The 144,179-nt window shown below is 33.3% G+C and overlaps 7 protein-coding genes, 1 long non-coding RNA gene and 5 pseudogenes across 10 annotated transcripts in view; 6 read left to right on the top strand and 7 right to left on the bottom strand.

Annotated features, from left to right (window-relative positions):
• The window catches only part of LOC125827028 (F-box/FBD/LRR-repeat protein At1g13570-like), a 35,631-nt gene extending 11,666 nt beyond the window's left edge, over window positions 1-23,965 (bottom strand). Inside the window, exons 1-4 of the mRNA XM_049506383.1 lie at window positions 23,100-23,965; window positions 22,856-23,017; window positions 22,374-22,757; window positions 16,938-16,952 (exon numbers count right to left, since the gene is read on the bottom strand). Of these exons, the coding sequence (XP_049362340.1) occupies window positions 22,422-22,757; window positions 22,856-23,017; window positions 23,100-23,897 (1,296 nt within the window). The 5' untranslated portion in view covers window positions 23,898-23,965 and the 3' untranslated portion in view covers window positions 16,938-16,952; window positions 22,374-22,421. The remainder of the gene's footprint in view (window positions 1-16,937; window positions 16,953-22,373; window positions 22,758-22,855; window positions 23,018-23,099) is intronic.
• On the bottom strand, window positions 2,702-6,269 carry LOC125826308 (uncharacterized; annotated as a pseudogene).
• LOC125826307 (F-box/FBD/LRR-repeat protein At1g13570-like) lies at window positions 7,365-9,933 on the bottom strand (annotated as a pseudogene).
• On the bottom strand, window positions 16,995-28,881 carry LOC125826306 (F-box/FBD/LRR-repeat protein At1g13570-like; annotated as a pseudogene).
• Window positions 28,882-29,881: 1,000 nt separating this feature from the next.
• LOC125826587 (uncharacterized) lies at window positions 29,882-32,133 on the bottom strand (annotated as a pseudogene). The gene is made up of 2 exons (XR_007442945.1): window positions 31,685-32,133; window positions 29,882-30,583 (listed from the first exon to the last, which is right to left on the bottom strand). The product of XR_007442945.1 is annotated as an uncharacterized LOC125826587 (transcript).
• Window positions 32,134-37,872: 5,739 nt separating this feature from the next.
• Window positions 37,873-46,195, top strand: LOC125826873 (SH3 domain-containing protein 1-like). Its single transcript, XM_049506214.1, has 10 exons — window positions 37,873-38,349; window positions 41,091-41,204; window positions 41,886-41,955; window positions 42,041-42,189; window positions 43,031-43,132; window positions 43,370-43,564; window positions 44,933-44,995; window positions 45,160-45,294; window positions 45,411-45,485; window positions 45,906-46,195. Exons 1-10 carry the CDS (start codon window positions 38,290-38,292, stop codon window positions 46,029-46,031), a joined length of 1,089 nt encoding a protein of 362 aa, XP_049362171.1. The 5' UTR covers window positions 37,873-38,289; the 3' UTR covers window positions 46,032-46,195.
• A 4,871-nt stretch (window positions 46,196-51,066) lies between these two features.
• LOC125826872 (uncharacterized) lies at window positions 51,067-53,493 on the top strand (annotated as a pseudogene).
• A 674-nt stretch (window positions 53,494-54,167) lies between these two features.
• Window positions 54,168-68,885, bottom strand: LOC125826523 (LRR receptor-like serine/threonine-protein kinase FEI 2). Of its 2 annotated transcripts, none has more exons than XM_049505875.1 (14): window positions 68,813-68,885; window positions 64,638-64,864; window positions 64,078-64,213; window positions 63,448-63,519; window positions 63,293-63,364; window positions 62,470-62,541; window positions 61,158-61,229; window positions 60,971-61,042; window positions 60,306-60,394; window positions 59,268-59,423; window positions 58,821-59,153; window positions 56,829-57,074; window positions 56,149-56,282; window positions 54,168-54,854 (listed from the first exon to the last, which is right to left on the bottom strand). In XM_049505875.1, the coding sequence occupies exons 2-14, from the start codon at window positions 64,735-64,737 to the stop codon at window positions 54,636-54,638; spliced, it is 1,773 nt and encodes a 590-aa protein (XP_049361832.1). In that variant the 5' UTR covers window positions 64,738-64,864; window positions 68,813-68,885; the 3' UTR covers window positions 54,168-54,635. The 2 variants fall into 2 exon arrangements, with proteins under 2 accessions (XP_049361832.1, XP_049361833.1); XM_049505876.1 differs by having other exon boundaries at window positions 63,448-63,516; window positions 68,813-68,879.
• Window positions 68,886-85,445: 16,560 nt separating this feature from the next.
• On the top strand, window positions 85,446-86,756 carry LOC125826532 (uncharacterized). Its single transcript, XM_049505886.1, has 3 exons — window positions 85,446-85,745; window positions 86,019-86,207; window positions 86,313-86,756. The coding sequence occupies exons 1-3, from the start codon at window positions 85,446-85,448 to the stop codon at window positions 86,754-86,756; spliced, it is 933 nt and encodes a 310-aa protein (XP_049361843.1).
• Window positions 86,757-91,316: 4,560 nt separating this feature from the next.
• Window positions 91,317-92,627, top strand: LOC125826531 (uncharacterized). The gene is made up of 3 exons (XM_049505884.1): window positions 91,317-91,616; window positions 91,890-92,078; window positions 92,184-92,627. Exons 1-3 carry the CDS (start codon window positions 91,317-91,319, stop codon window positions 92,625-92,627), a joined length of 933 nt encoding a protein of 310 aa, XP_049361841.1.
• Window positions 92,628-101,390: 8,763 nt separating this feature from the next.
• On the top strand, window positions 101,391-106,667 carry LOC125826534 (uncharacterized). The gene is made up of 2 exons (XR_007442943.1): window positions 101,391-101,633; window positions 106,396-106,667. It is a non-coding gene; the product is annotated as an uncharacterized LOC125826534 (long non-coding RNA).
• A 5,404-nt stretch (window positions 106,668-112,071) lies between these two features.
• On the top strand, window positions 112,072-136,209 carry LOC125826516 (poly [ADP-ribose] polymerase 2). The gene is given in 20 exon segments (XM_049505868.1): window positions 112,072-112,299; window positions 112,386-112,656; window positions 113,993-114,105; window positions 114,224-114,305; window positions 114,636-114,802; window positions 114,804-114,872; window positions 115,136-115,262; window positions 115,354-115,409; window positions 115,944-116,017; window positions 116,176-116,222; window positions 116,412-116,461; window positions 116,857-116,919; window positions 117,221-117,301; window positions 117,524-117,634; window positions 117,743-117,818; window positions 117,911-118,053; window positions 118,239-118,312; window positions 118,461-118,563; window positions 118,756-118,842; window positions 136,183-136,209. Coding segments are annotated over 20 exon segments (1,890 nt in total). The 5' UTR covers window positions 112,072-112,209; the 3' UTR covers window positions 136,189-136,209.
• A 142-nt stretch (window positions 136,210-136,351) lies between these two features.
• LOC125826305 (uncharacterized) lies at window positions 136,352-136,778 on the bottom strand. Its single transcript, XM_049505624.1, has 2 exons — window positions 136,476-136,778; window positions 136,352-136,378 (listed from the first exon to the last, which is right to left on the bottom strand). The coding sequence occupies exons 1-2, from the start codon at window positions 136,776-136,778 to the stop codon at window positions 136,352-136,354; spliced, it is 330 nt and encodes a 109-aa protein (XP_049361581.1).
• Window positions 136,779-144,179: the final 7,401 nt, after the last annotated feature.

The raw sequence follows: 144,179 nt of genomic DNA, 5'->3' as shown, positions 1-144,179 counted from the left end.
GGAAAAAGGTGAATAACTCTGTTATCATCAAAAAGAGGGAAAATGTAACTTTAGAGCTGATGTTAAGTTTTGATGATTTAACAAACTTAGAGATCTAACAAGGGACCAGATCTAGGAAAGGGTTTTCTGGTATTGGGACTGATGAAAGGGGAAATAAATGAATAAACTCAACACGAGGAATATTTGTGTGTCTTCATCAAAAAGGGAGAAAATGTTATATTCTAGTGTTTTGATGATCCTCACAATGCAGGGACCTGGTCCTTGGCAGAGTATTCAAAGTGGTGCACAATTGTAAAGTTATCTTTACAATTGTCTTGTCAGGTTGGTTAGTGAGATGTGCAGCGTACTTCACCAATAGGAAGGGTGGACGAAGTTGTTTGTTTAGGTGGTCAAAACCCTTTTTGGTAACTGATATATACAACAATAAACAAACAATAGTATTCATTCAAGAAGAGAGAGAGCTAGCAAGTCTTTTTCAAGAACTCAAGCATCAAAGAACGCAGCAAAGGACCTGGTCCCGGTAAGTTTGCGTATGAGAAAAGGACGAAAAGACAGTTGTCAAAAGGCTGCCAACTCTGATGTAGTTGGTGCACAACCTTTGAGAACAACATGCTTTCAGCCAATCGCCTTGTCCCAAGGGTTTGAGTCCATCTTGATAATAGTCTCTTCTCTAAATACAAACCCAAGATTTGGCAAACAAAAACTTGGATTTTCTCTGAAAATTCATAAGCTTGAAAAGAAGGTCATCTTCAAGGAAGAACATTGCCCAACTCAACAAAGGGACCTGATAGAGTGCTGAAGAGTCTTTGTTGTATTTTGAGCTTTGTTTCTTATGTGCTTACATTGTAATCTATTCCTGTGTTATAAAAGAATTAGATCTTTGTTATGTTCATCTAAGGTCTAAGTCGGTTAAGGTTAACTGATTTAGTGGGCAGTGTTGTATCTGCTTAGTCAAATTCTAAGTCATCTAGGAGCTAGCTGATTTAGTGGGCAGTGTTGTATCTGCTTAGTTAAAGTCTAAGTTATCTAGGGTGGGATGACTTTGTGGGTAGTGTGGTATCTGCTTAGGCTCAGTAAGGAGTAGGCGTATTACTTAGTGTTGAGATTAAGTGTTTAATCTCTTGGTGGTTGTAATCACTTTTTCTTGAGAAGATTAGTGAAAACAGTTGAAAATTTTGTGCGACAAGTCTAGGTTTTACTCCCTTGAGCAAGGAGGTTTCCACGTAAAATCATTGTTCCCTATTTACATTGTGCCATTTATTTTCTCTCGTTTTAATTCAGTTGCAGTTCTTGCTGAGTCAACGGACCTGGTCCGTTGACTCATAGTGGACGCATATATTCCAACATAAGCACATGGTGGTTATTAGCTGATAAACTGAGATTGTTTTTTCCTAAATTCACGACTAGAGATAAAAGCAAGCAAATATTTCGATACAGACCTGAATTTCAAGAGGGATTTCACGGGAACCCTCAAAAGGATTTCAGTGAAGAGTTCAGGTGGCAGGATTTCAGTCAAGTTCGAATCTTTCATTGGATTTGATGGAAATTGAGCTCTTTTTCTGCGATTGTAGGCTTTAGAAGCCATTTTTGTTGCAGAAATTTTAAGTTGTGAATACCTAATTAGACTGATATTATTTTAATTAAGGGAGGTTTTGGTAAGAAGGATGTTTTTGGTAGAGTTATAATTAGTAAAACATTTGGGATTGTTTGTTCATGTACTTTATTTATCATCATTGTAAAGTTTAGCCAAACAGGAAATTGTTTACGAATATCAGACTTAGTTAATTTGTGAAGTCCACATTAATTATTTAATCCAAATAAGTTCAAGACTTGATCCAAATTTAGTATGGACTAGACCCAATATATTTTTTATGTGTTTACAACGTTCTCTTGAGATCTTGTCCAAAAAATATCTCATAAATCGTTGAGAGTACTTGTCTAAATATATTTCATTATGTTGTAAATAGTAATAAATGTCATCAATTCATGATATTCCCTTGACATCAATTCATGATATTTATGATATTCACATAAATACATCAGGATTGATTGTTAAAACTCTTGCAATTAGGAAGATGATGATCTTAGCCATTTCATAAAATTTAAAATTTTAAGAAATAAATCTTATGTAATTCGCATCTTGTCTAAACACATTTCATTATTAGTAAATGGTAATAAATGTCATCGATTCATTGTTTTATAAAATTATGATATTCACATCAAATGCTTGGATTCAAATGGGACACAAAATAATTTGAATTACAACTACTTGAAATTTAATACTACTTCCATATTACAAGGTAGAATATACATCACTTGCAAATACTATAAAGCCTCAACTAGCACACGAGAGATGTAAATTAAATGATGACCTAGAAATTGCAGTACCTGAATTAGTATATAAATTCTACAACATTCCTCTATCATCTTCATTCTTATCAAGTTTGCTGAATGAGTCCTCTATAATTGAGAGTTCTTCCATTAAATAGAAAGAATTCTGATTTACATACTTCAAAATCTGCTATTAACATCACTAAATATCTGCTATTCCTAATTATAATATCACTAAAATTATGTTACATTAATCCCTCATATCTCCTATATATGGAAAGCAATTGACACCATCAATACATAAATATTTAGAACTATTACATAGATATCTACAACTCTTTAGAATATGTCCAACATGCTAACATCCCCCTCAAATTGATGCCGTTGATTCAAAAATCATCAATTTGCCTACCAAAAACTGATGACGGTGTCGTGCTTTTGTAAATACGTCAGCTATTTGAAGATCGTTGGGTACACCTGGAAGAGTAATGATTTTATAATCTACAACTTCTGTAACAGAATGACAATCCACTTCTATGTGTTTGGTCCTTTCATGATAAACAGGATTGGTAGCAATCTGAATGACACTTGTGTTGTCAGCATGGAGAGGAGTGGGACTAGATTGAGGAAATCCAATTTCTGCAAGTAAACCACGAAGCCAAACAATCTCTGAGCAAGCAGTAGACATTGCGCGATATTCAGATTCTGTTGAAGATTTTGAAACACGGTCTTGCTTGGATGATGATAACTTCATATGGAGATGGTCTAGGCAATTCAACAGTACAATTGCAGTCACCTGCGAATACAGTTTTCTATTGAAATAAAATTTTGTTGTAAACAAGACAAGTAACTCTTTTGCTGAGTTCATAAAATTAAAGCCTGAAAATTATTACAACAGAGTTATACTATTCTAATAGAGTATCCTCATTTCCGCAACATATATCTTCTCAACATGAGAGTTCTTTACAGAAAATACTAGAAATATTTATTCAAGAGAGACAAACTTCCCCTAATAAACAAGAGGAAGTGATTACTTACAAGACAAACTTGAACTGTGTTTATTCCTTTTTTTTTTTAACTTGGGACTATGCCTCATTTTCTTTCCCAAGAATAATTTTCCTATTGATGAAGGAAGTAATTATTTGAAAAATTAGTCCAAGTTATCGACACATTGATAAGTTCTGTTGCCTTCTAATTAAATTTGTTGTTTCCCAAGGAAGTTTGTTGGTCTTTTAATTACATATTTACTCAACAAGTGAATTGTCATGAATATTTTTTTCAATTTTCCAATAAAACTATTTTTTCTGCTTTATTTTTTAAAATGAATAAGTTCAACTTTGTTCTCTTTTGAAGCATGACCTAAGCAATTGAAAACTGAAAAAAGTTCAAATATACTCTAACAATTAAAAAGATCAAGTATACTCTTATTTGGCACTTCCGCTACCGTTAGTGTGAAGGGCATATTTGGACCTTTTTAATTGATTGAGATATATTAAGGACAACATGTACTGTCCTTCAAATGTACTAGGGGCTGGCAAACTGAAATTGTTTTAAAATCTCTCTACTCGAGTTTAGCAAAGAGAAAATTGAAAAATAAAAGAAAAAGAAACTGGCTCCAAAACTTCTTCACAAGCAATATTGTTCAATCAATAACAATTTAAAATAATTACAATGTTCAAGAGAGCGCAAGGCTACAGACACGGAAAAAATAAGGATGATATTGTTCTTGGAGCAGTCCATTCAACTCTAAGGATGAGATTGTGATAACAATAACCATTGACCTTGTTTATGGCCCTCTCAGCATCTTCTCTGTTCACAAAGTTGACAAAACCAAATCCTCTGCTCATTCCTGTATTTTGATCAATCGCAATATACACTCAGCTGACATGACCAAAGGGACGGAACAGCTCCAACAAATCAGCCTCACGAGTGTTCTCAGAAAGGTTGGTGACCCTAACAGAGTTTTCACATTTCTTCTTCTCATCTCAGTTCCCTCACCACTTCCGCTCGCTGAAGCACCACCTCTCATGATCGGAGGAACGTAAGCACTCTTTTGAGAACCAGCAGCAGGCGCTTCCCTTGACGTTGGAGGAGCCACTGCTTGTGGTTTCCTCAGAATGGGCTTGATCACTAAATGAGGCGATTGTGATTCTTGTGGCCTCGCCATATAAGGCGGAGCACCAAACATCCAAGGAGACCTGATTGGGTGATGTAGATTCATCCCAGGGGGTGGTGGTATCTGGGAAGGCACACCAGTGCTGCCCATCTGTGCTTTAAAGTCGCATTCTCCAATGTTAAATGTGATATCATACGATTCAACTCTTGGATTGTTGAATGCATTATCCTCACATTATCCTCTAAATCCTCAACGTAATGTTTTTTCCTTTTCCTATATAGAGCTGACAATTTACCCTACCCCTCTCCAATTTTGATTTCTTCTTTTCATCTTTTTCACTACTAACATTTCTAACATTGCTACCGTCAACCACAAAATCAGATTTTTCGTATTTGAATACATTGTTTGAATCATCACTGATCACATTAATCCCTACTACTTTAAGTTGCAACAACATGAACACCCACAGTATTCACAACTAGGGATGTACATAAGTCGGTTTGGTTTGGTTTTTTATTAAAAAAACCTAGATCAATTATGTCGGTTTATTAAATCTAAAAAACAAATCAAACCACATAAAGTCGGATTTTTTTTATTTCGGCTTTAGTCGGTTCTTTTGATTTTTTTCTGTTTTTTACAACTATACAGTGTTTGAAAAACAGATCAAATTACCTGTGTGATAAGCCAAACTTTAAAAATGTTAAATGAATAGAAATCTTCGAAAAGACGGTAAAATTCACATGAGTACAAAATACTTTTATTGAAATCAACGTTTATTATGTTAAATTAATAAGATTAAAGGTTATAGTCAAACTGAATACAAAACAAAATATTTACAAAGTAAATTGTTAACTTCAAATTCGAAAAAACTATAACAATATAATAGTAACTTCCAATCTTAATACAAAATAAAATATTTACAAAATTTTACAAGCCCAAATTTGAAATAATATATCTAAACATTGAAAACTATATACTAACTAAAAATATATAAACAAAGTAGATTATAAATAATATATATATATATCGGTTTGGTTTGGGTTCGGTTTGACTTTTTTTTCTTTTAATACCAAACCAAATGAAGAATGGTCGATTTTTTTCAACGCCAAACCAAACCATAAATCATTTTTTTCCGATTTGATTTTGATTTGTCGATTCGATTTGACTTTACGATTTGGCTTGTACACCCATATTCACAACAATAAACATAACTTGCTAACACATAAAGATTAACAACTATTATACACAAAAAGGGGAACATTTATAGAAAAATCAAACTGCAAATTAAAATGACAAAGCAACATTTTAATTATAAATCACGAATCTAATAACTGAATCCATATGTTTAACGGAGAAAGATCAGAAGGTACCTCAACTTTAGATAATTATGGATCCGACCTTTACATCCGCACCAGTATCGTACATCTGCACCAGTATCGGACACCCGCACCAGAGTCTAAGCAACTTAGCTTGAATTTGTAAATTATTCACAACCTCTACTAAAAATGAATCGGCTAGATTTATGGAAAGGCTAGACTTACATGTCTAGTTGGATCCATAACAATCACCAAATGTACCTGTATCCGTACTTGGATACCCGCACTAGAGCCTATACCTAGATCTGTACCCCAAAATCTTAAATTTAGATACTTAAGGATCCGACCTCTAGATCTGCACCTGTATCGGACATCTGCACAGGAGTCCGAGCAATCATATCTTGTGTTTGTCGATCATTCACAACTTCTTTTGAAAATGGATCGACTAGATTTATGGAAAGGCTAGACTTACCTGTCTTGTTGGATACATAACGATCACCACCCATAACTGTATCCATACTTGGATACCCACACAAGAGTCTGTACCCTCAAATTTTAAAATTTAGATCATTAAGGATCCTACCTCTTGATCCACATCTATATCTTACACCCGCACCGAAGTCCGAGCAACTTAGCTTACTTGTAAATTATCCACAACCTAGACTGCAAATGAATCGGCTAGATCTATGGAAAGGCCAGACTTACCTGTCCTGGGGGATCAATAACAATCGCCTTATCTTTTATCGATAGGAAAATATATGAAAGTAACCATATACAATTAGATCTCTTAGAAACTAATAATTAAAAGACTAATCTTATTTGCAAAAAAGACTGATGCAATATCCATTGCTTAAAAATGTTGGTACATCTGTAAACTTTAACTGAGAGAATTAGAAAGACAACTCAAGTTTTCTTGTTTTGTTTCATTCTTTTTCTATAGAAGCAATGTCGTTTTATCATGTTTGTATCTCTATATATTCTAAACCTTTTGCTTGTAATCGGCCAATACACGTTATTTTGAACACTTGGCAGCTTTTGATTCGTTCTTGTTTTGACTCGGAGTCCAAAAAAATATCTCATAAATCTCTAAGAGTACTTGTCTAAATATATTTCATTATGTACATAGTAAATGGTAATAAATGTCATCAATACATGATATTTATGATATTCACATAAATACATCAGGATTGATGGCTAAAACTTTGTAATTAGGAAGATGATGATCTTAGCCATTTCAAAATTTAAAAAATTTAAGAAATAAATCTTATGTAATTGGCATCCTGTCTAAATACATTTCATTATTAGTAAATGGTAATAAATGTCATTGATTCATTGTTTTATAAAATTATGATATTCACATCAAATGCTTTGATTCAAACGGATGTTAGAGGCAAGGTTCATAACCCTGTAACCAGTGTTATCCTCAAATGGCTTTCTATTGTCTCCTCTTAGACCTTATTTCATTCACTATATATTACCAAATCCTAAACGTTGTTAGCGCCAAACACTAATTATGAATGTACTTGTACCCATTTGTACCTCCACTCCCTTGGCAAAATATTTGTTCTTATTGTGTCGCGCAAAGGCAAGGATCCTAGACTCTAATCACCAACATTGTGAGGCAAATTGCTAATTCTATCTGCAGCAGACCTCCCCATCTGATATGATCCTCTGTCCGACTCATCATAGTACTGTCATCCCCAATTCAGAATGATTTTCATCCCGAATCAAAGGAATCGCGACTCTGCTCTTTGACACAGAGCAAGTGACAACAATCAAGAGAACAACTTTTTCGGTCACCTGAGCTAAGAGAATTGAAAATGCAAGCTAGCTAAAACTCACCGGGAATGTTACAAGTGTAATCAAAATCTTCTACTTTTAATACATCGTCTGAATTAGTCATAGGATCCACAACATTGCACAGTGATTAACGTTAGGCGAGTTAAGCTGAAGAAACCATATTCAATCACCCTTTTAATTTGAGCAACATATAATCAAGTAAACAGTTAAGATCATCAATGTTTTTGAATAACATTTGAAACTACCATGGCAATTAAGTTGTTTGAAATATCAGTTGGTTATGATATGTACCAATGTGAATCTGCAATACGCTTCCGTTCAAAGGAGCCTAATGATATGAAACCAAATGCCAATTCCGAGGGGCAACAAAAATAATTTGAATTGCACGACTTGAAATATTAAATACTAAAATATACATTACTTGCACTGCCATGGAAAAAAAACAAGGTTCATAAAAGCTATATTACAAGGAGCAAATATGAACTTTGAATAAGCAATAAGCTAAGTCATGGAAATTCTGGATCTGCATAAGCTTCTTCAAATATGAATCTAACATCGGGTGATACTCGCGAAAATTGTTTCATCTCATCCATCATCTTTGTACCCCGATGAATATAATGTGTCATATTCCAAACGATCTCCTCTAGTACAGGTGCAGATGCCAATATAATCTTCATAAATTCCATGTCCATCTCAAAACCAGTAAAACCCTGCATCTCCACTCTCTGAAGCATCTTCATAATGCTAGGGCCGTCTTAACCCCTAGGTCACTAAAGCCATCACTTGGGGCCGCATATTTTTGGGGGCCTCTATTTTTTAGAAAAAAATTATATGTACTATGGGTGCTATGATTTCTACTAAGGAAATTGCATATGAGTTGAATATATAGGGTAGATCAAGCTATTTTTTCACTTCAAAATAAATTTGAACCAATTGAAGCATATGATTTTTTTTTATGATTTCTTATTTAGTAGTAACTTGAGATCACTAGATGATGAGAATTCAAAAAAATATTGTCTTGACCCTGAACTTTCTCTAACCCATAATAGTTATCCTGATATTGATGGTTTTGATTTATTTTTTGAATTAAAAGTGTTAATAGAAATAATACAAGTAGAAGATATTGATCTAATGAAAATATTCAATCAAATAAAAAGACTTGATTCTTTTCAAAATACACACATTGCTTATAGAATAGTGTTAATAGTTCATGTAACTTGCCTCACCCGAAAGAAATTTTGGTAAACAGTTAGGCGGGTTCTGATGAAGAAACCATATTCAATCAGGTTAATGAGAAAATACAAGAGTGCTTACACATTCAATTCTAAGCTCCTGTAATTTAGGGCAGCTTGTAATCAAATAAACAACACTAGAAAACTCCTTGACATTTCGTAAACACATGTCCAAAATACAGTGAAATTTGACATTGTTTAGAGCAGTCGGAGGACTCTCTGGTATACCTCCCATGATCAAGTACTAGAAGCAAGTCAAAAATTGGTTAAAGATACAACATTTGGTTATGATATGTACCAACTATAATTAATATTATCACAAGTAGTGTACATTACCTCTAATGTTGAACCACATAGTTCGAGTTCCTGCAGGGAAGGCATGTAATGGAAGAACTTTGTAACATTAGAACAAACAGGTGATGGATCAGTCAAAACTTGTGGATCGAGATACATATTAACGTTTCTAAGCATAGGGGCATTCTTGAAGCAAATGGACTTCGACGTTCCATAAAATTCGAACCATTTGAGATTAGCAGCATCAATTTCAAGAATGTCAGAGTCTGTGCAGCAATACAGCCTCAAATCTTTCAAGCAATGGGCATTTGGAAATGAGATTCTTAAATATTGCTAGATCGAAAATGACACTATGAAAATCAAGATTGATAAGCTTCTCGTACCCTTTGAAATCAGGTGGAGGGTGGAAAAAGCACGTATCAAGTTCCAGATGTCTTAGTTGTTGAAATGTAAAAAACTGAGAAGGTAAATGATATTTGATGAATGTGCATATGTGAAGGCTGAATTCCTCGACATTTTTCTTTGACAAGAAGAGTATCCAGTGATTAATATCAGGACAACCCTTCACTTTAGGGCCATGGAGTGTAAACTTCAATATTGGTCCTTTATGGAGTAGTAGGATTTGATAAATGATTGACTTGGCTACTTGATGGTCTTCGAAACACGCGAAAAACTCACCATTAAAATCAAGTTTTGCACGTGTTACCCATTTGTACCTCTAATCTTTTGACAAGATACTGGTCTTCACTGCGTTTTTACAAGGCAAGCATCCTAGAATTTCATCGAGAACATTATAGGGCACATTGCTAATTATATCTGCGACAAATCTCCTATCACTCCTCATTATCAAATACTTACGAGTTGCAGACACTTCTGAAATTTCACATAAAAATTACTTCAAAATGTCAAATTTGAAGCATGAGAGATCCAAAACTGCCGTTTTCATGGAAGTTTGGGGGTAAACACCATAATACACAACAGATGGGTAACTGTTAGGCATAATACATATATTTGACCCTAAACTTGGCTTCAAATTTTAACTTTGACCTCCAACTTTCAAAGTGCACAAACAGACACTTTAACTATTCAACTTTTAAATAAATAAACACACAATTTTTGCAGCCAAAGAGCGTGAAATGCAAACGCTCCAACATGTATTAGTGAGCCACTCAATGGCTGCCAACTAATTAAATATTTTACACGTCATTTTAGAACTAAAAAAAATCAAAATTAATTTTAATTTATATACAAGAATCAAAATTAATTCCTCCTAATGGTTTTTAGAGCTTGGAGCTCATTGTTTGATAGAGCTTAGAGGTTTGTTGATGACTGGCTTCTTGGTTTAGGTGTTTGTGGTTGTTGGGTCTGTTTTCATGGGGTTTGGGGGGTCATTTGAATTCTCGCCAGAGATGGCGGATCTGATGGGTTTGGGGTCGGGTATTTGGTGGGTTTAGCGACCTTTTTTGCTTCATGGGTTGTGCTCCGATGTGAGAAAGAAGGAGAACAGCTGGGTATTTGGTGGCGTTTTGCCTGAAAAAGAAGAAAATGAACGGAGGTTTTGGGTTGCCGGAGATTGGCCGAAATCCAGGGGGTAGAGTTGTCATTTCAGCATTTTTTTACTGTTGTGGGACTTGAAAACTACTCTTCACTCGCGCAGAATACGTGCACATCACGCGTTTTGCCAAGTAGGATTCGCGTGTTTATTTATTAAAAGGTTGGATAGTTAAAGTGCTTGTTTGTGCACTATGAAAGTTGGAGGTCAAAATTAAAATTTGAAGCCAAGTTTAGAGTATGCCTTATTAAGGCAAAAAAAAACTGCCTTCGACAATAGACAACTTTGCCCTCCATTTCCAAATATATCCTTATTCTTATCCAAGAGTTTCTTTTCTTTTTCAAGTAAAAGTGACTTTTATTATACTCCCAATTTTTTTTAATAAAATAAAAAATGAAAGTGTGTGTATGTTTTGTTTGAAATTTTTAAGTCTAGAATATAAACTACGAAAACGTTCTCTTATAATTTTTTTAAAAAATACATCTTAATGTTTTAATATTTTTAAAGTCTTCTAAGAAGTATCGAATTGATGTAATAAGAAATAAAATAAAACTAATCATGAATATAAATTATAATTGTAATATTGATTTAAGCTTCATTTGTTTACACTTAATAATGTTTTAACCTTAATTATTCAGGTTTCAACCATTAAAATATATTTATTTTAAAGATGTGAATTATTAAAATCTATAACGAAGTCTTTCCCTTTACACCTATAACTTTTGTAATCACGTAATGGGTATTTTAAAATATGTATGATTGTAAATACGTTTAATTATGTTACATACGTTTATTTTTTATTTTACAATCACTTAAATTGGAATAATTAAAATCTATAACACATAAATATATAAAGTACTCTTAAAACACATCTTTTTTTTCAGTTCATACCAATAGAATTATCACATTATTAAGGATTGTTTTAAACTATAAATTTTAAAAGTCTTTTTATTTATTTATTTATTTAACAACATGCCTAAGTTAAATAATGCACATAAATAAGACAAAAGAAAATGATAAATCTAGTTAGAAATCACAAAATAAATTTTATCATAACATTAAATTCAATGATCAATCTTCGATTTAGCTTATTGGTTTTGGACCCACTTTTGCGTGCGGCTTGAATGTGTGTGTGAGAGACAGAAATGGAAGTTTTTTTATTAAAAAAAAAGTCAGGGTGGGAAAGGGACAACAGGAGAGAAAATTACTGAGTAATCGAACCTCTCACTAAGAAGTTAGAAGTTTAGATAAATAACCGATTAAATAATTAAAATCCCCGGAAAGAAATGGAAGTGTGTGATAGTGTGGAGATTTTTTTAACTTATTATATAGGAAAGATTATGTGTAATTTGAATTTTCAAATATACATTGTTTTTTCTGTTTTTTTTTTTAAAAAAAAATCTATTCCATTTAATATCTTTCCAATTTTAAAAAAATATTTACCATGTTTAGTGATTTAACTTAAACATGAAATTTTGAAGCTTAAAATATTTTCTAAAAACAAACTTAAAATTATTTTTGGGGGTGGGGGGCTGGTGGGGAGGGATTGAGGTAGGGGTGAAAAAAGAAATTTTGAAGTTGAAAATATTTTTTAAAAACAAATTTTAAAAAAAAAAAATTGGGGGTGGGGGGTGAGGGGGGAGGTCGAGGGTAGGGGCGAAAAAATGAAATTTTGAAGTTGAAAATATTTTTTAAAAACAAACTTAAATTATTTTTTTTGGGGGAGCTGATAGGGTAGGTGGATGGGTGGGGGGTCGAAAGAGAGTTTTGGAAAATGTTTCCTTAAGTTTTGAAGGGAAGTCATTTTCCTTAAATTTGAGAAAAATAGGTTGATTTAGAAAACATTTTCCAAATTATTTTACCCAATTAAACATGAAAAAATTAGAAAATATTTTCCTTCATACCAAACACACCCATAAAATTAATTTATTTCTTTTGGCTTAGTATATCACACAGTTCCAACTCTTCTAAAATTTGGTCTCGTCTGTGCACATCCTTCCGGTACGTGTTTTTGTGGGATGCCTACTTGATTAGTTTCTAACGAATGCTAAATATTCTATATAATAAAATATATTTCTTTTTCCTAATTTATGTGATATATTTTGAATTTTGGGATTTAAACAAGTTTGTTTTTACCGTATTTTTTTCATATATCTTTTAAATATTTTGAATTGTCAATTATTGTGATTTATAATACTTTTTATGTAATTTACAAAAATATAAATTTTATTTTAAAAAACTTTAAGTTTCTATGAGTAAATTTTTTATCTAACTTAAATTATTTTACTCGCAAAATAAAATGTATCACATAAATCGAAACAAATCGAGTAAAAAATAAACGGTGTGTGATGTGGCGTGAAAAATGAAAGACACTTTTGTAGAAAGAGGAACTATTTTTCCATGCAAGATTGGGCCCCACTTTGAAATTTAAGCCTACCCTTTTAGAAAGAAAGGAACCTCCCTAATTGACGCCTTTAATCTCTTCTATTATGTTATAAACAATTATATATCAACACTCCATGTTCACACCAAATTAGGTATGAATTTATTATAATTAAATCATAAAATTAAATAATATTAAAATATATGTTAACTAATTATGATTTATCATAAAGCATATATGCAAGAACATATAGCATAAGTTCATTGATTTAATGCAACATGAAGCATTAGGTTTATGATCAACACAATATAAACTTATGAATTAAAAATTTATCAATATTTGAATAAACAGTAGATCTGAATCATTGTTTAAAGATAAAATGAGTTCAATACTGATATTTATGTATTAAAATTGAAAGAAATAGTAGATCTGAATCATAGTTTAAAAGATATAATGAACACAATATTAGTAACCTAGAAAATTAAAGTTAAATCCATAAAATTTAAATCATAAATACGTCTTTAGCCATCACGGGAAAAATAAAAATCAGTAGATCTTTATCTTCTATAGTTGATTTGTGATTAGGGATAAAGGAAACAATTTGACAGTCTATTTGTTTCATCAATTTTCTTCTTCTTTACAAATTTGCAACTTTAACATTATGAATATTGCATCATATGTTTCTTGCAAACAAGATCAACCTCTTACTAGTTTTTGAGAGAATCTAACTATGGATTCCTTCGTACATTCCCTGTCTGATCAAAGGATAAGGCGGTGATAGTTATGGGTGCAACGGGCATTAAAAAATCTAAATTTTTTGTAGATTTAGCCAATTATTTTTCAGTAGAGGTTGTAAGTAGCGACAGAATACAAGTGTACAAAGGTCTTGATCTAGTCACAATAAAAATCTAGTCACACATATCTACGGGTATGACTATTTCAAAACTTTTGTACACCTGTATTTATCAATTATTCATAACCTCTACTGAAAAATGAATCGACCAGATCTATGGGTAGATCTATAGCTATAAATCAAAACCCATATTTAGATCTCTCAAAAACTAAGAATAAGAGACTGATATTATTCTCAAGAAAATGATGATGCAAGATTCATTAAGTAAAAGTCTTACCAAAAATGTAAAGAAGAATAAATGATGGAGAGAACAAAATATACCGTAAGTTTTTCAATGTAGAAATATGCTGTTGGTTGGTGCTGTATATATATTAGTTAAAATAATTGGTGCCATGAACTTAGACATCTACACTCCCTCTGTTCCATCTTAATTGATTACTTTTTATTTTGTACGATGCTTAAAAAATTATAAATAAAAAGATAATTTATTAATTTACTCTTTAAAAAACTTATTGAAATTGCAAACAAATGTAAATACTTTAAAATAAATTAATAGCATCTAATGTAATTAATATTTTCTTGATTTAGTAAGGTGATCAACTAATATAAGACAACTATTTTTTAATATAATAATCAACTAATATGAAACGGACAATATATGTAACATGAACATGAATACATGATTATTAATACAACTAATTTGTAGTAAAACTTTTACGTAATTACGGGTTCCACCTAATGTAACTCAGTGACACAATTAATTCATGCCATCGGTCCAGTGGTAGGTAACAAAATTAGAATTAAATCCCACTTTAACATTCAACGCCTTGCTTGGATGGTTGTTGTCGTTGTATGGTATCGTCAGTTTAAATATTATGTATTTTGGTTGTTATTTAAATTTTATTGAAATGTATCCATTAAATTCATTGTCAAAATAATGATAAAAAATTTTATTTTATGTAACGATTGATTGCGTCAGTATTTTAATTTTTTTTCTCATTATTTAATTATTTTATTTTATTTCTTATCTTACCTTTTTTCGTTGTTTTTTTTCCTCCGATATTTGGCAAAATGATTTGAAGTTTGATTAAATTTAGATTTGTATCAGAAAGTTTGACATATTGGAATAAAAATATTTTTTAATAAAGATGATTTTATACCTAAAGGTCGAATGCTTACCACTCCACCTTAATCATCATTGATAAAATTGATTTATATGTTATTGAAGTCGATGAAAAAGATTTTTAAATTATTTATTTGTCTTCACAAGTTATATAAAAGTAGGTACTTAATGATAAAGCAAACAAATTAGCGAGTTTTCTATCTGTAAATTAAAGTTTATTGTTCAGATAGTCAATCAATTAGTATTAGATTAAATTTATATACTAAAGTCTCGTTTTCATCCTTTTTCTTTACGAAAAAAAAAAACACTTATGTATACTCATATTTTACTTACTAGCCAGATTTGTTCAAGTTTGGACTAAACAATAATATAACATTTTATATTAGGTCACGGTAGAAAAAACTAAAATAACCCCACCTAGTTATGACGCTATCTAATTTTGATCTTTTTAATATTCAACCAATAAACACATTACCTTTTAGTTAATCTAATATAATCCTTATGTGTATATTTGGTTCTTAAAAATGACTGAAGTTAAGTGCTTACCAAAATTATCATAAAATAGAGAAAAAAACAAAAAGAATCTCGAATTATTGAAAATGAAACAAAATATCCTTCATTGAGTCTTTGGCCCAACAATACCTTTGAACTATTAAAAAATGGACAAAAATTAATGCCCTTGATGTTACAAAACTGATTCAATTATCCCTATTCAGACCTCCAAGTCTCATGTATCCACTTTGTAAACCTTTTTATTACTCCATTAATTTAGATGGACTCCACCTTGACAAAAGATTACCCCATCTATTCAGTTTTATAGACAAACCAGAAAGAAAGCACGGGCCCAATTATCATTATCTGAAATTCGTAATGTTTATTGAAGAACTTTCACATATAGTCACTCAAAAATAGTCTAATTACTCTCCATAGCTATAGTTTGATAATTACAATTCATAGCTACATGTTAGGAAGAAGAGAGGTGAGCGAGACTGGGAAAGAGAGGAGAGAGGCAAGCGAGAGAGGGCAAAAAGTGGGAGAGAGGTGAATTGTATATGTATATCGGTTAGATAATTGTATATTATACATATGCATTTGTATATATGGCAAGCAAGATTGGGAGAGGGAGGAGAGAGGTGAGCGAGAGAGGGTAGAGAGTGGGAGAGAGGTGAATTGTATATGTATATCGGTTAGATAATTGTGTATTATACATATGTATTTGTATATTCTGGCAAATTATATATATACAAACGTGGCTAATTATACAAACTCGAAATCAGCCCACGTAATTAATGTATAATGTTAGTCGCGAGTACTATAACTATGATGAATAATTAAATAGTATAAATTTGCTTAACCGCGTAATTTTCCCATTATTTGTGGTATTTCACCGATAGAATTTCAAGAATTGACTATAATAAAATTAAAAATAATTGATAAAAAAATGATAAATATAAAATATAAATGATGCCCATAAATATTTTCATGACTCCATCTTATGAAGGATCTTAAGAAAGTAAGTTTACAATTGAAATTTTAAATGAATTTTCACATTTTTTTCATTGGATGAAGAAGACAATTTTCTTTTTCCATTTTCATTGGATGAAGAAGTGGCAGCATGTAACAGCCTTTTTTTTTTAATTTAATAAAGAGCATATATCAGTTGACTAAATGATGAAGAGGCAGCCAAGGGGAATAAGCAGGTAACACAAGCAGACGTGTTGACAGTTTGCTGCCTGCTATTCCCCTTTATTAGATAGTAAAATAATAAATACTACACATTTAAGCTAATTAAAGATTAAATATGCATAATTGTATAACACAGGGGCCAAAAATGGGAATAACATAATAATACAGTGACCATTACAAGTAGAGTCACAGTTCTTGAAATAGTTCTTACTTAGCCAAGCACATATATACATACTACATAATATTAGACAAACAGGGCATAACAGGCAAACTAATTAAGTGCTACAAAACAAAATATGTTAGCAAAATCATGGCACTTCCGTGACTTCTTCATGTTCATATGATCCACCTTCCATATCAAATGTGAATTCAACATTGGGTGATGCTCTGCGGAATTCCTTCATCTCATCGATCATTTGTTTACATGAACGAAAAAGGAAACACATACAATTCCAAATGAAGATCTCCTCAAGTAAAGGTGCAGATGCCAATATAAACTTCATAAACGCCATTTCCATCTCGAGACCAGTAAACATGTTCACTCGAACTCTTTGAAGCTTCACAACACCATATGAGGATGATTGGGCTCGTAGCAACTGTACAGCAGGTTCAACAATATCCCCCACAGGGTACTAAAGAATTTTTGAGGAACGGTTAATTAGGCGAGTTCAGATGAATAAGAAACCATATCCAATCTCCTTAATGAAAAAAAATTAAGAGAGTGCTTACAAAGTCAATTGTAAGATCTTGTAATTTAGGACAACTTGTAATCAAGTAAACGGCACTTGAAACCACCTCGGCGTTTATTAGAGACATGGACGATATAATGAGAGATTTGATATTGTTCAGAGCAATTGGGGGACTCTCTGGTAAACCTCCCTTGATCAAGTACTACAAGAAAGTCAAAAATTACTTCAAGACACCAATCAGATTCATCATTTCGTTATGATAGTAATATAACAAATGTACATTACCTCTAATGTTGTACCACATATATCCAGTTCCAGTAGTGAAGGCATGTAATGGAAGAACTTTGGGAAATTAGAGCAAACAGGAGATGTATCAGTCAAAAGTCGTCGTCCAAGGAAACCCACGGTAACTTTTTCAAGCATAGGAGCGTTCTTGAAGGAAATGGATTTTGTTTTTCCAATAAACTCAAAGAATTTGAGATTAGCAGCATCAATTTCAAGGATGTCAAAGCTTGTGATGGAACGCAACCTCAACCGTTCAAGCAACGGGCTTTTAGAGATGAGATTTGTTAATATTGATGGATCAAAATTGACGTCCATAAGATCGAGATTAATAAGCTTCTCAAACCCTTTGAAACCGATTGGAGGGTGGAAAAAGCAATCTTGAAGTTCCAAAAACCTTAGTTGCTGGAATGTAAAAAGGTGATGAGGTAAATGATTTCCTGATCTTACATGAAGGGTGAATTCCTGGACATTTTTCTTCGATAAGAAGTGCATCCAATGATCAATATCAGGACAACTTGTAATCCTATGGAGTCTAAACTTCAGTATTGGTCCTTTATGGACTAATAGGACTTGGTAAATAATTCTCTTGGCTTCTTCATCTTGTTTGAAAGACTTGAAAAACTCATCATTGAAATCAAGTTCTTGACGTGTTACCCATTTGTACCTCCAGTCTTTTGACAAGATACTGGTCTTCACTGCATCTTTCCCAAGGCAAGCACCCAAGAATAGCATCCAGAACATTACAATGCAAATTGCTAATTGTATCTACACCAGATGTCGAAGCATTCCTCATGGTCCAACAAAATAAGTTTGTCAACAACTCTGAAAATTAAAATCAGGGTTAAAGGCAATATCCAAATACATTTCAGCAATGTATTGAAAATAACTAGTGGTTCAACGTCTGCAACTGCATAAATTTTATCATTTACCAATTATATCATAGAGAGAAAATAATGATACGTGATTGAGCGCCACAAAAGAAGATAGATTTGAAGACTAGTGGTGAAGGCAAGATTTTCATCAAGGGAATGTTCTCTTGTATGCAGAGGATTCAACAAGTATATATGTACACATAAAATAATATTTAACCTAGCTACATACACAATACAATCTGGTATTTAGTTGAACCCCCTTCAATAAATATGGCGGAAGGATAGGATGACAGCGAACCAGGGCTGGCTCTATGCTTTCAAAAATAAGGCCTTTGCCTTAGGCCCCCAAATTCCGGGGGCCCCAAATTTTTGTCAAGAATAAATTATGTATTAAATTTTTTATAGAAAAATTAGTTATTTATGATAAAAAGTATAATTTTTTTTAAAATAAATTATTTTATCCACTTTAACATCTTTTGTACTTTGTTAAAAATAAGAATTAACAGTGAAAAATGTTGAACAAAGTGAATTACAAATTCTTTTTTATTTCTTTTTAAATTTTAGTTTCAAGCATTACTCTAAGCATATTAAAATGAGGTATACTAAGTCATCAACTTTTTGAGTCAAATTCTATGATTCTAAACTTCTAACTCTTATCTTTATTTAATAATTATCAACGTATTACTTATATCATTATGTTAACAATACATATAATAACTGTCTCACTTAAAGGATGTTTTTCAATGTTGAGTTGATAAAATCTTACCTAAAACTAGTAACTCAAAAAACAATATTAAGTACTAATAATTTTCATCTTAATAGTGTAATTTTTTTTTTTGAATAAATACGTATATGAAGTGTATTTATATTTTAGGCCGCAAATTGAAATTTCGCTTTAGGCCCCCAATTACGTTGAGCCGCCCCTGCAGCGAACTTAAACACATTTGGTTGATGGATATTCCTCCCATCTAATTTATTGAAAACTTATATATGGATTTTCCTCCTTGCATTAGCCAAGGTTAAACTGGCAGGCAGAGACATGATTATCAATAAAAAAAAAAATCCCCAAACAAAACCTAGCTTGATGGGTTGATGATAAGTTGATTATTCAACAAATAACTAAAATTTGAGAGCAAATAATCAATGATTATAGAAGACGCTTACTTACCAGTACTGAGAGTCTCAGACAGATCGAAAGCCGGAGACAGTAAGATTTTACCCAAAATGCAGGACAGAGAGGTTGAAATTAATTTATATTTTCTTATTTGTACAAATATACCCCTAATGTTTGTGATTTAACATCTTTGTTTTTGGTCATTAAATTCAAATTGTGGGTATATTTGTCATTTAATTAGTTCTAAGCTTCTTAATATTACGTGGTTTTTCCTTCAATTGCCAATACATTAACTACGTGGTTTAATTGACTATAGCCACCTCAGTCCTCATATTAGATGGATATATAAGACTTCTTTTTCTTTTCTCTTATTTTTTCTAGTACTGTTTTTTTTTTTGTTTCACACGCTCTTTCTCAGTTTGATCTCATAAATTTTGAGGTTAGCAATTCTTTCAAATTTAGAAAAATCTTCTTATTTTTATTTTTTCATTATCGTTTTGTTTACAAATTTTATAAATCTGATAGGATAAACAATGCTTGCAGTTGATGTGAAGAAATTAATCAAGATTATGGCCCATGTTTTATGAAAAACTCTTTTACTTGTCATTTTTATTTCATTTATTGTATCTTTTGAAACAAATTTCACTACAATAGAATGTCATTACATCTGTTGAAACGAATTTCGCTAGAACAACACGTGTTGGCCCGTGCAAGTTGGCCCGTGTACGGGTGTATGTATCGATCGGTTCAGTTCAGTTTTAAGTATTATCGATTCGATTTATCGATTTTTGATTTTTTTTAATTATGCTAAACCAACAATCAAAATAATAAGATATATATATTTGTTATTAGTTTGTGGTCTTTAACGGTTCGGTTTTAATTTAACCAGTAAGAAAATGCTTTCAAAACAAATATATAATTTGTCCAATAATTTGACACGAAATAAAAAAGAGAGAAATCAAATTACTCTGTGAGTACAAAAATTATGGTTAGTGTAGTAAAAGTACTATAGCAAAATACTCGCAATTCACCACCCTAGTCGTTGCCTAATCCTTGTTGTCATCGTCGTTGCAAACGCTAGCCCAACGTTGTTTTTAGTTCTTTAGATTTTGACATTGTGAACCTAAAGACTAAAGTAATGCTAAAACCTAAAGGGTAAATACATAGAGTAGAATTAAGTAGTGTTAACTGTGTAGGGTCCTTATAGTTATAGTCTAATACAGTGATTATATTAATATTTTTTGTTTGATATTTATCAGTGATTAAAAATTAAAATAGTAAATTAGTATATTCTTAATGGGTTATCGGTTAATCCAACAACCTAATATTAAAAAACCAATATCGAACCAATAACCCAATAATTTTTTTTATAAGATCATTAAATAACTGTTAACCCAATAACAATAAACTAATAACATTTTTTTCAGTTCAATTTTTGCACACCCCTAGACCCGTGCTTGCACAAGATAATTCTATCTAGTGTTAATTAGGCATTTGAGTTTATAACTCATGTAGGGTGTCAAAAGAATATGAAAAATTGACTAAACCAATTGAACCTAACCGTACCGAATCGATTTATATCATTTTTCAATAAAATCGTGATTTTTTGTTTAAGTGTGTAACCATTCCGAACAATTGGAATGGCCCTTTTAATTTATAAAAGAAAATAAAAAAAATGTCTAACCGAACTGAATATTCTAACATGTATGTAAATATATTTTATAAATTAACAATATATTAAATTTAATATATAAATATAATTTATAACATTTTTCAAATATAAATATAACCTTATGACAAAATATATGAAAAGCACTTCTATTACATGTTTAAGATCAAACAATATAACCAGAAGGTTTCACATTCTTAATTTTTTGATAAAAAATTGAAGTGCTTCTTCAAAAGAACGTGTACTTCCAAAAGAAATATTTATTCAATTGAGACGAACTTTTAAATAGTTTAGGGGTATACTTAAGATAAAAGATAACGTTGGGTGCGTCAATTGAGGAAAGGCGTATATAATACAAATCACGAATGTTAAACCATTTTCCTTTGTGTGCAATTGGGCTGAATCATCAGCACTTCAGTTTATTACACCACGTAAGATGCAAATTGTCACATAGGATGTCATATAGGACGTATGTGTCTATTTGTTTAATTTTATACAAGTTACATCCAAAGTTTGAGGGAATAAACATAAAATGAGATCAAGTTAAAGGTTCTACTGATGTATTATGCCTTTAACTTTATGTGTATACTGAAGTTAAGTGCTAAACAAAATTATCATAAAATCAAAAAAAAAAAAAAACAATGGCCAAAAAGAATCCCGAACTATTGAAATGAAACAAAGATATCCTTCATTTAATATTTGTCCCAAAAATACCCTTGAACTATTAAAAATAGGACAAATTTGTCCTTGATGTTAGCAAACTGATCCGATTATCCCTATTCGAACCTCCTAAGTTTCATGTATCCACTTTGAAAACGTTTTTTTATTACTCCTTATTTAGACAAAAGGTTACCCCATTTATTCAGTTTTATAGACAAAAACTACACATTTAAGTTAATTAAAGATTAAATATGCATAATTGTATAACACGGGCCAAAATAGGAATAACATAGTAATACAGTGACCATTACAAGTAGAGTCATAGTTCATCAAACTGTTATAACTTACTTAGCCAAGCACATATATACATACGGCATAATATTAGACAGACAAGACAGGGCATAACAGGCAAACTAAGTGCTACAAAACAAAATATGTTAGCAAAATCATGGCACTTCCATGACTTCTTCATGTTCATATCCACCTTCCATATCGATTTCTTCAAATGTGAATTCAACATTGGGTGATGCTCTGCGGAATTCTTTCATCTCATCGATCATTTGTTTACAGGAACGAAAAAGGCAATGTGTACAATTCCAAATGAAGATCTCCTCAAGTACAGGTGCAGATGCCAATATAAACTTCATAAACTCCATTTCCATCTCAAGACCAGTAAACATGTTCACTTGGACCTTTTGAAGCTTCACAGCACCGCTTGAGGATGATTGGGCTCGTAGCAACTGTACAACAGGTTCAACAATATCCCCCACCCCCACTTGGTACTAAAGAATATTTGAGGAACGGTTAGTTAGGCGAGTTCAGATGAATAAGAAACCATATTCAATCACCTTAATGAAAAAAAAAACAAGAGAGTGCTTACAAATTCAAGTGTAAGATCTTGTAATTTAGGACAGCTTGTAATCAAGTAAACTGCACTTGAAACCACCTGGGCGTTTCTTAAAGACATGGACGAAATAGTGAGAGATTTGATATTGTTCAGAGCATTTGGGGGACTCTCTGGTAAACCTCCCTTGATCAAGTACTACAAGAAAGTTAAAAATTACTTTAAAACACCAATCAGATTCATCATTTAGTTATGATAGTATATCACAAATGTACCTTACCTCTAATATTGTACCGCTTATTTCCAGTTCCAGCAGTGAAGGCATGTAATAGAAGAACTTTGGGAAATTAGAGCAAACAGGAGATGTATCAGTCAAAAGTCGCCGTCCAAGGATCGCCACAGTAACTTTTTCAAGCATAGGAGCGTTCCTGAAGGAAATGGATTTTGTTTTTCCAATAAACTCATAGAATTTAAGATTAGCAGCATCGATTTCAAGGATGTCAAGGTTTGTGCAGCAACGCAACCTCAATCGTTCAAGCAACGGGCTTTTAGAGATGAGATTAGTAAATATTGATGGATCAAAAGTGACACGCACAAGATCGAGATTAATAAGCTTCTCAAACCCTTTGAAACCGAGTGGAGGGTGGAACAAGCAATCTTTAAGTTCCAAAAACCTTAGTTGCTGGAATGTAAAAAGATGATGAGGTGAATGATATTTGTTTCCTAAGCCTACATCAAGGGTGAATTCGTGGACATTTTTCTTCGACAAGAAGTGGATCCAATGATCAATATCAGGACAACTCGTAATCCTACAGAGTCTAAACTTCAGTATTGGTCCTTTATGGACTAATAGGACTTGGTAAATGATTCTCTTGGCTTCTTCATCTTGTTTGAAAGACTTGAAAAACTCATCATTAAAATCAAGTTCTTGACGTGTTACCCATTTGTACCTCCAGTCTTTTGACAAGATACTGGTCTTCACTGCATCTTTCCAAGGCAAGCACCCAAGTATTTCATCGAGAACATTACAAGGCAAATTGCTAATTGTATCTACACCAGATGTCCAAGCATTCCTCATGGTCTAACAAAACAAGTTTGTCAGCAATTCTGAAAATTAAAATCAGGGATGAAGGCAATATCCAAATACATTTCAGTTAATGTATAGAAAATAACTAGTGGTTCAACATCATTAGAGAATGATACATGATTGAGCACGGGAAAGAACATAGATTGAAGACAATAGTGTAATTATATACACTATCCAATGATGGAGTTTTAGTAGATAAAATAGACTCCGAAGAGCAACCACAATGAGTTATAACTCCTTAGACATAAAAACAGGAGCATGTCAAAGAGAGAACATCCAGGGCACCGAAGTAATGTGAGATTAAGATCCACAAAGTAATGTTTAATTTCCTCCTCTCATCTTACTTTAAGCTCTTGAAGTATGCCTAACTTGCCCATTTATATTTTTAAATAAAGGGGAAAAGGCTCAAATATACCATTTAACTTTGAGAAAAGGATCATCTATGACATTTATGTTTGAAAAAAAGGCTCATCCATGTCATTAACAATTAATACATGTGGAAACCAAATGTTTAAATTGTTTTCTGATTGACTTCGTTAAACGTTATATAACCAAATATTACCAATCCAATTCTTTTGTAGCATGTCCTAATTAGTTACTTGCAGTCCTTTTACCAATATCCATCCCTAGTTCTTACATGCAATAGGTTCGAACCCTAACCTAATATTTAAGTGGAGAATCATGAATCCATTATCCACCAAGTGATTTCTCCGGTTCAAAAAGAATCAGGAATTAATCTTCCGGTGATATTACCACACCATTTCTGGCCAGTAGATGGGTTGAAAATCACGATATCTAAGGTTCAAATTCCAGAGGCGTCAAAACACAAGATGATTTGGACAACTTATGGTACTAGTGAATTAGTCGGTTAAACTGGCAGGCAGAGACATGATTATCATAAAAAAAAAAAAATCCCAAAGAAAACCTAACCTGATGGGTTGATGATAAGTTGATTATTCAACAAAGAAGTACAATTTGAGAGCAAATAATCAAAGATTATACAAGATGTTTACCAGTACTGAGAGTCTCAGAGAGATCGAAAGCCGGAGGCAGTAAGATTTTACCCGAAATGCAGGACAGTTAGGGGCACAGTTAGCAGCTTTCACCTGTGTTTCATCAACATATGCTTGTCTGGCAATTGCTGAGTTTATCATGAAAAATAATTGACAAATGAGTCATTCCTATATATATCTATCTTCAGAAATCATAGAAACTAGGATATACTCACTATGTTACTTTTTATATCTCATTTCTTTCTATAAATAGTTGAATCACAATTCATATTTTGTCTATTATATCCTTGATAGAGTAGTTAATTAATCTTGAAAATGTATTCATCATTTATTGTAAAGTTGACTTAAGAAAACAATAAATAAGGGTAGAAGGTAAGTTACATCATTTTTTAATGCAAGTGCAAAGTAAAAATGTGACATATAAAAAGAGACGGATGAAATAATTAACACTGTACCTATAAGGAGTATATGAGTGCCCTTGTGCCATTGATACAAGCCAAAAGAATCACATATGAGATCCGGGTTTAAATTCAGTTATAAAGCCTTTTTTCACTGTTTTTATTTTAAGTTTAGCATAGATCTCATATTTGACCTAAGATAATATTGATGCACCCGAAGCGTCCTTTTTTACTATTTTTATTTTAAATTTAGCTTAAAATTCATATTTAAGCTAAGATAATATTGATGCACCCAAAGTCTTTAAATTATGGACGCCTGTGAATTGAAGTTCACATTTGAGTAATATTGTTTGTTTAACCAAAAAAATAAATTGTTTGAGTCTTGTTGATTAGAGTAACTAATGTGTGATAATTCAATTATCAGAATGTAAATCTGTTACTCTATTTATCTATTGATTTCCTTGAGAATATTTTTTTATTAGCTGGCCTTATTGCCCAACTATACCGTCGTTTTTCATAAAATTCTATCAATACAGATCAATTAAAACATGAAAATTAACATATATTATCTGAAAACTACATAAAAATTATTACAAATTATAATAATTGACAACTTTAAATATTTAAAAGATATATAAAAAATTAAGTTAATTTTTAAAATTCTATTTATGTCACATAAGTTGGGACAAAAATAATAATATACATTAACAATTTAAAATATTGTAAAAATTATGTTAAAAAAATTATATTAACAACAATAAACATAGCTTGCTAACAAGTCAAGATTATACTTAAAGGGGAACATGTATAAAGAAAAAAAAAAACAGAAAATTGATATGACAGAGCAACACTTAAATTGTAAGTCACTCATTTTATAACTGAGTCAACTGATAAAGATCAGAACGTACCCCAACTTTAATTCAGTGCTCTTTCTTTGTCATGAATTTTCTTCATGTTAATAGATTTTATTGATATGAGTATTGCATCATTTGTTTCTTCCAAATATTTGTTTATGAGAGGGTCTAATCTAAGTTGCTCGAATTCCTTCACTTTTAGTGTTGCACCCATGTCAACACGATGGGGTGTGGGTTAGTAGATGTGAGATTCGCACCTAATCTGGTCTTTGGGGTACTTTGACCAAATTCAAGGGAGAAATTCTAAACAAAAACTAATGTGAAATTGAAGAAAATTGAGTACCTTGTATGCTTAAATTTCTATTATCACTCCCTTTCCTTTTATCTCCTTTCAGAATTCTCCTCTTGATATATATTTTCTCCTCGAGTTTTCTGTACATGAATTATTTTTAGCTCAATCCCACCCCGGTCCATCCATGGATCTATATCCACGAATCTTAAAGTTTAGATCATAGAAAATCCGACCCGACCTCTAGATCCGCACCATGTATCGGACATCTGCACCTGACTCCGAGCAACATAGGATCTAAGTATGGAGTGAAAGATCTCATGACAACCTCTTATGCGAATACGTTCTAGAGCAGAAATCTCATAACAAGGTAGTAATAGTCATGAGAGCAACACGAACAGGAAAATCTAAACTTCCCATAGATCTAGATGGATGTGTTTGTCAATTATTCACAACCTCTAAATCGGCTAGATCTACCCATCTTGTTCGACCCATAACAATCACTGCCTTATCTTTTTATGAAAGGAACCATATATAGTTAGATCTCTAAAAAAAACTAACAATTTGACTAATATTATCGTAAGAAAAGAATGATTCAATGTTTATTGTGTAAATATGGTACCAAATTTGTTTCATTCTTTTTCTGTAGAAACAATGTTGTTTATGATGCATGTATCTCTCTATATATTGTAACTTTTGCTTGTAATCAGTCAAGACACACCTTTTGAACACTTGGCGACTTTTGATTCGTTTTTATTTTGACTCGGAGCTGCCACATCATTTAGACACATAGCATCATCTTGTTGACCTTGAATTTGATTGAAAAGTCATAACAGACAAACTAAAGCACAAGTACTATTTAAGCAAAACCATGACACTTCCATGACTTCTTGGGGTTCACCGCGATCTTCCAACTAAACTTATTCAAATATGAATTCAATATTAGGTGATGCTCTGCAGATTTCTTTCATCTCGTCCATCATTTGTTTATCCGAACGATGAAGGAGACACGCAAAATTCCAAATGAAAACCTCCTTAAGTACAGGTGCAGAGGCCAAAATGAACTTCATAAATTCCATTTTCATTTCAAGACCCATAAACAAGTTCACATGAACTCTTTGAAGCTTCTCAGCACGAGAATGATTGGCATCGTAGAAATTCTACAACAGGTTAAACAATATCCTCCATCCATCTAGTACTAGAAGTCAATGGCGGCTCAAGCAAATTAGTGGCTTAAAGCCAAATATAAATAGGAGGCCTAGCTTTTATTTTTGAAATCCAAAGCCAAATATATATATATACGAAAATATTTTTTAATCTTGTGATCTTAAACATGTCATGTGGAAGTTAAATTTAAAATTGACAAAAGAGAAAGAAACATTCTTTAATGTTTCGAAACGAACTAAAAGAATGACAAAACATAATTATTTTTTTTGTTTAAAAAATATTTATAATAATTCTATTATTATTATTAAAAATGGGGCCCCTCAAATTTGGGGGCCTAAGACGTTTGCCTCATTTTTAAAGGCATTGAGCCACCCCTGCTAGAAGCAAGTCAAAAAATACTTTAACATACCAATTAGATTCATCATTTGGTTATGATTGGTAGAAAATCACAAATGTACGTTACCTCTAATATTGAACCGCATAGATTCAGTTCTAGCAATGAAGGCATGTAATGAAAGAACTTTGTAAGATTGGAGCAAAAAGGAGATGTATCAGTCAAAAGTCGTTATTCGATGAAAGACAAAGTAACTTTTTCAAGCATAGGAGCGTTCTTGAAGGAAATGGATTTTGTTTCTCCAATAAACTCAAAGAATTTGAGATTACCGACATCAATTTCAAGGGTGTCAAAGTTTGTGCAGGAACACAACCTCAATCGTTCAAGCAACGGGCTTTTAGAGATGATATTTGTAAATATTGATGGAACAAAAGTGACATGCAAAAGATCGAGACTAATAAGCTTCTTAAACCCTTTGAAACCGTGTGGAGGGTGGAACAAGCAATCTTGAAATTCCAAATACCTTAGTTGCCGGAATGCAAAAAGGTGATGAGGTAAATGATTTCCTAATCTTCATGAAGGGTGAATTCCTAGACATTTTTCTTCGACAAGAAGTGCATCCAATGATCAATGTCAGGACAACTCGTAAAATTACAGAGTCTAAACTTCAGTATTGGTCCTTTATGGACTAACAGAACTTGGTAAATGATTCTCTTGCCTTCTTCATCTTGTTTGAAAGACTTGAAAAACTCATCATTAAAATCAAGTTCTTGACGTGTTATCCATTTGTACCTCCAGTATTTTCACAAGATACTGATCCTCACTGCATCTTTCCAAGGCAAGCACTCTAGAATTCCATCGAGAACATTACAAGGCAAATTGCTAATTGTATCTACACCAGATGCCCGAACATTCCTCATGATCTAATAAAACAGGTCTGTCAGCAACTCTGAAAATTAAAATGATAAAGGCAATATCCAAATACAATTCAGCAACATATTGTAAATAACTAGTGGTTCAACGTGCATAAATTTTTATCATTTACCAGAAAATAATGATACATGATCGAGCACCAGGAAAGAAGATAGATTTGAAGACAATAGTGGTGAAGGCAAGATTTTCATCGAGGGATTCAAAAAAATGTTCTCTTGCGTGCAGGGGATTCAACCGCTCAGTAAACGTGGCAAATTTCGCCTGGAGAGAACATCCAGGGGAGTAATGTTCTGTCATCTCATCTTGAAGCATGCCTAGCGTCCCATTTAATAAAAAAAATTAAAGAGCAATTAAGTGCATTTAGCAACTCAATTGTGAATAACATCTATTCTCCTTTCTGAATAGGTCAAACTAAACACATCAAGGGGATAATTGAAAAGAAAACCTCTTTAAATAATTAATTTTATTACATCAAAGATTGATCAATCTCAATGTGACCTGCTGCTAGGGAAGAATTCAACAATTTATACCTGTGCCTAGTATTTAAGTCGAGATAGCCTACAAATCATATAGGGGATATAAACTGCACTAGATAAGTCCTATCGACAGACTCGACTCCGAAGGCATTGAGGGGAATTGATCCTGGGTCATCCACACGGATGATCACTCTCCAAACCAACTGAGCCAGAAAAACACTTGTAATATAGTCATACAATTTCTTTCAAGTACTAGCTAGCACCAAAGGTGCGGTCTATTGGTTAATCCCTAGTGTTCTGGATTCCTAGTACATTGACCCGTGTACACATCTACCAAACTGCACTTGCTTTCATCTCTCAATGTACCAAGGACAACATGCACTGCCCTTCAAATGTACTAGGGCTTAACTGAAATTGTTTCAAAAAAACACTACTGACCTCTACAATCGAAGAGTATTACAGTTCCAGAGTTCTGCTGTGAGAAAATTGTTAAAAACCTGGCTAAACTATATTATTCCAAAACTTCTTCTTAGGCAATATTTCCTCATTCAATAACTTCTTAAGATAAAAAACAGTGTTCAAGAGAGCGCAAGGCCCTAGACGTGAAGCAAAAGAAAAAAAATTGGTTTGAAATAAACATGGTATTGTCAAGGAAAGAACACACTAAGTAGCTCTAGGAGCAGCCCATTCAACTCTAAGGATGAGGTTGTCATAACCATAACCATTGAGCTTGTTTATGGCCCTCTCAGCATCTTCTCTGTTGACAAAGTTGACAAAACCAAATCCTCTGCTCATTCCTGTCTTTTGATCAATCGCAACATACACTCTGCTGACATGACCAAATGGACGGAACAGCTCCAACAAATCAGCCTCCCGAGTGTCCTCCGAAAGATTGGTGACCCTAACAGAGTTTTCTTCATTCCTTCTTCTCATCTCAGTCCCCCACCACTTCCTCTCTCTGCAGCACCACCTCTCATGCTCGGAGGAACATAAGCACTCTTTTGAGAACCAGCCCCAGCAGCAGGTGCTTCCCCCCTTGATGGTGGCCTATCCACAAAGGTCTCACTTGGCTGTGCAAGATCCTTGAAGGGGCATTTTGATGTCCAATGATCACCTTTCTTGCCACAGGTCCTACACACCATAAGAACAGCCCCTGCTTTTGCAATTTGATTCAGAGAGTCTCCACCAGATTTACCTTCGTCCTGCTTCGAACCTGTTTACAAGAATCCACAAGCACAATAACAGGGGTTAGGTAAACTTCAAATTAAGCTCAGAGAATGGGTGTCCTTGAATCTTACACGCATATACAGCATCTAATTACCACAAAATAAAATCTCTCTAGTATACAAGTAAAAGTGAAAATTTACATTTAGTAAAGTGGACAAGTGAAAGTGAAAGTGAAAGGGGGAGTATATCTTCCCACTTCTCAATACTCGCAAAACCAATCTTTTTCTTCATCAAAGGTATAGTACATTACCATAGCTAAAGACAATCATGACAAATGCATACACTTAATGGAAACTCCCTGCCTCACTACTTGGATTGAGTAGCCAATAATGTGTGAACTTGAATCTGTACATGCGACGTGTAATTGCACAACTCTATATAATAGGCAATCCAAGAGATGCTGGATCAAATTGTTATTAGGCTTTAGCAAACAATGTTTATACTCACATAGGAGACCAGAGAAGTAGGCAGAAGGAAAAAATAAAATAAAGCAATGATCTTTGTCTTTGTTCAAGGAATGGGACTAATCTATTAGACATTTCATACAATAAAGTTAAAAGCCCTGCAACCCAGCTTTCTCCTTCTAACCTAACTCAAGAGAACAAGAACTTCATCCAAAAGGTTTTCTGTTTTAAGACAATTATTAACTTTTTTCACCCAAAGTTCCCTCTTTTTATAATCCTCCTTACACTTTTTAATCCTTATTACTACGAACTGCAACAGCACGCAAAAGGAACTCCAACCAACTTCACAATACACATGGCTTGCTAATACATCAAAATCAAAACTCCAGATCAGAGATCAGACATCTACCAATTTTATCACAAATAAATCCACGACCACCATTAATTACAATGCTACATCAATAAAAAAAAGTATACAAGACACAACTATAAAAACACAAATATAGAATAAAGGACAGAGAAGGCAATACAAAGACCGTGAATTCACGACCAAAAAGGCAAAACAAAAACGACCCAATTGACAATAAGAACAGAATTAGAAAGCACGACCGAAATCAAGAAAAAAAACAAATCGACAAAAACCCAATTCAGATCAACCAAGCACAAGAAGAAAAGATCCATACCAGGAGCTCTAGGGCGCTCAAGAATAATCTCCTCAGTAGAAACCATGGTAAGACGAGCACCAACATCCTCATGAACAGCATCACCAAACTTAGGCCAGGAACGACGCTCAACAGCCCCTTTACTAAGCCTTGCATTCGCAAGCTTACAGATACGTGTAGTAGTAGTGATTTTCACCTTGTTACCTTCCTCATTAAACTTGTATTCCACGATTTTCTTCAATCCATTACGGTCTGGCCCAATTACTTGCTTCGGCGGTAACAGGAAATCCAAGTCCTCCGCATCATCTTCTAGCTCCCCCCATCGAATTTTTGGTTGGTTTGCAGCTTCTACCGCCATTGTTATTTTCCGATAAGCCGCTAAAACAGAGAGAACAAGATATACAACGTTCTTCGGATTAGGGTTTTGTTTTGTGTTTTTCTGATGAGACTCAAAACAATAGGGGTACTTTTGGGATATATGTAAAGAGGAAAGAAAGGTCGGTGGAGGAGTTTGGGCTGGGCTTCTGTAATTGCAAAAGGCCTATTTTTTTATGGGTCAGTTGCTCATAAACTTTTGTTTTAGGATTAATTACTTGAATAAGTCCCTTTAATTAATAATTATTATATTTAAACATATTTTTTAATTATTACCATTTATAGCAATATATAATAATATTATGTATACTTATTTTATTAGATCTATTATTTTCTCTTGCGCTCTTTCTCCGTTTTTTTTTTCTATCTCTCACTATTTTTTTCTTTTCCTCCCTAGCCCTGCTGCCTCTCTGCACCCCCTCTCTCTATGCTTTTTTTCTTTCTTTTTCTCCCTGTACCTCCTCTATCTATGATTTTTCAATATTATAAAGGTATAAAAAAAACTTAGGATTTTATCAAAGGCAAAAGATCTATAGAAAAGTCAGGGAAATTTTCAGAAATCGAAGAATTGGGCTGCTTAGTTTATAGAAGAAGTCGATTAGTTTTTTATTTGTTGCTTTGGCGTTGTCGACGATTTTCATTCTAATGAAGGTTATATAAATAATTGTATTAATACCTGATGAAAATTTGAAGATTTGAATATTTGTATATATGAAGATTTGAAGATATGAATATTTGAATATATGAAGATATGAAAGTTTGAATAAATGAAGATATGATGTCATATTTGTGCCCCATACTTCCTCATATCTAAAGGTGAATTCACATGAGAAAGTTAGATTTGAAGATACGATGTCATCTTTGTAACAAATAAAGAGACATAATAAACTGCAAAATGAATTAAACTTGAATTAAATATGTATTACACACATATTAAAGTTGAATTAAAAGAGAATTAGACATGAATACAAAATGTAGCAAACGAAAGAACATTCTATGATCAGTAAACTGAATAAAATTTGTATCAATAATGAATTAAACAAGTAATCCAATCGTAACAAATCAACCAATAAACTGCAAAATGAATTAAACTTGTATTAAAAGTGTATTACACAAATATTAAAGTTGAATTAGAAGAGAGAATTAAACATGAATAAAAGACGTAACTAATGAAGACTAGACATTGATCTATAGAGTGAATTAAACTTGTATCAATAATGAATTAAACAAGTAATTCAATAGTAACAAATCAATCAATAAACTGCAAAATGAATTAAATTTGCCTTAAAAATGTATTACACAATATTACAGTTGAATTAGAAGAGAGAATTAAGAATTAATGAAAAACGTTACTAACGAAAGACGAGAGAATTATCTATAGACTGAATTCAACTTGTATTATTCATGAATAAAACATGCATTATATGTGTCTTATAAATTATTTTGATTGTATCACTAAGAACGTGAATGATGTTTGTAATATGAATTATAAATGTATTATAAGTATGTTACCTAAATTATTTGGTTGGTATCAACAAGAAGAGAGTGAAAGTTTGCAAATTATAAATGTATTGTTCACGATAAAACTTATATTATATGTGTCTTGTAAATTATTTTGATTTGTGTCACTAAAAAAATGAGTAACGGTTGCAATATGTATTAAAAATGTATTGTGCATGTCTTAAAAATGTATATTAATGTGTTACCTAAATTATTGTTGTTGGTATCACTAAGAAAGGAGTGAAGTGTGCAATATGTATTAAAAATGTATAATTCATGAATAAAACATGTATTACATGTGTCTTATAAATTATTTTGATTTACTAAGAAAAAGAGCGTAGTTTGCAATATGTATTACAAATGTATTGTGTCTATATTGTAATGTATTACAACTGTGTTACCTAAATTATTTTAGTTGATATCACTAAAAAGGAAGTGAAATTTGCAATATGTATTATAAATGTATTATTCATGATTTAATTCAATTTTAATACAGTTATGAAACATATATAATACAACTTTAATACAATTGAGATACAGTTCCGTAAACTTCATATTTTTCGAGCTTCAATCTAATATTTCTCCTAAAATCAATTCTAAACTTAACCAAACCCTGTTAAAATTGAGAAATAAACTCCAAATGATATTTTTAATTATTTGTAGGAACAACCTATTTAAACTAATCACAAATTCATAAAATTTAAATAATGAATTCAAAATTTGAAGTTTTATAATGACCATCAATGGTGAACTCTTGATGCTGTGATTTTAGAGATTTGAAATTCCTGCTTGAGCACATGATTCTTATCGTATTTTTGGGTGAAATTGCGATATATGGGCAAAAACTGATTTGAAGATATTTCTTTAAATGAAAATTTCAAAGAAAAAGAAGAAGAGAAGGAAGAGGAAAAATGGCAGAGAAAGAGAGAAAGAAGCGAGACAGAGAGGCTTTCACTGTACAATTTTTTAATTCCAAATAATTGCTATATCAAGTTAAAAATATTATATTGCCATAGATGGTAAATATTTTCTTATTATTGCATATTTATGTGATTTACCCTTTGTTTTACGATTCATAGCAACAATTTTAAAGAGGAGAAAGATGAGCAAAATCGAAAGAGATAGAGGAGAGAGATGATCGAGATAGAGAAAAGAGTTGAGTATGTTGTATCTTAATTAAAACTGAGATACACAGATACACATTTACACAATCTTCTTTTTTTTTCTGAAATTACAATAGTCTCTTACCTATTTTTCTCATTCTCGCGCAAAAATTCAGATATTAGGTTTGAAATTGAAAATAGATACACAAATACATATTGTATCATCCCAAATTAAAATGATAAATACAGTATGTATCATTTTTATGATTACACAAATAAAAAAAAATATTGGAACAATGCTAGAATATTGTATCAAACTTGAAATAAATATGTAAATACAGTTGTTTCTAATAATAGTTGTATTAGGTTTTTTTTATATGCTGATCCATTTTTTAAAGGAAACATAGTACATAATGGCAAATTATTAATTCAAATTAAATGGTATAACCCCACTTTGATTTAATTGTGCCCTGTAGCAAACTGTTTGCCAGTCGCCTCTCTCCCTCAAACTCTCGCTCGCCACCCTTCCTCTCTCGCTCGCTCTCTCTGTCGCTCGCCTCTCTCGCTTTATACAAACAGAAATGTATAAATTGTATTTCTGTTTGTATAAAGCGAGAGAAAATTGTATATACACATGCAAATACATTTATTTTTGTCCTATACACTTATAATTATACAATACAAATATTCCCTTGTACAGTTCTCTTTTGCCTTTCTCTCTTTCTCGCTTTATACAAACACAAATTATACAAAATACAATGTATAATTTATGTTTGTATAAAGCGAGAGAGAGAACGATATTTGATATACAAACGTTTTATTTCGATTCAATTGTATACAAATTCAACTTTTATACAGATATACAAACACATAAAATCAAATTGAGAGACTCTCAACAATTTATACAAACGAGAGGCTGACAATTTATACAAATGGCCTGTCAGCGAAATTATACAAATCTGAAGAGGAGCCAGCGAATTATACAATTGTTTCTTTTGTATATATGTATAGCGAAATAGCCTAGTCATAGCACGTTTGCTATGGAGCGCAATTATGCAATTTTTTCTATAGCATACAAATATGAATTTTGTGTTTGCTATATGTGAAAGTTGCTCTTTTTTAAAACACTTATACTATTTTTTATACATAAATATAATTGATTGTATCAATTGAAAAAAAGATATAGTTTGATGATATGTGTATCTTTTTATATACAAATATAATTTTTCAAATACATAGATACATTTGGTTGTATTAATCCAAGAAGAAGAGAAGATTTCTACATTGAATAACAAATCAAGAACCTATAATGGAAAATTGATATATCAACGCTAATTCAACAACAAAAATGAATCAACAATCAATAGCCACCCAGAAAATAATTAAGACCAAGAACCAAAGATGTATATAGAAATAATTCAGGTTAATCTTTTATGTAATTTCGCATTAATATAGAAAACACAGAAGGAGAAGAAGAAAGATTCACTCAATTAATTGTAGAGAGGGCGAGAAGGAAACATGGAAGGAAGGGGAGGGGGGGGGGGGGCAAGAGGGGAGAAATTTTCTATAAAACCTTAGCTATGTTAGATAATCTTTTGAAAGTATTGTTAGATTATGAATATATAACAACTATGCTTATTTAATTATGTAGTTTTTCCTTCGCATAAATGCCCTAAAACGGGTGCTCTTTAAATTTGGGCTTCTTGAGTAACTGTACAAGTGACAACAAATACTTTCAAATAAAATGATCGTATGTATATGCAATATATCGACATTGTATAAATAGTTATGTAATGTGTTAACATTGTGTGAACAATACATAATCATGCATATATGAGGTATAAATATGTATCACATGTGTATACAACCATATCTACTTATATAATATTTACACACCCACAACAAAATGCATTTTTCTCAACGAACTGATTGTTTTTTAATATCGAACAATTTAAATCTCCTCTAAACAGTCTCAAACTTTAGATATGATTTCCTCTCTCGATGTTTGAAGTCTTTTGATATATTATTCACTCTAAATTATTCACATTTGCAACAGATCAAATTTTAAAATTTGAACTTTGAAACTCTTCAATTATGAATTAACCTATTTTTAAGTGAACATGAATATTCAATATTAAAATTTTAGTCTAAGCTTAGGAGCTCTTCAATGATGAAATATTGAACTATTTTTTTGGTGATATAAATTAAATCTCTAATATTATGAGAATATTATTATTATGATTTTTTACGTACGTAATTAGATTAAGATGTGTATTGTGTCAATTAGTCAAAAATCAAATGCAATATTTCTATCAAATGCAACCCTATATGAAGCCTCACTTTCACATCGGTTTCATACATTACGTAATTGAATTTGCATTTCAATTATTTTGTCTTTGTGTCGATCTTACTCAATTTGAAAATCTTTAAATTGCAGGGTGTGTCTTCAAATTTTTGACTTAGTGTTAACTGTTAACTCTCTAATGTGGATCTTGTCAATCAAAACTATGTAATCCGCAAATAACATAAACCGTGATACCTCTTTTTGAATTTTTTCGTGGCGTCATCAAAACAAATAAAAACGGACTAAGAATTAATCCTTAATACAATTCTATTGCAATTAGAAATTAAAGTGTTTTGAGTCTCCCATTATTCTATCATATATGTCTTTGATTGCCATAGTAAACACTATATATACTCCTTTAACCTCCAAGTATCTTCATAAAACCTTAATTGAGACTTTGTAAAAACAACAAAAAGGACAAGCAATCAAACAAAAACCTTAAACTATCCACCAAGATACAATAAAGAAAATATAAAGGAGAAAAATAAAATGAAGTGTTACATGCCATATCCTAGACTAGAAAGGCGCAAATAAGTCACACACTCTCACATTGTTCCCAAAAGCAAATCCAAATAACTAGAATGTTTGAGATACATAGCAAGCCAATAATTCAAGAAATGATTCAAATTTAAAAGAAGAAAAAAAAAGTCACATATTTACATTTTTTAAAAATTTCTCACTTGATGTTTAGAATCTATATTGAAATCCTCATGCATTGTAGGACTCATTTGGATTGACATTCCAACATAATTTTTTGATATGCATTGTAGGACTCATTTGGATTGACATTCCAACATAATTTTTTTTTTTCATACCTAAAATTCAAATCAAGATCTTAATTAAAGAAAGATGGACAACCTATGTTGGTCACACATTCACACTCTAATACAGTCAGCCTTGTACTTAAAAAAACAAAGAAAACTTGTATTTCTGTCTGTTTTCCACTATCTTCCTCCCTTTTCAACACATCCACTATTCTTCTTCCTCTGGCGTTTCAACTTTCATTTTGTGCAGAAACAGTAACCGACACTTTTTCTCCTATGTCCCATAGCCTTTTTATATTTCTTTCTAACCACACTTTCTATTTTCTTATTATTGGTTCTTGCTTTCCTGGTATGTTTTGTTCCTGTTCCTAACCTTACCTGTAACAATAAAAAAGAAAGATAGATTCTCCTTCTCCAAGAAAAAGGGGAAACTCCATGTATGTAAAGCACCTTTCTTTGGTTACCTTTTGCTCGTTTTTAAGTGGGTCTGAGTCAAGATTTTGAATTTATACTTTGGGGAAAAACTGTGAAGGACCTAATATGGAGGCTATAAAGAAACAAGCGACTAAATTGAGGGAGCAAGTGGCTAAGCAACAGCAGGTTTGGTTTTTATGTACTTTGCTCATTTATACAGTGATGTATTTGTTTTTTTTAAGTATTTGGTAGGAGAATTGACAAGTTACCAATATTTTTTAGGATTAGAGACAAGTTGAGATAAGTTTTAATCAATTAGCATAGTTGTTACTTGTTTGTTTGGATAAATATTGCATTTTTATTAATATTATTGCTTATTGTGAGTTACTGTATTGTTTGATTATTGGGGTTTGAAGTTTATTTGGAGTCTCTTGGAATTTGTTCTACAGTAGTTTTGGACTTTGAGCAGTGGTTTGAACAATGGAACCTAAAGTAGCCCTGGGAGGATTTATTGAGCTTTGTATTCCTTTGTCCTTGGGATGTATATGCCACTGAGCATAAGGATGGATGACAAGCCTACCATCAATTAGAAAAGTTGTGTGATGCATGTAGCTAGGCAATAATAATCTTGTGCTACCAATGAATAACAAGCCACTAGAACCGGAGAAAAGTAAACTTAACTAAGGTTTATCCTAGTGGTGAGGAACCGCAATCTCCAACCATAAGTTTGTGGGTTCAGTCGGCCAACAAGGGAGTGAAGTAGGAAAGGGCCATTGTTACTCTCCCCGCTAGGGGTTTTCAGGGGTGGAGGTTCACCCTATATAAAAAGGGTGATTCTCCTGACAAACTTTGGAGCTATGTTGTCAACCAATTCCCCAGAGCATGTTCTAAAGATGGTAAATTTGATTTTCTCCTTAAGTTAATAGGAAATAATAAAGAAGAGTCCCTTGAATGTCCATTTTTGGCGGAAGAAATGCCTGCAAGAACCTTCCATATTAACGAAGTAACAACTCCCACTCGAGAAGGCCTCATGAATGTGGTTTTTGAATTGATTGTATTTTTGAGCTTAGCTATTGCCAAAGCATCAACCAGAAACCCTCTTGTGACAATCTTAGGGCCACTGTTGGGTGGTGGTGAAAACTGAGTTCCTGATAGCACTCTTGTGGGTATGAGTGATGGCAATTGACCAAAACTGGGAGACAATCTTTTGTCGTCCTTGTCTGGCTAATGTGTACTCATGCCTTGACAAATGTTGCTAACGTGAACCCATCTGCTATGATGTGTTACATTTGTATCCCTATGACTTGTTCTCCACGATTGAATACAATCACTTGGAATCCAAGGAATGGACACCTTTGCCATTTGCTAACACTTTCTTTATTTTTTATTTCTTTGGAGCAAGTAAGAAGAGGTGATGGGGAATGAGGCAACATATTGATTTCATTTGGCAAAGTATTATTCTTCTCCACCTGTTGCTTGGTACAGCTGGAAAGAAGTAAATAGACACCTATATTCACCTTTTCTTTCAGCAGAACCCCACCCGTTAGCTCCTTTTCCCTTTTACTTTGTACTTCCTACCTTAAAGCCTTAGTTAGCTCCTTAACAGTGGGTGTAATCCCCGAAAGCCTTTTGGGATGTTGGTAGGGCAAGAGACGCTTAGACCCAAGAAAAGGATTGTTGAAGCTCCTCAATTTCCTGCAAATTGGACATTGAGCTTTTGGTATATGTGTCCAGAGGCTAGTATTCTACAAAGAAAGGAGGGGAAAAGGCAGACCAAGCAAAGATCCTACTCTTAGAAAGAGGAATAAATCATTTTCCTGTATGCACACTAGATGTATATGTATTTCGATAACAATTTGTTGTTTTCCATTTTAAGTTGGAACATGTGACCTTGCTTATATACTAAATGAAAATTCGAAATAATACAACAAGCAGTTTTTATTTGACAAAGGTTAAGTAATGAAATAGATAGAACCCTATGCAGAAATGGGTTTATTACATGAAGGTAGTGTTACTAGCATATCTTGTGCTGGTTGCTGTTAGCAATCTATCTTTCTTGACTTATCGGTGAATCTGAGGAGACGGCCTGAACATGACAAATGGGCTGATTGTTACTGTATCAGCACCATTAATTCAACTTCCCCCTGTAAGTTATAGTACATGTATATCCAGTTCTCCAAGGTGCATCTTTAGGTGTCACAGCTCACAACAGTTGAATTTAATTAGTGGTTCATGCCTGCGAATTTAACCTCTAGCTGGTATGAGAATGCAACAAGAAGCTGTTCTCGGCTACTTTCCAGCATCATGTCGTCAACTTAATCTATAATACAATATTTCATTGGATCAATTTGAAATTATTATATTTATAAGTTTCTGTATCTCATATTTCTCTTTTCTGTAATGTTTCGGTCGGAAAAGAGTTACTTGTGAGTTCTAATTCTGGTTCCTGCTGATCTAGTCTATGATTGTGATTTCCATGATAAAATCTGAAACAGTTTTTCCCCAATTTTTCAAATCACAACTGAAACAATAATGAAATGTGAAAGTCGATGTACTGTAATTGTTAGATGCAAGTAGAAAGATGCCCTTCTTCAGGGAATCTTCCAAGATAACAAGGGAACCTTACTCCTGGATCATCTCTCTGGTCTTGTAATTTTTAGAGTTTTGAAGAAATTGAGTTGGACGATAAATAAAGAAGGGCTAAAATGGAGATGACTAAAATGACTTTGACTAGTAAGGTTATTCCATAAGTAGCTGACCCAAATACTTGACTCAAGGTCAACATTAAAGGAGTAAATCCAAAACTTGCGAGATCATATACTTGGGTCAAACTTGTATGGTAATCACTAAAACATGAGTTCAATGAAGATATTTTATTATGGTTCTTGACTTCTATCTGAAAGAGCTCATATTCTTCTTGTTATTAGGCTATTTTGAGACAACTGGGGCACTTGGGCCATGAATCTGTGATGGTCGATGAAGCAGAACTGGAGATTCATCAGCGACTTCAGGAATTATATATGTCTACAAGGGCTGCAAAGGTATAACACCAATACAACTTTGTTAACAATTTTCTGTCTATTAGGATAGTCCTCAAACTCAAAGAAGTGAATTGGGTCCAATAGAGATTTGTTAAAACCACGTCCAATTATGTGTATTCCTAATCCTAAATTCAATGTAGGTAGAGATCCATATGTAAATATAGTATCTATTTCAATAGGACTGAATGACTATAATGAGAATGCATATAACCCTATTTTGGCTTGGTTCGATCTGGAATCAACTTGATCATCAAATTAGAAGTTCATAACCTTGGCCATTCCCAATTTTACGTGGAGCAGATCTGCTAATTCTTTGATTCCAGTTAGTAAGAGGATTTTGAACACTCATTAAAACAATTCTATTAAGAATGTCCTTTTGTCAACATCATATGGATCTTTCTTGCAAGGAAAAATCTAACTTGCTGCATAACCCTTTGGGGTGGCCCAGTGGTTTGGGCTTGGGACTTCCATGTTGGAGGTCTCAAGTTCGAAATCCCTTGCCAGCGAAAGCAAGGGGTTTGCCTTCTGGGTCGAGCTCGTCGCACCGGGACTATGTGGTTTGCAAGCTATTGCATAGGAGCGGGGGTTTTACCCTATGCGCACCCAAAGGGTAGCGGCTGCGGATTTCCCTTGTCATAAAAAAAAAAAAAAAAATCTAACTTGTTGCATTGTGTTTAACAGCATTTCCAGAGAGATATTGTTCGTGGTGTAGAAGGATATATATCAACAAGTAAAAAACAAGTGGAAATAGGTCTGTGGACCTCCATTCATATCTTATGTTGCTTCAGTTATTTAGCATGTATATGGAAGTGTCAGCTTTCAACTTGATCTTGCAGCTAGAAAGTTGGTGGACAATTGTTATAAATATGGGAGTGAGATTCAAAATGGTCCTTCTACCTTGCCAAAGGTTGCCGTGGAATTTGGTACTTCACATGCTGCAATGGAAGATCAAAGGGAAATTATGCTAGGAGTTCTTGGATCACAGGTTAGATCTATGCTGTTTAGCTTTACAGTCATATGCATTCCCAATGGTATACCACACAAAGAAAAGGATAATTACATTATGGAGATTGAAGGTCACATGATGAAGGTCATTATTGTATGTCTCTACCTTACCATTTTGCTCCATTTCTTGCAACGGGAGTTGTGATGTGCTGCTGATTGCAGAGGCATTGTGGCGATCAGAAGCTTGCCTAATGTATGAAGATATGGTCTACCTATTTTTGTGGGAGACAAAATGCTTTCTGATTTATAGATACACAAAATAATGCTTGATAGTTTAGAAGAAAAAATGTGTAGAGACCAACCAGGCAACATAAAACAAACACAGGCATGCATAAGGTCCAAAACAATGCACTTCTCACTCTTTGTGCAATAAAAAAAAATAATGCATTAGTAAGATATAAGTTCTAATCATTTTTGAAAAACATAATGCATTATGTGCCGTGGCAGAATTTTGATCTGAAGCGCAAGGCTGTCTGTTTCTGATGTCTAAATAACACAACAAGAACGAGTAGTTAGGTATCTCTCTGACATATCATATGATGCATTAAAGTATGTCAAGCACATATATTCACTTATGATGAGAGCATTTTATCTGGGTTCTTTGAACCGTTAAATTTGGGGCGAGATATTTCACTCTTGACAGGTTAAAACTTGCAAATGGTATAACTTGATGAATCTTTTGCTAGTATTATGCCTAGTGCAGTTGAGTATTTCTTTCTTGATTCTTGATGAGTCTATGATGTGACAGACACGTAGTGGCTGTGGCCATTTCTTGGTTCATAGAGTACATAGTGTTTGATCATTTTTCCTTTTAGCTGTAGGTTTGTGAGCCGTTGAGAGCATCAATACATGGTGCTCCTTTAGAAGATGCTCGCCATTTGACTCACAGTTATGACAGAATGCGCCAGGAGTTTGAATCTCAGGTATCTTTCAAGCTTCAATTTTTTCCCTTTACGGGTGTGTTGGGGGTTGGGCTCACGTAAAAGGGTGTTTATTAAAAGAAAATAAAGCAAGTAAAAGTTAGAAAACAAAGAGATTGTACCCCTTCAATCAGCATATCTCTACACCCTTTTCAAGGAGGTAGTAATCTATTCTATATCAGGTTGCATCATGTCATGCAAGAAATCTGGCAGTTCTAAGTGGATTCCCGCTCTTTTCAGGCTACTGAAGTAATAAGACGTCAATCAAAGTTTAGAGAAGCTTCTACTGAAAGCTTGGCAAAGCTTAAAAATGCAGAAACAAGATTGTCGGAGCTCAAATCTTCAGTGTTGGTTCTTGGCAAAGAAGCAACTGATGCCATGTTATCTGTAGAGGAGGAGCAAAAGCAGATTACTTTCCAAAAGCTTCTTACCATGGTATTGCTGGTTTCTCTTTGTTCATTCAATTCGTATGCATGTTATGCTTGTAGAAGTATCATGATTGGTCTTGGTGTCGCATTGATTGGCTATTTGGTTTAGTAATTTGCAAATTTTGTTTCCCCAAGTAACTTTACTGCGCTGATGTACAAGTGGAGATTGTTACATTTTAAAACTATTACATGTACATCAAGTTGTTAAACATCTTGATTTGTCCTTAAAGAAAGACAAACTGGTTATTGGAAACAGAATGGTGACAGAATTCCACTTTTTGAGATATACTTTCAGAAGAATCAGAACAGTGAATTTTACCACTTTTTAGGACATAACTTGTTCTGACATCACGATTTGTGTTAGACTAAAATTTTAACTGCTTAGTCAAAATGACCTTAAATTGAATAATTTTTGGAATTGTAGTTGCTAACTTCAGTCATTTGAAATAAAAGAACACCATGCACATAGAAACTTCATAGTTTACCGCAAGTATATAGTTAAAAACGCTTCTCATGATGGAGGAAACAACAACAACATACCCAGTGTAATCCCACCATGATGGAGGAAACACAGTTATAAATAGTAGCCTACGTCATTATCTCTGAAGTTGCAGGAAAAGTCTCAAACCTGCTAGTATCTTTGGATATCTTTTGGAGGTAAGGTCATGGGAGTTGCTGATCCATCTAAATTTAATGATGCACCCCTATACTATTGTGATGACAATGCAGCTATTGAATTAAAGTCATGTTAGTGATTGATTTAGTAATATCATAGTTAATGTAGCACAGGGAAAATACTAAATTAGCTAATGCAGCATTTGGAATTACAGGATCATAATACTAGTTCTTGTAAATGTAGAAAGTAATTCTATTTTGTTATAAATACCAGTAGCTGAGGGTCAAATGGTCAAGTAACTCAAATATCTGGAATTACCTAGGCATAATGGGGTCATAATCAAAATTTCCCTTCAATTCTGAATATGTTAAATAAATGAATAGTCTGTATGTAATGCTTTGCGCCTTTTTCATTATATCCGCTTGACTGATCATTTGTTAGATTGGAGATCCCTATGTTCTTAGTTATTTTGGTTAGCTTGAGAACTCCTAGGTTATTGTTTTCTGCTTTCTTCCCTATTAATAAATGTAAATACTAAGATCTTCTTCCATTAGAAGTAAAAAAAAAAAAGTTCATGGCAGACTTGCTTTTTCATTTTATTACTTAGTGCAAGAAGTCTAGAACACTTCGGTGAAGTTCAATTTTTTTCCGCTTCCTGTTAAAACTACTTCCTTGTTTACACCATTTTTGTCTCAGCATGGATCACTTCCAATTGTGATCTATGTGATTGTTTTATCTAAAAATGATTTTAGCTTGCAGGTCGATGCTGAAAGATCGTATCATCAGAATGTTGTTTCCATTTTGGAGAAGTTGCACTCTGAGGTCTATAAATTCAAACCTTTTATTTCCTTCAAGTCATTAGAATAAAACTATTCTATCGGGATTTTCTGTTTTCTACAAGGGATAGAATCGTAAACTTTAACTTTGAGACAATGAAATAAAAAAAGATGGACACTAATATTTAACATTTTTTTCCTTGGGGTTAGATGCTTGTAGAAGAGCAATTAAGTGAGTCATCTCCACAATCTTCAAATTCGCCGAGAGTTTTGCATGATACAACTTCAAACGGAACTGAACATCCAGCAGCTGAGGATAAAAGTCCTACCTATTTTATTGCCAAGGTTAGGACTCTTAAAGGGTCGGCATATTTACTTCTACATATTACTCCCTTTTCCTCAAAATCTAGATCTTTTGGTATTCGTCTCAATATTCCTTCATCTCCTCGATTCTTTGGTAGGTCATGCACTCTTTTGATGCCCAAGCAGATGGCGAGCTAAGTCTAGAGGTTGGTGATTATGCGGTAGTCCGGCAGGTATTTATCTTCATTTCCTAGTTAAGCAATAGACACATTACACTGTCTCTATGCAATAATTACACGTCTTATTTTGTGTGTTTTGGTTGCGTAAGTTGACATTTTCTGAAGTACCTTGACGGTATTTACACCAGCTTAAGAACTTCCGATTAGGATCCAAATCTTGAATACTTATTTCTCCATGTTATGTTCATAATCCCCAAGTGCTAGCTTACAATTCTTTTGCAATGTTGTATGCTCAATCCTTGTTAACTGTTTTGTTGCATTTCTTTGTTCTATTGAGAACTTTTCTGGAGGTATATTGTTAGTTAACAAATAGATGTTTATCAAGGTGATAGAACGATACAATCATTTAGTAAGCAAAATAAGTTGCATTCTAACGAAACTGCATATCGTTCTTGTTTAATGTGGTAACTATAGGTAGCTCCAAATGGATGGTCTGAAGGAGAGTGCAACGGCAAGTCAGGTTGGTTCCCCTCCGCGTATGCTGTAAAGTCAGACGAAGTAGTAGCAAGCAAAATGCTGGAAACGGATACCACACCATAAGATAAAACACCAACCTGTCATGCTACCTTTATATAAAACTTTAGTTTTTTTGTTGTAAATTTCCACTTGTATAGGTGTTTGAAGAGTTTCTCATTTTGCTTCTTTTTTCCCCCCTTGTTGTAAATGCTGCATCAAAGCTTATAATCAAGTTTATTATTTGTTGATGAGGCAATTTTGATTCAGGAAAATGCATTATTTACACTTGTAATTAATAAATATTATGACTAATTCTAGATCTTAATCCCCATCTTGTTGTTGGTCCTCACCCCCAACCTGAACTTCCCCTACCAACATTTGTCAATACAGAAAAATTAGCAAAAAAATATCTTTTTTTGTTTCCCACCCGGTGTTCGGAGGCACCAACTTTGTGAAATATATTTTTATTAAAAATATAAAATTTTGATTAAATTAAATGTTTTTAAAAAAATTGTATACTCTTTAAATTTAGATAATATTTTAAAATTTTAAATTAAATCAGTCACATCTTCATATTATTAAATTAAGTTTTATACAACATTATTCAACATATTTTATTGGAAATAAATGATTAACATCTTTAAATAAAACAGAAGAAGTTGTAGGGCCTTATATTTAAAATTGGTGTTTAGAGACCACTAATGTTGTTGGATAACCTTTGTCAGAAAAAAATGAACAAACCATTGTAATAATATTAGAAAAAAATGGCTCAAATCATATTAATAAAACTCAATTCAAGTATATTACTACAGTTCTCCTCGACGAGATTGATTTCATATTTTGAAAGGGATACATAATATTCTCACTAGAAACATGACTAAATACTTACTTTTTTATGTAAAAAACTTATAATTTTTTTTAAAAATAATATCTAATATGATGAAGTCTGCCCAATTAGTAATTGAATATTAAATAATAGAGGATTGTGGACAATTTATAATCAATTTAATGAATCCTAAATTATTTTATTGTAACAAGCAAATAGAAAAAAATAAAATTATTATAATGAACAAATAAAAATTAAAATTCAATCATATAATAAAATAAATAGAATAGCAAAAAATACTAACATGATATGGAAATTTGAGATACCGAATAACGGTGATTGTTGATTGACAAAGAAGAACACAAAGAAACTCAGAAATCATAAATATACTTATACAAATATAAGGATTTAAGAAGTCAACACTATTTTATTTAACTATAATTGAAAAGGCGTGAAAAAAAAAAGAGAAAAAGAAAATCCCGAAAAAGGAGCAAAAATCACTGGGGATCGAACTCAGGAAAGAACACACGGAATGTGGCGTCTCTACCACCTGGGCTAGAAGCATTCTTTTACTAAGTAATGTCCTTTTAACGTATTTAGCTTTTTACTATTTTTTTTTCTTCGGTAGGGGCAAAAATGAAAACAAAAAGTGATAAGGTTGATGCATATAATGAGACAAGCAAAGGATTATTTAGTAAAGCAGCGAAGCAAATTTTCCCTCCAAATACGAAGCAAGCATGTTGACCTCATGTCTATGTCAGCAGTAATTAACTCCCTCTGTAAAAATTTCCGACGAAGCTGTGTTACGTCAGACATCGATCTTAAGTGTACCTAAATCCGTCCCTGCAGTTTTTGTTCGAAAATGAGGAACTGCATGCAAATAATACTTGTAAGTAGTAGTGTTTATGAATGTATGTAATGTTCATATATAATTGCATTATTAACTTCCTCTTCTTTTGTTATATATAGCTGCTTACGGCATTGCCATTGGTACGTCTTGTCGCGGCAGAAGGAGAAGATGAAGATAAACTCAAAGGCTTCCCATCATCCTATTGGCAGTGACTGTGATGATTTTCATGATCATCATGTTGCCTCATGCGATACGGTGCTTCATCGCTATTAGAGCTCAGACCATGGTCCCTAGAGTGGTTCGGTCATTTCCAGTCATGCAGTATAATGCTGCGTCGGAAGTTAGAGTTTTACCGTGTTTTCACATTTACCACCATCAATGTATATTTACATGGATGAGTTGTCCCGACTGTCGTCGGAATTATAGTGGCTTTTAACAACTGAGGTTTTGAACAAAATGTGTTTTATTTTTATACAAGCTTACTCAAGGATGGATGTATTGGAAAACGAAAGCAAGAATATATATATAAGGAAATTTTCATTCTGTTTATTTCTGTATTCTGTACAATATTTATAGACAAAGAAAAGAAAATGCCAAATAACAGGGCAAAAATGATCTTCTTATCCTAACAACTACTTCTAATTTAATTAATAAATGTAAAAGAAATGCAATATAAACCTACAAGGTAGAAATTTCCCTAACTAGTATTCTTCTACAACCAGCTAGCACACTTGGCTGATTGGTTATTCTTACACGTGTCCTTCTCCTAATGTGATTTCTAAAGTTTTTATCATTGAATGTTGCATTGAGGGTTTTGGGCATTGGATGAGATGAACGTCTAGTATTGAAAGGAGGAGTGTTGGTCCGATCCGGGTCGTCTGAATGGGTCAATTTGAATTGGGCTAATTGTAATTGGATTTAGGATTTAAAATTGGGCTAGTCGAATTGGTATGAAATTAGGATAAGTAAGGATGGGGCTTTTTCTTTCGGTTTTTAGATAGTTTTTTATTGTAAAAATTACAGATATTCCACCTTTTAGTTCACTTATTACCATTATCCCCTATTAATTTTACAAATCTCCAAAATCCCTCATTTTTCTCTTAAGTCAAAAATCGCGGATACAAAATTTTCTACGCTAAAAAATAGAGTTCATCCCTTCCTTCTTTCTCTCCTTAATCTTCTCCCCCATTATCTTGACAGTTGATTTCTCCAATAGTTTTCAAAATCAAGTCTCTCTTTGTCCATACTCTATTTAATTACGCTACTTCTCTTGAAATCCTCTTTTGTTTGTTCTTCTAACTGTTGATGGATGATGCTAACACTAATCGGATATATAACTACGAAGATATTGGTTGGGTGGATAACAGATCCAAAAGGTTCCACAATTCATTGTTAATGGTGAATGTAAAAGATGGGAAGAAGAAAAAGGATCGTGCTTCATTTGAAAACCCAGGTTCCTAGAACCCCAAAAAAAAGGGTCAAAAATAATTTGCTCCTATAATTTCTCGACCTTCATTACCTGAGGTTAGGTTTTAGTTCTTCTTTCGAATGTTGTAATGTTTTTTTGTTAGTTAATCAATTGATGATACAAAAATGAACAAATTCAGATCTCGTATTTAATGTATCATTATTCTCTGTAATCAATTGATACACTAACCCTAAGTAAATTAAGTTATAATGTATTTTGTTTCAAGTATTATAACATGCATCTTTCAGTAGATCTCAATCATTAATGTATCATCCAAGTTTTGTTTATGGATCCGTATGTGTATCTGGTATTTGAAGTTTCATAGTAAATGTTGTATCAGTTACATATAAGATACATTATTTACAAATAGTTAATAAGTTCATGATTCAAAATTTTAACAAAATACATCAGATTAGTGTATCATGTATGAAAATATTGGCCATTAATGTATCTTACTTAACAAGGTGTAAAATTTTGTATCATCTATTAATAGGTTGTTTATGGGTCCGTATGTGTATCTGGTATTTCAAGTTTCATAGTAAATGTTGTATCAGTTACATATAAGATACATTATTTACAAATAGTTAATAAGTTCATGATTCAAAATTTTAACAAAATACATCAGATTAGTGTATCATGTATAAAATATTGTCCATTAATGTATCTTACTTAACAAGGTGTTATATTTTGTATCATCTACTAAGATGTGTGATTTAAGGGATTTGATTTTCCATTAAAAGCGCAACAAAAAAAATATGTAACCTTTAATTAATAATGTATCCAACCCTCTTTTTAATGTATCAACGCTTATATTATTGTATCTGTTTTTTTAAATTTTTGAGGGATTTCTGTAATTATAAACTTTTAAGGGATAGATTGTAATTTTGCCTTAAAAGTATGTGATTTCTGTAATTTATCCTAGTTTATTTGTGGGTAAATCGGGTGGGTTAAAATTGGGTAATGGGCGGGTATTTGAATTTTGGGTTTAAATAATTGGTCAAATCGGGTTGAGCCGTAGGATTGCGCCACGTGTACCAAATAAGCCTTCCGTTAGTGGGAGGGGCAAATGTGCATTGGTTATTGGACGTCAAGGGCACTAATGAACGAAAAGTATGACGGATGGTATTTGTATACCATTCACGATAGTTCAGGAATATATTTATCATTTTCCCTTAGATAAATTATGGCTAAGGATGTTAATTATATTTCAACTCTTTGCTATTTATGATTATTTTTTTTATGGTTAGCATTAGTATTGATTTCGACTTTATTTGAGTTACTAATTCCTATATGCTATAATACTCATTGGATTATTCAAAATTTCAAGTCTAAAATTTGAAATATGTTAAAAGACAAACTATGAAAAAATAATAATTAAATAACAGTAAATACATATATATAATATTTTTTCTTAAATTGTACTCACGTTTTATGTTGGATTGGTTTGGTTTGATTTGACTTTTTTGGGTTAAAATCAAATCAAATCAATTATGACTGAATATTTTTGGTTTAAATCAAACTATTAATTAATACTAATGTTTTATTGCTTTGACTCAAGTTTTCAATTTGGTACTACAATTTATAGTCAAGTCAAATGAAATAAATAATTAATTTTTTCCAGTTTGACTCATATTTTCAATTTAATTCGATTCATCAATTTTCCTTTTATATTCCTAAACCTGATCCATAATCATATTGTCTTTTTGGATTTTACTTGGAAATGAGCAATCAACATATATAGTAACATAAATTCTTGTTGTGGAAATTATCAACAATAAATTCGTCAACTCTTTATATAAAGCATCACATTAACAAAGGTGGTATACATGTGTTCATATTCTTCTACTTTTCTACATCTAAAAATTCTGGTTAGTTCTCTGTTTGGTGCTATTTTGTGTTAATTAATTTGGTTGCTTACTAGTTTGGTATATATCAACATAATCATCTTTAAAAAATAAGTTTATGAATTTAGGCAATGTTGAGGCATCAAAAAATATATGGACGATTATTGTTATCGCTATTTTTTCTTCTGAGTTACAATGGGTGTTCAAGGAGAAACAAAGTTATCCAAACTGGAAGACATAGAGATGGAGAAACAACTTAAACTTTTGAACAAACCGGCCGTCAAAACAATTGAGGTATAACTTTACAAATTTGTGTGCTTACTTCTTTCTAATGTGAATAATAAATTTATGAGTTTTGGCTGACAGACTATATATGGAGATACATATGATTGTGTGGATTTCTATAAACAATCTGCATTCGATCATCCGTTATTAAAGAATCATAATTTTCATCCCCAAGCATGTCTCTTTTAAATGTCATTTTATGTTGAGCTTTCTAGAAATGCATATATGATATTGTGAATTTGTGATTCATAATTTAAATTTTAAATGCACAGATGAAACCTACTTTGGCGAGAACAAAGCAAAATGCAGGTAACTCATCAACTAGTTCGTCATCATCGAGGATATGGCGAAATGGTAAAGGTTGTCCCTTTGGAACAGTCCCAATTAGAAGAATTACAAAAGATGATCTTATAAGACAAAAAAATATGCCACCACCAGAAGATGTCACATTTGATACTCAATTGGTAAGTCATTGTTATACCACTTTACTTTTTTTTGGCTAGAACAATTAACTTCCATGAAACAGAATTTTTAATTTCATTAATAGAATATAACAATCTAAAAACTCAAAAATAACAATTAAAAAAATTGAAGAGTTTGTGTATAAAAGTTAAACATATTTAGTTACGTTATAAATCCATTAAACTAATTGGATTGATTATTGAGTTTATTCATAAATTTATACTTATCATCTATGTGTATTCCCTAGGTGATATGAAGTTTTTTGGATAAGAATATATCTATTTATTATGACACATAATATGGTGACTTTCGGAGTGATTTATAAACCTATAAATAGGATTGTTCATTCACCATCGTAAATAAGACTTGAAGACATTTGAATAAGATGATCTCTACGTTCTACTCCTCATATCTTTGGTCTATATTGTTTGTAGTATATTGCTTATATTTTACAACAAGTTATCCATTATTTTGAAAATCTCATGTGTATTTTATTACTTCTGCACAGACTAACAACAATAGTGTGAGTGAGCCAACAGGAATGTACGGATCTTCAGGATACAAGGTACATAAATAAGAAAATTTATCATCATTTTTAAGTTCAAAATATGTCTTTTTCAACTTTACTAGGCCTTTGTTGTTTACTCAAAAATAAATCAATATAAACTAAATTTAACGAGAAAATACATTATAAGTTAAGAAAAACTTCATTTACTATGTACAGGTTGCAATAGCTCGGACCAAAAATTATCCTGATAACAAATTTAGTGGAGCTGGAATGGCAGCTAGTATATGGAATCCTCCTGTTAAAGATGGACAACATAGTGCATGTCGACTGAAAATTCAAAAAGGATCTGATATTTTACAAGCTGGTTGGAGAGTAAAGTCAAAATTTATCGATAATATAATTAATTATTTTTTTTCAATTGTGGAAGTTTCGAATGTTTAGATTCACTGTCAACTAAATCATCACAGTATCTGTATTTCGAATTCTAGGTGGACCCAACACTCTGTGGGGATAACAAAACTAGGCTTTTCATACATTTTCAAGTAAGTCTTCTTTTAATTTACTTCAGTAATTTATACCTCATTTTTGTGAAACTAGTAATCTTTTTGTTTATCTATGTACCTCAATTTGCATATATAGCTTATATATGAGAATTTTTTTTATATGTTTTGTTGGCCGGAAATAATCATTGTTTCAATACATTATGTCCTGGTTTTATTATAGTAAATACTGAGGTACCTCTTGATAAGACATTTCAACGTAATTCACAACGAGGAGAGACTTCATGGGAAGACACAATGGCTATCGCTCGGGTAAATTCTATGCTTCTCTTCTAGAATTTTCTTTCAATTTGGCTTAACTAGTCCTCAAAAATTATTACTATTTGAAATCACCAAAATACTAACATAGACATTTCTTTCTAAAAAAACTAAAGGATCAAGCCAAAGGAAATTGGTGGCTTTTTATGGAAGAAAATCATATACAAATTGGTTTTTGGCCTCAAAGGATCTTCACTGAATTGACTAGCTTTGCCACAAACGTTGAATGGGGAGGAGTGGTATATAGTCCACCAGGTGTACCTGAACCTCCTATGGGATCCAATTTTTTTCCTGTGTTAGACTCTGATTATGATGCATATTGTAGGGCTATTACAGTGACAAATGATAAAGGTGAGACCATAGACCCAACTGAAACAACCACATTTGTCAACAATCCTGATATGTATTTTGTTTTCGATGTACATAATTTTAAGCATCATCATTTTGTACTCTATGGAGGACCTGGTGATCAGATACAAGTTTAGGTCTTGTAAATTATTATCATGATGGTATTTAATTTCTATGCCAAAGAAATATAATGAAGTTTTATCTACTTATACCTATCTAAATACTTCACATGTTTTTTTCATATATTTGCTTTCACTTTACATTGCTTTTGTCAATAATTTGATAATAGATTTGCAAGAAATATTCCACATTATTGTTTAACAAAATGAGTACATGATGCATTTGTTTGCAGTTATCCATAGAGTATAACAGAGCAACTGATGCTATAGCAACGAACAAAGGCATGATACTAGAAAATATGGTTTGAAGAATCTCGATAGAAGTTCTAGAACAATCCTTTGCGGGATTGGATTTTAAGCGAGAAACAAGAAACTCAAGATTCAAGAATGACTAGTTTAACTAGCCCCTAGTATAGTATTGTCACAATGGCCTGCAATTGCATTGCATCCTTCAGTAAAACGATCATAACTTTTTGTAATCGACAAGCGGTTTAGGTGTTGGAAACTAAACTTCAACATCCAATCGAATGGCAAACAAAACAGCATAATAGTACTAGAGCCACAAGCTCTCATAAAAAACCAGTGAATATAGTTCAGTTCATGACATCATAAGTGGAAGAGAAACTACAAAAGAGATCAACAGAAATGAAGTGAAAAGGCAAAAATACTTGCAGTCAAACTGATGTATCAGCTATTGTGGGAAGCATCATAATATACAAAAAGGATATCAACTTAGCAAAAGGTAAGTGTCAAATCAATTCAATCATTTCCATATACAATTACAGCAAGAAAACCTACAAACAAAAGGCAAATGAAAGATACAAAAGGGATTTGATTGCTCACGCCACTCGTACAGATTCCGTTCCCCTGATGAAATGAAAGCTCAATGCACTGGAGAAAAATGATGAAATCAAAAACGGGATTAAGCACGCTGAACCTCGTGATAACTAGCTAGCAACTTTGAATTTGAGGAATGATGGCAGTTGAACTGATCTTTTTTTGTTGTTCATCTGCAGAAAGAATCGATAAATATAGTACAATAGAAGAATCTTTGCAGGCTTTAAATTCCCATAAAATGCTTGCATCACTCCTCAATTTACTGCATGAAGTTGCAGATGGAAACTCAAATCATTAATTTTCTTCACATCTAGCTAGAGCCTTCAATCCGAGCTTGAATCATAGAAGTCACTGGGACATGGAGTCATGACTTCAGATTCCAGAATCTGAACAACCCTGTGCATTGTGGGCCTGTCGTCGGGGCTTGAAGAAACACACTGAGTGGCAACTGAAAGCAGGGAATCAAGGCTTTCAGTCTGCACTCGTTCACAAAGCGGATCAACTATCTCTGTCCGTCTATTCTCAGATGCTAAATAGTTCAGCTGCATGATGAGTATGATAGGGGTTTAGAAGACCAGTGATTTGAATAAAATACCAACAATGCAAGTCATGTGATCTTAAAGTAAAACATCTTTTGCAAAAAAGTAATAGGGTAATTGGAATGATTGTCTACCAAATGGTCCAACTTGTTTTGGGTTTTCATATAGTTTGATCAAACAACCATAAAACTATAGACTGATTTTGGATTGTTCTTAAAATTGATTTGATCAGTGACGATATTCGGTTTAGTCAGGTGCATATATCAATGATATGCGTTTCTTTTTAAAATGATTAAACTTTTTTATCATTTTTTTGCAGATTTTAACATTGTTTTGGTGCATAAACAGTCTTCTCCCTCAGGCTCTTACCCATACCTACCTATCTGGAGGGAAAAGGCTCGTCATTATTCCTCATTCTCCAATTTGCACTCTTTGGTTCATTTTGCTTCAAATTTGTCCTTATTGTCCCCTATATAATTCCTCATGGATTAATGGCCACAAAGACTTAATACTGTTTTATATCGTTGCAAAACCATCATACTGATTGTCTACAGTACAAGTTTTACCTTAATAATTTTGTGCTCATACCACACTCAGTCCAGCCCTTATGCATATTCAACTAACCACCTCTTTTTGCCGCTTCGTTTTTGTTGAGAAACTAATATCTTTTTTGGCTTATTGAGCCAAAAAATGCAGCTTAAAACACTTGTCACGTCAAATCTTAAAAGTTGGAATTACTTGCCCACCAGCATGCTGCCCTCTACCTCTATCCCTTAGTAATATCATTCTCACCCCCCACCCCCTCACCCCCCAACAAGGATAGGAGCATGGCAGTAGTAGCAAAATCAGTGAGAAGAGGAACTGGAAGGGAGTTGGGGTTGGGGCAAAAGCTAGAAGTGGCAAATAACTTTCCAGCCTTACCCATTTAGGATCTCACGAGATGCAAATATGGGAACATAAAACTACAGAGGAACTACTTATGATGGTATGATGAATTAGCCCACTTAGTTTTTCTTTAGATAATTTTAACCTTGCTCCAATAGAGACCTCAAGTGAAGCTCGCATGCATCTCTGCAGTTTGGGCTCTGGTAGCCAAAAAGAATGAGACCACGATAAATTATATGCATAACTAGAGATAATGGGCAAAATGGTTAACCATGCCAACAAGTAGCCATGATGACATTTGTAGGTTTTAAAAAATAATGTTAGCTACCTCGCAAAAAGAATGTAAGGAATTTCAACCAAGAGAGAATACACTTATGATTAGAAGTAAGATGCGCTTAATCACACAACATACCCAGCCAACAATATTGAAGCCCTTCTCAATATATGATGCATCAGTCGGCCGCTTCCCACTTATGACTTCAAGAACCAGAACTCCAAAACTATAAACATCTGTCTTTTCTGTAGCCCTACCACTCTGCATGTATTCTTGAAAAAAAAGATAGAGAAGAGAAACACATAAGCTGTAAAACAAAAGGCGATATATCAAGTGAAGCAGAAATCAACTGCCCAAAGTGAAAGCATACAAAATCAGATTTCCACATGGAACAGCAAGGAGAACTAAATTCTTTAAGCACATAGATAACCTCTCATCACATGTTACAACTTGATGTGGCAGAGATGAATATGCTAGAAAACAGTATGTTCGGTGCCTCAAAAGAAACCTTCGATGTGGAACCATTTCCTCCCCCTCCCTCCCTCCCCCTGTCATTTAACTAGGCCTCATATTATCTTTTGTCAATATCAAGAAAAATAAGCATGAGAAAGAAAGACATCACAGGTGCAACTTCTACAGACAAAAGCAGTAACCAGTTTGTACTTGAAAAGTAGTGAAACCTGATTACAGGAAGAGGAAACTAGATCGCTCTCCCCAGTTTCAACTATAGTAGCAGCAGAAATTCATTCCATGCATAGTTTAATATATGCAACTTCCTAAGTAGAAGGTGATGATAAATGTCTAATCATTGGGTGTACCTGGAGCTAAATACCCAAATGTGCCAGCTACAATTGTTGTGATGTGAGATTCCTCATCCCCCAGTAATTTGGCCAGTCCAAAATCAGATACTCGAGCCTCAAAGTTTCCATCAAGCAAAATGTTGCTAGACTTTATGTCACGGTGTATTACTCGAGGAGAACAATCGTGATGTAAATATGCCAGCCCTTTCGCGGCTCCCATGATTACAGTCAGCCGTGCACCCCAGTCTAACTGCTCAGATCTCTCTGTATAAAATATTTCAAAAATGATGTTTAAATGGACCCAAAAAACAATAGTCAAATCTAAAACTCTCAACCCTGAAGATATGAAAATATCTAAACAGCAACAGCAATTTAACATGCAAGATGAACTAGCTTAAAGGAATGTCATCATTTTTTATTATTACAGCAATTTAACATGCAAGATGAACTAGCTCAAGGGAATGTCATCTTTTTTATTATTCTTTTTGCTTCCAGCGTTGTTTTCCACCCTAGACGCCAAAAGTAAACATCATGTCACTGTCCACTTCCCAAACATGACACTCATTTTGTTACTATTGGATAGAAGAACACTGGCTCATCGAGATATTCAACAATTTTTGACAAACATTATTTTTTCCTAGTGATTGTACCATACTATGGATAAAAATTAGCTACATATTACTATTGTACTGTCATTTCCCACAAGTGTGTAAGTGGTTCTCATGCAATATAGCTGCATAAAAGGGATGCAAGCTAGCCATCTGGTAAACTAAAGCAAAGGAATTAAATTGTGTAAATTCAAAGTTTCTTATAAAAACGAAGTCCATATTCTAAGTTCTACAGCAATACAACAACTAAGCCTCAACCCAAACAAGTTGGGATCAGCTATATGAATCCTCAAACCATGTTTCCATTTAAGCTCAAGTTATGTCATCATCATAACAAAAAATCTATAGCAATATTTACACAAAATATAGAACACATGAAACATCAATGACACACCAAGATATTCTTTGGTGCCATCAGAGTGTCTTGGTTAGTTAGCAAGTTACTCTCCACTATTTCGTAACTGTCTAGACGTGAAAACATTTCCGGAGTGCCATCTGCACCAGCCAAAGATGTAATCATTATCCACTTTTACTTGTATTAAAAGGTAAGAAATTTATAGGATCAAGCCAATGGGTACTAACCCAAGTAAGTTTAGAGTTGCATTAGGACATCATCACCAAGTTTAGTCAATCCCATTCAGAAACTTTCTCCAAAGGCTGACAATATTTTTCCAATCAATGCATATTGAACACTGGTTTTACAGCATTCCCTTCTGTCCCAGTGACAATCTGGCAGACTTTTTGGGACTATATTTCACTGGTTGAATCAATCAAAATAGCAGTAGAAAGTGATCCCTGTTCATAATTTATCCTCATTCTTACTAGACCCCTGTCTAGTATGTTTGCTCTTATCAGCATATGAATTTTGCATTTAAAAAACAGCAGGTCTTTCATGCTTCCACAAAAGCATATATATCCAATATAACTTATGTTTCTGTTTACTGTTACTACTATTAACTTGCGCGTTTTATCTCCCAACTGAACCACACAACCCAAATTTCAATCAGGTGTTATACAGGGAAGATAAATAACCCTATTGTGCTATGAATATCAAGACTGCTAAAATCTCAAATAATTTGCCAATTTAAAGAGAGAACCCAGAAATTCTCACCGAACCCAGCTTATGTATGTTTCTGTTTACTGTTACTATTATTAACTTGCGCGTTTTATCTCCCAACTGAACCACACAACCCAAATTTCAATCAGGTGTTATACAGGGAAGATAAATAACCCTATTGTGCTATGAATATCAAGACTGCTAAAATCTCAAATAATTTGCCAATTTAAAGAGAGAACCCAGAAATTCTCACCGAACCCAGCTTATGTTCTAAATCCACAAAATAACAAACATTTTCACCAATTGTAGAGCACAAGATATTTTACAGAGGAAAGTATGTCTCACCGTGCAGAACTTCATCTAGGCTACCTCCAGATAAAAAGTCATATATCAACAACTTTGATGTTGGAGAATTGCAATATCCTCGCAGATTTACCAGATACCGATGCTTAATACTTCCAAGAATTTCAAGCTCCCTTTCGAAGAATCTATCGAAGCCTTCATTCATCTTGATAATTCTCTTCACGGCAAATACATTGCCATCATCCATTGCAAGTTTGTATACAGTTCCAAAGCCCCCAGAACCAATAATGTGCTCTTCAGTCAGAGTCTCCAGTTTTTTGATGATGTCCTTGGAAGAGTAAGGCAAATCTCCATGAAACATCACAATAGATGCACCTGATAATTTAACAATTGGATAGTTAAACCTTTTATACAAGGAATTAAGAGCATAAAGCAAATAAAGATTAAAACATTATAATGGTAATTTCTACATAGGTTCTAGATAAAGACCTGCACAAATATCCATTGCAAGACTTCTGCCATCATTTTTACCCAGTCTCTTGTAGAGGAAACAGCCCCAGAAACACATCAGTGCCACCAAAAGCAGTGCACCCACAGTGGCAGATGCACTTATAAGTAGTCGGCCATTCTTATTTTGGCTTTGGGCTGAGAAACATGGAAAATATGAGATATTACCATGAAACATGAAAGGAAAGAAGTGAAATAATCAAAAGAAAAAAAACAGAGAAACAAAGAAGCAGTAGAAAAGGCTACGTATCCAGAGTACATGACGCTGCTACTTAAAACTATGAGTCCGCATATTTAAATGATTCTGCCATTTGAAGTAATAAGTTTTCTTGTTAAAGCCTAACAGATGAACAAATCCTTCACAAATATCATTTGAGATTCTAGTCAGTACATTACACAAAAGCAAAAGGCAGTTGTACCTACTGCAATGCCATGAATTACCTTAATATATATCAGAAATTAATAATATGAAGATACTTATCCAAAAAAAAGAAAAGACATATACTAGGTCTTTAATTTTTAGAAGAACAACGAAATCTAGACTTCAACACTCTAAAAAAAATAAGGTATACGTGTCATGTTCTCTTGTCTACTTGATGAAGGAAATTCAGAATAGGACAAGTTGTCATCTTAAGCAGCTGAAACACTAGGAATCCTTTTTTCATGGCCGACAAATCTGTCGGAGACAACCCTTAGGACCAACCTCAAAACTCCAGGATAAGGGGTCCACCCCTATACCCCTTTGCCACTTAAATACCAGGCTTACTTCACATGGCGCATGGATCGAACCTGTGACCCAAGTCATAAGTCCCTCAACTTTTGCCACTTGAACTAAGCACTGGGGCAAATGACTCTGTCACTAGGGGTCCTTGAGCATATGAGAAATGATTCTGTCACTAGGGTTCCTTGAGCAGATGAGAAATGATTCTGTCAATATTGCCATATGCATTCACCCTTACAGGCAGAAATTGGACTTGATATTTGACTATTATTTTATGTTGATAATGGGTAAACATTTACCTGAATCCGGGGACGGGGATATTGAAGAACCTCCAGTGTTACAGTCCTGACTGACTTGTTTGCCACACAAGTTACGATTTCCAAGAAAGCTGTCATAAATTTAAAATCAGAAATCATGTAAATCAAGCCAACCACAGGGAAAGTTGTAAATTACAAGTTTTAGGTCAAAATCATATCAGGCAGCTATTCTGTGCACATCCATACAAGTCTTTCTCCCCTTTCCAATGATGGGTACTACTCAAGATTCAAGCAAATGGTAGTATCAAAGGCTACAACTGCATACCCTTCATTTTCACTGATGCACAATTTACTAAACAGTGTGGGGTTAAGGACTTTAAAGAATTGAGGACCTCAATCCTAATTTCAAATGCAATTGGCAATTCAGCCAACACCCTCAGTATCATCCCAGAATTGATTACAATCTTTTTTGGTGGATTTCTGAAAACAAACAGTTAGGCACACAAGGACGCTGATATTTGAAAAAGAATTAATATGTAGTTGATAACGATGCTTCAACGTATGGACATACATTAGCTATGTCAACATTACATAAACCAAACAGAGAATCTGAGTAAAGAAATGATTATAAAGTAGTATAGATTCCATATATGCTTTGAAAATTCAAATGCACTTGACAAGAAGGATTTTGTATTGGTGTTACTTACGAATCATTTCCAAACTTGGCAAGGTGTCCATCTGAAGGTATTTGCCCAACCAAGAAATTTGTTGACACGTTGCTGTAAACATTGAACAACAAATATTAATTCAGTAGCACAACCCAACCTCACCTCTTGAGTAACATTTTACACTTTAAGTTGTTAGTAACGACAATAGAACTTTTAGGGCACTCACAAAATGCCAAGATTGTTCAGCTTGCCAAGGGATGGTGGAATGTTTCCACTGAGAGAGTTGCTTGAAAGATCTCTAGCAAAAGTAATAAAACAACATCAATTGTTTGACTGTAGAAGTAATTACTAAGTTCAACATCACATGCGTAGAATTGAGACAGGTCAATTAAATTTGCATTAGAAGTTACATACTTATAAAAGGTAATAAGAAAATTTTACCCAGACTAAATCAAACTAACAAGCGAAAAATGTCACTTTTTCCTCTGTTAAAGCCTCTTTATCTTTTTTTCCGACAAAATGCTATGTAAAGCCTTTTTATTTCTCAATTAGGTTTCTCTCCATTTCCTGGAACAGTAAAGAGGTAAAGTATGCACGACTTTCCTTAGCTCTTTTAATGGGAAAAGAAAGGTTACACCAGTCTAACAAGAAAAACACTCATGACTCCAACAGTTTAGCAAGAAAAACACTCGTGACTCCAAGAACCAGATCCCTAAGATATGACACATGCAGAAGAAATCAGTAGATATGATGGTCCCTCCTCTTCACTGTAAAATCCTTCCAGCTAATTCAAGAAATCCTCCAGCTACCTCAGACCACAATGATGCTAGGGTGTGAAGCACCAGTTATTGCATCAGTAGAGAAGATGGCACCACCATGAGACATGCAAATAACTCCAGACAGCGGAGCAATGACAATAGAACAAATGAACCGCCAGTTGCCTATCGTTCCAAAGGCTCTTCATGCTCAGAGGGAGGAAAAATGCTCAAGAAGGATGTTCAAATTAGCAAGGAAGATGACAGGATAAGCAGGGCAGAGGCTGGTCCATTTAGGACAACAAAGTGTACTGTAGTATGTGGTAACAATCAACATACGGAAAATACAGCTTCCTATCCTAAGAAATAAAATAGAACAAAAGCTTATACGGCAAACATACAGTTGAATTGGAGTTTGTGAGATGTACAGGCAAAAGCATGACAGCATTGAGAAGAAGGATAGGAAGAATTGATAAAGAAAACCTAATGAAGGGCAGGTAGGTGTGTAAATTCACCAGGGTATTAGTATTAGAAAGTGCAAACTGTCAAAAGTCAAAAAAGGAAAAGGTTGTATCTTTTATTCGAGGACTGTCTAGTGTCTATATAATGATAGATATTTTCGTTGCATGGGTACAGTCATTTACAAAAAACAAAATGTTGTCCAAATATCATGCTTGCTTATGCAGATTAAGGTGAACGGACCATGCAGGAGCTTGCGACCTGCAGAACAGCATGCACAGAAACTGAGAAAAGAGACTCAAAATATGAGACAGAAAGTCTTACAGATTCTCAAGCTCGGGAAGGTTTCCCAACTCATCAGGAATCCATCCGCTTAAATAATTACTCTGTAGAAACCTGCATAAAAGAATTAAAATTCCTAGCAAATTAGTTAGCATGTACATCATTAACTTTGTAATTTCAAATTCTAAAGCAGCGCCAAGAAAAAAAGCCGCTCAAACCTCTCTTGAATTTATCAAAACCAAAATACAGCTTTAGTTTGTTCTATTTTACATATCAAGATTAGTAGCATAGCAAGGACTACAACATCTATCAATGACATGCTGGTTGTGCAATATGACCGGAGATGAAGTGATTAATCTATACATGAACTGAAAAGAGTGTTATAAAATATGTCCACTCCCCATAAGGATATTGTGTTTTGCACTCAACTTTTTTTGCTCAAACTCCACAAATCGAAATGTCAGTTTTATAGTTTGTATAAGTATCCTTGTTACTTTGCAAAAAGAGGACCAATCATGATATAATGCATAAATTCTTTTACTGAACAAACTAATCACAAAATTCCAACCAGGGTATTAATGCGAGTTTCTTCTGAAAATTGAGTCATGAGAATATGGTGTGGTTCAGGTTTAGTACGATTCAGATGGTAGTAAGGTTAAGGGGAAGAAGGAAGAGCTGGGAGGTGGGACTGTGGGGCAGCTGAAATAGGGATATTGTATCCCCAAGAACTCCTTCAAATAGCATGTAAGGTAGTTGGAGTTCTTCATATTCACACAAGTGCTTAATAGCAGAAACTCAAGCGCCTCAATAATAGAAGAGAATTAAATATGCAGGTCACACCAAAGAAGTTCATTGCAGAACTTACAGAGATTTCAGCTTTGTACAATTTCCCAATGCAGGAGGTATTGCCCCATAGAAATTATTGTCATGAAGAGCTCTGCATTTGAGGAGATTTGTGTTAGCATAGTATAGTGACACTAATAATAATGGAAACAAGAATAAAAGGGAAAAGAAGCATACAGAAACTGCAACTGGTCTAGCTTCCCAATATCTGGCGATATATATCCACTCAGTTTGTGATTAGGGAGGCTTCTGGATGATCAAAAAACAACAATTGTAGTAGTTCAAATAGTGACTCCAATATGAAATAGGCTATGTTAGAAGTAAAAGTATCAGTGTGTTCTAATATAGATTATAGGTCAGTGTTAAGTGTTAGGAAAATTAGTCTCTTCTTAGTTCAATACAAATTGCGGAAAGCAACTCAGATCTTAAATACAAAACTACTTATAGATAATGTTTTGTAGGGATATTTGAATGAAGATATCAAATTCAGGCCATTTGACAAGTAGCCCAGTAAAATGGTGCTAGAGGATCAGCCCTACAGAAATGCAACATAAATGCAATCGAAAACCACTTCCGTATACAGTCAAGATCAGCTGTAATTCAGTTCTACAAGATCAAGATCCAATTTGATCCATAAATTACTATAGCACAACTACTAGGGATTCTCAGCATTCATTTAGTGTTATTTTGAATCAAAATGTTCCAGATATTTCAGAATTGTGGAGCCAAAATAAATGTCAAAAATAACTAGAACCATAACAATGCCATCACCGGCAGAGATGTTTTAACAATAATACAGATACTCACAAAGATGTAACTCTCTTTGATTTTGAGTCACATTGTACTCCTTTCCAGCCACATGGGTCAGAATCTTCTGGTCTCCACTGCTCAAGAACACCATCGGAACCAGATATTAAGATCCTAAAATTGACAAGTGCTTGACCTGCAAAGATGTAGAAAAGTCTAAAGTATGGACTAAAGTGTAACTCTTACAAGATGGAACAGACTTCAGATATTAATCAATTATCAAGTGAGGTAGTATTAGCATAACATTCAGGTAATGTATAAAGTAACAACTGAATAGAAACGTAACAGCATTAGAACATCAGAAATTAGCAAAAATCCAATTATTAGAGGCAAACAAGCTTCAATGGAATATCATCCCACAATCATCCCAACTAAATATCAGAAATATACTAGTCCTTGATTTAGGAAACTGACGAAGGAACTAGACTTGTTATATCATCTGGATCAAACATGTTAAATATCTTATCATACTCGCATCAATTAAAATCTACACAGTGCCTAGTCTGTAACTAAATAAACAAATCAAGCAAGAAATGCTGAAGAAATGGGTGGAATCGCACCATCAGGATTGAGTGCTAGTGTAAGTCTTGGGAAAATGCAAAGCAACAGCACGCTTAAAAACAACAGATCCTGAATTTTCAAAGAGAAGCCGCCCATCATGGCGTTGATCAAGCATAATAAGGCTACTGAAGAACATCAGGCGGACTAGGCCGTGCTGCGGTTCCCTTGGACATACAGTAAACAAGATGTAACACCACAAAACCAGCAATGGAAAAGAGAATGATCCCTGGAGGAACAACCAAAGCACAAGATATTAGAACGAATCCTGTAACTATCAAGTAAATTATTATCAATGAAATAATGAAGAAAACTTAAACAGAAAATGTATAGATAATTCTCACAGATCGGTGCACATTATTTCCTAATGTTTGACACTAAATTGATATGTAGTTGGCAATTCTGTCTTACAAAAAGTGCACGGAAAACATTGAATTATCCTCTGGAGTCATACACATCATGTGATGGCTACATCTGGCAATCCAGAAATAACTTCCCAAATATAGAGTGGATGGTCATACCAAGAGAGTTACTATTCTTCCATTGTACTTTTGTGGCCTAAGACTCGTAAAGATTGTTTGGAAGGGTGTACAAGAACAGTATTGAATAGTGTGTATCAATAATGATGGGATTAGTCATGTTAGGATTAGTTATGTTGAGATTATTTCTAATCCACTATTTGGTTTGGTGTATTCAACGAATTACGTCTTTAAACATGTTTATCAATGTATTAGTAAAAATAAACCGGAATTGCTAATCCTATAGGTTAATATGCATTAGTTATACACCATATAATACTGATTAGGATGTATAACCAATGCATGTATTAATTATACATACGTTGAAAACACTTCCAAATGAGGTATTAAATAATACCATGGCTAATACATGTATTACTTTCTCTAAAACATCCTACCAAAGACCAAACTGGATAACCAAATAACTTCTGTACATCTATCTTAGAATACAGAGAACAACTCATTTATTTATCTGATAAGTAGAATACAAAGAACAAATTTAGTTGAGAAAGTTCAGCAAAAATTGGAAACAAACTCTCTACCTCGACAAGGTAGGGGTAAGGTTTTATCCTTCACAGACACCCCTTATGGGATTATGCTGGATATGTTGTTGTTATTGTAAAATTCAGCAAAATGACAGAAATATGCATGAACAGTATGAATCAAGGAAGAAGACTACTGATTTTTCAAGTCTTTTGTTAAGAAGTATAGTCCCTGCTACCCGAACCAAGTTTCAGAAAAATGCTACTTATCTGCCTGGATCTTGCTGCATACCCACCCCAAGGAGATTGTCAAACCTTCGTTGATCAAGGATAATCATGCCATTCTTATCTTTTTTATTGCCGTTGACTTCATTATATAAGATTACTATCCAAGAGTTTTCCAACTAAAAGTCTAAGACTCAGCTCTTTATCTTTTTTTTAAAATGAAGACTCTTTTTTTTTTTTGAAACTGGTAAGGTTGAATTCTTCGGCATTAAGGGTATGCTGGCTACCTCCAAAAAGGGATAATTACAGATTTCCTATCAAATCTATAATCTGATCTATATCATCTATTCAAATGAAAGACTTTTTTTATTTATTTATTTGAAAATGAAGCCTCAGCTCTTTATCTTGAGAGAGTTAACTACAAACTCCAGAGCAGGATCATGCTATATCCAACTTCAGCATGCACATTGGTTAGCAAAAGATAATCATGCCCTTCCTATCAAAATAAAGGTCTAACTCTCAGGTCTTTATCTTCAGAAAGTGACCATAAAATCTATTCAGTTTCCCTTCTCGCTGAAACAATATGCTAAAGTGAGTGGAGATTTTTCCAAGAAAAGGCTTATTGTATTGTGGCCAATATTTGACCAACAGTGTTAAATTGTTTGGCCAAATATTATCCAACAATACTAAGAATAGGTCATGTTATAAATCTTCACATTGGTTTAGTTTTGGTCTTGGATGATAATAGTAAATAAGTTCCATCTTCTCCACAAAATCCCTAATGGGCAAAATCAGTTTTCATGAATACTAATCAAATTCAAGCAAAGCTACTTATAAAATTTGTCAAACATCAAAACAAGCCAAAAAGTGCTTTTACGTTGGTTTTGACTCAAAGTGCTAGTATTTTCTGCAAACTCTAAACATGTGTTTGAAGTACTTCAAGTATCTGAAAATTTATTTCAAAGCTCGTCAATTACCCTATGTATTTTTACCTGAACAAACCACATATCGGGTTACTGCACTCATTGTTGTGGAATGTCTGGACATATACACACCAATACATACATAATACTTCCGACTACACTAGAATAGGGTACATGTAGCATATGCCTACCTTCTTCCTCTTACTAGGGCGATTGGGTAGCTGACAACCTAAAAATAGCAGCAAGATATGTACTCACTGGCTTAGCACTCTTTGAATCAAACTTCTCCTACACCTTCTAAATTGTTTTTCTAGGTCAAAAATAACTTTTTGGCTCTTAAACCTCTTTTGATTCCCATGTCAAGGATTTTTTTAGTTGCTCCAAATCTTTCGTCTCAAGTAAATTGTCCAGTTGACTACTGCAAATGGGATTTTTCGTCAAATCCTTACCAGCAATAGCATGTCAACAACATATAGCAACAAATAACGAATGAATAAACATCCACTTTCAGAAGTACACAAATTAGATCATAAATGCTCCTTGAATAAACATGACCCAACCCAATCACAACTACTTGCAGCTTCAACCCCCAGAATGACTTCTTTATTCTTGAAGAAACCATTTGCATCTAACAATTCTCTTTCCTAATGGCGGTTCACAAAAAAGACTTAAGTACCATTTTTGTGAATAGAATCAATTTCATAATGGTGGTTTCACTAAACACCAATCTCATTGAATAAGTAAGCATTTGAATTGGTTCAATTGCATGGTGCCAATGAAATCGAGTGATAATTAACATCTTAATAAATTAACTGATCAACGTGTTTCTCACTTCAGTCAATTAGCAATAGCGTTTCCGTGGACTGCCAGGAATCTGTTTCATGTATAGATAGATTGACAAGGAAATTTCTAACATAACCTCCTTCTAACATGTAATTACTAGCTCATAGAATCCTAATGGTGGCAGATGTATAACCTTTAACTGCTCAAACTCAAAACAGAAATCAAACCAATTACTATCATGAACCAAAAATAAGAGCATTAAAAGTACCATTTCCACTTCACTGGAACACATTCACCCTCTAAGCCAAAATGTCATCTACCGAGACTACAGATTTCAGCAATTCCACAAAAAGCAGACACATACACAAGACCCCAAAACCAATGTCCACCAATCACAGTTTTGAGTTCAATCCAGCAAATTATCCATCAAAACAAACAGAAAGAAAATCAAACCTACTGACACAGACAAAACCAATATCAAAAACCAGAAAATGCAAACATGCAGTCATGAACCATCACCAAATCCCAGAACCAGTGAACAAAGCACTCGGTATAGTCCACCAAAATTTCCAAAATAAAAGAAGAGAATCATCTAAACAAACAAACGAACAAAGATCAAAGCTTTATGCATACACTAACACAAGCACAATCACCAAAATGCCAAAAGCCCAAAACCAAGTACCCCCATCTGAGCACTCTGTACAATCCAAGAAAAGCTCAAAAAAAGAGTAATCCCAAACATGCACCCATCGTCACCAAATCCCAGAACAAGTGTACATCCACTAAAGCACTCAGTACAATCCACCAAAATTTCCAAACAAGAGCATCATCTAAACAAACAAGCAAAGATCAAGGCTTTATGCATACACTAACACAACCACAACCACCAAAACCCCTTCAGGCCAAAACCAAGTACCCCCATCTAAGCACTCAGTACAATCCAACTAAAGCTCTAAAAAAGAGTCATCCTAAACATGAACCCACCGTCACCAAATCCCAGAACCAGTGTACACCCACTAAAGCACTCAGTACAATCCACCAAAATTTCCAAACAAGAGCATCATCAAAACAAACAAACAAAGATCAAAGCTTTATGCACACACTAACACAACCACAACCACCAAAACCCCAAAACCAAGTACCCCCATCTAAGCACTCAAAAGCTCTAAAAAAAAGAGTCATCCTAAACCCACAAATAAAAATTAAACCTTTATACCATACTAAAACACCCACATAAAAGCAGTACCTGAAAATGCTAGATTCGATCTGCAAGTGAGTACCCAAAGTTCATTTCACAGCTAACACTCAAAAAAAAAAAAGTCCAGACAGAGAAAGATAGAAAAATAGAACTTTGAGCTGTAAAGTTGGAACTTCAAGAAACATACAAAACAACACAATAGAAAGAGAGAGAAAAGAAGAAAAGGGAAATAAAAAAGCTTAAGGCTATTGACAGAGTGTTGATTTTGGCTGCTCTCTATGTAAGAATTAACAAAAATCTTTGTTGTTTGAATTCAATGTAAGGTAGATTTGAGATTTTGAGGAAAAGAGTGTTGTGTAATTAAAAGTAGCTCAACCAATAAGAGTGGAGTGTGTTCACACGTGAGAGAGTGACTCTTCATACGTGCAACCGACGCTGGTGTTGGCATGGGAATGGTGGGGATACAACCTACAGTCATTTTGGTCGGAACAATTTTCTCTTGAAGTCTTAAAACGGAAATTTTCATAGCTTAGTTGATTTTTTATTTTAATTTTATTGATGGTGTTTTATTTTATATCATGTTATCTTTTTCTCCATTTTGCATGCCCTTACCCCATTTAAAGAGAAAAGAATAGGTGAAGTTTTGGAGAAAATGATAAAAATTATTACTTATATTTTAAGTACACGTGAATATTTTTTATCCTTCAAAATTAAGTTTTTTTTCTATTTTTAATTTCCTCCCTCGTTGTCTCTCTTTTTTTCCCTTTATATATCTAGAGTTTCATTTTTCTTCATTGACGTCGCCATGAAAGATCCATAGGCCATAGCCTCATCTAAACAATTCAAAATGTACTTTTTGTTCTCTTTTAAGGAGAAGTTCTTCTCTCTTTTTCTGAAATGGTTATTCATAGATACATGATAAGATTTTTTAATCAAATTCAAAGCATATAGTATCTTTTTGTTTATACTCTTTTTATAAGTAGCTATAAAAACGTCATTGACTTCTTACATTTGAAAAGTGTTAAACTTTTACTCTCTCACTTTTATAATTTTAAAATTTTAAATAGGTGATGTGTTATTGTGTAATAATTTCATAACAATGTCCTATAATTTGAAATCATGATATTAAGAATTGATTTTGTTAAATAATTTTCTATAAAGGAAAGAGAGAGTTTTGAGGATGTTATTTTATTTTAGATATGATATTTTGAGTCTATCTCCTCTACGTATAAATATTTTTAAATTTCTGATAGACAAAATACAATTGCTTTGATATAAATTTATGCATCTAAAAATTATACCTTTTTCATTTAAGTATATTTCTCATGATCTAGTTTTGATGTATAATATCTGTTTTTTATATAAATAAATAAATAGTAATTTAAATGTGGCAACTTTTACTATGAACTTGAGAACACAATATTTGACTTTAGGTATAAACTAGTTTACGTTGAAAATTCGTGTTTCGCTAATATACTTTTCGTTTTTATTGTTGGCATATTTAAAATTTAGTTATTATCGTAAATAATGAAATATGTATGTAATGTCCTGTAGCAAATCCGTACTTTATGACTTTGAAAATTTCATTCATGACTTTGAAGGATTAGAAATACATTCTTACTTTATATATATATATTTCTCTTATCTGTAGATGCACATAAAAATTGAAAGATTGAAAAGAAAATCATTACTACTATTTCTTTTTTTTCTTGGTTATTTAACTTCTAATATTTTTATTTTATAACAGTTGCAAGTTATATTTTTAGCTATGCGGCTAAATGTTTGATTTTATCTCGTTTATATATATACTTCATAAATTCTTAGAGTTAATCTTGTTATCATATGAAGTTGTTAAATAGTTTTTTTTTTCTTATATTTGCTTATTGTACATGAAATAATGAGAAATAATGAACTGTACCTCTTATTTTGGGTTGGTAAATTGAAATCTCAATAATAATAATAATGATAGGGCTAATTCGTACATGCTTTTGTTGATCAAGTGAATTATTTTTTGGACAAATTACTTAACTACACTCATTTACTTACCTTAATATCCATTTATCCCTACTTATTTCAAAAATTTCAAAAATCCCTTATTTACCTATGTATCCCGTGCACAATGCTATGTATCCCGCTATGTGGAATGTATCAAACCTAATGTATCCCGTGCACAACGTTATGTATCCCGCAAACATCATTTTTAAGGGATTTTTGATAAATAGAAAACTAGAAGGGATAGGATGTTATTTAGTACTTATTATTATATGTGGTTGCTATAATTTATACTTTTTTTTTAGCCTCCATTTCACTATCTTGTTTAGTCTTCTTTCTCTGTGAATTAGTAGTTTAATTTAATTTTTTTAGAATAATGATTTGAAACATGTTATTTCCGTATCTATTTTGTTTTGTTATTTTGTGTTAAATTTCATTATATGTTTACATCAATCATGAATATTTCTATTACTTATTGTTTTAAATTTATTTTATTTTGTTAATTAAACATTAAGAAGAGATATATTCTTACATGTTTGAATATTTTTTATGTGAATACTATAATAGCGTGAAATTACTCGAAACCATGAAAGAATGAATTAGTCAACGCATACAACAAAGTTCAAATGGAGTTGTTGCCCAAAATGGGAATCGGGATAGATAGTAATAATACGAGTAACTATTTATTTGATTGCATAATATTATTTATATATTGCACGATGATTCCGTTATAATCCTCCTCTTTATACTCTCTTCCTCATCAAGGGAGTGATTTACGTTGTACAATTATAGCCCAATAATCGTTGCATTTTTATTATAATTTGAAGAAAAAAAAAAACTTTGCATGGAATTGAACGGTAACTTCGAACTTATTTGATATTAATAAATTGCATGTCTTATCATTTGTCTTCTTTAATTTAGATTTGTATTAATTATTTAATAATGGATCTCACATAGGGGTGGGATAGTATGGTACGGTACGGTACGGTATTTGTAAATTTTAATATTGTAATTTTGGTATTCAGTTTTTAAAATATTATACTATTACCATATCATTTTAATTTCATAGGGTTCGGTATATTAAAGTTCGGTTTTGGTACTCTAAGGTATGGTAAATCAGTAACCATAATTTTTTCAACTTCGATTAATATATACTCGTATAATAGAATATTATGACTTCGATAATTAAAAAAAGGCCTCAATTGTATCATACTAATATATTACACATATAGAAAAATATATGCAAAATAAAGTACAAACAACTCCTTTGTTAATCAATTACAATTCAAATACATTTTAATCAAAATAGAGTGGTCAAAGTTTTAACTTCTAAACATTTAGTTTATACTAATACTAGGTTGCATATTTGTTAGTATTTTAATAATATATATTTGTTGTTTATGTAACTTTATACTTTGGTATAGTATTCACTATTTTGGTATTGTAACGACATGTTCCCGTCGTTAAAGAAATGCCAACGGGGGGAAATTTGGGGCCGGAATTTTTTTTCATAGTATTTGGATTTTCCCAACCTTGTCCAGATTTGGACGAAATTGGAGCCATCGAGGTGTAGGGAAATATGGTAACAATCGGGTGAATCATTTATGATTTTGATTACATGAGTGGTTAGATAACTCATTAAGGAATACGTACGACTTTACAGAATTGAATTCGGGTGAGTAGAACTCCCGAAATCGATCTTAGCGTAAAGGGTATTTTCTGAGCGTCGTTGGTTAGAGGTGTGTTGTGAAATGAGGATTTTGGAATTCTCAAAATAGCTCTCTGTTTCGTTCCAGCTGTTTTGGCACAAGATTATGTCGCTCTGGAGGGGCAGCTGTAGCGGGGTGGTGACCGCTATGGCAGGCCAGACGCGACTTAAAGTCGTAAATAAACTCCTAAACGACCTTATTTGGCACTTTTCGATTTTTAGAGCTAAGGAATGAACCTCAGGCGACTCCTACTCGTTTTTCACCATTCTTGAGGTCAAAGGTAAGCTTTTCACTCCCCGATACCATTTTTCAATCCGTAGAACATAATAGAATGGGTGAATATTGATGGAGGAGGGTTTTGTTATAGATTCTATGATGAAAACAACCCTAATTTGGGTAATTGGGATCATGAGTTTGATCTAGGGTTCATAGAATTGTTAGTAATTCGGGTAATTAGTGATTGTTTATTGATTCTCGTATTAAATTGATTGTTTGTAGACTAAGAACAAGCAGAACGAATCCGAAAAAGGAAGGATCAAGTTTCTTAGAGTTTCAAGCTTGTTTCGAGGTATGTGATGGTTGTGATTCTATGATGGTTGTGATTTTATGATTGTGTGATGTATGTTTGTTCTTGCTTCATTATGATACTTGTATATGTATGAATGTTGTAATGCCGATCACACTTGTTGTAAATGAGATAGATGAATGATGATTGTCATGAAATCATGACTTAAATGTATGATCTTGATAATATACTTATGATTGTGATTGTGGTGTGTTGAATGGATCGGTTGCCACGTTCCAGCATAACTAACTTGGATCGGTTGCCACATTCTGGCATAATTATGGGATCGAATACCACGTTTTGGTATGCTAACTGTTTGGGTTTGGGTTTGGGTTCCATGAGAGGACCAATGATTTGATATAAAATATGAATTTGTACGTTGTTCGTAAATGTTGATAATATTGTATATGTTGATATATATGCATTTGATTTTAATGTTGCCTTGACTTGCTTATGTTGCACTTAGTGGGATAGCCGTGTGATCCTACCAGTACACTGTGGTTGTGTAATTGATACTACATTTGCTCTTATTTTTGTTGAGTACATGGTATCTTCAAGCGGCTACAGACAGACCTCGCTTAGGAGATCAGTGATCATTCGAATTCAAGGGTGAGTCAATTCTTCCGGGCTGCCATGGGTTCTCTTTCGTCTATGTCCATCATTTCCGGACTTAGACTATGTTCTAGTTAGTTGATTAGTTCATTAGATTTGGGGTTGCATCCCTTCTTGTTTAGACTTGGTTCAAACATAGATGTTTTGGTACATTGACTTTCAGGTTCTAGGTTATTTCTTCCGCATTGTTTAGTTCTTGTTAGACTTTTATTGGAGTTTATGGGAACTCCCTATTTCTTTCCTTAGTATTTAACTTACTTCCATAACTTAAATTCCTTAGTTTTGGTTTAGTTGCATGGTTGAGTTGTAGTAGTGGTTCTCCCACCGGAGAGTTAGTATGGGTGCTAATCACTAGATTCAACGACGTCAGACTCGTAGCTCCCGTCAATGCCCCAGCTGAGGAATCTACAGCGAGAGGTCACGATTGAGGTAGGGGTAGAGGAAGAGCTAGGGGTAGAGGCCGTGGAAGAGTAGCGTTTGCTGGGAATGGAGCTCCTATTGAGAATGTTCATGTGAATGAGAACACTCATGAGCATCATGAAAAGATTGAAGAGGAGAATGTTGATATTGAGAATGTTCAGGATGTGGGACAAAAGGAAGAGGTGCAGGTTGAGACTAATGATGTTCCCCCCATAGACCCAGTGTTAGCTCGACAGATCATGTCATTCTTGAAGGGGTTGGTCGGTCCTGGAGTGCTTTCTTCTGCTCAAGCAACTCAAGCTCTTACTAATCCTCTTGTCGCCAGCACTGCGCCCAAGGTGGGTGGGACTGGAGGTAATGATGCTTTCTTCCATTCTTTGTTGGGTTCTGTTATGACTGGTAATGAGCATGAAATGTTGACTAAGTTTTTGAAACTAAAGCCTCGTGTGTTTCTTGGTTTTGAGAATGAAGATGCTTATGAGTTCATCTTAGATTACTATGAGAGGCTTCATAAGTTAGGAATCGTTCATCAACATGGGGTTGACTTTGTGTCTTTCCAACTTAAAGGTGAGGCTAAGCAGTGGTGGATAGCTTATATGCAATGCAGATCTTCTACTTTACCTCCACTTACTTGGACCCAATTTCATGCTCTATTTCTAGAGAAGTATGTGCCTAGGACTTTGAGGGATCGTAAGAAGGATGAGTTCATGGCTTTGGAGCAGGGTGGTATGACTGTGGCTGCTTATGAGGCCAAGTTTCATGCTTTGTCTAGATATGCTACTCAATTGGTGACTACTGAGGAAAAGAGAATCTAGCTATTTATTAAGGGATTAAATTCTGAGTTACAAGTATTATCTGTTCATATGACTTCTGCAGGGAGGAGCTTTAATGAGGTAACAGACTATGTTAAGAAAGTGGAGGGGGTGAGGCGAGACGGTCAAGCTAAGGCATGGGCGAAAAGGGCAAAGAACTAGGATAACTTTCAAGGTTCTTATTCCAAGGGGTCCAGAATGCCAACGCTTGCAGCCAAGACAATTCAGTCTGTTATGCCCGCCTCTACAAGTAGTTACTCGAAAACTCCATCTCATAATTTTCAGGATAGCCAGGGAGTCGCACCTTCGACGGGCGGTAGACTATCTTTTGATCGTACTTGTTACAAATGTGGAGAACCTGGGCATATGAAAAGAGATTGTCCCAACCCACATGTGTTAGGATTCGGGCAGCAGTAGTCTAGAGCAGTGGTATCCGTGGAGAATGGTAATAATGGTAGAGGACTTCCACGAGGTGGGTGAGGAGGTAATCAGTAAGGCCGTAGAGGTAGAGGAAATGGTAATGCAGGTAGAGGTAATGTGCAACCAGGCAGGGAAGTAGTTCGTCAAGATGATAGGGCTCATTGTTATGCCTTTTCGGGCAAGAATGAGGCAGAGGCATCTGACGTGGTGATCACAGGTACTATTCTTGTTTGTGACCGGATGGCTAATGTGTTATTTGATCCGGGTTCTACTTATTCTTATGTATATGTGCGATTTGCCTCAAAGTTTTATATGATTTGTGATATACTTGATACCTCTATCCATGTTTCTACCTCAATTGGAGAGTCGGTCATAGTTACTCATGTCTATCGTGTTTGTCTTATTTTGTTTATGGATTTTCAGACTTGGGCTGATTTGGTGATTTTGGATATGACTGACTTTGACATAATCTTAGGCATGACTTGATTATCCCTTTATTATGATGTGCTTAATTGTAATACTAAGTCTGTAACTCTAGAAATTTTGGGAAGGGAAAAATTAGAGTGGGAAGGGGTGTACAAGCCTAAGCGAACTAAGATCATATCATCCATTCGGGCTAAGAAATTGATAGGGCAGGGTTGTTTGGCTTATTTGGCTCATATGGCTCATATCAGGGATGTTGAGGTCGAGGCTCCATCTATTGGGTCTATTCATGTGGTGTCGAAATTTATAGAAATGTTTCCTAATTATTTGCCTGGTATGCCTCCAAATAGAGATATAGATTTTTGCATTGATTTAGAGCCTGGTACGCGTCCCATTTCTATCCCTCTATATCGCATGGCTCCGGCATAATTAAGAGAGCTTAAGGCACAAATCCAAGAGCTTCTTGATAAGAGATTTATTCGTCTTAGTGTTTCCCCATGTAGTGCTTCAGTTTTGTTTGTTAAGAGAAATGACGGTAGTATGAGAATGCGTATAGATTATCGGCAATTGAATAGGGTCACTATTCAAAATAAGTATCCCTTGCTTCGAATAGATGATCTTTTTGACCAATTGCAAGGTGCGTCAGTTTACTCTAAGATTGATCTAAGGTCTGGCTACCATCAATTGAAAATTAGTCCTGAGGATGTGCCTAAGACGGCGTTTAGAACTCACTATAGGCACTATGAATTTTTGGTTATGTCTTTGGTTTGACCAATGCGCCTACAACTTTTATGAGTTTAATGAATAAGGTGTTCAAGCCATTTCTTGATTCTTTCGTCATAGTCTTTATTGATGATATTTTGGTCTATTCAAAAAGTGATGAAGAGCATGTCAGCCATCTTCGTAGTGTTTTGGGTGTTCTTGGGAAGCAAAAGTTATATGCTAAATTTTCTAAGTGTAAATTTTGGTTGAAATCGGTTGCATTTTTTGGGGAACTATAGTTTCAAAAAAAAGGGTAATGGTAGATCCCCAAAAGATTGAGGCGTTTAAGAATTGGGTTAGGCCTAGCTCTGTGACGGAAGTTAGGAGTTTTATTGGGCTCGCTAGCTATTATCGTTGATTTGTGAAGAATTTTGTTTTTATCGCTACGCACTTGACTAATTTGACCAAAAAGGCATACCAATTGAATGGACTGAAAAATGTGAGAAGAGATTTCAAAAGGTCAAGACTCTTTGGACCACCGCACATATTCTAGCATTACCGATTAAAGGTAAAGATTTTATTGTTTATTGTGATGTTTCACATTCTGGTTTGGGTGTTGTGTTGATGCATGATAAGAATGTTATAGCTTATGTCTCGCATCAATTGAAGGTGCATGAGAGGAATTATCCAACACATGATTTAGAATTGATAACTGTAGTGTTTGCTCTTAAGATATGACGACATTACCTCAATGGTGTTAAGTGTGAAGTGTTTACTGATCATCGTAGTTTACAACATGTGTTCACTCAAAATGATTTGAATTTGAGACAACGAAGGTGGATGGAGTTACTTAAGGATTATGATGTGACCATTCAATACCATCCGAGAAAGGCTAATGTGGTGGCAGACGCTTTGAGTCGAAAAGCGGTGAGTATGGGTAGTTTAGCTTGCTTGAATGTATCCAAGCAACCTTTGGCTAAAGAACAGACCTTAGAGTCTAAGTTCATGCAGTTGGGCATCTCAGAAAGAGGTGGGGTGTTAGCTAGCATTGAAGTGAGGGCCACTTTCATTGAAGAGATCAAGGCCAAACAATTTAAGGATGAGAATTTGGAGAAGCTTAGAAAGAAGACTGTGAATGGTAAGGCACAATATACCACTTTTGATGCGGATGGTGTGCTCAATTTTAAAGGAAGAATTTGTGTTCTTAAAGTAGATGACTTGATTGAGAAATTATTGGCGGAGTCTCATGATTCGCGATATTCTATTCCTCCAGGTGTGACCAAGATGTATAGAGATTTGAAGCGAATTTATTGGTGGCCTGGCATGAAAAAAGACATAGCGGAGTTTGTAGTAAAGTGTCAAAATTGTCAACAAGTGAAATATGAACATCAAAGGTCTGCAGGTTTACTTCAAAGAATGTCAATTTCGAAATGGAAGTGGGAAAGAATAGCCATGAATTTTGTGGTTGATCTTCCCAAGACTTTGGGGAAGTTTGATTCTCTTTGGGTAGTGGTTGATAGATTGACTAAATTGGCCCATTTCATTCCAGTAAGAATAGATTATAACTTTGAACAATTGGCTAAGGTTTATGTGAAAGAGATAGTGAGGTTACATGGGGTGCCCCTCTCTATCATCTCAGATCGTGGTACCCAATTCACATCCAAGTTTTGGAGGAAGTTGCATGATGAATTGGGCACCCAACTCACTTTTAGTACAACTTTCATCCACAGACAGACGGACAGTCAGAGAGGACTATTCAAGTGTTAGAAGACATGATAAGGGAATGTGTGCTTGATTTTGGAGGGCATTGGGATAAATTCATATATTTGTGTGAGTTCTCCTATAATAATAGGTATCACTCCAGCATTTATATGCCACTATTTGAGGCACTCTATGGTAGGGGATATAGATCACCCATATGATGGTTTGAGGCTGGAGATGTGAAACCTTTGGGGGTAGATTTAGTGAATGATGTTCAAGATAAGGTGAGAAGTATTTAAGCTAAGCTTTTAGCAGCCTAGAGTAGATAGAAGAAGTATGCGGATCATAACGTAAGAGACATGTCGTTTCAAACCGATGATAATGTTCTTCTTAAGGTATCACCCATGAAAGGGGTGATGAGATTTGGTAAGAAAGGAAAGCTAAGTCCGTGATACATTGGTCCATTTGAGATTCTTGAATGTGTGAGATCGGTAGCGTATAGATTGGCTTTACTTTCTAATTTATTGGGAGTTCATTCGGTATTTCATGTGTCCATATTGAAGAGATATCATGGTGACGGGGATTATATCATAAAGTGGGACTCAATTATGTTAGACAAGGACCTATAATATGAGGAGGAACCGAATGCAATTCTTGATCGTGATGTGCGTAAGTTGAGGACCAAGGAGATTAAGTCCGTGAAAGTTCCATGGAAGCATCGTCCAGTTGAGGATGTTACTCGGGAAATCGAGAGGGACATGCGAGACCAGTATCCCCAATTGTTCGTCGATTCAAGTACTACTTCATTCCTTTCTTAGCCTATTTTTCTAAGTTTTGTCACTCGGGGACGAGTGATAGATAAATTGGTATATATTGTAATGACATGTTTCCATCGTTAAAGAAATGCCAACGGGAAAAATTTGGGGGCGGAATTTTTTTTCATAGTATTTGGATTTTTCCAACCTTATTCAGATTTAGACGAAATCGGAGTCATCGAGGTGTAGGGAAATCTGGTAACAATCGGGTGAATCATTTATGATTTTGATTACATGAGTTGTTAGATAACTCATTAAGGAATCTGTACGACTTAACATAATTGAATTTGAGCGAGTAGAACTTTCGAAATCAATCTTAGCGTAAATGGTATTTTCTGAGCGTCGTTGGTTAGAGGTGTGTTGTGAAATTGAGATTTTGGAATTCTCAAAATAACTCTCTGTTTCGTTCCAGCCACTTTGGCACTAGATTATGCCGCTGTAGCGGGGTGATTCTATGATTGTGTGATGTATGTTTGTTCTTACTTTATTATGATATTTGTATATGTATGAATGTTGCAATGACGATCGCACTTGTTGTAAATGAGATAGATGAATGATGATTACCATGAAATCATGACTTAAATGTATGATCTTGATAATATATTTGTGATTGTGATTGTGGTGTGTTGAATGGATCGGTTGTCACATTCCGGCATAACTAACTTGGATCGATTGCCACGTTTCGACATAACTATGGGATCGATTGCCACATTCCAGCATAATTATGGGATCGGATACCACGTTTTGGTATGCTAACTGTTTGGGTTTGGGTTTGGATTCCACGAAAGGACCAATGATTTGATATAAAATGTGAAGTTGTTCGTTGTTCGTAAATGTTGATAATATTGTATATGTTGATATATATGCATGTGATTATAATGTTGCCTTGACTTGCTTATGTTGCACTTAGTGGGATAGCCGTGTGATCCTACCAGTACACTGTGGTTGTGTATTGATACTGCATTTGCTCTTATTTTTGTTGCGTACAAGGCATCTTCAAGCGGCTACTGACAGACCTCGATTAGGAGATCACTGATCGTTCGAATTCAAGGGTGAGTCAATTCTTCCGGGCTGCCATGTGTTCTCTTTCGTTTATGTCCACCATTTCCAGACTTAGACTATGTTCTAGTTAGTTGATTAGTTCATTAGATTTGGGGTTGCATCCCTTCTTGTTTAGACTTGGTTCAAACATAGATGTTTTGGTACATTGACTTTCAGGTTCTAGGTTATTTCTTCTGCATTGTTTAGTTCTTGTTAGACTTTTGTTGGAGTTTATGGGAACTCCCTATTTCTTTCCTTAGTATTTAACTTGCTTCCGTAACTTAAATGTCTTAGTTTTGGTTTAGTTGCTTGGTTGAGTTGTAGTAGTGGTTCTCCCACTGGAGAGTTAGTGTGGGTGTCAATCACGACGGTGTGAATCGTGACAGGTATGATATTTCTAAATACCAAATACCGTACCGAATACCAAAAAAAATTAAAATGTATACCATATATCACACCAAATACCATAATATCAAAACTACGGTATTAAAAAGTTTGATACAATATGATAAATCGATATATACCATACCATGTCCACCCCTAATCTCAAATGGACTTTATTTACTTGCTTAGTTATGAATAAGTTCACACGTTTAATCACTTAGTATTTTTTAGCTTAAATAAAATAATTTATTTATTTTATCACCTAATTTTGCATACAAATTTACTTTATGATCACCCAATTTTGCCTTACAAATGAGTTCGGCAGACACTCACATTTGTTGATATCTATCGGTAGCACCTTCCTTTCGAGGGAATTTGAATTCTTATTTTATTTTTGATTTCGTAAATTATCTGTAATTTAGTTTAGTATTGTTTAAATACATATTTTTTTGTTAGATGACGACGCTTCTCTTTTAGCATTGTAATAAGAATTGTCACATTGAAAATTATCAACGGAAAACATATTAGATAATGTATGTTGAAAATGCTTACAATTAAAAATGGTAATTGATGTCATATAATTTCCATTTTCTAAGAGCGTATCCGTATAGTTGTTACTTATCATTTTATAATTATTATATCGTATTGTATTATTTTGATTAAAATAATATTTTAGATTAATTGTGTTGTCGATATGAAGAACAAGCATATTACAAAAAAAAAAAAAAAAAAGAGTTATTATAAAAATAGTTATAACAACAACATACTCAATGTACATAGTCCCATGAATTGAGGTTTGAAGAGTATAAAGTGTATGTAAATATTGTTCTTACCTAAAAGTAGTGAGGTTATTGATGAATGATGATAGATCATCAACTTAAGAACAAACAATCCACGATATTTCCAAAAAATTATAATGAAAGTATAAAAAACAGAAGAGAATAACATAACAAAAACTACAATAAAATAATACATTAATTGAGGTACAAGAAAAACACATGGCAAAAGAAATCGAAGGACAAGAAATTACAAGAGCAATACTATGACTACTAATATAATAAACAACAAGACAATATGATCTACTAACATTTTATCTTAATTTGTGTCTTCTACCCCTTTGTATGAGGTCATGTCTTCACTAAGCTAAAACTACGATATGCCATGTCTAAGTTGTAGCGACCCTAAAAATAGATAGGTGAAACTAGAGCCTAACGTATGAATTTTTAAAGTTTAAGCATAAATTGGAAGTAGTCACTTTTGGAAGAAAAAAAAAAACAGTTCAGAATCTGGAAATTGGCTAAGTTCAAAATCTGGAAATTCTGCCAAGTGTGGAAATCAGTGAGTTTTTGGTCAACTTTGAGCAGTCATAACTCCTAGATCAGGATGATCCAGGAGTAGTTCCAGTTATTTTTGGAAAGCCCTTGGAACGATCTTTCCAACGCCACCGAGTTTGCTTGATTCCGAGTTCGTATGAGCGAGTTATGCCCTTTGAAAGTTGGGCAGTTGGCAAGGAGTCCGTCCGGAAATTTAAGGGCATTTTGGTCTTTTCACAAATCTTTTCTTTTGAGGTTATATTATTGTGTTAGGCTGATTGTGGATCATTTTATTCCATTTTAAAAGAGTAAGGAAGGGTTCTCTTTGGAACACCATTGAAGGCCAAGGTGAAGTTGGAGCTAGGGTTGAAGGTTTTGAGTGCTTTCTTCTTCAATTTTTCGTGGGTTTCAACTTAGAGGTATGGTGACCCTTGATCCTTGATTATTTTTCCTTCAAGGAGTCCATTCAAAAGGGTTTCAAAAGTCTTCAAAGAACAAAACTTCTATTTTCTATTCTAGGTATGGGTTCATGGGTAAATGTTTTCAAAGTCATTATATTGGTGAATTGAAGTTCTATTTATGATTTTAAGATGATTTTTATATGAAACTTCTTCAAGAACCCATGTTTTCATTAAAAGCCTAGAATTTGCTAATGAAGTGGGTTTAATGCCTATGATTTAATGTTGATGAAATTGAGTTTAGATTGGATTGGATTGTATTGTTTATTTATATGGTTTTCTATACCTATTTATGATGAATTGTTGGTATATGGATGAATTGAGGATTGTGGCCTTATGGGCAAGTTGTGACATCCGACAATTTGATATAGCTTTGAAGAGGCTTAGAATTGGAAATTTTCATTTTTGGAAAGAATTTTAAAGTTTTGGAAATTTTCGGCTAAGTATGGAAAATGTGAATTTTTGGCCAACTTTGAACAGCCATAAATTCTAGCTCAGGATGAGTTAGGTGGAATTCCAGTTATGGTTGCAAAGTTCGTGGAATGATCTTTCTAACGCCACCGAGTTTGCTCAATTCCGAGTCCGTATGAGCGAGTTATGACCTTTGAAAGTTGGGCAGTTGACAAGGAAATCCGTCCGGGAATCATTAAGGGCATTTTGGTCTTTTCCCTAGCCTTTTATTTTGGTTATATAAATGTGTTGGGCTGATCAGTTTTACCATTTTAAAAGAAGTGAGAGTGAGGGTTTTGAGAGAAGAAGAAGAGAAGAAGAAGAGAAGAAGAGAAGAAGAGGAGATCAAGCAAGGAGATCATCGTGGATTTTCGTCGGGGGTGATCCCTATCAAGGTATGTGAGCTTTTAGTGTTGGGTGATCCTTTCCCCCACATGCCAAACTCGTTTTATTTTCGAGAAAATATGGATTGTGTTTGTTGGAGTTGTGAGTTGTTGTGGTTGAAGTTGTTAGAGTTGTTAAAGTTGTTAGTTGTTGAAATTATTGTTGGTATTGTTGTTGGTTGTGATGTCGAGATTCTTGATGATATGGGACTTGTTTCCGGTTGGGGTTTTGAGTTGAAATCTATTGAATGTTGAGGGATTTCATGTTTCTAAGTGATTGGGGTTGGAACCCTTGAAGTTAGAGAGTTTAGAGTTGGAAAAAACGAAGGAGAAAAGTCGGGCTTCTTACATGAAACAAGTCCGTGTCGCGGACTTGTTCCCTCTGTGAACAAAATCTTCCCCGCGTCGCGGACAGGACGCGGACTTCACTGTTTTCAGAATTTATTCTCAAAAATTTTCTTAAGTTTGGTTGTTCCAAATCATTCCTAAATCATTCCTAAACATCATGAGGTCCTCCCAAACACCAATCAAGTCCTTGAATCCATAATTCAATTCAAGTGAAGTTAGTTTCCGATTCAAGTGAAGTCAAGCTTAGAAATTAAGTAAGTCCAAACAAGTCTTTAAAGCTTTTCAAGAGTCTTCATTGAACGTTTTAACTTCATTCTAAGGCTCAAGTTCCTAGTTAAGTATAGAGTTTCAAGTCAAGCAAAGAGTATAGAGTTTCAAGCTAAGTAAAGAGTTTCAAGTTTCAAGTTTAGTAAAGAGTAAAGAGCATATAGTTTCAAGTCGAGTAAAGAGTATCGAGTTTCGAGTTAAGTCAAGAGTCAAGAGTTGAGTTCATTTCTCAAAAAGTAATTAGGGAACTAAGTATTTCCCAAGGAAGTTATAAGTGTTTTCACATCTAAGTTGAGAGGAAACAGAGATTTTCAAAAGAGTTTTGAGAAGTTTGAGCACTATCTCCTTTAAAAATAAAAGATGAGTTTTTCAAAAGAGTTTCTAAAATATGATTAGATATGACAAATCGAGTATGTCATCAATGTTTAAACAGTATGGTCTCTAGATATACCATCAATGTTTAAGCAGTATGAATATCCCGAGTCATCAATGATCATATAAAAATTATGGTTTTGATTTGTTCTTTTTAGAAAGAGTTTTCAAGTGCCTTCGGGCTAAGTTTTGAGTAATTATCTCAACTAAAGAAAGATGTGTTTAAAACACTTATGAGCTAAAGTATTTTTGGGAGTAGTCTTGAGCACCGAGTTGGGGACACGAGTTCATATTAACTCAACTCTCCATAAGAACCATGTAGCCAAACATGGGATTTCTCGGATCATACTTTTTAGATGATCACGAAAGTTAAGCTAGTGGATCCATTAAGCAAAAGTTAAAGTAAGGTCCTATATCGATGGCAAGGTATAGGATGGTCCTTGGGCAACGTGAGGTAAAACGTTGTATCACCACTTAGTTTCATAGTGGTGGTTATCGGTTAGAGAAACTCCCACAGCAGTAAAAAGAGCTTGGTTCCTCGATAAGTTCTGCTTAGTATGGATGGGGGTATGGGACTTCATTCATGCATTGCACAAGTAGACTTTGAGAGGAAGCATGGTATTTTCATGATATTATAAATATGATTTTTACGTCATGTTTTAATAGTTTCAAAGGCTTTATATATTGCATGTGTCTCATTGCTTATATTAAGTTCAGTTATTCTTGAGTTGTACAGAGCCAAGGTAAGTTCTCTTTTGTATCCCTTTTCAAGCTTAAGTTGTTTTTAGCGGTCCAGCTCGCATACTCGTACATTCCATGTACTGATGCCAGTTGGCCTGCATCGTTTTATGATGCAGACGCAGGTACCCAGGATCAGCATTCTGCACGCCGTTGATCCAGTGAGCACTCTAGAGTCAGGGGTGAGCCTCATTGCTTCCAGAGGGCTCAGTTATTTTGTTCTCTTAGTTTTGTTTATTAGGGTGTTGCGGGGTCTGTCCCAACATCCATCTAAGTATTTTAGAGGCTTCATAGACAGTCAGTCAGTTAGTTTTGAGTCTCTTATCGACGTATATATGTAAGTATTCTATTTTGAGACTCGAGTTGCCTTTTTGGCCAGATTTGTATCATTTAAGTTGTTTATGTCTCTGCATAGCATTGAGTTATTCTGTTGAGTAGGTTTCCGCTGAGTTAAGAAAGCCAGGCCAAGGGTTCGCCTGGGGCCAGCAATGGTCTCCAGGTGCCGGTCCCGCCCAGGGTGTAGGCTCGGGGCGTGACAAACTTGGTATCAGAGCCTAGAGTTCAAGAGTCCTAGGGAGTCTATGAAGCCGTGTCTGTAGAGTCCTAGTTATCGATGTGAAGCGCGCCACATCTATAATTGGGAGGCTGCAACATTTAGGAAGATTTCTCATTTCTTTCGTACTCATCTCGTGCGTTAGAGTTTATCTCTAAAAAGTTTCTTTCTAATTCGTGCTTGCGCGTGTTTCAGTGAGGATCATGCCTCCACGAAGAGCAGTTAGAGTTCGTCCAGCTATGAAGAGTTTTGAGGAACAAGAGTTACCGAATTCCCTAGATGTTCAAACCCAAGAAGAGATCAAGTATGTTGATCGTCGCGAAGCTATCCGGATATTAAGTCAAGTTGCGACCTATCATGTTGGGCAGAGAGATAATCGACGCGAAGTGGTTGATACTTCAAGAATCCGTGAACTCTTAAGGATGAACCCACCAAGCTTCTCAGGTTCAAGTATTAGTGAGAATCTGGAGAATTTCATTAAGGAGCTTAAAAGGATATTTGATGTGATGCATGTTGCTGAGTTGGAGAGGGTGGAACTAGCTGCGTACCAATTGAAGGGTATCGCTAGAATCTGGTTTGACCAATGGAAACAGAATAGGGCTGAGGATGCGCCAGCAGTAAGTTGGGTTGTGTTTGAGAGTGCTCTCATGGGGCGTTTCTTTCCTCGTGACTTGCGAGAGGCAAAGATAAAAGAGTTTCTCACCCTTAATCCGGAGTCTATGAGTGTTCATGAGTACAGTCAGAAGTTCACACAACTTTCCCGCTATGCTCCGGAGATGGTTGCTGACATGAGGAGTAGGATGAGTTCATATGTTGCTGGGTTATCTCGTCAGTCAAGCAAGGAAGGCAAGGCAGCTATGCTGATAGGGGATATTGACCTAGCAAGATTCATGATTCATTTACAACAAGTTGGGGAGGATAAGTTGAAGGATAGAGAAGAGTCTAAGAATAAGAGGGCTAAGATAGTAGGGGACGAGTTCAGGCAACAAAAGAATGATGTTAATCAGTCATCCCTCCCACAAAAACAGAAGAGACCTGTTCCGCCATCTGCTAGTGTGCCTGCACTTGAGAACAAAGATGGGCACAAAAGAAATTCCTATAATTTCAGGGCTCGACCTGCCTATCTTCAAGGAAGTATAGTACCAAGGGGTAGTAAGGCTCTTTCATGTGCTAGGTGTGGTAGAACTCACCCAGGGAAGTGTCGTCAGGGCCAGACAGGTTGCTTTAAGTGTGGACAAGAGGGACACGTCATAAAGGAGTGCCCTAAGAGCAGGCAAGGTAGTGGAAATCTGAGCAGTAAGGCCCAATCTTCTTCAGTTGTCCCACCAGACAGGATGACACCTAGAGGAGCTACTTCTAGTACTGGTGGAGGGGCAAACCTCCTCTACGCAATCAACAGTCGCCAAGAGCAAGAGGATTCGCCAGATGTTGTCACTGGTATGATTCGAGTCTTTGACTTTGCTATTTATGCTTTACTAGACTTCAGAGCAAGTTTATCTTTTGAAATTTCTTAGGTTGCTATGAACTTTGATGTTATACCTGAGCAACCTAGTGAGCCAGTCATAGAGTGGAGTAGTAGTTTAGCAGTGCCGAAGGGTTGTTTCTTTTCGTACCTTAAGGCGAGAAAGTTAGTTTCAAAGGGTTGTATCTATCACTTAGTCCGAGTTCATGGCTCTAGTGTTGAGATACCTCTTTTCCAGTCAGTTCCTATAGTAAGAGAGTTTCCAGAAGTGTTTCCTGATGATCTACCCGGAATTCCTCCTGAGAGAGAAATAAATTTCGGCATAGATCTCATTCCAGATACTCGTCCCATCTCTATTCCGCCATATAGAATGGCACCAGCAGAGTTGAAGGAGTTGAACAAGCAGTTAAAGGATCTGTTAGAAAAGGGTTTTATTTGACCAGGTGGACTCGGGGAACAACGAATTTTCAATGGTCTAAAGCTTGTGAGGAAGACTTTCAAGAACGAAAAAGAGAAGTTGAGTACCGCCTAGTTATGATATTTGGTTCTTGAGTACATACTGACTATCTGAATCTAAAATGGATTTGAGATCAATAGTCGAGTTTAGGCGAATCGGGGTGTAATGTGATGAGCTAGAGTTGGTTGTTGTAGTTTTGCTTCAAAGATATGGCGTCATTGTTGTATGATGTTCATGTGGGTGTGTTCACTTAAAATGGGCTTAGTCTCAGACAAAGAGAGTGGTTAAGGTACTCAAGGATGATGATATGAGTTTTCTTTATCACCCTGGTAAGGTTAATGTCGTTACGAATTCTTTAAGCAAAGTTGTCTATGGGTAGCACCGCTCATATTGGAGAAGAAAAGGGAGAGTTAGCAAAAATATGTGCACGGACTTGCACGCTTGGGAGTCAGACTTATAGATTTCGTAGAATGAGGAATAGAAGTGACGAGCGGGGCCGAGTTATCATTAGTGTCAGAAGTAGAAGGTAAGAAAGACTCAGACCATGTTCATAAGCAGTGATGGCTTTTGAACAAGGGGGAGATATCAAGGCGGATTGTGGAATTGATTCCAAGGATAAGTGAGATGATTACTTATCTTACATGGAGTCGCTTACAACGATAGTTACTAGTCTAGCACCCATATGGCTCGTTATGAAGTTTTTATGGGAGAAGATGTAGATATCTTGTTGAGATGGTTTGAAGTTAGTAAAGCAGGGTTGATAGGACCAGAGTTAGTTCATCAAGCTATAGAAAGGGCGGAAGTAATTCAAGAGAGGTTGAAAACGGTACAGAGTCGTCAAGAATCCTACATTGATGTTAGGAGAAAGACGTTAGAGTTTGAAGTAAAAGATTGAGTATGTTTGAAAGTTCAACCATGAAAGGAGTCATGAGGAGGAACCAATTTGTTGAGAAAGCTACTTGGGAAGCCGAAGAGGACATGAAGAAGAGACATCCACATCTCTTTGAATTCGAAGGAAGTGTAGATCAAGGTACTAATTTCCTTCTTAATGCTCTTTTAATTATAGTGAGCATGTAGTTGTTGTTGGTGTTGCATGGTTGTTTGTTGGGTGTTGAGTTGATGTTACACCCTTTTAGCTTTGTAAGAGTAGCCTCATTCGAGGACGAATGTTCCCAAGGGGGAGATATTGTAACATCCGACAATTTGATATAGCTTTGAAGAGGCTTAGAATTGGAAATTTTCATTTTTGGAAAGAATTTTAAAGTTTTGGAAATTTTCGGCTAAGTATGGAAAATGTGAATTTTTGGCCAACTTTGAACAGCCATAAATTCTAGCTCATGATGAGTTAGGTGGAATTCCAGTTATGGTTGCAAAGTTCGTGGAATGATCTTTCTAACGCCACCGAGTTTGCTCAATTCCGAGTCCGTATGAGCGAGTTATGACCTTTGAAAGTTGGGCAGTTGACAAGGAAATCCGTCCGGGAATCATTAAGGGCATTTTGGTCTTTTCCCTAGCCTTTTATTTTGGTTATATAAATGTGTTGGGCTGATCAGTTTTACCATTTTAAAAGAAGTGAGAGTGAGGGTTTTGAGAGAAGAAGAAGAGAAGAAGAAGAGAAGAAGAGAAGAAGAGGAGATCAAGCAAGGAGATCATCGTGGATTTTCGTCGGGGGTGATCCCTATCAAGGTATGTGAGCTTTTAGTGTTGGGTGATCCTTTCCCCCACATGCCAAACTCGTTTTATTTTCGAGAAAAGATGGATTGTGTTTGTTGGAGTTGTGAGTTGTTGTGGTTGAAGTTGTTAGAGTTGTTAAAGTTGTTAGTTGTTGAAATTATTGTTGGTATTGTTGTTGGTTGTGATGTCGAGATTCTTGATGATATGGGACTTGTTTCCGGTTGGGGTTTTGAGTTGAAATCTATTGAATGTTGAGGGATTTCATGTTTCTAAGTGATTGGGGTTGGAACCCTTGAAGTTAGAGAGTTTAGAGTTGGAAAAAACGAAGGAGAAAAGTCGGGCTTCTTACATGAAACAAGTCTGTGTCGCGGACTTGTTCCCTCTGTGAACAAAATCTTCCCCGCGTCGCGGACAGGACGCGGACTTCACTGTTTTCAGAATTTATTCTCAAAAATTTTCTTAAGTTTGGTTGTTCCAAATCATTCCTAAATCATTCCTAAACATCATGAGGTCCTCCCAAACACCAATCAAGTCCTTGAATCCATAATTCAATTCAAGTGAAGTTAGTTTCCGATTCAAGTGAAGTCAAGCTTAGAAATTAAGTAAGTCCAAACAAGTCTTTAAAGCTTTTCAAGAGTCTTCATTGAACGTTTTAACTTCATTCTAAGGCTCAAGTTCCTAGTTAAGTATAGAGTTTCAAGTCAAGCAAAGAGTATAGAGTTTCAAGCTAAGTAAAGAGTTTCAAGTTTCAAGTTTAGTAAAGAGTAAAGAGCATATAGTTTCAAGTCGAGTAAAGAGTATCGAGTTTCGAGTTAAGTCAAGAGTCAAGAGTTGAGTTCATTTCTCAAAAAGTAATTAGGGAACTAAGTATTTCCCAAGGAAGTTATAAGTGTTTTCACATCTAAGTTGAGAGGAAACAGAGATTTTCAAAAGAGTTTTGAGAAGTTTGAGCACTATCTCCTTTAAAAATAAAAGATGAGTTTTTCAAAAGAGTTTCTAAAATATGATTAGATATGACAAATCGAGTATGTCATCAATGTTTAAACAGTATGGTCTCTAGATATACCATCAATGTTTAAGCAGTATGAATATCCCGAGTCATCAATGATCATATAAAAATTATGGTTTTGATTTGTTCTTTTTAGAAAGAGTTTTCAAGTGCCTTCGGGCTAAGTTTTGAGTAATTATCTCAACTAAAGAAAGATGTGTTTAAAACACTTATGAGCTAAAGTATTTTTGGGAGTAGTCTTGAGCACCGAGTTGGGGACACGAGTTCATATTAACTCAACTCTCCATAAGAACCATGTAGCCAAACATGGGATTTCTCGGATCATACTTTTTAGATGATCACGAAAGTTAAGCTAGTGGATCCATTAAGCAAAAGTTAAAGTAAGGTCCTATATCGATGGCAAGGTATAGGATGGTCCTTGGGCAACGTGAGGTAAAACGTTGTATCACCACTTAGTTTCATAGTGGTGGTTATCGGTTAGAGAAACTCCCACAGCAGTAAAAAGAGCTTGGTTCCTCGATAAGTTCTGCTTAGTATGGATGGGGGTATGGGACTTCATTCATGCATTGCACAAGTAGACTTTGAGAGGAAGCATGGTATTTTCATGATATTATAAATATGATTTTTACGTCATGTTTTAATAGTTTCAAAGGCTTTATATATTGCATGTGTCTCATTGCTTATATTAAGTTCAGTTATTCTTGAGTTGTACAGAGCCAAGGTAAGTTCTCTTTTGTATCCCTTTTCAAGCTTAAGTTGTTTTTAGCGGTCCAGCTCGCATACTCGTACATTCCATGTACTGATGCCAGTTGGCCTGCATCGTTTTATGATGCAGACGCAGGTACCCAGGATCAGCATTCTGCACGCCGTTGATCCAGTGAGCACTCTAGAGTCAGGGGTGAGCCTCATTGCTTCCAGAGGGCTCAGTTATTTTGTTCTCTTAGTTTTGTTTATTAGGGTGTTGCGGGGTCTGTCCCAACATCCATCTAAGTATTTTAGAGGCTTCATAGACAGTCAGTCAGTTAGTTTTGAGTCTCTTATCGACGTATATATGTAAGTATTCTATTTTGAGACTCGAGTTGCCTTTTTGGCCAGATTTGTATCATTTAAGTTGTTTATGTCTCTGCATAGCATTGAGTTATTCTGTTGAGTAGGTTTCCGCTGAGTTAAGAAAGCCAGGCCAAGGGTTCGCCTGGGGCCAGCAATGGTCTCCAGGTGCCGGTCCCGCCCAGGGTGTAGGCTCGGGGCGTGACAAACTTGGTATCAGAGCCTAGAGTTCAAGAGTCCTAGGGAGTCTATGAAGCCGTGTCTGTAGAGTCCTAGTTATCGATGTGAAGCGCGCCACATCTATAATTGGGAGGCTGCAACATTTAGGAAGATTTCTCATTTCTTTCGTACTCATCTCGTGCGTTAGAGTTTATCTCTAAAAAGTTTCTTTCTAATTCGTGCTTGCGCGTGTTTCAGTGAGGATCATGCCTCCACGAAGAGCAGTTAGAGTTCGTCCAGCTATGAAGAGTTTTGAGGAACAAGAGTTACCGAATTCCCTAGATGTTCAAACCCAAGAAGAGATCAAGTATGTTGATCGTCGCGAAGCTATCCGGATATTAAGTCAAGTTGCGACCTATCATGTTGGGCAGAGAGATAATCGACGCGAAGTGGTTGATACTTCAAGAATCCGTGAACTCTTAAGGATGAACCCACCAAGCTTCTCAGGTTCAAGTATTAGTGAGAATCTGGAGAATTTCATTAAGGAGCTTAAAAGGATATTTGATGTGATGCATGTTGCTGAGTTGGAGAGGGTGGAACTAGCTGCGTACCAATTGAAGGGTATCGCTAGAATCTGGTTTGACCAATGGAAACAGAATAGGGCTGAGGATGCGCCAGCAGTAAGTTGGGTTGTGTTTGAGAGTGCTCTCATGGGGCGTTTCTTTCCTCGTGACTTGCGAGAGGCAAAGATAAAAGAGTTTCTCACCCTTAATCCGGAGTCTATGAGTGTTCATGAGTACAGTCAGAAGTTCACACAACTTTCCCGCTATGCTCCGGAGATGGTTGCTGACATGAGGAGTAGGATGAGTTCATATGTTGCTGGGTTATCTCGTCAGTCAAGCAAGGAAGGCAAGGCAGCTATGCTGATAGGGGATATTGACCTAGCAAGATTCATGATTCATTTACAACAAGTTGGGGAGGATAAGTTGAAGGATAGAGAAGAGTCTAAGAATAAGAGGGCTAAGATAGTAGGGGACGAGTTCAGGCAACAAAAGAATGATGTTAATCAGTCATCCCTCCCACAAAAACAGAAGAGACCTGTTCCGCCATCTGCTAGTGTGCCTGCACTTGAGAACAAAGATGGGCACAAAAGAAATTCCTATAATTTCAGGGCTCGACCTGCCTATCTTCAAGGAAGTATAGTACCAAGGGGTAGTAAGGCTCTTTCATGTGCTAGGTGTGGTAGAACTCACCCAGGGAAGTGTCGTCAGGGCCAGACAGGTTGCTTTAAGTGTGGACAAGAGGGACACGTCATAAAGGAGTGCCCTAAGAGCAGGCAAGGTAGTGGAAATCTGAGCAGTAAGGCCCAATCTTCTTCAGTTGTCCCACCAGACAGGATGACACCTAGAGGAGCTACTTCTAGTACTGGTGGAGGGGCAAACCTCCTCTACGCAATCAACAGTCGCCAAGAGCAAGAGGATTCGCCAGATGTTGTCACTGGTATGATTCGAGTCTTTGACTTTGCTATTTATGCTTTACTAGACTTCAGAGCAAGTTTATCTTTTGAAATTTCTTAGGTTGCTATGAACTTTGATGTTATACCTGAGCAACCTAGTGAGCCAGTCATAGAGTGGAGTAGTAGTTTAGCAGTGCCGAAGGGTTGTTTCTTTTCGTACCTTAAGGCGAGAAAGTTAGTTTCAAAGGGTTGTATCTATCACTTAGTCCGAGTTCATGGCTCTAGTGTTGAGATACCTCTTTTCCAGTCAGTTCCTATAGTAAGAGAGTTTCCAGAAGTGTTTCCTGATGATCTACCCGGAATTCCTCCTGAGAGAGAAATAAATTTCGGCATAGATCTCATTCCAGATACTCGTCCCATCTCTATTCCGCCATATAGAATGGCACCAGCAGAGTTGAAGGAGTTGAACAAGCAGTTAAAGGATCTGTTAGAAAAGGGTTTTATTTGACCAGGTGGACTCGGGGAACAACGAATTTTCAATGGTCTAAAGCTTGTGAGGAAGACTTTCAAGAACGAAAAAGAGAAGTTGAGTACCGCCTAGTTATGATATTTGGTTCTTGAGTACATACTGACTATCTGAATCTAAAATGGATTTGAGATCAATAGTCGAGTTTAGGCGAATCGGGGTGTAATGTGATGAGCTAGAGTTGGTTGTTGTAGTTTTGCTTCAAAGATATGGCGTCATTGTTGTATGATGTTCATGTGGGTGTGTTCACTTAAAATGGGCTTAGTCTCAGACAAAGAGAGTGGTTAAGGTACTCAAGGATGATGATATGAGTTTTCTTTATCACCCTGGTAAGGTTAATGTCGTTACGAATTCTTTAAGCAAAGTTGTCTATGGGTAGCACCGCTCATATTGGAGAAGAAAAGGGAGAGTTAGCAAAAATATGTGCACGGACTTGCACGCTTGGGAGTCAGACTTATAGATTTCGTAGAATGAGGAATAGAAGTGACGAGCGGGGCCGAGTTATCATTAGTGTCAGAAGTAGAAGGTAAGAAAGACTCAGACCATGTTCATAAGCAGTGATGGCTTTTGAACAAGGGGGAGATATCAAGGCGGATTGTGGAATTGATTCCAAGGATAAGTGAGATGATTACTTATCTTACATGGAGTCGCTTACAACGATAGTTACTAGTCTAGCACCCATATGGCTCGTTATGAAGTTTTTATGGGAGAAGATGTAGATATCTTGTTGAGATGGTTTGAAGTTAGTAAAGCAGGGTTGATAGGACCAGAGTTAGTTCATCAAGCTATAGAAAGGGCGGAAGTAATTCAAGAGAGGTTGAAAACGGTACAGAGTCGTCAAGAATCCTACATTGATGTTAGGAGAAAGACGTTAGAGTTTGAAGTAAAAGATTGAGTATGTTTGAAAGTTCAACCATGAAAGGAGTCATGAGGAGGAACCAATTTGTTGAGAAAGCTACTTGGGAAGCCGAAGAGGACATGAAGAAGAGACATCCACATCTCTTTGAATTCGAAGGAAGTGTAGATCAAGGTACTAATTTCCTTCTTAATGCTCTTTTAATTATAGTGAGCATGTAGTTGTTGTTGGTGTTGCATGGTTGTTTGTTGGGTGTTGAGTTGATGTTACACCCTTTTAGCTTTGTAAGAGTAGCCTCATTCGAGGACGAATGTTCCCAAGGGGGAGATATTGTAACATCCGACAATTTGATATAGCTTTGAAGAGGCTTAGAATTGGAAATTTTCATTTTTGGAAAGAATTTTAAAGTTTTGGAAATTTTCGGCTAAGTATGGAAAATGTGAATTTTTGGCCAACTTTGAACAGCCATAAATTCTAGCTCATGATGAGTTAGGTGGAATTCCAGTTATGGTTGCAAAGTTCGTGGAATGATCTTTCTAACGCCACCGAGTTTGCTCAATTCCGAGTCCGTATGAGCGAGTTATGACCTTTGAAAGTTGGGCAGTTGACAAGGAAATCCGTCCGGGAATCATTAAGGGCATTTTGGTCTTTTCCCTAGCCTTTTATTTTGGTTATATAAATGTGTTGGGCTGATCAGTTTTACCATTTTAAAAGAAGTGAGAGTGAGGGTTTTGAGAGAAGAAGAAGAGAAGAAGAAGAGAAGAAGAGAAGAAGAGGAGATCAAGCAAGGAGATCATCGTGGATTTTCGTCGGGGGTGATCCCTATCAAGGTATGTGAGCTTTTAGTGTTGGGTGATCCTTTCCCCCACATGCCAAACTCGTTTTATTTTCGAGAAAAGATGGATTGTGTTTGTTGGAGTTGTGAGTTGTTGTGGTTGAAGTTGTTAGAGTTGTTAAAGTTGTTAGTTGTTGAAATTATTGTTGGTATTGTTGTTGGTTGTGATGTCGAGATTCTTGATGATATGGGACTTGTTTCCGGTTGGGGTTTTGAGTTGAAATCTATTGAATGTTGAGGGATTTCATGTTTCTAAGTGATTGGGGTTGGAACCCTTGAAGTTAGAGAGTTTAGAGTTGGAAAAAACGAAGGAGAAAAGTCGGGCTTCTTACATGAAACAAGTCTGTGTCGCGGACTTGTTCCCTCTGTGAACAAAATCTTCCCCGCGTCGCGGACAGGACGCGGACTTCACTGTTTTCAGAATTTATTCTCAAAAATTTTCTTAAGTTTGGTTGTTCCAAATCATTCCTAAATCATTCCTAAACATCATGAGGTCCTCCCAAACACCAATCAAGTCCTTGAATCCATAATTCAATTCAAGTGAAGTTAGTTTCCGATTCAAGTGAAGTCAAGCTTAGAAATTAAGTAAGTCCAAACAAGTCTTTAAAGCTTTTCAAGAGTCTTCATTGAACGTTTTAACTTCATTCTAAGGCTCAAGTTCCTAGTTAAGTATAGAGTTTCAAGTCAAGCAAAGAGTATAGAGTTTCAAGCTAAGTAAAGAGTTTCAAGTTTCAAGTTTAGTAAAGAGTAAAGAGCATATAGTTTCAAGTCGAGTAAAGAGTATCGAGTTTCGAGTTAAGTCAAGAGTCAAGAGTTGAGTTCATTTCTCAAAAAGTAATTAGGGAACTAAGTATTTCCCAAGGAAGTTATAAGTGTTTTCACATCTAAGTTGAGAGGAAACAGAGATTTTCAAAAGAGTTTTGAGAAGTTTGAGCACTATCTCCTTTAAAAATAAAAGATGAGTTTTTCAAAAGAGTTTCTAAAATATGATTAGATATGACAAATCGAGTATGTCATCAATGTTTAAACAGTATGGTCTCTAGATATACCATCAATGTTTAAGCAGTATGAATATCCCGAGTCATCAATGATCATATAAAAATTATGGTTTTGATTTGTTCTTTTTAGAAAGAGTTTTCAAGTGCCTTCGGGCTAAGTTTTGAGTAATTATCTCAACTAAAGAAAGATGTGTTTAAAACACTTATGAGCTAAAGTATTTTTGGGAGTAGTCTTGAGCACCGAGTTGGGGACACGAGTTCATATTAACTCAACTCTCCATAAGAACCATGTAGCCAAACATGGGATTTCTCGGATCATACTTTTTAGATGATCACGAAAGTTAAGCTAGTGGATCCATTAAGCAAAAGTTAAAGTAAGGTCCTATATCGATGGCAAGGTATAGGATGGTCCTTGGGCAACGTGAGGTAAAACGTTGTATCACCACTTAGTTTCATAGTGGTGGTTATCGGTTAGAGAAACTCCCACAGCAGTAAAAAGAGCTTGGTTCCTCGATAAGTTCTGCTTAGTATGGATGGGGGTATGGGACTTCATTCATGCATTGCACAAGTAGACTTTGAGAGGAAGCATGGTATTTTCATGATATTATAAATATGATTTTTACGTCATGTTTTAATAGTTTCAAAGGCTTTATATATTGCATGTGTCTCATTGCTTATATTAAGTTCAGTTATTCTTGAGTTGTACAGAGCCAAGGTAAGTTCTCTTTTGTATCCCTTTTCAAGCTTAAGTTGTTTTTAGCGGTCCAGCTCGCATACTCGTACATTCCATGTACTGATGCCAGTTGGCCTGCATCGTTTTATGATGCAGACGCAGGTACCCAGGATCAGCATTCTGCACGCCGTTGATCCAGTGAGCACTCTAGAGTCAGGGGTGAGCCTCATTGCTTCCAGAGGGCTCAGTTATTTTGTTCTCTTAGTTTTGTTTATTAGGGTGTTGCGGGGTCTGTCCCAACATCCATCTAAGTATTTTAGAGGCTTCATAGACAGTCAGTCAGTTAGTTTTGAGTCTCTTATCGACGTATATATGTAAGTATTCTATTTTGAGACTCGAGTTGCCTTTTTGGCCAGATTTGTATCATTTAAGTTGTTTATGTCTCTGCATAGCATTGAGTTATTCTGTTGAGTAGGTTTCCGCTGAGTTAAGAAAGCCAGGCCAAGGGTTCGCCTGGGGCCAGCAATGGTCTCCAGGTGCCGGTCCCGCCCAGGGTGTAGGCTCGGGGCGTGACACAAGTTATAATGAATTCTCTTTTGGTAAGTAAAATGGTTGGGACTTGAGTGTTGTTGATTATGGCTTTGGAGGATGGTAAGTTGGCTTAATCTCTTATTATGGATAAAATTGTTCTTGCTTAGTTTGATCCACTTATGGTGGAGGTGTTTAATTATGGAATGTATTATGAACATGGACTTGAAGGCATTATCTATTGAATTAAAGTGTTATCAAGTTATGAAATGTTATTGTACTATGTGAAGGTATTCTTATGGTTATAAGGTGATCTTGTACAAAGTGTTATTGTATTGTATATTATATATATAAATGAGGCTATATGTAAAGTCCTATATGAAACTATATGTAAAGTTTTATGTGAAGCTTTATGTGTGAAGGTATGATGTGAATGAGTTTATGTGATCTTGTGAAGATCCTATGTAAAGTGGATAGCATTGTGATTTAAAGTATGATTTTTCTCATGATGTATATATATGAAATGATATTGGATTATGAAGTATCCTTAGATGATAATGTTGTGACTTGGTTGGTAGACTAAAGTGTCCCTCCTTGTTACTTAAAGTCTTGAATGCATGAATGTGTGAAGTGGGCTAGAACTAAGAAATGGTGCCCTTTCTATAAATGCTAAAAGAGGAATTTTAGGCCAAGACTTGAATCGGCAGAACTAAGAAATGGTGCCTTTTCATAAGTCTAGCTTTCCTAAGTAAATGTATAACCTTGAAGGATGGGCCTTAGGGCGAAGTTCCTTTCTTGAGTGAAATGATAGACTTAGAGATGGATGGAGCTGGAACGGCATGGAAATCCTTATCTAAGAAAGTCAAATGAGCTATCCTTATGAACTTTGATTGGCCATAACTAAGAAATGGGGCCTTTCTTGGGAAGAGATACTATGAGTTGGTTGAACTAGAAAAGGAACCCTCTCTAGTATATATGTGAATGAAAATACTCTATGGGAAACAAGGCTAGCACCGAGTGGATGTGGTTAGGATGGTGGCCCTACTTGAGTATGAGACTAGGGCACAATGAACATCCTTGGACATCCCCTAAACCATGTGCCTACATGGGTTGATTATTAGTTCTACCTTTGGCAGGTAGAACACCTTCCACGGAGTAGGGTAGACTCTGGATTCCATGCCTAGCTAGTATGGTCTATGTCGGTTATGCCTATTCCCATCATGTGAGATGTGCACCCTAGTTATTGGATAGGTTCTACAAAGTGTAGGTGGTAGTATGGGATGTTATCTACACATTGCACGAGTAGGCCTAGAAGATGCTAAAGTGAGTTCCCTAAGTCTAAATGACTATTAAGTGGAAGTCCCCTAAATGCTTAAATGTCTCCTAAAGTGGTTCATTAAAGAATTTTGATTTAGTATGTTATATTGTAATGGTACATTCCTTATCTATGGTAACCCTTAGGAACACTTAGGTGTATATAAAGAGATTGTATGGGCGGTCACTTCATGTTTCACTTAAGTGTGGCTTTGGGTAACTTGAGATAGAGGTCATGAAATGATGAAAAGGCTTACTTGTCAATTATATTCATGTATTGTACATTGGTACTAGTTGAGTATGTCTATTAAGTGGGTATTGTCTTATATGTGGATGATGACTTGAAATGTGTCTCTTATAATTGTGATATGAAGGTTTTATCAAAAATGGCATGAAAGCACATATTTCAAATAAATGTCCTTTTTTAGTATGTTTTTGCATGGTCATCATACTTAGTACTTAATTGTGCTAATTCCATATTTCTCTATTTTCTACAAGTGTAGGTTCCGGCAAGTGAGCGGGTTTTGTAGTAAACTTGGGATTTGAAGTTCTTCCTAGATTTTGTGGTATGTCCTCATATGTCGAGGACAAGACTTTTCTATTCTAGTTTTATGATAAGGTTCTTGTAATAGACTTAATAGACTTATTTTGATTGTAAAGGGCCGTGTCCCTAGTATGTTTTCACGTTTATGTCTAAGATGGCTAAGAGACTTAGTATTCCGCTTGTGTACTTTTGAATGATGTTTTTAAAAGTGACCTTTGAGTCTTATGGGATTTTATTTAAAGAGTTTTTAATTCCGCACTATTTTTCATATCTAATGTGATGAATGCTAAGGGCTTGTATGAGACCTCCGAGAGGTTGAATACGCATGTTACGACTTAGGGATACTCCCGGGTCGTGACATAAGTATCCCTCCTTAATACTTTTTCGTTCTACCTCTCGTGAAATCATCCATAACCAACTTTTCACACCTCTGCACTATTATCCGCGCATCTCCTCATCACATGCCCAAATCATCTCTGCATCTTGTTCACCACAAAAGTTAATCTCACCTTGTCTAAGATATACTAATGTCTAAGCATATCTCCTTAGTATTTCTGCACATCCATGCATTTCAAGTGGCTTTCTGCTACTCTCATAAGACAGTTCATTCGCTGGATTTCATTTTCGCAACTTTCATCGTTTGAAGGTGAGATTTGTTGGCTGACAAACACTTTACGCTAAGGTTGGGCACTGGACCGGACCAGAACGAATCAGTACTGGACCGAAACGGGACGAGTTGACCGATTTGTTGATCGGTACCGGGATGAACCGGATCGGAATTATAGGGATGGATAGTAGTTTCTGTCCCGTCCCACTATATACCGGGATGGAACTGGATTGGACCGGAATGGAACGGGACGACACATATAGCTATTTCAAAAACTACGTAATAATTTTTTTTGGTTATTTTAATTTTTTGAATTACGAAAATATGAATGTTTATTTATTTTTCTAAGTTTAAATTAATTGTTTCGAAATTTATAATGTAATTTTACTTAAGTTTATTTTAAAGATATTTTCTTAAAATTTTTACTTTTAAAATTTGCAAGTTTAAGTTTAATAAAGTTTTTTTTGTTTTAAAGTTTTTGAGGATAAGTTTTCAAGATTTGACATTTTGAATCTTTTGAAGTTTATAAATTATTACTTATTAATATGTTATAAGTTATAACTTGTAATTTAAATAACTTACGTTTGTAATTTTAAAAAATTAAATAAAACTAAGGATAAAACAATGACACAAATTAAAAAATATCAATCCAATCCAATATTTTTTTTGAAAATATGCCTATATATAAATTATAAAATATAAATTAATTAATAAAAAATAATTAACCAGATTACCGGACCGGATCGAAACAGAACCGAAATATATCACCGGGATCAATCGGATCGGAAATACCGGGATGAAATTGTGATTCCGTTCCGTTCTGAGTACCGGTTCACGGTGTCCCATTCCGTTCCGTAGACTACCGGACCGAAATGGTACCGGACCGGTACCGGTACAACCCGATTCGGTGGCCAGCCTTAGTCTACGCTATAAAAATTTGCTTTTAAATTTTGGTTGCACCAGCTTTTTATCACATAAAGCTTCGAAATCAAGCCTTCATTTTATCAGTCTTTGCAACAATATAATGAATAGAATTCCCACCAAACTCCCTATCCTTTGAATAATAAACTCAAGATACTTAAAACTTTCACTATTTTGGATAACATGTATAATAATCCTATACTTTCACATCACCCTCATAAATCACGTCATTAAACTTGCACTTCAAGTATTTTATTTTGTTCATGTTCAACCTGAATTGTTTAGACTCTCTAAATCTCTAGCTTAGTGTTATTGCCACTAAATCTCGTCAACCAGAATTATGTCATCCACAAATAACATATATCACAAAACCTCGCATAGATTTGTCTGGTCAATGCGTTCAATGCCAATGCAAATAAAATGAGCCAAGGGTTGATCCCTAGTGTAATTCATCAAAATTGAAAAGTTCTCTGAATCTCCTCCCACAATTCTTACATGAGTCTTGACTTCATCATACATGTCGTTGATCACCCTAGTGTATGCCATAACTACACCCCTAACCTCCAATCGACTCGAAAAACCTCCATTGAAATGTTATTGTCGATGATCGCTATATGTGAGTCCTTCTTTCTCTTCGTATATTGCTTCGTTAATCTCTTTACGAGATGAGTAACTTGTATATCGTAATGCCTTAACATGAATCCAAAGTGATTATTTAGAATTATCAAGCACCTCTTTATCCTCATCTCCATCACCCTCTCATAGATCATCATAGTATGGCTTCTCAGCTCGATTCCCATATCACTATTACACTATAATATCTCCCTTATTTTTATACAACATAAAATTGTTATACTAAACTAAATATTAAATAATAAGAAAAATCGAAATAAATGCAATTACATCAAAATAATCATTACATAACACAATATAAAATTATCAATATAATATGTTAATAAAATTAGAGTAATAATTATTATATTTTTTTAAAAAAATCATCATACAAAATAAGTGGTCATTTAATTGTTAATTAATATATAATTTATTCAAGTATTAAAAGGTAAAAAAAAAGATTACATGAAATAACTAATATCTGCATAACTTTTAAGCTCGTCGCGCAAAAAACATCTCTCCATCTCTCTAATGACCAGCTAAATTGTGTACAAACTCCAAACCCAGTACCATTTTGCTGAGAGGGAGAGATGACAAGGGGAAAGCAAAAGATCGAGGCTCAGAGGAAAAATGCCGAGAAGAATCAGAAAGGAAAAGGGTCTCAGCTTGAAGCCCGTGCCGTTGGCCTCAAAGTCATCTGTCCCATTTGTAAAGTATAAAATTCTATACTCCCTTTTCGTTTTCCTTTCAACAATTTCGATTCTTTGTGCTAGATTCGCTTGTATGTGCTTGTTTATCTGTTATGTGGCTGTAATTTGTGGAAATTTGGTGACAATTGGACGTGCTTCTTTGATTTTTTTTCTTCCATAAGGTAGCAATCTAGATCTGAGTCTTCTTTTGTATAGTTTGGTGGGTGATGCTGTTGGGAAGGCCTTCGTTTTGGATATAAAGAAAGTTGTTGAACAAATATACAGACAAAATCGCATTCTAAAGTTAAATAAAGGGAGCAAAAAGTGATTTTTTCTGGTATTTGGTTGTTTGAAAGGAAAAATTAGGTTTAGATTAAAGGAACCAATTCATTAGAAATGTTGCAACTGAAGTTTTTCTTGGGGAAAAGTTGCTTATCATATTCATAAAGCTTTTTACAGAACACTTAACATTCTAATACTTCCTTTTCTTTTAGTTATCAAAAAAAAATACTTCCTTTTCTTTTCTGGGTATCCAAACAATAACACAGAGAAGTTGGCGCTGAAAGGAAATACAATGGAATTAGATAGTTGGTTGATTGGTTATCCATCCATATTAGTAATAATGTTCCAACTTCCAACCTTGTTAAGTAGCTTATGTTGTCCCTGTTTGTTTACATTCCTCATCTGTTATTGTATTATCCTGAAATCATCTCATGTTCTTAATTCAACTACCTAGTAGTTTAGTACCTGTATTTTCGTTTTACCCTCTTCCTACTTACTCACCATTTATTATTGTTTTTAGATTACATTTCTCATCTGCTATTGTTTTAGATTTTTCTTGGAACTTCCCCGAAAGCAATTTTATAACTTCAATTGTATTGCCAATTTTTGTTAAAAGTCAAGGCTATTCGAAATCAGTCAGTTGCCCATGACAAGTTGGAAATTGGGAGCAGCCAAAATAATAACCAAGTGATTGCTTTGTTATCCATAGTTCCTTTAACATTTTTTACTCGCTCAACCTGTGGTGATGTAACTTCCGTTTATAGTGGTTAGCCTGGCTGTACTTTTCCTTTTGTATCTATATTTCTTAGGAACTTATACTGATCGAGTGAGTCTAAGACATGACTCGTAAGGTTAGTGAAATGTTGAGATTCTACTTTGTTTGGGGTCAAGTCTATGTTCGCAATGGTGGTTGAATGATTTATTATATCCGGCTGCTTCAAATCACTAATTAGCTATTTATTCCTCATTACAACTTCTTAGTACCATTATTTCAGCTATTTTAGCGATGACATTGCGAGTCTTAATATTCATGAGGTTAGTGAGATGTTAGGATTTTACTTTAGTTTGGTACCAACTATGTTGTTGAAAATTAGTGGCTGAATAACTTCTCTTTTTTGACTGCCTTAAGTCACTAACTAAACTTTGTCCTATCTTGTACCCTCCTAATTAGCTATTTATTTTGCATTACAACTTCTTAGTTCTATTATTTCAGCTATTTTTGTAATAGCATTGTGAGTTCAAAACACGCTACATGGAACTTTGTTCAATGGCAATACATGAGAGTTCTGTCCAATTCTGCTTTCTAGATCTAAGGTAGTAACTGCATAGTGGTACAATATGTATAGTTGATTGTTCCTTGTTTATATTTTTTTTACATACCATTCTCTTTATTTTAGGCTACTGAGAGTGGCATTATTCGTGCTTTTGTTCCCTCAGGCTTGTTCATTTGTCTCTACTATTAAGGTTCTGTGCTTGTTTGAGACTTGCTCACAACACTTCCATCTTAAATTAAATTCTTTCTTAGGGATTGGGTGGGGCTAACTTGTGTAAATTGTTAGATGTTCAAGTATCTATTACTTCTAGCCCAACTTATATTTATTTAGGATTCGAGGGTGTGGGAAGGAGACATGTTGAGTGGCATGCACCCTTTAATAGAGACCGACAATGAATATGTGGAAAGAATATTGAAGGAACTCTTCATTTACCCTTTCAATAAGTGTGACATGGTGGGTACTTCATATAGCAGTTAGGAATACATTAATCAGATCTGGAAAGGGAGATAGGTAATACATGCTTGTTTGGAAGCTAATGCCACTAGATGAGGTATTCTAATGTTATGGGATTGCAGAATTTGAAAAGGAGGGATCTTTTGTTTCTCGATTGAGTAATTTTCATTTATAAACATGACCAAGATGGTTGTATTTGAGGGGTATACCGAAAGGTAAAGAATCTACAAAAAGACTTGATTCTCTACAAACTCCACCCAATCATCTATACAACAAAGAGCTTTTTGTATACACCGAAAGAAAATAATAGAATTGAGACTACTACTCAACTGAGAGAAATTCGACATCTACTCCTTCAAATGCTTTCCTATCCCTCTCTCTCCAAACAACCCGCATTAGCTTAAGTGGAACCAAGTTCTAAGACCTTTGTCTTCTCATTCTTTTGCGGTTCTTCCAACTGAACATCAACTCTTTTACAGTTTTTGACAGTCCATGGAGTGCCAAACCACCTAAACATATCCCACCATAGACTCATGGTAAATCCACAATCTAGAAGAAAATGATTCATGTCCTCGCCCTCCTCCTTACACATGTAATACCAACAGACCTAAACAATCTTCCGCTTTTTAAGATTTTCGCAATCAAAACCTCCAGCGGTTAACCAAGTGAAAATCACACGCTGTTCGACACCTTTGGAATACATATAGAATTACATGGAAAAACATGCTCTTCCCTAACCAAAAGTTTCTCATAAAAGGACTTCACATAGAACACTCCATTATTTCCTAGGCCTCACCACCTAATTGCAAGTTGGAAATGGAAGTTGTATGGGAGGAATTAGGGTCTGTTAAAGGACTTTGAACTTTTAAGGGTCTGTTGGGCAGTTTGTGGTGATTTTCAATATTTGTAGGTCCCCCTCTGGAAAGAGGAACTGTGCTAGGAGGTCTTCAACAATTGTGGAATTATCAGACTTCATCAAGGACATGAAGCTTATTGACCTACAACTAACAGGAGGCTCACAACCTTGGTTTGGATGAGATCATGAGATAATCATACCAGCTTGGTGCCTAATATGGAGCAGCTGTCCTTAATTTTGGATGGAGAAGTTGATACACTCCCAATCTATCTTGGTATGCCTCTAGGAGCAAAATCAAAATCCAAGGATATATGGAACTTTGTTTAGGAAAAATATGATAAAAACTTTGTAGATGGAAATCAAAGTATTTATCATAGGGAGGCAGATTCACTTTGATCAATGTTGTTTTGGATGCTTGACCGACCTTGCGTTTGAGCTCCTCTTATGGTATAGCACGATTTCTGGAATTGGAGTGAAATTAGTGACGCTGCTATGTATGCCCAGTGTTCTCAAATTTGGAGTGGACTGATCAGTTCAACTAGTTTAGTACTTGGATCCAACAATCTCTCCCATATAAATGCCATCTAATGATGGCTGTTGAACACGGGAAAGAGGCAGTACATGTAATAAGTCTCAAGCGATTATAGAAAGATCCAGAAAAGACCTTGTTTGCCCTGTTTCCTCTTCTGTGTACTTCCAATAGCAGTTTCTTATCCATGTCCCCAAAATTCAAATGCATTCTCCAGTATGAGTTCATGCCTAGCACTCTCAATTAGTGATAACGATATGCTGATTCTTGCCTGAGAGAAACAACTTAAGATTGCCATATTAAGTGGAAGTTGTGGGGGTGGGGGTGGGGTGGAGTAGTTAATTCATTATGAGCTCTATGACATGTTCAAATCATGTCCTGATTTTAATATTTCAGGCACTTCCTGATCTATGACTAGTTTTGTTTTCTCGTCTACAGCTTCAGTCCTCTTCTCATTATACTCAAAGCACTTAACAAGTTATCCCTTTTCAAGTGAATGCACTCTAGTAAACAAATTGAAAAGAGAAAATGGGCTTTCACCCCTTTGAAAGAGGAGCATGGAAGCCCCACATTATATTCCCCTCTCCTATTCTCCCAGGAGTCCTTTCTTACCTGTCAATGCTTTGTGTATTGCATTGCATTGCCATAGTAACCCCTCACTCTTCTTCCTTACTTGTAGTAATCCATGTGTAAAAAAAATTTCCCATCTTTATAATTACTATGGCCTGTGTCTTTTACTCAAGTATATTTGTTTAAATGGTCAAGTTGTCTTTCCATGAAACCATGCAGGAAACAAAATCCTTACTAAGTTCTTCCTTATAATGCTTATGTTCTTTATTTTTTTTTGGGGGGTGGGGGGATGGGGGATTTGTGTGTAGGAACAAGTTTTCATGGTTGTTACCCGCCCATTAGGGGCACTTTATGTGTAGGATGGGAGCATTGAGTAGGATAATAACTTATCTGCACCCGGTGTTTACACCAAATCAATGAATGCAAGAGACGTGTCTTTCATACACATTAATCAATGGTTAAGTGATATGTATTCTTGGTTTAATGAAAACACCGACTGCAAGTAACTATTTACCAAAGTGTAGGGTAGATCAACTTTGTTTGTCATTTGATTTACATTTAATCAGGCTTCAGTGCCTTACCGAATTACTGGATTCAAGAGCCACAAACAGATTGTATCCTGTGTCTATCAGTTTAAACTGGGAAAAAGTTAGTATCACAAATGATTAAAACTTACTGTATAGTTGCACTAGGTTTAACTCAATAGCTACATGTTCTATGTTGCATTATCAACAACTGTGCTGTACTCCTTTTCTCAAGTCATGCTAAGGTTTTTGTCGGTTTTCTATGCTTTCACTTGAGCAATTTGTTTTGTTTTTTCAGGCGCAGATAGCAAATCAAAACCAACTTGTGGATCACTATGGCTCTAAGCATCCAAAGGAAAAGGCTCCAAGTAACTCAGAATAACATTTCCTGTTTCTTGGGAAGCTTCTTGCTTTTGTTCTCAAACTTTTTAATCAATTAGTAAAAACTCTGTTAAAAAGGCAAGAGTCGAAGCTGCTTTGTGAAATAGACTGAACATTCTCTGTGAATAGTGTAAGCAAGAAAACAATAAAAATCTAAAAGAGGATGGATGGTTATGATTTTTAGCTGCATATGTTAACTGGCCATTTTCACCTTTGTCCATATTTTGTGTTGGTCTTTAATTTATGTCCTTCGTAACAAATAGTTTTTCGTGGGTATAAGTTTATATTTTCGTATCATAATATTCATAAGTTATGACTTCAGTTTCTAAAGAACTTGAGTCACACTAAGCATAAGTTTGATTGCTAAAGGGCAATAATTAAAGAACGATCCATTTAAAGGGCAAAACGTGTGATTTGATGTATGTTAACCCATCACGAAACTATGGTAACAGTTAAACTGCAATATTAAATCATCCAAATCAAATCATGGATGCCTTTTGTTACTAATATATAATTTGGCTGTTGGTGAAATTTAAAGCTAGTAGAGTTCAACTATTCCATGCACAAATTAATTAAAAACAACATAAGAAATGTCAACTACCTAAAAATATATTTTCTATAGAATTTATCAAGTTTAATATTGAACCCTCAAATAAAGTGAGTAGTAGTAGTACTTTTGAGATGAATATGTAATGTGCGTGTATTGATAGTTTTCGTAATTATGGTTAACAGAAGGATAAATTAGAATATTTTGATCTAGTCAATATTATTCCTAGTTGACCTATTCCAAGGTTTAATTATACGTGAATTCAAGTGCAAAATACACACACCAATACTCTTAATTTGCCAGTATTTCTTATTTTATTACATCAAGATTACAATTCGAGTATGTAAAATTTTGAGAAATCACAGAGTTCATTTTGTATTGAAAGAAATCACTCATTAATTGTAATTCCTTTATCCCTAATTACTTGTCCACTTTTGAATTGACATACCTATTAAGAAAATAATTATTGATATAGTGAGTTTTACCATTTTATTTCTATTAATTATGAAATAGATGAATTAAAAATTTAAAATTTTCAAGAAGTTCTACTTTTTTCAAAATAAATAATTAAAAATATGTTAATTTTTTTTGTCCTTTCTTGATTTGTCAAAATAAATAAATGAAAAAAGAAAAATTAAACAAGTCGTTGGTAACAGATGGAGTATTACTATATATTAGAAGAGTCTAGGATTTACTACCATTGTCCCAATTAAATCATTACAAATGTCCAATACTTACTATATAAAATATATAAGTGGGCCCCACCTCCTTCCACTTAAATAATATTTTTCAACCTTATCATGGTAAAAGTTGAATTTATTATCCTTTTCATTTAATTTATATGATATTATTTTTTCTATAAAATCATTATATATGTTTTAATAATTTAAATTTCAAAAACATTATAATTTAACTTTAAAGATTTTATTTTATCAAAATCTTGTACATTGAAATATATAATTATGAATTTAAAATATTTTTAAAATCATATAAAAATTTCAATAACTTTTCAAATTCCATAATATAACACTTAAATACTACATATTATATATTAATTACTATACTATAAATGACTTAAATACTTCATATTATCTATTACAATAATTAACAATTATTTGACACTTTAAATTCTATCAATGCCATATAAATTAGGATAAAAAACCTAACATATAATATTTAAATATATTTAAAAATAATATAAGTAATACTATACATTACAATAATTAACAGCTTAATTATTTAAAACTTATATAAAAAATTTAATTGAGTCTCTAAATTCTATTGGTACCACATAAAATAGATTATATAATAAACATATATTGTTTGAAATTGATGAAAAAGAAACAATAAATTACAATAATTAATAAAAAAAATAGTCCACTCCAAAAAATCTATAAATTAACAACATATATTGTTTGAAATTGACGAAAAAGAAACTATAAATTACAATAATTAACAAAATAAATCTCTCGACTCCAACAAATCTATCAATTAATGCCACAAAAATTGGAACATGGCAAATAACATATAGTATTAAAAAATTAGGTTCAAAATGTACTAAAAAATACAATAATTAACAACTTAATATATTAAAGAGACATAAAAAAGGGTTAATATTTAAAATTCTGCATGTGCCACATAAATTAGAACAAATAGAGTAATAAATATTACTTTCAAAATTATGTTAAAAAAAGTACTACAAATCACAATAGCTAACAATTTAAAATATTTTTAAAATCATATAAAAATTTCAATAACTTCTCAAATTCCATAATATGACATAAATTTTTTAAAAAAAGTGTTATAAATCATAATAAATAGTACAATATTTAAACTACTTTAAAAGCATTATAAATTGTAATAAATAATACAACAATTTAAATTACTTAAAATTTAACGACTTAAAAATATTTTTTTAAATGTATTAAAATTTTGGTTAATTGTCAAAACTTTACATGTGCCACATAAATTGGGACATGGAGAGTCACACATATTTTTTTAAAAAAATTACATTAAAAGTATTCTATCAATTAACAACATATATTGTTTGAAATTGACAAAAAAGAAACTATAAATTACAATAATTAACAAAATAAATCTCTCGACTCCAACAAATCTATCAATTAATGCCACATAAATTGGGACATGGCAAATAACAGATATTATTAAAAAATTAGGTTCAAAATGTACTATAAAATACAATAATTAACAACTTAATATATTAAAGAGACATAAAAAATGGTTAATATTTGAAATTCTGCATGTGCCACATAAATTAGAACAAATACAGTAATAAATATTATTTTAAAAATTATGTAAAAAAAAAAGTACTACAAATCACAATAGCTAACAATTTAAAATATTTTTAAAATCATATAAAAAATTCAATAACTTCTCAAATTCCATAATATAACACTTAAATACTACATATTATATATTAATTATACTATACTATAAATGACTTAAATACTCCATATTATCTATTACAATAATTAACAATTATTTGACACTTTAAATTCTATCAATGCCATATAAATTAGGATAAAAAACCTAACATATAATATTTAAATATATTTAAAAATACTATAAGTAATACTATACATTACAATAATTAACAACTTAATTATTTAAAACTTATATACAAAATTTAATTGACTCTCTAAATTCTATTGGTACCACATAAAATGGATTATATGATAAACATATATTGTTTGAAATTGACGAAAAAGAAACAATAAATTACAATAATTAATAAAAAAAAATAGTCGACGAAATTGACGAAAAACAAATTATAAATTACAATAATTAACAAAATAAATCTCTCGACTCCAACAAATCTATCAATTAATGCCACATAAATTGGGACATGGCAAATAACATATATTATTAAAAAATTAGGTTCAAAATGTACTATAAAATACAATAATTAACAACTTAATATATTACAGAGACATATAAAAAAGGTTAATATTTGAAATTCTGCATCTGCCACATAAATTAGAACAAATAGATTAATAAATATTATTTTCAAAATTATGTTAAAAAAAGTACTACAAATCACAATAGCTAACAATTTAAAATATTTTTAAAATCATATAAAAATTTCAATAACTTCTCAAATTCCATAATATGATATAAATTTTTAAAAAAAGTGTTATAAATCATAATAAATTGTACAATATTTTAACTACTTTAAAAGTATTATAAATTGTAATAAATAATACAACAATTTAAATTACTTATTACTTAAAATTTAATGACTTAAAAATATTTTTTTAAATGTATTAAAATTTTGGTTAATTGTCAAAACTTTACATGTGCCACATAAATTGGGACATGGAGAGTCACACATATTTTTTTTTTAAAATTACATTAAAAATATTCTATCAATTAACAACATATATTGTTTGAAATTGACGGAAAAAAAAACTATAAATTACAATAATTAACAAAATAAATCTCTCGACTCCAACAAATCTATCAATTAATGTCACATAAATTGGGACATGGCAAATAACATATATTATTAAAAAATTAGGTTCAAAATGTACAATAAAATACAATAATTAACAACTTAATATATTAAAGAGACATATAAAAAATGCTTAATATTTAAAATTCTGCGTGTGCCACATAAATTAGAACAAACAGAGTAATAAATATTTTTTTCAAAATTATGTTAAAAAAAAGTACTACAAATCACAATAGCTAAAAATTTAAAATATTTTTAAAATTATATAAAAATTTCAATAACTTCTCAAATTCCATAATATGACATAAATTAAAATTAAAATATATATATATTGGGCCCCGTGCTGGCACGGGGTCCTATATCTAGTATTGATCTATAAATCTGATCAAAAATTTTATTTTATCTTTAACCATTTTTTATTTGGTAAACAAAGGTAAAATCGCATAGTCTATTGAATATTAATAATTGTGTTATTTGTACTCTTTTGTGATGTTTGATAGTTGAGGCTATAGCTTTTTTTTAAATGGTAGAATACGTTGTTGTTGAAATTACATTTATTCATATAAAAATAAAAGCATCCTCTTCAAAATATAATTGAAAACATTTTTAAAAATATATTAATCTCATAGAAAATTTCAAAATTAATCTCATATAAAGTTCGCTAACATATTTATTATTATTAAAAAAAAAATTTGGCAAACAATGTGAATATATCTATTAACAAAAAAACCACTTACAATCTGTGAGCACCACCCTTCATTCCCTCTATGTAGGATGGAGGGCTGCCTCAATCAAAACAGAAAAGCAAACTAGTATAGGGAGAAAGATCAAATCTTCCTTTTGTATAGAATAAAATTATGGCATGATTGGGGGACATGTGACATCATTGGTATCAAGTTTAGTCATTTGAAAATACGAGTAAATTAAGATCATTTTGGTAACATTGAAAGCATATTTTAATTTCAACTACTTAGTTTCTCCATCTTAATTTATTTGTGGTACTTTTTACTTTTAAAGATTTATATTAACTAAAAAGCTAAATTAGATTAGATCAATTTAATATTGAGAAAATAACGCGTGTAAATAAATATATACTAGTTAATTAATTAACATAACTATAGTTTGTCTTAATTACAATTCACAATCTACTTTTAGCTATAATTACGCAGCTCAACTTTTTAGTTTTGTACAATTCATATGTTTGTATAATATAATTTGTATAATTTGGAATTTGTGTAACTATTTACATTTTTGATGTTTGTAATTGTATAAATTAGTTATTTCGAGTTTATACAAAAATAACTGAATCATACAAATATACCCGCAAATTATATAAACATGCGAATTATACAAATCTGCGAATTATACAAACGAAAGAACTTAAACTGTAACTACAACCTGTAAATATGCAAACTATAACTATCGAGTATAATTAGATTTATTATAGTGACTATTTGCGAAAGTTTTCCGAAAATTTATGGAGTTAACATTTCGAAATGAAAATATAAATTGTGCGAGAGAAACTATAGAGGGAAGACTCAACTATTTCAATTTCTTTACTTCAAAAGTCTGAAAGGAGGCCCGCGCTAAATCGTGCGCTGCACAAATTGTTCCAACAATCTTCTTTAACAAGCTTTTCCCCTTCACTACTAAAAAGTATATAACTAGTTTTCAATCGTCTGCAACTTCTCAGCACTGAAAACATTCAGACAATGGCCACCATTACCAAGCTTAAAGTAGATGAACTTCGTAAGGAGCTTTCAAGTCGCGGTCTTGATACCACAGGAACCAAACCTATACTGGTTAGTACCTATAGTTGGCAGTAATTGCATCTATTGCTTGTTATTTTACTGGTTTGAATTGAGTACCCACATTGGGGAAATTGCAGGTAAAGAGGTTGGAAGAGGCTATTGAGGTGGAGGAGGAGGAAAACAAGAAGAAATTGAATGGTGATAAGAAAAGGTCGAGGGTTGATTCTGACTCAATTGGGTCAGTGAAAATGAATGATGTGGAGGAGTATAAGAAAATGAGTGTTAAGGAGTTAAGGGAGGTAGCTACTTCTCGTGGGATTTCAAGTACTGGGTCGAAGAAAGAACTTGTTGAGAGGCTTTGTGATGGTGCTGATTCACAGAAAAACGACTCAAAAGATGATCTTGGAGGTACACTGTAGTAGTATTGTTGCTGTGGACAAATTGCTCCAATTTTACCCTCATTTTTTTTGGTAACAACTGTGAACATTACAATTGATAACAAACAACTTTAATCACCTAACAACACAGAGCACCTAATCTATCCACTTCTCCTCACAGCTAGTTACCAGTTGAAGCTTGAATGAAATTCCTACATTTATACAATTTCTTTGATTCCTGAAATCTACCTATCTGTCTATGAATTCCTGTTTGATCTGTGTTATAACTTGCTCATTTTGTACATTTACTCCTCTATATATTTTCCAGTTCCTCGCTCTCCAAGTGTGATATACCATTGCCCCCCATAGAGCAGCCACTATTTCTTTCTGTGCTCTACTCCAATGCCTCCTGTTAATTTCCAGTAGTACCTGATCAATTCTAGTTGCTTGTATATGTATGTGAGTCCACTGCATGATTGCTTCCTTTACTTTCTGCGTCCATACACATCGAGCAAATAAAGGGTCAGCTGACTCAAACTCATGTGTGTCACAAAGACAACACTCTCCATTTTCCACCTTGATGTGCATCTTCCTTAACCATCAGTTTATTCATTAGTATAACTTCCTTTTTTTGGGAACCTAAACTTAGTTTCTTTGATAGGAATTCTATCTAAAATTTGGAGATCTTAAGTGAAATATCACTCTTAACAATTAGTCAGACCAAGGGAGGAGTAATTTATGTTGATTTAGCACTTGTTGCAGGATTATGTTTTCTCTGACTGCTATTGATGATGCTTGAGTGCATTGTGGAGTCGAAACTAAAAATAGTCTTGTATTATAATTTAATTTAACCTTTCACATTTAATTTCTACTTCGTCCTGTAATTTTATCTATTTTGTTGCAAAAGAAAGTGGCTTTGACCAATAACTTTTATGTATATGAATATCTTGTCAATTTGAGATGATGACGACAACAACAACATACTAGTGTGATCCCACAAGGTCTAACTTCCTATTTGCAAAGTGGATTAATCTATGATCAACTCAAGTATCGGTTAAATCAAAAGTGACTAATTGTGAAACTTAGGGAGTAGCTTTATACGAAGTAGAATTGAACTCTTTGGGAAGCTTTTAACAGTAGATTGTAATTACGGGTGTATACTAGAGTAGTTAATGCTACAGAACGGTAATAATGCATTATATTATACTGATTAACACAGAAATGTAGTAAAGTGGTTTGCTTTCACTTAGTGGTACAGTCTAGGCTGAAACTAACTTGACTATTTACGCTATCTATTTGGTTGTGTTTTTCATCCCTTTTTAGTGAGAAATGATCGTGTCTTGCTTACTGTTAATAAATTTTGGCAGTCGGAGGTGAATGCGAGATAGAGAAATTGGTCACAGCAACAAAGAAGGGTGCAGCTGTTTTGGATGAATACCTGTCAGATGACATCAAAGAACGGTACCATGTCCTGCAACAAGTAAGTCTTTTAGAAACTTTTTGCTTCTGGCTGCAAAGAAGTGTTTGCATTGCTCCTTTTCCCTCTTATCTGTCTAATAAGTACATTCAGATTTCAATGAATTCTTGTTGATCTGCAGGGCAATGATATTTATGATGCCACATTGAACCAAACAAATGTTGGGAACAACAATAACAAGTTTTATATCATTCAAGTTCTAGGTGATTCCCATTTGTTGCCTCATATACATCTTAATTTGTTGGAAGCAAACTGCCTGGTTGCCTTGCTTTCCTTTTAAAATGGTTTTCTATGCTATGGTAGCAATATATACCATAATAAATTGTTCCTGCTAATTGGTCGCTAAATCATCTGAGAAATCTGACTAATTCTGATGGTGGGCCCACCCTGAGAACAACTATGAATATTGTATTTGGTTCATCATGTTCTAGAAACAACTGAGAATTCTTACATATTTGAAACTTGCTGATATTTACATCATGTCTTACCCTTCTCCATATTTGTTTGGCCTGATTCTATTCATTTGATTGCAGAGAATGATAGTGGTGGTAATTTCCTTGTTTATACTAGATGGGGTAGAGTTGGTGCAAAGGGTGGAACAAAGATTAGTGGTCCCTACACGTCTGCCTATGATGCCACATCTGAGTTTGAGAGTAAATTCTATGATAAGACCAAGAACGATTGGTCTAACCGCAAAGATTTTTTTTTGTCAACCAAAGCATTATGCTTGGTTGGAAATGGACTATGCTGAAAATGGGGAAGACTCCTCAGTAAGTTGTGTTAAGTTGCTTGTTCTCTATTGGGACAATCATGTAGTAAACTTATTATTTCTGGCTTTCTGCATTGATGTCAATCCTATTCCTCTATATCGCAATTGTGTAGATGTATTAAACTCATTATGTTTTCCATCAACTTAGATTCTTTTGCTCTACTTTCTGCTGTTGCATCTGAGTCCAGTTGTGAAAGCAATAACTTGCAATTTTCTATCATATGAATAAGCAGTTCGGTTTGAAGTATCATTCTTGTTTATTAGGTCCAAGGACAGTCCAACCCAGTACATAAAAGTCAACCTCGTGAGACTAAGCTGGAGGCCCCGATTGCAAAGTTCATATCTCTTATTTGCGACATCAATATGATGAGGCAGCAAATGATGGAAATAGGTTTAGCACTTTATTTACACCATAAGGGTCCTTATCTTGATATTTGTCATTTCTATTGTAACTGCTAAATATTCTTGTTATTGTTGAACAGGATACAATGCTAACAAGTTGCCACTCGGTAAATTGAGCAAGACAACTATTTTAAAGGCAAGTATCTGATGTGTGATTTATGCTTTAGTGTCTCATTTCTGAATTACTTAGTTTTATCTCCATTTATTTAAATCTGTGTGGTCCTGAGTGAAAAATAACCGGTGAAGCATATACCAAATCATGTAAAGATTCTCTTAAACTGAAATTTATTACTCCCTCCCCACTAGTTTTCCTCATCAAAGCTTGAGGTCTTGATTGGTGCTCTCCTGGGGTGCTGAAAATTTTCAGTCTTGTTACTAGATTGCCTGACTGGAATCTGATGCAGAGTGCTTTCACAAGGTATTTGCTGAAGAAATGGGAAAAATATGCACAGAGGATTAAAAGTATTGAAGGGTGTTGGGAGAAGATAGTTAGCAGGAAGTGGATGCATGTTGTCAGAAGCCAGAACCTTTATATATTATAATGTTCTCTGTACTCTGGTAGTCCAGCCTACCCTCGCCAAGACATAAACGAATCAGTAAATAGATTAATAAATGAGAGAAAAAAGAGAATCACTCTGTACTATTCAACTAAAAGTTTGTTTCTGTTTAGGGCTATGATGTCTTGAAAAATATTGCTGATGTAATTGGCCAGTCCAACAGACGACTGCTTGAAGATTTGAGCAGGTAAGCTTGTTTCATTCCTACTGTGAGCTGTTTGATTATGGTCAATGATCAATGCACACTTGCTTAGCCCTTACCATTCTGGAATTTTAGAAGCTTCAGGAGCTGTTTGTAGCCATGAATATATGGTTGCTGATATTTTCATCATTTTCATGTTGCAGTCAATTCTATACAGTCATTCCTCATGATTTTGGATTCAAGAAGATGCGTAAGTCATCTTAGTTCCTTTCCCCCCCCAAAGTCTCATTTTGACTTGTCCTGCTTCATCTGCTCGCTTGATACTCCAGTCTTTCTTTTTCCATGTGTCATTTTTTCCCCCTCAGTTACTTTAGGTTGATGGTAGTAGTTCTTTTAGTTTTTGTGTAACTCACTAATATACTCATTTTTCTACTGTCAGGTGAATTTGTCATCGACACCCCTCAGAAGTTAAAACACAAAATTGAAATGGTGACTGATTTTTTCTCTTCTCTAAATTTACTCCTTTTCTCTTTCCTCCTGATCATTATTCTCTGTGTGTGCGCATTTCAGTCAAAGGGGTGGACTTGTCTGCTTTGTAGTGCTTTTGACAGTTAATCGGACGGACTGATCACTTGATGTTTCATCATCAACTGTTATGTCCATCTAGAAGCATGAATTTCTTATTTACTGTTTGTTGGTGTTCCCTCACAAATGAGTTGGTTCTAAGTTGTCCTGCTGTATGCATGAGCTAACAAAGCATATGTTAGAAAGTTGAATTAGCTGTTGTCAGTATTTTATTTCAATGCTTTTTTACATTTATTTTCATGCTGCTTGTCTATTTCTACCTGATCCTATTGCTGTGGTAAACTCTTGGAAACGAAAAGGTCGAAGCTCTTGCTGAAATTGAAGTCGCAACTAAGTTATTGGAGGATAACACAGATATACAGGTACTGCTTTGCCAAGTCTCATTGAAAGTATTTGCTTTAGTTTTGGTGCGAAAAGAACATTCTGTAGAGTATAGATAAATATTTTGGAAGCTCAAAAGTAAAAATAAAAACCACAATTTTTGGCTCCATTTTGGTGCATCAGTGAAATTATTTTTTGATTTATCTTTGAAATAATAAAAATGGTTTTGGTTGAAGCTATGTTCCAAGAGATTGGCATTTAACACAATTTAATTTGCTTTTGCACACAATAACTGTTTTGATGATTAAGATATGACTCAGAATTGGCATCATCTTCTTGTAGGAGGATCCCTTGTATTATCAATATGAACAACTTCGTTGCAAACTTGTTCCAGTTGAAGTCGGTTCCCAAGAGTTTCTCATGGTATGAAAAAGATTTTGATGGATCTATTACGTCTTGGCCTTTATCTTCTGAGTATTGTATTTCCTTATTCAGAGTATTGATCAGCATGACAAGTATGAATATTGTGAATTTATTTGTTCATTTGGTCCATGCACGTCATGTCTTCTAATATAATTGATTTTTGTCTCAGATCATTATTCATCCTGGAAATTTATAAAGCTGAGTGATGTTATTTTTGTTCAGATTGAGAGTTACATGAAGAATACCCATGCAAAAACACATTCTGGTTATGCTGTCGATATTGTTCAAGTATTTAGGGCATCAAGAGATGGTGAAACTGAAAGATTCCAGAAGGTGAGCTCCAAAGTCTTATGAAATTCCTTACAACAGTTTTTTCTATTTTATTAACATAACTACTTCTACCCAATACTGATGTAAAATCTGTGAATTCTCTGGAAGCAGTTCTCTGATACGAGTAATAGGATGCTTTTATGGCATGGTTCTCGCCTCACAAACTGGGCTGGCATTCTTTCACAGGGTTGTTTGCTTATTCTCTTGTTCTAATTTCTTCAAGCATGTTTTACGTCATCTTGTAATTACCTAATGATTGATTCCTGCTTGATACACTAGGTTTACGAATTGCTCCTCCAGAAGCACCTTCAACAGGGTACATGTTTGGGAAAGGTGTTTATTTTGCTGATATGTTCTCCAAAAGTGCAAATTATTGCTATTCCTCCTCTGCTGCTAAGAATGGTGTGCTTCTGTTGTGTGAGGTTGGTTAGCATTTCAATCCAGCCCAAGTCTTGGTCCCCTCTCATTTTTTTTATGTTGTTCCTTTAGTGTGCCACAATCTCTCTATATCTAGTTTGCCACTTCACATGTTTTCCGTTTCAAGGTTTGAACAGGAGGGGAGGCCCCTGCAGTCCAGAAATTAACGACATTTCTACTTCCTTTACAGGTTGCTCTTGGTGAAATGAATGAGCTGCTGTCAGCAAACTACGATGCTGATAAGTTGCCTTCGGGAAAGCTAAGGTTTCATTCTTCTCATACGTATTATGTTATTACTCAACTCAAAATACAACAAAAGAAAGAAGAGAACTGTAGTCTTTAGATATAGGGCAACCTGTTTTGAGCTGGAAATGAATGATTCATCGGAATATCATGATTCTTGACATTGCAGCACCAAAGGAGTCGGTGCCACGGCCCCAGATCCTAAAGCATCTCAAATACTTGAAGATGGTGTCATTGTTCCTTTGGGAAATCCAAAGAACCAACGAAAGCAGGTTCGTTCTACTCCTGTTTATGACATCATTTTTACTTCACGATTCCCTTTTCTCGAAACAATTATATGCATACTAAGTTTGTGATTGTGAAATTATGAATGATACATTTCTACTTTTTGTGTTAAAATGAACTTCCTTTTCTGCTGCCTAGTCCCCCATATATACTAAACATTGTCTTAAATATTTTTGCAGGGTAGTTTGTTGTATAATGAATTCATAGTTTACAACGTGGAGCAAATAAGAATGCGCTATGTTATCCAGGTTGAGTTCAATCATGGAGTATAATCATATTGTAAATATACTATCATCTTTTTAAGTTTCGAGTATCAGTAATTTCGTATAGGCATTAATGTGTCATGTATACTTTTGAATCGTCTACACGATTCTAGCTAGGTGCAATGAGTTTATTACATTGTGACTTTTTGTAACTATAAAATCATTCATGTTTTGCCTATTATCTCACAAAGTCACTCCTACACAAAAACTTCTTTCTTAAATCACGAACAATTGTGTATACTATCTTTTTTTTTTTGGACCATTTTGAATTTTGGTGATGGGGACCTCTAATAAGAGGCAACGCAAAACCATCAAACATGTTCGTTTAAAAACAATGCTCCGAATAAGTCCTGTAATGACATAATTGAATCTAACTATTAATAAATGACATAAACAAGTATTTTCATCGGAAGTTCAATTGAACATATGAGTCTTTTTCCTAAAATATAAAGTATATCATGAAGAATCAAAAAAAATAAAGAAAGGATATTTAGGTGGTTAAATTTTTTTACCGATAGAATTTAAAATATAAGAAAGTAAGTATACAAAGAAACTGTTAGTGATTAAAAACTAACATATATTGTAGACTATTATATATACATAAATCATTTGACATATCTATAAAATATTATAATTTTTCGATAAAAAAATATGAATTTTCTTTAAATTGAAATTACGATAAGAGATAACGATGAAAAAGAAGCGAGCCATTAACTTTGTTTGATTAGAAGATAGAGACTTTGTTGATTTCTTGGAAATCACATATTTATTAGAGGAAATTAGTGTTGAAATGTGAGGAAACTGTCTTCTTGCTTCGGACATGTTTAATGTGACATTTATTTTTTTTACTTTTCTTAGAAGGTTGAGGGGTCGTTTGGTAGAGTGTATTCGTAGTAGAAATAATATATATTAACTCATTGTATTAATATATTATGTTTGTTATATTTTTTCATGTTATATTTAACTAATACAAATATTAGTTATATATTTTATATATTTTATTGTGTACTAAAGTATGTATTATTAATATCATGAATTTTTAGGTATTAGTAATGTAATAGATTTTAACGTATACATTAACACGCTTAAAAACCTTATTGCTCCTCAAAATCTTTTTTACTTCTTTTTCCACCATAACTGTGACGAGTATCTTTATAAATAAATATTTTTATGCAATACATGTTATTTTTAATATACCAAATCAGATATAAATATAATAAAGAAAATATAAATTTGTATATTGAAAAATAAATCGTATAAATAAATACAAATGATAAATTATCTATTGATTTTTTAATTTAACAAGTGAAAATAGATGGAGGGAAAAATTAACTCCCAACTTGCAAATATAATAAAATTCTTGTAAAAAATTCATTTCACAAGTACTTATTACTATATCAAACTTGAAATGAAATAAGAGTATGTAATAGTAAAAAAAAGGGGCTCGATTCTAACTCAATTTTAAAAATTAATTTAGGAGACTAAAATTATTTAAATTATATTAAAGTGATCACTCACCTTTAAAGAATCCATATAATTGCCAAAAATTCTTTTCTCTAACAATTATTTTTGAACTTTTTATTTGAAGTTTTCTTTAAAAACAATTCCAGAAATGTTTTCTTTTATTTTTTGAAGCAAATAATTAATACCACCATTGATTAATTAGTTGTCGGCTTTTCTTGGCTACGACTTCATATCTATTATCACACAACAAAAAAAAAAAAAAAAAAAAATCCTCTTGATCATTTATTCAACACTTACTAAGATTGAAAAGTCAAAAATTCATGGAAAAATGTTGAAGATATTTTCGTTTGTAGGGTTGATAAATATATTGATTTCATTTTTGATTATATTAATATGAATATTCATACTCTATTGCTTTGCAAATCTTGGGAAATTTAAAGAAACTTGTATACAAAGATGTTGACAAACTTCGAAACTAATTTTCTGCAAGCAGCAATTAGTTGTATTTTTTTTTATCCGGTGATCGATGCCAGCATCGAGTTCTGAATATATTTAGATCACGTAACATAGGGCCTATTTGAGGGGCACTCTCCCAACATGATTTTCTCCATATTCATCGCTCTCAAGGGTAAAATAGGAAAAATAATATTATTTATGTATTGATTTTGTGAAATGACAAGTATTTTCTTTGTTTCTATTTAGATGTCACCATTTCAGATTTCATGCCCTTAAGAAACTAGGTAAATTTATCATTGTACCCTTATTTTGTGTTCTTTCGAAGCTAAGTTTTCAATAAATGAGTAATGACCATGAATTAATTTATTTTGATTAATTAATCTACCCAATGAACATGAATTAACTACTTAATTTTTCTATATTAATCAAAATGCATACTTTCAAGGTTAATAACTATCACCGATAAAATAAGAAGAATAGTGTTGTTTATGTATTGATTTTGTAAAATGGCAAGTATTAAGGGAATATCTATATTTTTTTAGTAATAACCACATGTAAATAGAAAACGTGAGAATATTAAGAAACATCTACTTTTAATAAAGATGATTTGTAAATAGGAACGAAGAGAGTAGAATTTGAATTTTCCACTTCCAAATTTAAAAAAAACAAGAAAAGATATGTCAACTACCTCGAAATGTATAATCTATAGTAATTATCAATAACAAAGAAAAGATACGTCAACTTCCTCGAAATTTATCGATATGAGATTTTAATGTCAAACCCTCAAATAAAATAAGTAGTAGTAATACTTTTGTGGTGAATATGTAATGTACGTCTAGTGAATAGTGATAGTCTTTGTAATTATGTATGATTATGTACCAACCATAATAAATAAATTATAAATATTTCGACCTTGTCAATATTATTCTTATATTAATTTACCTATTCTAAGATTTAATTATACGTGTATTCACATGTGACTTGCCACTATATTATTTATTCAACTGTGTAAAAGTTTCAGAAACTATAGTATTCTTTTTGTATTGAAGGTAATTATTGTAAGGATTGCATTAATTTAATTTGTTACATATTAGTCCAAAATTAATATTGTAGCAAAAAACTTCAAACGATAGAGAGGAGGAACGAGATTTTTCTCAAAAGATCAAATTTATCTTTTTATATAAAATAATTTTGGCTTAATTATGAGACACGTGATATAACCGGGTATTAAGTTTTAATCATTTGAAAATACGAGAAAAATTTAGCTCATTTTGATAATGTCGAGAGCATATTTAGTTTCATCCACACTTTTTCTATCTCAATTTATATATGATACTTATCGTTTTCTAAAAATTAAATTGACTAATCTTCAAAGTTAATTTAGATTAGACGAACTCAATATTTTAAAATTTTAATTTTCAAAAAAGTACAAGAAAATTACTATGAATTAACCATTATCTCTTTATATATATATACACACACCAAGGGCATATTCATGGAATTTTATGAGCTCTCTTATAACATTACTAGATATAGGACCCCGTGCTAGCACGGGGCCCAATATATATATATTTTTTTATTTTAATTTATGTCATATTATGGAATTTGAGAAGTTATTGAAATTTTTATATGATTTTAAAAATATTTTAAATTTTTAGCTATTGTGATTTGTAGTACTTTTTTTTAACATAATTTTGGAAAAAATATTTATTACTCTGTTTGTTCTAATTTATGTGGCACACGCAAAAATTCAAATATTAAGCATTTTTTATATGTCTCTTTAATATATTAAGTTGTTAATTATTGTATTTTATTGGTACATTTTGAACCTAATTTTTTAATAATATATGTTATTTGCCTTGTCCCAATTTATGTGGCATTAATTGATAGATTTGTTGGAGTCGAGAGATTTATTTTGTTAATTATTGTAATTTATAATTTTTTTCCGTCAATTTCAAACAATATATGTTGTTAATTGATAGAATACTTTTAATGTAATTTTTTTAAAAAAATATGTGTGACTCTCCATGTCCCAATTTATGTGGCACATGTAAAGTTTTGACAATTAACCAAAATTTTAATACATTTAAAAAAATATTTTTAAGTCGTTAAATTTTAAGTAATAAGTAATTTAAATTGTTGTATTATTTATTACAATTTATAATACTTTTAAAGTAGTTAAAATATTGTACTATTTATTATGATTTATAACACTTTTTTTTAAATTTATGTCATATTATGGAATTTGAGAAGTTATTGAAATTTTTATATGATTTTAAAAATATTTTAAATTGTTAGCTATTGTGATTTGTAGTACTTTTTTTAATATAATTTTGAAAATAATATTTATTAATCTATTTGTTCTAATTTATGTGGCAGATGCAGAATTTCATATATTAACCCTTTTTTATATGTCTCTTTAATATATTAAGTTGTTAATTATTGTATTTTATTGGTACATTTTGAACCTAATTTTTTAATAATATATGTTATTTGCCATGTCCCAATTTATGTGGCATTAATTGATAGATTTGTTGGAGTCGAGAGATTTATTTTGTTAATTATTGTAATTTATAATTTGTTTTTCGTCAATTTCGTCGACTATTTTTTTTATTAATTATTGTAATTTATTGTTTCTTTTTCGTCAATTTCAAACAATATATGTTTATCATATAATCCACGTTATGTGGTACCAATAGAATTTAGAGAGTCAATTAAATTTTTTATATAAGTTTTAAATAATTAAGCTGTTAATTATTGTAATGTATAGTATTACTTATAGTATTTTTAAATATATTTAAATATTATATGTTAGGTTTTTTATCCTAATTTATATGGCATTGATAGAATTTAAAGTGTGAAATAATTGTTAATTATTGTAATAGATAATATGGAGTATTTAAGTCATTTATAGTATAGTATAATTAATATATAATATGTAGTATTTAAGTGTTATATTATGGAATTTGAGAAGTTATTGAAATTTTTATACGATTTTAAAAATATTTTAAATTGTTAGCTATTGTGATTTGTAGTACTTTTTTTTTACATAATTTTGAAAATAATATTTATTACTCTATTTGTTCTAATTTATGTGGCACATGCAGAATTTCAAATATTAAGCATTTTTTATATGTCTCTTTAATATATTAAGTTGTTAATTATTGTATTTTATAGTACATTTTGAACCTAATTTTTTAATAATATCTGTTATTTGCCATGTCCCAATTTATGTGGCATTAATTGATAGATTTGTTGGAGTCGAGAGATTTATTTTGTTAATTATTGTAATTTATAGTTTCTTTTTCGTAAATTTCAAACAATATATGTTGTTAATTGATAGAATACTTTTAATGTAATTTTTTTTTTAAAAATATGTGTGACTGTCCATGTCCCAATTTATGTGGCACATGTAAAGTTTTGACAATTAACCAAAATTTTAATACATTTAAAAAATATTTTTAAGTCGTTAAATTTTAAGTAATTTGAATTGTTGTATTATTTATTACAATTTATAATGCTTTTAAAGTAGTTTAAATATTGTACTATTTATTATGATTTATAACACTTTTTTTTAAATTTATGTCATATTATGGAATTTGAGAAGTTATTGAAATTTTTATATGATTTTAAAAATATTTTAAATTGTTAGCTATTGTGATTTGTAGTACTTTTTTTTAACATAATTTTGAAAGTAATATTTATTACTCTATTTGTTCTAATTTATGTGGCACATGCAGAATTTTAAATATTAACCTTTTTTATGTCTCTTTAATATATTAAGTTGTTAATTATTGTATTTTTTAGTACATTTTGAACCTAATTTTTTAATACTATATGTTATTTGCCATGTCCCAATTTATGTGGCATTAATTGATAGATTTGTTGGAGTCGAGAGATTTATTTGTTAATTAGTGTAATTTATAGTTTCTTTTTCGTCAATTTCAAACAATATATGTTGTTAATTGATAGATTTTTTGGAGTGGACTATTTTTTTATTAATTATTGTAATTTATTGTTTCTTTTTCGTCAATTTCAAACAATATATGTTTATCATATAATCTATTTTATGTGGTACCAATAGAATTTAGAGAGTCAATTAAAATTTTTATATAAGTTTTAAATAATTAAGTTGTTAATTATTGTAATGTATAGTATTACTTATATTATTTTTAAATATATTTAAATATTATATGTTAGGTTTTTTATCCTAATTTATATGGCATTGATAGAATTTAAAGTGTGAAATAATTGTTAATTATTGTAATAGATAATATGGAGTATTTAAGTCATTTATAGTATAGTACTTAATATATAATATGTAGTATGTAAGTGTTATATTATGGAATTTGAGAAGTTATTGAAATTTTTATATGATTTTAAAAATATTTTAAATTCATAACTATATATTTCAATGTACAAGATTTTGATAAAATAAAATCTTTAAAGTTAAATTATAATGTTTTTGAAATTTAAATTATTAAAACATATATAATGATTTTATAGAAAAAATAATATCATATTAAATTAAATGAAAAGGATAATAAATTCAACTTTTACCATGATAAGGTTGAAAAATATTATTTAAGTGAAAGGAGGTGGGGCCCACTTATATATTTTATATAGTAAGTATTGGACATTTGTAATGATTCCATTGGTACAATGGTAGTAAATCCTAGACTCTTCTAATATATAGTAATTAAGAAGAGGTACAAGAACTTCCTATCGCTACTTCTGACGACCTTCTTCAGAGGACTCCACGCCAATTTCTTCTTCAATGCAATAACGGTTGACTCTGTTTACTTTTACTTGTCTATACACGCATTTTAAGAAAGTATCATATTCATATTGATTGATGAATAATTTTATATTTTAAAAAATAATTAATATTGAAGATAAAAAAGATTAATATTTATCTTTTCTTAATACATTAAAAATAACAAGTATATATATATATATATATATATATATATATATAAAATATACTCTCTCCTCCGTTCCATTTTATGTGACATTTTTTTAATTTTGACATTCAGACAAGCCTATTTTTGACTGTAAGTTTTTCATAGATTTTTTACATTTTGAATTATCAATTATTGTGACTTAGTACTTTCTATGTAGTTTACAAATATATAAATTTTATTTTAAAAAAAATTGAAGATTTCATGTGCAAATTTCCGATCAAACTTAAATTGTTTGATTCTCGAAACATGAAAAGTGCTACATAAATTGAGACAGAGAAATTAAGGGCGTGTTTGGTATGAAGGAAAATGTTTTTTTGGAAAACAAGTAGATTTTTGACTTATTTTCTCATGTTGGTTGGTGAGTAGAAAATATTTTCCGGAAAAGATTTTTTAGTGTTTGATTTATGAATAAAAAATGTTTTTGAGAAAATATCTTTTATTTTCACTAGAGAGTAGAAAATAATTTTTGAAATATATTTTTTAAAAACAAACTTAAATTTTTTGTTTAGGGGGGGGGGGGGGGGGTCGAGGATAGGGGTGAAAAACTAAAATTTTGAAGTTGAAAATATTTTTTAAAAACAAACTTAATTTTTTTGGGGGGTGTGGGGGGAGGGGGTCGAGGGTATAGGTAAAAAATGAAAATTTTGAAGTTGAAAATATTTTTTAAAAACAAACTTAATTTTTTTAGGAGCGGGGGGGGGGGGGGGGTTGAGGGTAGGGGTAAAAAAAATTAAATTTTGAAGTTGAAAATATATTTTAAAAACAAACTTAATTTTTTTTTGGGGTGTGGGGGAGGAGGGGGATTGAGGGTAGGGGTTAAAATATAAAAATTTGAAGTTGAAAATATTTTTTAAAAACAAACTTAAATTTTTTTCATTGGAAGGGAATGGGGTTAAAAAAAAAATAAAAAAATTGAAATAAAAAATATTTTTTAAAAACAAGTTTTAATTTATTTTTTGCGGAGGGGGGTTGATTTGAGGATAGAGACAAAATAAAAATTATAACTTGAAGTTGGAAGAGTGTTTTGAAAAATGTTTTTTTTATTTTTTTTAAAAAAAAAGACGTTTTCTTTAAATTTAAGAAAAATGAATTGATTTGAAAAACATTTTTCAATACATTTAACGGTGAGAAAATTGGAAACTCCATACCAAATACACTCCAAGAGGAAAGAGTATTTCAATTTCCGTAGCTGAAATGAATCCCGCGCTAAACCGTCCGCGTTGCACAAATATTGGGGAAAAGTATATAAGTAGTAGAGAAACTTGTCACCACTGAAAACATTCCAACAATGGCAACCATTACCAAGTTTAAAGTCGATGAATTTGACTCAGAGAAAATGAATGTTGTGGAGGAGTATAAGAAGATGATTGTTAATGATCAGGTAAACACTGGGTCGAAGAAAAAACTTGTTCAGAAGCTCTGTGCTGCTGCTGATTTACAGATTAACGATCATCTTCCAGGTATTCTAATAGCTTTGCTGGGTTGACAAATTTCTCCTATTTAACTGTCATTAGTTTTTAAAAGACACAATTCAACCGCCTCCGCAGTCTTAAAACCGCCTTGGTTGCAGATTTGTGCCCTTTTAACTTACTCAAATATTTAAAATTATAAATGAAAATAGTTTAATTAAAACTAATATGATTTTTTCCATGTTTTCAATTGACCTTTAAAAAAATAAAAATTTAAATTATTATCTATTAAATTAATATAATTTAATAAGAAAATAAGTTTATTTTTAGTAACAAATTTAATTAAAAAAGATAAATATTTAAAAATTTATGCAAGGCAATCGAGATGAAAATGAAAAAATTTATTATACAAATAAAGCGAAAAGGGATAAATTTTTTAGGAATTAAGCTTAATTCGCCCCACACCGGCTCCGCCCTATTGCTATCTCTTAAGGTGAGAGTGACCATTCAGGCCATTAACTCGTCAAACATGGGAAGTCAATAGAGTTTAAGTACTAATGTACTAATCTTTCCCTTACAAAATACTTGTGGTAGTGGTTTTTTTAAAATTTTATCTAAGTTCAAAATTTAATTTAATTTAAAAATTATAAATTATTTCATATTGATGAAAAGATATATTTCTTCCTTTCCATTTTATTTATTTATTTTACTTTCTTTTTTTAATCCATTTTGTATTTAACAATTACGTGAAAATTATTAAATTATAACAATTTAAAAATAATTAACAAAATATAAAATTTTGGTTGATTTCTAAAAAATTTATAGGTGCAACATATATTTAAACTGTTAAAAGAATATATATTATTTAAAAATTACTATTAATCACAATATTAAATATTTAAAAATTGTATAAGAAATTTGATTAAGTTTTATAATTGTAACTAGATAATGTTGCCCGTGCTATGCACGGGCCCAATAATATAAATAGTATATTTTGGGGCTAATAACCGAGTTTTTGAAACGATTGTTTGCGTGGATAAAAGAATAAATTTTTTTATCACAAACCTGTACTTTCTTTGACGCTATTTAAGGCATAATAAGACTACCAACATACAACATTTTTGAAATATTTTATGTTGTCAATTATCATGATTTATAATATTTTTACGATAGATTCACTTCAAGAATCAGTGGAATTTTTTGTATTTTTTTTCAAAACATATTTTATGTTGTCAATTATCATGATTTATAGTATTTTTACGCAATTTTTAAATATAAAAAAATAAGACAAATAAATTAAAATGGACCCAATATATGTTATTTTTGTTGTCTCAATTTATGTGACACAAATGAAATTTGGAGGGTCATCCAAATTTTCATATATTTTTTAAAAATGTTTGAAGTTATTAATTATTGTGATTTATAATATTTTTATGTAACTTTGAAATAATGTACATTACTGGTCACTTTGTCCTAATTTATGTGATATAGATAAATTACAAAATTAAAATGTCTTTCAGATATTTTAAGTTGTTAATTATTATTATTATTTATAATACTTTTTTGATAATATTAAAATGATATGTGTTATTTTTTTTGTCCTTATATATGTGAGCCTGTTAGAATTCTGAGAGTCAACCTATTTTATTATATAACTTTTAAATATTTTAAAGTTTTTTAAGTCATTTGTAAATGATATATGTTGCTTCCTTGATTGTGACTTTTCCATTTGTGAGATATATATATATATATATATATATATATATATATATATATATATATATTCTATATTATTTTAAAAGGGAGTTTATGCCCAAGTTATACTATATAATAAATAGGTAGAATGACCTGGGAGACCCCTGTACTTGGCTCCTTTTGTCAGTTGGACCCTCCTACTCATCACTTTGCCAAGCAAACCCTTAAACTCATCAAAACACAATATTTTAAACCCCTCTGACCATTGACCGAGCTTATGTGACATTAATATTGGTGAGTTGGAAATATGCGTGATTACACGCGCTTAAAAGCAAGTTAAAACAATATTTTCTTTTAAAAAAATCAATTTAACAAAATTAAAAAAAAAATCATCTTCTTCAACCCTCTTTCACCCACACCCACCCTTTCTTCTTCTCCACCAGCCCTCTCTCCTCTACCCCTCACCACAGCCCTCACCTTTCTTCTTTCTCCAGCCCATTCTTCTTTCTCTACCCCCACATTCACTCTTCTCCGCCTCTTCTTTTTTTTTTTTTTTAATACAAATCAGTAGCCTCAACTTCTTCTAAAATTTTCATTTTTTAGGTTTGAAAAATATTAGTATCATTCTTTTATTAGATGGTTTCAACGAGGAGATGCAGATAATGTGAATGATGATTGTGACTATTGAAAATTTTAAAACTCCATTGATAAGTTTGAAAAAGCTTAAAAAATAATAAATGGGTCTTGTGAATTTGTAAAATTACTTAAATTTTTTGATTGGGGTTCATTGAGTTTGTGTTGGTGAACTTGTAGTTGAATTTACAAGTTAAATCAAGAAGAATTTGATCTGATGGGTATGAATCTAGTGCTCAATTTGTGACCAAATATGAAGAAGATGACTATTTGAAAAGTTAAAGAAATTAAAAAATTGATTTATTTGATTTTTTAAATTTTTTTAGCACTTAATTTCGCATGTGGCACTAAAAATGATGTGGAATTTCACGTGTAATCGCGTCCATTACACGCACTCTGACCGGAGGAGAAAAGGGTTTAAAATGTTGTTTTCTGATGGGTTTAAGGGTCTAGTTGGCAAAGTGATGAGTATGAGGATTCAACTGACAAAATGAGCCAAGTACAAGGGTCTTTCAGGTCATTCCGCCTAATAAATATAATATATAATATTCAAGAAAGTCCAAATCTTAAATATTATATATTATAATTGGGTATAAACTTTCTTTTAAAAACCGCACAAGTATAATATATAATATTCAAAATTGAAAAGTTCCAATCTTAAATATTATATATTATACTTGAACCTAAACTCTCTTTTATAATAACGTAGAAATTTGTATGTGTGTGTATTTTGTAACATCATTGACGAAAAATTAAATTTGCTGGTGTTGTGTGAACTTGCTCTCAAAACATTCGCCGGAGCTCGACGGCGTCAATCTGGTCTGCTTGATTTTCCGGTCGGTAATTACCGGTGACGGGTCAGGTACCCATGTTGATTTGGGAACTGATTCTTCATCTCCTCCTTTAGCTTCTTCATCATTACATTGCTCAGGCCACCTCTTCTTCTTCCTCCGCCTAACGCCGCCACTGCATATCCCTTCATACAATGTAAACCCAAAAGAAATTGGCTTTGACCAATAACTTTCAAGTGTATTAATAACTTGTCAATTTGAGATGACGACAACAAAAACATACCAGTGCGATCCCAACAAGTACACAAATCTTACCCCTACCTTGCGAAAGGTAGAGAGACTGTTTTCGATATACCCTAATTTGAAATGACACAATTGCAGATTATTGCAATTTTCATATAGCTTCGTGATTGTCATTTATGACAAAATTTTGAAACTTAGGAGTAGCTTTATTTTAAGTAGAATTGAAGTATTGAACTCTTTAGGAAGCTTTTAAACAGTAGATTATTATCATAATGCAACAGAATGGTAATAATGCACTATATTATACTGATTAACACAGAAATGTAGTAAAGTTGTTTGTTTCTACTTAGTGCTACAGTCTAGCCTGAAACTAACTTGGCTATTTACGCTATCTATTTGGTTGTGCTTTTCATCCATTTTTAATGAGAAATGATTGCGTCTTGTTTACCGTTAAAATGTTTGGCAGTTGGAGATGAAGGCGAGACAGAGAAATTGGTCACAGCAACAAAGAAGGGTGCAGCTGTTTTGGATCAATACCTGTCAGATGAAATCAAGGCATTATACCATGTCCTGCAACAAGTAAGTCTTTTAGAATTTTTTTCCTTCTGGCTGCAAAGAAGTATTTGTATTGTTCTATTTTCGCCCTCATATCTTGTCGAATAAAGTTCATTTGGATTCCAATAGATTCTTGTTGATCTGCAGGGAAATGATATTTATGATGCCACATTGAACCAAACAAATGTTGAGAACAACAATAACAAATTTTATATCATTCAAGTTCTAGGTGATTCTCCATTTGTTGCCTCATATGCATCTTAATTTGTTGGAAGCAAACTGCCTAGTTGACTTGTTTACCTTTTAAAGTGGTTTTCTATGCTATGGTAGCAATATATACAATAATAAATTGTTCCAATTTATTAGTTGCTAAAACAGCTGACTACTTTGATGGTGCGCCAACCTTGAGAACAACTATGAATGTTGTATTTGATTCTTCATCTTCTAGAGATAATCAGAATTCTTACATATTTGAAACTTGCTGATATTACATCATGTCATTACCCTTCTCCATATTTGTTTGGCCTGATTCTATTCATCTGGTTGTAGAGAATGATTGTGGTGGGAATTTCCTTGTTTACACTAGATGGGGTAGAGTTGGTGAAAAGGGTGAAACGAAGATCAGTGGTCCCTATACGTCTGCCAAAGATGCCACATCTGAGTTTGAGCGTAAATTCTATGAGAAGACCAAGAACTGTTGGTCTAACCGCAAAGATTTTTTTTGTCAACCAAAGCAATATGCTTGGTTGGAAATGGACTATGATGAAAATGGGGAAGGCTCATCAGTAAGTTGTTTCAAGTTGCTTGTTCTCTATTGGGACAATCATGTAGTAAATTTATTATTTCTGCATTGATGTGGAATATATTGCTCTGTATCGCAATTGTGTAAATGCATTAAACTCGATATTGTTTCCATCAACTTAGAATCTTTTGCTCTACTTTCTGCTGTTGCATCTGAGTCGAGTTGTGAAAAAATCATGCAATAACTTGTAATTTTCTATCATATGAATAAGCAGTTCGCTTTGAAGTACCATTCTTGTTTATCAAGTCGACATTGCAACAGATATAAAATGGTGTTTACTAATCTGAGGGCTTTATGAACCTCTTAAACAGATCCGAGGACAGTCCATTCTAGTACCAAAAAGTCGACCTCGTGAGACTAGGCTGGAGGTCCCAATTGCAAAGTTCATATCTCTTATTTGTGACATCAATATGATGAGGCAGCAAATGGTGGAAATAGGTTTAGCACTTTTCTTATACCATAATGGTTCTTGTCTTGATATTCATCACGTCTATTGTAACTGCTATATATTCTTGTTATTGTTGAACAGGGTACAATGCTAACAAGTTGCCACTCGGTAAATTGAGCAAGAAAACTATTTTAAAGGCAAGTATCTGGTCTGTGATTTATGCTTAAGTGTCTCATTTCTGAACTGCTTAGTTTTACCTCCATTTATTTAAATCTGTGTGGCCTTGAATGAAAAATAATTGATGAAGCATAGACCAAATCGTGTAAAGATTCTCTTAAACCTAAATTTATTACTCCCTCCGTTTCAATCTGTTTGTACTACTTTCTTTTTTAGTTTGTTTAAAAAAGAATGCCTATTTCCTGTTTTGGCTACTCTTTAATTTCAACTTTCCACATGACATGTGTAAAACCACAAGATTAAATGGCATTTTGATACATTTGACATATTTTTAATTTAAGCCCACAAGATTTAAAAGAATACTTTCATATACTCCGTGTCAAGTCAAAACATGACAAACAATTGAAACGGAGGGAAGTATCTTCAAATATTGATATTCCCTTTGTTCCAGTTACTTGATTTGCCTAACCCTGAGGGGTAGCTCAACTGGTAAAGGCCTGGGACAAAGTCCTTCAGGTCGCCGGTTCGAGCCCCAGCAGGGCCACTGGAGGCATTACAAACCGGCCGCGTCTCCAGGGCCCCGTGGAACTAACCGTGGTGGACCCGCCTTGAAACAGCGGGACCCGGTGGGTACAGCTAGTCGGGTTCGCAAAGCGACGCCCGGAAACCACGGTAAAAAAAAAAAAAAAAAAAAAAAAGTTACTTGATTTGCCTTTACCATTTCCCCCGAATTTCTGCTATATAGAATTGAAACATTCTAAGTAATATAACTTAATTCTATGAAATAATGTCTTCTTTTCTGAGATATAATTTTACCCCCACTAATATTTCCTCATCAAAGCTTGGTGTTGATTGGTCCTCTCCTGGAGTGCCGAAAATTCTCAGTCATGAGGGTATCATGCTTTACTACCCTCACCAAGACATAAATGAATCAGTAAATGGAATAATTAATGAGAGAAATAAAGAGAATTACTCTGGACTATTTAACTAAAAGTTTGTGTCTGTTTAGGGCTATGATGTCTTGAAAAATATTGCTGATGTTATAGGCCAGTCCAACAGGACACTGCTTGAAGATTTGAGCAGGTACGTTTGTTTCAAAACTACTGTGAGTTGTCTGATTATGGTCAATGATCAATGCACATCTACTTAGCCCTAACCATGTTGTTTCTGAAATTTTAGAAGCTTCAGCAGCTGTTTGTAATCATGAATATATGGTTGCTGATATTTCATCATTTTTATGTTGCAGTCAATTCTATACAGTCATTCCTCATGATTTTGGATTCCAGAAGATGTGTAAGTCATCTTAGTTCCATCTTCACCAAAGCCTCATTTTGCCTCATCCTGCTTCATCTGCTTGCTTGATCCTCCAGTCTTTCTTTTCTCCTTGTGTCCTTTTTTCCCCTCAGTTACTTCATGTAGATGGTAGTTGTTCTGTTAGTTTTGGTGTAACTCACTAATTTACTCATTGTCCTACTGACAGGTGAATTTGTCATCGACACCCCTCCGAAGTTAAAACGCAAAATTGAAATGGTGACTGATTTTTTCTCTTTTCTAAATTTGCTCATTTTCTCTTTCCTCCTGAGCATTATTCTCTATGTATGTGCATTTCAGTCTAAAGGGTAGACGTGTCTGCTTTGTATTGCTTTTGACAGTTAATTAGACTGACTGATCATTTGATGTTTTATGTCCATCTAGAAGCATGAATTTCTTATTTACTGATAGTTGGTGTTCCCTCACAAATGAGTTGGTTCTAAGTTGTCCTGCTATATGCATTTGCTAACAAAGAAAATGTTAAAAAGTTTAATTAGCTGTTGTTAGTAAAAAGTTATCTTTACAATGCAATTTTTGTTCAATGTTTTTTTACGTTTATTTTTGTGCTGCTTGTCAATTGTTTTACTTATTTCTACCTGATCCTTTTGCTGTGCTAAACTCTTGGAAACGAAAAGGTCGAAGCTCTTGCTGAAATTGAAGTCACAACTAAGTTATTGGAGGATAACACAGATATACAGGTACTGCTTTGTCGAGTCCTGTTGAAAGTATTTGCTTTAATTTTGGTGTGAAAAGAACATTCTGTTTTGGTTGAAGCTATGTTCCAAGAGATCTGGCTTTTAACACAATTTCATTTGCTTTCGCACTCAATAACTGTCTTGATGTTTAATATATGGCTCTAAATTGGCATCATCATATTGTAGGAGGATCCCTTGTATTATCAATATGAACAACTTGGTTGCAAACTTGTTCCAGTTGAAGTTGGTTCCCAGGAATTTCTCATGGTATGAAAAAGTTTTTGTGGGATCTATTACTTCATGTTTTTTTATCTTCTGTGTATAGTATTTCTTTATTCAGTGGTTGATCAGCATGACAAGTATAAATATTGTGAACTCTATTTGTTCATCTGGTCTATGCACGTCATGACTTCTAAATTATTATTCATCTCTGGAGTTTATAAAGCTGAGTGATGTTATTTTTGGTCAGATTGAGAATTACATGAAGAATACCCATGCAAAAACACATTCGAGTTATGCTGTCGATATTGTTCAAGTATTTAGAGCATCAAGAAATGGTGAAACTGAAAGATTCCAGAAGGTGAAATGCAAAGTCTCATAAGATTCATCACAACAATTTTTTTCTCTGTTTTTTAATCTTACAACTACTTCTACCCAATACTGATGTAAAATCTGTGAATTCTCTGGAAGCAGTTCTCTGATACGAGTAATAGGATGCTTTTATGGCATGGTTCTCGCCTCACAAACTGGGCTGGCATTCTTTCACAGGGTTGTTTGCTTATTCTCTTGTTCTAATTTCTTCAAGCATGTTTTACGTCATCTTGTAATTACCTAATGATTGATTCCTGCTTGATACACTAGGTTTACAAATTGCTCCTCCAGAAGCACCTTCAACAGGGTACATGTTTGGGAAAGGTGTTTATTTTGCTGATATGTTCTCTGAGAGTGCAATTTATTGCTATGCTTCATCGGCTACTAAGAATGGTGTGCTTTTGTTGTGCGAGGTTCGTTAGCCTTCCAATCCAGCCCAAACTTTGTTCCCCTCTTATATGTTTATGTCGTTCCTTTAGACAAGTCCATTTTTGTGTGCCACAATTTCTCTATATCTAGTTTTCCATTTCACATGTTTTCTTTTTCAAGCTTTGAATAGGGAGGGGAAGCCCTGAAGTCCAGAATTTAACGACATTTCTACTTCATTTACAGGTTGCTCTTGGCGACATGAATGAGCTGTTGTCAGCCAACTCCGATGCTGATAAGTTGCCTTTGGGAAAGCTAAGGTTTCATTCTTCTCATACTTATTATGTTAGATATAGAAAAACCTGTTTTTAGCTGGAAAAGAATGATTCATGGAAATATCTTGTGTTCTTGATATTGCAGCACAAAAGCAGTCGGTGCCACGGCCCCAGATTTTAAAGAAGCTCAAATACTTGAAGATGGTGTCATCGTTCCTTTGGGAAATCCAAAGGAGAGACCAAATCATGAGGTTTACGCTACTCCTGTTTATGACATTGTTTTTACTTCACTATTTTCCTTTGTCTCGAAGCATTATATGCATACGATGTTCTTGATTGTGAAATTCTGAATGAGAAATCCTACTTTTTGTGTTAAAATGAACTTCAATTTCTGCTGCCCAGTCCCATATATACTAAACATTGTCTTAAATGTTTTTGCAGGGTAATTTGTTGCATAATGAGTACGTAGTTTACAATGTGGAACAAATAAGGATGCGCTATGTTATTCAGGTTGAGTTCAATTATGAGATATAATCATATTGTAAATATAATTTCATCTTTTTAAGTTTCGAGTATTAGTAATTTCCTTTAGGCATTAATGTGTCATGTAAATATTGATACTTTTGAATCATCTACACGATTTTAGCTACGTGTAGTGAGTTTGTTACCTTGTTTCTTTCTGTAACAATAAAATCGTTCATGTTTTCCTATTATCCTGTAGAGCCTGCAAACATATTTTTTCTTAAATCAATCCAACGGGAGAACAATCATCTGGTCCACACCCCGCCCTATTGCCATCTCTAAAACCATGTTAGTCTTACTCCTCTCATCTTGTCCACTACCACTTTGTCCCGGATATCCACATTTCTAATCCTTTCGCTCCTAGTATGTGCGCTCATCTCTATCACTTGCACCTTCTGAACCTGAGAGTTCTTAACGGGCCAACACTTCACCTCCAACAAAGTCGATCTAACCATTACTCTATAAAACTTATCTTTAAGTTTTGGTGTTACCTTTTTGTCACACAAGACGGGGGATGCAAACCTCCACTTCATCCATGCTGCACCAATACGACTCATGACATCATCATTGATCTCTCCATCGCCTTGGATCAGAGACCCCATACACTTAAATCTATTTCTCACAGTGATAACTTGAGTATCAAGTCTCACTTCCACACTTGCCTCATGCGTCACATCACATTCTCAACCTGAACCCTTTAGACTCTAGAGTGTGTCTTCACACCTCCAATCTATTGTTAATTCCATCGCGAGTCTCGTCGATCAAAACAATTTCATCTGCAAATAACAAACATCAAGACACCTCACCCTGAAGAAGCCATGCCAATTTACTCATTACCAAGGCAAACAGAAACGAGCTCAACATACGTAGATCCTTGGTGCAACCCCATTTTGACGGGAAAGTATTCTGAGTCTGTTTTCATTATTCTTATCCAAGTCTTGGCTCCATCATACATGTTCTTTTATCGCTCAAATGTAAGCCATGAACATACCTTTAGAACCCTGAGGGGTAGCTCAGCTGGTAAAGGCCTGGGACAAAGTCCTTCAGGTCGCCGGTTCGAGCCCCAGCAGGGCCACTGGAGGCATTACAAACCGGCCGCGTCTCCAGGGCCCCGTGGAACTAACCGTGGTGGACCCGCCTTGAAACAGCGGGACCCGGTGGGTACAGCTAGTCGGGTTCGCAAAGCGACGCCCGGAAACCACGGTAAAAAAAAAAAAAAAAAAAACATACCTTTAGACTCTAAACCTCGCGAAAAGGACTTTTTTTGTAGGCCCTTTTAAATGTTTTAAGAGTTAAATATTTTAAAATTATAAATATTAGTATATATTTTTTCATATCAATCTGAAAAAATATATAACAAAGTTTATATAATCACACTCTAAGAAATACTTTTAACCCTATTACAGAGAAACAAAGTAAACATCCTATACTATGTTAGTGTCCTCTGAACTTGCTCTTTAAAAGCATACTCCGGAGCTCGACGGCGTCAATCTGGTCTGCTTGATTTTCCGGTTGATAATAACCGGTGACGGGGTGAGGTACCCATGGTGATTTGGGAGGTGATTGATCTTCATCTCCTCCTTTCAACTTCATCATCATCATCATCATGTTGCTCAACTCACTTCCTCTTCTTCCTCTGCCTGACGCTGCCACTGCATATCCCTTCCTACAATATGCAAATCCAAATAAAATCATTTTTTGGAACATGTTTGAGTGAACGAGAAAGAAAGGATTTATGATGAAACAAGAGTTTTTACTTTAAGAAAAATCAAATATAAGAATGTCTAAACACACAAAGAAGTAATTAGTGAGAGCTAATATACATAAATGATAAATCTATTTTTGACGTATCTATAATGGATTCTCTTTAGATTGAAAATGATACTAATTAATGACCTGGTTACAAGAAGAGAGAATCGATCGGACAACAACTTAACGTTGGAAAAAGAGCGAGCCATATATATAGTTATCAAAGTGATATTATGCCAAAGAAAATACTGTATATGATAAGAGTTAATTAGAAGAATGTTTTGTTGATTTCTTGGAAATTTTTGGATGTGAAGAAGCATGGTATAAGAGGTGCCCATATTTATAACTAGAGGAAACTAAGGTGTTTGTGTTTGTGAAAAATAAAGATGATTTTTTGGAAGAACAAATAATCCTAGATATTTAGTAGAACTTTCTAGAGTTCTGTAGAGTGATATCTTAAGTATATGATGTATCTAAGAATTGTGTAGATGTTCTAGAGAATTAAATATTTATAGTGAATTATAGAAATATCTAGCTCCTTGTTAGATAGTTAGAAGATAAGGATATCTAGATTAGAATAACTTCTAGAAGCATCACAAGTATAAATAGGGGTGACATTAGGCATTTGTAAGTAACCCAAAAATAAAGACATTTCAAAGCATTGATCAAGAAGTGTTCCAAAATCTTATTTTTCCCTTCTATCTTCCTTTTTTTTTAGTTGAATCTTTCAATCTTAGTTAACGATCCTGGGCTAGCTGACTATCTCCAAATTAGTGTTGAAATGTGAGGAAAAGGTCTACTTGCTTCTGACATTTTGAATGTCATATTTTCTACTTTCTTGAAACACCAAATTTTGATCCATTTATATTTGATTTAAATAAAATAAGTAATAAATATAGTAATAATTTTATTATATCATTTTCAATTACATATATTCTTTTAGTTTCGATTTATATGATAATACTGTTGATTAGCGAAAAGAAATAATGAAAGGATTTATTTTGACTCCTATAAACTCATATTCACAATGTACGTACATCAGAAAAAAGAAAGAAAAAGAATATACATAAGAAACCATGGATTGAGTCTATTTTTGGTTTTCTACCTTATCTTTTATCCTCTTATTTCTGAAAAAAATAGATAAGACAGATAATAAAAACAAAATTTTGAGTTATATTGTATAGTTGATAGCCCATATATTTGCATTGCTGCTGTGGTATTGGGAGTTTTGCTGTGGGAGCTGAGAACACATATATATAAAGCCTTCTGACATCAACTAACAGAATAATACACTGAAAATAGTCAAATAATCTAAAAATAAAAATATCTTCATAGTTTTCTTTATTTATCAACAAAAAAGAGAGATTATGTTAAATTAAAGTTTTGATTTTGTCTCATTTTTTATTATATTAATAACAATATTCATACTCTATAGATTATGCAAATCTTGGGGATTAAAGGAATTTGTAAATGAATGCAATTAGCAAGTTGGGAGTAACTAGTAGGTTGTTTTGTCAAACTTCTAAAATACTATATTTAAAATTAATTATTATATTTAGTGTCTAATAAATATGACTATATGAGTATTTATAACCAATATTTTATAAAAATGTCACTAAAATCTTCAACGTCTCTGAATATAATGACATTAATTAATTTAATTATAGCTAAATATTTTGCTAATTTTTTTTGTATTATCACTAAATATCTCTTTTATTATAGTTTTATGACTTTTGTCTGCTTTTAACTTATAACTACTTGACTTAAAAAACATTTCAAAGATTTTTAATAAATACATAAATAAACCAAGAAAAATTACTCATAAACTAATTTAACCAACTTATAGGCTTAATCGAAAACCATCCTAATTTTCATTTGTCTGGCATATGAATGAATTGTTGGCTCAAAGATCGAACCATAACTAGACTAGTAATGCTAAATTTAGTTCAAACAACTTCATATAAACATCCATTATATATATATATATATATATATATATATATATATATATATATATATATCTAATAGATAAGTAAGTGCTAGGTTTTGCTCTGATTTTCTTATCATATTTGAGTTTTACTTTTCTCTTGAATGAAAGTTTAAGGTGTACCAAAATTTTTTAACTTTTCCCGAATGAAAAATATAGTTTTTTTTTTCATATTTGGTTATTCTTTTCTTAGAGGAAACGTATAGAACTCTATAAATTAAAATCCCTCTTCTCATACCTGAACATAATAGCATCCACAATGCAGAAGTTTAAGAGTTTTGCTTAATTATGGGAAGATTTTTTTTTCTTTTAACAGTTTTAATATTTTTCTTTTTTTATTAGGTTTTCATATGTAGGCCGATTGACTAAACCATATAATAATACTCCCTCTGTCCATAATTACTCGTCTACTTTTGAATTGACATACCTATTAAAAAACAATGATCGAGATAGTGAATTTACAATTTTACCTCTATTAATTATGAAGTAGATGAATTAAGAGAGTGGTTGGAGACTCAATTCTCTATTTTACTCTCCAAATATAGAGAATGGAGAGTAAAATAGAGTGGGGTTGGAGATGGTCTAATAACTAATGATTTTCAAGAAGTTCAACCTTTTTCAAAGTAATTGATTGAGAGTATAATAGGTGAAAAAAAATTGTCGTTTCTTGATTGTCAAAATAGACAAGTAATTAGGAACAACTAAAAAACGAAAAGTGGACAAGTAATTAGGGATAGAGGGAGTATTATGTTTTTAGTATAAATTTTTGTCATCTAATTTATTACCGTCTTGATTTGCAATTATAAGCTTCCGTATGACGCTTTGATATAAAAAGAACAAAGTATTATATATTACTGAAGGTTAACTTCTTTATACAAAGAAAAATATTTTTTGCACTATCAAGTCATAAACAAGTAAAGTTCATAACCAAAAATATTAGATCGATTACTTATTACAACACATTAAAAAACTTAGACAACGCAAACATTACTCTTTATATTGAAAGTGCACACAAAAGTTACACATCCTTATTATTATGATAGCATAATTATTAAGGCCACAAGAAGTGATCCTTGCTATCAATAATTCTTTCAAGTACTTATTGAAATTATGCAAACATACCAACAAAACCAACATTATATTTAGTTAATCGACTTCATAATTCAATCAGACCAAAAGATGTCCATCAAACCCCATTGAGGATCTTTTTTAGAAATACCCAATTTTTTCCACACAGCTTCAGAAGCATCAACAATATTATTTTTACACCCTCTACTTGTGTCACATTCATCAACAACCATAGCTTGTGTACTCATCCCATTATTTGCGTAGATATTAATATTTTCGAAACAACGTCTCCCTTTACTATACCATCTAGTCGATAAAGCCACTACTGGAATCGAGTCATCGTAATATTTGCCACTACATTCCGATGGACCACCACCCGAACCACCTTTTTCGAAATCATTGATAGTTAGCTTTGCCTTTATACGATCGTTTGGTTTGTAATTTAGAGCCTTCACCATTAATAGTGTGTTACTATAAGCTAATAAAAGAACAAAATGAAATAATATGAGGTAATTGTTCATTTTTGCACTTAGGTGTAAGTTTGAGAATTTTATTAACTTGGTGAAAAGTTGATAAATTTTTGTGCTATTTATAGAAAGATTTGCCGGCCAATAATATGTGGAATATAAATAGATCAATTAAAAAACATAATGGGGACAAGAATACTGACAAGAAATGAATGACACAAGAACAATAACAACTTTTACTAGGAAATTAATGTTTTGGATTTTATTAGACAAACCAAATCATGATACAATTAAAATATGTTGCAACTCCATTGTTTATTTGTTTTTTTTTAGATGTGACATTCTTGATATTTTAAGTTGCTTTAAACATGTAGTAATTTTTTGAAAAGAATTGATTGTGATGTTAATTTACTATATATTAAAAGTTGGTTACATCCAATGTTTTCACGAGGCTATCTTTTTTAATTTTTTTTTATAATAATGATAATAATCATAATGACATACATCCTTCGTTATGTTTTTAACAAGACAAAATTAGAAGGATGGTGGCTCTAAGCAAGAAGGTAGAAACACTTGTAATCGAATTGAAATTGACTATTCCGATAACATACAAATAGAAAAGAATAGCAGAAGAAAAGTAAAATTAGGAAAATCTTCTGCTAACTCAAGATTGATTAAAATTGAAAGATTCAACTAAAGAAAAGGAAGCAATGAAAGAAAAATTTGGTTATGGAAAAAAAAACTCTTGAATTAGGTTGAATTAGATTGATTTGGGTTGATTACAAATGAGTAAAGTCACCCTACTTGTGTGAGGATATTTTTAAATACTGCACGATCTAGATTATTCTATGATTTACTATAAATATTAAATTTCTAGAATATCTACACATTTCTCAAATACTACAAATTCTAAGAATATTAAGAAGCTACCCTAGGTTTTTCGTACACATTAGTGATATCTCTTGATTTGATTGATAGTAACATATCTTTTAATTGACTTTCTATATCTTATCATCTCTTATTACTAATTTATTTTCTATTATGATCAGGAGAAAATCACAAACTTTTATTAGTTGATTCTTTTCTTATTTATTATTCACTCTTGTATAAACACACATATATATTTCAAAAATCAAATACGTCTCTCTAACAATAAAATTTTTAGTAACAAGTTATTGATACTAATTGGTCAAGGTTGTTACAATTTATTGATACCACAACTTTTTTCAATTCAGCATGAAGGAAAATACTCATACTCTCTCAAAGCCCTCCGTACAATATTTTTATAAAAGCTAAAATTTTAGTTATAATAATGCTATTAGTTTGTGTGTTTTTTTCTGTCAACATAAGCCACCAAACATGCAATTTAAAGCTAAAAAACATAAAGTTCATCCTTTTTTTTTTAACATCGCCTAAAATTCTTCAGATTTCGTAATTGACTTCGAAAGTGTAGTATGTATTGTTTGAAAACTATATGCACAGCGGAAGCATACCAAAATCATACAACTTACATGAATAATAGACAACACATTGTTTATACTAGAACAAGTACAATCATGTTAGGGCATATAATCTTTCTGAATTTAATTTCAGAATTACCTCTTGAAGCGTGAGCCGATACCTTCAAGTGAATCCACAAGCTAGTCGACAATCTAGAAACTTCAAGCAAATTCATAAGCTAGTCCACAAACTAGACCACAGTTCTACGGTCTTTCCAAGTTCACTTCCGAACCCTCTCAATACTTGGGTGGACAAGTATTTTATGAAAAAAAATTTATTTTTCAAGGGTTAGAAGAATCCTATTTATAGAGATTTCTTCTTAGTCCAAGTAAAAGGAATACCATGTCTTTCCTTAGAATAGAAAGACATGTACATCTCCCTTTCCTTAGAAAAGAAAAAGTCATGTCCTTCTTCCTTTCCTTAGAATAGAAAGAGTGATATACTTCTCCCTTGCCTTAGAACATAGAAAGATACATACTTCTCCCTTTCCTTAGAATAGAGAAAGACACATACTTCTCCTTTTTCCCTTTACAATAAATTCTGAGTTCTAGATAAATATGGGCACGGTAGGGACCACAAAATTAATTACCGAGGCTTCCTAGTATGAAAATAATTCCAAATAATTAATTTGAATTATTCTTACCATAATAAATTACAAATCATTCCACTAGAAATTCGTAATTGCACTCCTCTATTTATATTTTGAAATTCCCCATGTTAAGATTACATATACTAATCAATAAATTAAATTAGTGACGAACTTAATTCAATGATCAATTTCCTTTAGAGCATTGCTTAACTTATTTCATGTGTCAGATTCTTAAATTCACTTGCAAGGTTTGACACGATGAAAACTTTTAAGCTTCTCAAAAAGGCATATCATCAATCTCTATACCGAGACATGGATTCCATCAACTAACTTATTATTTCACCAATATATATTATCATCATCCAATCAACCAGGAATATTGACCCATCTTAGAATCTCACCGTTTAATAAATCAAAACGATGATTAACATATACAGATCATAATAGTTATATAGTTATATCATAATTAAGAATATAAATACATTTAATAGTTTAGAGAATTTGCTTTTGTCAGTCAGTCTAAAACAACTATCTCTACTCGGTCCCGTTCAATACATACAAAATGCACTAGCACAAGAAGTTGGAACTATACCATTCCCATAATCAAGATAAACTACATATAATCTTGTGCTACATTAATCGT

Source organism: Solanum verrucosum, unplaced genomic scaffold, assembly GCF_900185275.1.
Source record: "Solanum verrucosum unplaced genomic scaffold, falcon-dt-bn FXZP01000060.1, whole genome shotgun sequence".
NCBI lineage: Eukaryota > Viridiplantae > Streptophyta > Magnoliopsida > Solanales > Solanaceae > Solanum > Solanum verrucosum.
The sequence above is the reverse complement of the archived record's forward strand: the minus strand, read 5'-3'. Positions and strand labels throughout refer to the sequence as shown.

Excerpts from the sequence above, each read along its gene's own strand:
- LOC125826305 (XM_049505624.1), bottom strand. The coding sequence starts at position 136,778 with ATGGGGTCTCTGATCCAAGGCGATGGAGAGATCAATGATGATGTCATG. Across the intron at positions 136,379-136,475 it reads TAGTGGACAAGATGAGAGGA|GCTCTACAGGATAATAGGAA; the intron begins GTAAGACTAACA and ends ATATGTTTGCAG.
- LOC125826532 (XM_049505886.1), top strand. The coding sequence starts at position 85,446 with ATGCCTCCACGAAGAGCAGTTAGAGTTCGTCCAGCTATGAAGAGTTTT. Across the intron at positions 85,746-86,018 it reads AGCTTAAAAGGATATTTGAT|ATGGTTGCTGACATGAGGAG; the intron begins GTGATGCATGTT and ends TATGCTCCGGAG. Across the intron at positions 86,208-86,312 it reads AGAATAAGAGGGCTAAGATA|AACAAAGATGGGCACAAAAG; the intron begins GTAGGGGACGAG and ends CCTGCACTTGAG.
- LOC125826873 (XM_049506214.1), top strand. The coding sequence starts at position 38,290 with ATGGAGGCTATAAAGAAACAAGCGACTAAATTGAGGGAGCAAGTGGCT. Across the intron at positions 43,565-44,932 it reads TCCAAAAGCTTCTTACCATG|GTCGATGCTGAAAGATCGTA; the intron begins GTATTGCTGGTT and ends TTTAGCTTGCAG. Across the intron at positions 44,996-45,159 it reads TGGAGAAGTTGCACTCTGAG|ATGCTTGTAGAAGAGCAATT; the intron begins GTCTATAAATTC and ends CCTTGGGGTTAG.
- LOC125826523 (XM_049505875.1), bottom strand. The coding sequence starts at position 64,737 with ATGATGGGCGGCTTCTCTTTGAAAATTCAGGATCTGTTGTTTTTAAGC. Across the intron at positions 59,424-60,305 it reads ATCCCCGTCCCCGGATTCAG|CCCAAAGCCAAAATAAGAAT; the intron begins GTAAATGTTTAC and ends CATGTTTCTCAG. Across the intron at positions 57,075-58,820 it reads CCTAGATGAAGTTCTGCACG|AGAGATCTGAGCAGTTAGAC; the intron begins GTGAGACATACT and ends TATTTTATACAG.
- LOC125826531 (XM_049505884.1), top strand. The coding sequence starts at position 91,317 with ATGCCTCCACGAAGAGCAGTTAGAGTTCGTCCAGCTATGAAGAGTTTT. Across the intron at positions 91,617-91,889 it reads AGCTTAAAAGGATATTTGAT|ATGGTTGCTGACATGAGGAG; the intron begins GTGATGCATGTT and ends TATGCTCCGGAG. Across the intron at positions 92,079-92,183 it reads AGAATAAGAGGGCTAAGATA|AACAAAGATGGGCACAAAAG; the intron begins GTAGGGGACGAG and ends CCTGCACTTGAG.